General features: G+C 40.6%; 3 protein-coding genes and 2 long non-coding RNA genes across 10 annotated transcripts in view; 2 read left to right on the top strand and 3 right to left on the bottom strand.

Moving 5' to 3' along the window:
- Positions 1-18,959, bottom strand: part of VGLL3 (vestigial like family member 3) — a 27,459-nt gene extending 8,500 nt beyond the window's left edge. The window contains exons 1-3 of one of the 3 annotated variants that reach the window (XM_048295542.1): positions 18,817-18,959; positions 9,505-9,757; positions 3,823-4,323 (exon numbers count right to left, since the gene is read on the bottom strand). In XM_048295542.1, the coding sequence (XP_048151499.1) occupies positions 3,823-4,323; positions 9,505-9,757; positions 18,817-18,909 (847 nt within the window). In that variant the 5' untranslated portion in view covers positions 18,910-18,959. Of the gene's footprint in view, positions 1-3,822; positions 4,324-9,504; positions 9,761-18,592; positions 18,727-18,816 lie in introns of those variants that run through there. The other 2 variants (XM_048295541.1, XM_048295543.1) reach the window with 2 other exon arrangements.
- Positions 18,310-22,134, top strand: LOC125322018. Its single transcript, XR_007201805.1, has 2 exons — positions 18,310-18,478; positions 20,425-22,134. It is a non-coding gene; the product is annotated as an uncharacterized LOC125322018 (long non-coding RNA).
- On the bottom strand, positions 20,966-28,201 carry LOC125322017. The gene is made up of 2 exons (XR_007201804.1): positions 27,253-28,201; positions 20,966-22,329 (listed from the first exon to the last, which is right to left on the bottom strand). It is a non-coding gene; the product is annotated as an uncharacterized LOC125322017 (long non-coding RNA).
- A 51,112-nt stretch (positions 28,202-79,313) lies between these two features.
- CHMP2B (charged multivesicular body protein 2B) lies at positions 79,314-90,475 on the top strand. Its single transcript, XM_048295544.1, has 6 exons — positions 79,314-79,471; positions 82,503-82,594; positions 85,462-85,656; positions 88,024-88,126; positions 89,053-89,159; positions 89,289-90,475. The coding sequence occupies exons 1-6, from the start codon at positions 79,438-79,440 to the stop codon at positions 89,400-89,402; spliced, it is 645 nt and encodes a 214-aa protein (XP_048151501.1). The 5' UTR covers positions 79,314-79,437; the 3' UTR covers positions 89,403-90,475.
- Positions 90,476-93,044: 2,569 nt separating this feature from the next.
- POU1F1 (POU class 1 homeobox 1) lies at positions 93,045-122,309 on the bottom strand. 4 transcript variants are annotated; one of them, XM_048295536.1, is made up of 8 exons: positions 117,268-117,460; positions 116,239-116,309; positions 102,664-102,729; positions 101,782-101,895; positions 100,547-100,792; positions 98,200-98,364; positions 97,532-97,592; positions 93,045-94,922 (listed from the first exon to the last, which is right to left on the bottom strand). In XM_048295536.1, exons 1-8 carry the CDS (start codon positions 117,348-117,350, stop codon positions 94,709-94,711), a joined length of 1,020 nt encoding a protein of 339 aa, XP_048151493.1. In that variant the 5' UTR covers positions 117,351-117,460; the 3' UTR covers positions 93,045-94,708. The 4 variants fall into 4 exon arrangements, with proteins under 4 accessions (XP_048151493.1, XP_048151494.1, XP_048151495.1 ...); XM_048295537.1 differs by having other exon boundaries at positions 116,248-116,309; XM_048295538.1 differs by lacking the exons at positions 116,239-116,309; positions 117,268-117,460 and adding an exon at positions 122,227-122,309.
- Positions 122,310-144,179: the final 21,870 nt, after the last annotated feature.

The following is a 144,179-nucleotide window of genomic DNA, read 5'->3' as shown; positions in this document are numbered from 1 at the left end:
TCTCACACTGATGTACAGGCATTTCCAAAAGTGGAGTTTCCATAGTAAGTCAGGACTAAAGGCTGTTGATTGATTCACCTAAATTTGAAATTATTCATCTCAATGTGCACAACTTTACAGGATAAAGAATGTGCACCTTAATTTTAATAGACTTACAGGCATCACTCATGCCAAAGTCCTGCTTTGCTTTTAGTGTGCTGGGACTGCAGGAAGCCTCCTCCAGCACATCTGTCCCACAGCAGGACAGGATATCCTCCTGGGCTTTGCAACAGCCAGGCAAGTTGCTCTGCTCTCCTCCCCAGGGGCTGCCAGCACAGCCAGATCCCACTGCTCACCTGAAGGGCCTGGTGTGCAGGACAACCTCCCACCCTGCTCCTGAGGGATGCACTGATGGCTACAACCACCAGCAACACTGCAAGGTAGAAATTCCCCTCCTCAAGCTCTGATCTCAAGTGCTGGACGTGGCTTGTGCACCCTCAACGTGAGCAGGTGGCTTTAGTGGTGACACTGGATTATGGCTGCAGGCCTGAGCCAAAGGCAGCACTGGTGACAGCCCAACCTTGCTTTGCTTGACATCAGCAGAGCAAGGAACTGAGGCCTAAGCTCCAAACAATCTGTGCTTATTCCAATGTGATTATATCAATGCTTGATATGAAATGTACTTTTCTAGTGAGCATTGTAGCTTGTGCACTTTGGAAAGATGCTACACACCAGCAGACACAAACCTAACAGGTTTTAATAGCTCTTGATGCAGACCAGCATTTTCTTTAATGCCACTTGTACTGATACAGAAGCTTCTAAAAGGGTTAATTTGCAGCCTACACTGTGAGGATTAAGCCACATTTATGGCAATCAGGTAGCTAAATCCCTCTTCATCCCCCAAAACAGGACCATGTAAGTTCAAACAGATGTGCAAGACAGATCAATAGTTTGCCAGCTCTGTGAAGGGCGCTGTGCTGATGTCCCACACAATGTGTTCTGAAACATAAATTCCCAAACTACACTGTGCATGCACTGGGAACCTCCTCTTAACCTCTGAAGTGATTCAGCATCATCCATTCATGAGATCGATTATTTGGTTCAGCATGGCCGAGATGCAACGATGTAGCTGGAAGAGGCTAAGATTACAGCCAGCCTGCCCTGATCCCAACACTATCATTCCACATAATTCAGCGTGAGGAATTTTTCAAATGTTCCTATAATCATGTGACAGTAGCACAAGAAATGTGACCCATGGCATGCAGGGGAAGAACCAGTTTGTATCTAAAGGATTCCAAAAAGCAACGTCTAGACCAAATGAACTTCTTTAACATAAATCACCTGAAACTCGTGGAATTTGATATATTAACAGCTCCACAGGTGATTTTCTCCAGGGATATACGAGCAAACACTTTCAGAACTGACATATTCTTGCCACTATGGCTTTACCCTACTCTGGAGAAACCACTTTATGTCACTAAAAGCCAGTTCACTCTCTCCAGGCCCTCGAGTTTGTAGCCTCTTGGCTGAGATAGCTGCTTCACGTTAGAGTGAGATGTAATGAAATGCTGTGTGATGTGGAGATTTATCCAGTATAATCCACTTTCCCTGGAGTGCAGATGAAGCAAGTGCTGGATGTGCCTCCGTGTGGTACTCGAGCAGGCCCCTCCTGTCCCCACACTGTCCCTGTGATGACACTGCTGGATGTGGACACAAAACACTGAGGCAATGAAGCTCCCTCTTCTCTCCACGCCTCAAGTGCCTGTAACCACAGCATTTGTCTCAACTGCATAAGCTGCAGGCAAGGCTGAAAAGGGAGCTTGGACTTCCTGCCCTTCCCAGCAAGCCTCTGCTTGGAAAGCACAGGACAGATGAGTGTGCAGGGGAAGAGAGCAAATAATTGTAATGTCACAGGTTTCCACTGCCTGCTGTGTTTCACTGCTTGCACCCTTGTTTCCAGAACTGGGGCTGCCTAACAGCGTTTTGCTGTTGTGTTTCAGTGTGTGACCCCTTTGAATAGTCTCAAACAAGTGAGATGTTGGTCTGCTGAGATTCTCTGTTTCTTCAGCCATACATTTCTCCTCTTTCTTCTCCCTCACAGGAACTCATGGACTAAAACCCACACATCAAGCATGGGGGAGAAGTTAATAGTTCAGATCTTTTCCACTGCCTCCCACGCTGAGCAACCAAAAGACATGCAAGGCACTGCCAAATCAGGATCCTGACAAAAGCAGCACCCAGTTGTACCCCTCCACAGGGATTTCCACAAGGAGCAGGCAGCACCAAGCCAAAGCTGCGTTTGTTCTCTAAGGCAGTGCTAAGACCCAGAGTCCTTTTTGAGGTACTTGCTCTTTAAAGAGAAAAACAACTCACAGTCTAGGCTGGACTTGTACCTAAGCCAGGTAGTGGTTTCTCCTGACTTACAATTCCTCATGCAGTTAGTTCTCAGTTCCATCCCCAAAAGGTTTAGTCAAATACCAGGGCACTGCAGCTGGACTGCTGGGGCTGGTCCAGGAGGAAGCGTCCCTTAAACCAGCGGCAGTGACAGTCTGCTTGTGCTTCAGAGAACGCAGCTCACTCCCCTTACGGAATTTGTCACAAAGGAAAAACTCAAGACCCCAGTCTGGTTAGACTATCATTCTGTACCCAAAAGCATAAAATATAATTATTCTTGTCTCGCTGGTATAGCTGGAAATGTTATTCATACATAAATTGTCCAGTGTTAAGAATCCTAATAAGCATTTTCTTAATTTCACTGACATCAAGACAACAAGTGGCACAGTATTTAGGAGAGATTATTGGTTCCCAGTTGCTTTAAAAGGAAGAGAGGGAGATCTGTATTAGGTTCATAGTATTTCATCTTTACGAAACAGCTTTTTTTTCTCCACCCATTTGTGTCCCCCTGCCCACTAATTAAGGCAAAGAAGTGCTTCTCACACATGGAACCAGTCAGAGAGAGCTATCCAAAAGGGAGACAGATACTTTAAGGAAAAGGGAACAAAGCTACAAACCTAGTGTTTCCTCAATCAGGTAACATACTGTCTTTAAGAAGTACTAATCTGCAAAGATCGCTGCTGGTGAGATAAATATCAAACAAAAAAAGGAGCCCTCGGTGGGGCCTATGAGCTCCAGGATGGACACACTGGGAACTGTCAGTCACCCATCACTTGACTGCAAGAAACTTCAAACACTGAGGGCTGCCAGGCTGCTCCCGATACTGAGACAAGAGCCTGCCACTCAAAGCTCACAGACACGGATGGAGCTCATGGTCTGCAGTTCATACTACAGACCTTGTAATAAAATGAATTTAACTCACAGGTCTCTGCCTAGACCCTATAATGTTTAGTCTGATGGTGAGCACAGCTCAATCAGCACCTCTACTCTCCATGTGACACCTGGATACTACAGAGGAAGGAAATGCTGAGCTGGTCCACCTCAAGATGCAGTCCTCATGTACTGCAAGTTATTAGTTCATTGGAGTTGTATGTTGGTGAATGTACATATGAACTAGCTGAACAAGCTGAGAACTTTCCCATGGAACCATAATTAATATTTTCCCACAAGATTTAAACAAGAACAAACAAACAAAAAAAAAATGCAGATCATGTCTCAACTCATCCAGCTTGAACGGGACCAAGGCAGACAAAGGTCTCTCAGCAAAAGACAGGTGAGAGCTGGATGTTTCACAGCTCACCTGCCCTGACAGCAATCACAGGAGGGATTCCCCCCTGAAAATACATTTGGACATGGCTCTGAGAACCAGCCCAGCTCCAGCTGCAGGGAGCTCACATCTCTGCTAAAACAAGCCACACACACAAAAAAAAAAAAATCAAACCGTCTTACCTGTATCAAAGCCGAAACTTGGCACAATGTCCACGGTTCCGTGAAAGGCTCCAGCCCAAGCTGAGGTAGCGCTGGTGACAGCAGCGGGGTCTGACTTTGTCACGTCACACTGGGGAGCAGGAATCCTGGCGGCGCGCACCGACGGCACCAGCAGGGAGCCGTAGCGGGGGTCACGGTGCGAGCCGGGATGGTGGTGGTGCATGTGGGGATGAGGGTGATGGCGGTGCATGTACACATCGTGCATGTGTGCATACGAAGGGCTCACCTGAGATGCTAAAGGGTAATGCCAGGACTCAGAGGCAGCAGGGGGAGGAGGTGGGGCAGTCTGGTGAAGGCCGTGTCCTGGCCAGCTGCTGGGGTCTGGTGTCGGGAAGGTGCCTGGTGCAGTCACGGGGAAATCGGGGTGTACTCCACTTAAGCAGGGTGGAGGAGGAGGCTGGTAAGAGCTGGTCCAGAACGAGGTTGGGAAACCGCTCCTCTGGCTTGAAATCGTTGAGCTTTCTGGTAGAAAGGAAAGAAGTGAAGCATAACTGAAGCTGAACAACACACTTCGTGAGAAAAACCCCACAATGATTTGCTACTCTCAAGTTTGTAACGCTGAACTTCAGCTTCCACAGTAACTACAGAATCACAGGACATCTGAAGCAGGAGGATTGTCTAGTCCAATTCCCCTGCTCAAGTGGGGTCACCTGGAGCAGGTTGTCCAGGACCATGTCCAGTCAGATTTTGAGTGAGATCCAAACACCACAGCCTCTCAAGAAAACTCCCCAAAAACAAAAACCAGCCTAAAAACCCCAACAAAACAAAAAGTTTTCTTGTATTCAGATGGAATTTCCTGTTTTCTAATCTCTGCCTATTACCTCCTGTCCTGTCAGCAAGCATTGCTGAAGGGAGCCTGGCTCTCCCATCTTCATTCCCTCCCATCATGTTTTTATAAACATAAGATCCCCTCCAAGAAGACTTTTCTTCTTCAGGCCATAGAGTCAGAGCCCTCTCAGGACCTTGGTACAGGAATTGTGAGGAGAGGCTAACTCCTGCCCAGAGCAGAGCACATCATTTAGAAAGGCAGCTGTTGCGGTTGCAAATGCTTCTGAGGAGAGAGAACCAGCTCACACTGCAGAACAAGAAACATTTGGCTAAAAGAATACCTGATCTTCTCAAACTAACTGCATGCTTTGATGGGATAAAGGTCATATCTAACCCAGCTTATGTTAGTAGTCCCTTACAGAATGCACCATGATGCCCTGTACCCAATAGGAGCATACAAGCAGAACCATCTCTGTAGCTCAAACAGGTTTTTGTCAGAAATAAGACTTGCTGCTTCTTAGAGCTAGGACTCAGCTTATATTTAAATGGATTCCAGTACCTCTACATTATGAAATCACATTCTAAAAATTCCTCTTTTGAAGAAGCAGTTAGTGTTTTTGATGTGTAGGAAAGTCTTGGCATCTCCATTCTCACAATCCTCTTGGCCAGCTCATGCTAGAAAGTACTGCTCCATGCAATATGTCTCAGCTCCAACAGGATTTTTTTTTGGTCAAAGATGGAAACATAAAAATACAGAACTTCGCCTCTGATGAAAGAACAGTCATAAAAATAGCCTATGGAGAAATAAAGCCAGGGAAGTTTAATATTTGATGAGGCAAGGAATCCTCTGCTCCTCATAACTTTTGTAGAAGTATTTTTTTTTTTTTAAATCACCTTTTGTTTTGCTTTGTTTAATAAGCAGCTGGAACGAGACTTGGGTGAAGACACCACTGAGAATGAACAGATTTCTTCAAACACTCCTGCCTGCCTCTGAACTTTGCTTATACAAAAATATTTAGGGAACAAAAAACTTAAAAGTGTTTTCTGACTGCATCACTAGGACACCCATGTCTCTGTTTTAAAATCCACTAAAACAGAAATTCTTCCACACATCAGTTGGCTTTGATTTAGGCAGTTTATAGACTCTGATTAACTTCCAATATTGGAAACAAACTTTGCAATTGTACCATGGACAAATGCAGAGGATGCTTTGTGTCAAAATGCTTCAGAGGCTGCAAGCTTATCTGGCAAACTGCACCCCAACATGGTTTTCTTCAAAAGGTTGTGTTGTTTTTAGCAATGTATTTCTATTGCAATTCATGCTTGGAAACTGGAGAGAGCTTCAAGCATCTTACAGAAGCCCCAGCACTCCTCCAAAATTGGTATAGTTCCTTGTTTGTAAACCATTCATTGTAAAAAGGGATTACACTGAGATGGCGAGTGTGTATGGCTTGTACTGTTGGCAGCAGGGCCAACACAAAAAAAAATAAAAAGCCAACTTCATGTCCAGTCTGTTGCTTAAAAGAGGAGCACAGCTTGACAATGCTCTGCCAGTATTCTGAAAAATTAACCTCTGTAATCAAGTTTTTAAAAACTATCTGGCTGTTATCTACATGGAAAAGCCCTAAATCCAAAGCACTGCACTTCAAAAAGGCACAGAAAACCACAAAGTATCTGCAGGACAGCTTTAATAACAGGAGAGAGCACTTTAAACCACCGAATTTGCCAACATGAATTCATCCCAGATTGCATAACAGCTTGGCTTTGCCAGTCATGCAGGAGGTCTAGGCCACAGAAAACATTTTTGGTCATCTCCATTTTTCAAACCTGTGCAGGTTTCACAAAGCCATCGGTGCTGTCTGGCTCTGTCACGGACCAGCCCGCACTGGCATCACTGAGTGTGGCCACCCTCACTGGGGAAAGGTCAGTCCTGCCACTGGAGATACAGGCTCCATCCAGGTTATACAAACATGCAGGAAGATTTCACCCACCCCGAGTGTTCAGGGATACCTGGCCTCCATGGAACATGCTGAAACAGCCTTTTCCACACTGTCCTTGAGCAAGGAAAAAAATAAAAATAAAAAAATCTCTGTGCTTCCATGGCCTTTCGGGAGGCATTTAACAAAAACTGTCCGCCAAGAAAGATAATACAGTTACCACAATTTCCTACCCTAAGTACAGGGAGGCTGGGACAAGGCAACATCCCAGGGACCACGAAGTTGTGGCTGATGCAAATGCTCACGGTGGCCAACCCAAATGTTCATGGTGGCCAACCCAAATGTTCACAACACACACTCGAAATATGCCAGAGGTGCACACACTGGGAGGGATAGAACGTATAGAGCTTTCTCTAGTACAACATCAGCTCTCACTTAAGGCAAGAGGGGAGAAAAGTAAGAAAGAAAAACAACCCAACGCTTTCAGCAAGGAAAAACATGTTTATAAAAATACCATTAAGGTAACATTAGTGTCAAGGTATCATTAGCACCTGCAAAAGATTTCAGGCAGCTACACCTACAATTGAATATTCATATTACTTGAGCTTGTCATAAGGCTTTTTTATTTTATTAAAAAAACAGTTTTCAGATTAATTTTAGCCTAAACTGATCAGCAGTTTCAACATACAAATGACGAAAACTTGCTCTTTTCAGAACAACAGGTTCTACTTTTTACATGTAAGCAAAATCCCTCCTCAGAACAAACAAAAAAACCCCCTGAAATATCACCTTAATGATAAAGTCAGAGTTTGCACTTTCATGAGAACACCTTAAAAAAAAAAAAGAAAGAAAATAAGCACAAAAAGATAAAAAAAAAAATCATTGCTAATCCCTCCTTTCAGAGTGGAGAAAATGCAGTGAGCTGGGGAGCCAGTTCATGCTCACACATTTTCCACTGAAACCTGTACCTCCCAAAACAGCGATTGCAAAAGCGTTTTTCTTTCTCATTTATCTCTGAGTAAGAAACTGACAGCAATTCTGACTACCCATGAAGGTTATTTATGGAAGAACTCCAAGCTAATGATACTTTAACTTCTTTAGGTAATGGGATACAAATTCACATTCGTGTGCTGTAACTGAGCATCTTTGCCACCGTGCGTAAACCAGAAGACCAAGCTGTCAGCGTTGTTCCTTCTCCATTGTTTTCAAGCAGGAATATTTCAGAAACCTATTTGGGCCTGATAAAGCTCTCTTCTCTGAAGCAGCAAATGCCCTCAGCTCTCTCAGCACCCAGCAGCTTCCCGAGGGATTTCCATGACCCTTCAGCAGGTGCAGGGGAGGCACAGGGCATATCTCCTTACTTTATTCCCGGAAGACGTTCAGGACACGCAGACCTCCATTCCCCACTGAGGGCATGGGGCACATGGGGTTAGGAGGCAGCATGGCTGGAGAACCCTCACACCAGGCCACCCATGTCCCCCGCAGAGTCCTCTGGGCATGGTTGTGAAACCACAGGGGGAGACAGGGAAAAACAACAGGGTATGTCTGAGGCCAAAGGGGAGACGCGCAACCCCACCCACGGAACGTCCCCAAGCTTGCTGAAGAGGGCTTGCTGTGGGCATGGGGTCTCTGGGGACTGCCTTGATCCCATTGCTAAAACATTTATAGCCTGTCTGGGCCATTTATAAATGCTCCAGTCTCCTTTTTAGTAAGCATAGGTTCAATCCTGCTCTCAGTCGAGTCAACGGAAAATTTCCCATTAACGTTAATGGTCCCGGCTCAAGCCATAAATTCCTCTAGCTCCCCAGCCACTTCTACTGACCTCTGCTTAAACTTCCTCGGATTTGTCATCATCCTTCTGGAAAGCAAATCCTTCTGTGCTATTTTTCTCTTCACAGTTGTTTCCAAAAATCCCATCTCTCTTTAGGATCCGTGGCTTTCATCAACGCAGTCTCACCTCCACATCACTGACTAGGAACACCACTGCTCCTGCTCAGATCCCACCAGTATCTCTCTCACCAACCCAGTGTAAGGCCATTGCTCACCATGCTTAGATTGCATCCCTCTGCCAGTCCACATAAGGATGTGACCAGAAATAATGCAGCTGTGGGTAACTGAAAAAACACCCAGACTGCCACATCCAACAAAATGGAAACAGCATCTCACTGTTACACTTTTTCCTGTCACCAGTTCGGAAATCTCGTCTGTAAGGGCGACCTAGTGCCTCTGGCAAGATCTGCTCTTTGTCACATCAATACATGAAATGTATACAAGCATTTATGTGCATAACAAGAGGTAGGTGCTGGGACAGCGAGTAAATGCCTCACAGAACCTACCACATTTCTGCTCCCTGCTTGGAGGCAGAGTAATGTCATCCCCATTTTACACCCAGCAAGCCATAACATCATCTGTACCTCTCCCACAAGCAGGCTGCAATGGAAAGCACCACGTGGCTGCAGCCACAGGAGCCAGGGCTTGCCCCTCAGCCTACTCCATCCTGTGCTGGCTCCTCCCCACCTGGAAAGCAGCCGTGGACAAATCCTAATCACCTGGCAAAGTCACTCAAGAAGGCTGCACAGGTTTCCTTCATGTCCAAGGCCAGGATCCCAAACAGCTTTGCTCTTGCCTCACAGGCCAAGTTTCACACTTGGAGCTCGAAAAAAAAAAAGCCTCCAACCTTGCAGCAGACGTTTGTGAAGCCACGTGAGCTCTGCCCCCTCCCATCCAGCCCCTGGCAGAGACAGGATATGGCAGGAGCGGGAGACGCCTGCTCCTTCCATGCCTTTGGCTGCTCTCTCCCCCTTTAACACCTCAGATCACTCAACCCAAGAAGTTCCTCGGTTCTTGGAGATTTGAGGGGGATTTTTCCACCTCCACAGAGAAGTAAAATTTCAGCTGCAATGCAATGTCTGTTACTGCAACGCAGCCCAAGTCTTACCTCTCCACAGAGGATTCAGCCCTGCCTTGCTCTTGGAAAGGGCAGTCTCTGAACTGAAGCTACTGGCTTGGCTCAAAGCTCTTGAGAAGTGTTCATCCACCACTGAACCAATGTCTCCCTGGAAGTAAGTGAACAGGACGCAGCGAGAGTTCAGGTACTCCATCTCCGCAGGCTGGTCTTTCTCATCCTCCTCTTGCTTGCTGGGAAGGGTCACTTCCAGAGACTCCTGCATCTTGTTGTACACAGCTAACTTCTTCTGGGATCAGAAACAAAACAAACAAGAGATGTATCAGTGATGGCATTCAGTGGAAGCTCAACATATGGCTTCCTTAACAAAATATAACTGAATACATTGAATATTCATTACATGATTTAAGTTGGGCTACCAGGATATTTCACATGGGCATTTCACAAAGAAGAGAATACCAGTGCCCACTTAAGAGTCTCTATTCCTCTCACACACATGGACCTGCTTCTCAGGCATGTTTCACAACCACCACTTATCAGCACCAGCTTTCACTCAATACTTTCAAAAGAAAGCAGACAGGCACACAATTCCCTCCTGACTCCCACCTGGAGAGGATATTCTCATCAATAAAGGGTACAGAGGTCGAGCCCAGCCCTGTGGAAGGGTGGCCAGACACAGAGCATCTGCATTTCACACATCCAGCTGGGCGAGCACCAGGTTTTGTCCTGCCACACTCCTCCAGCTGAGTGTACAGGGCCCTTCTGGATTCCCCACACTTACTGCTGGAGTGGTAAAGATGGGAGAGTTTCCTGCTTCCTGAAAAATTTTCTGCTGTTCTATCAAACTCCAGAAAATGCATAAGTTTTCACTCACTGACAATAGAATTTTTATCACAGGAAGTTATACCTTGGGCTGGTGATTGGGGTTTGATCAGGGGCTTGAGATCTTGGTTTTTTGGTTGGTTTGGGGTGGGAGGGTTTTTTTTCCTTTTTATTTTTTTTTTAACACCAGCTTTTGGGAAAAAGGACAAAAAATTCAAGTCATAAAAAATTAAACACGTGATCTGGGGGAAGAGGGGGATTGACAAGTCCGCAAACACATGCAGAAAAATCCACCCCAAACCAAAAACACAGAGAAGCATATAAAAAAGTAAAACCCTCACAAGCCATCTGTGAATAGCTATTTCAGAATCTTCTCTCTCTCTCTCAAATCAAACCTAAATGTCAAAATAAATGTGTGTGAAGATCCATTTTGCATGGAACATATTTTTCAGATGTTCCACTTTACAACAGTTTTCACAGAAAAAACCCTCTCCCCAGAACAGTCAAGCTGCAGGAATCATAGTTTTTAGCTAGCCAGCCATTTCCACAGCTGACTTTACACACAAGCACTTTCAGGAACCCAAAAACAACTACAGTCCATATGCAGAAGTATTTCATAGCATTCCTATAGAATTACAGTTTGACTTATCTTTAATGGTTTGCTTGGCAACACTCTAGCGCCATCAGAATCTCTTTAAGTTTATGGCTTTTTTACCCTTTTTCCAAAGAAGTTCTATAGAAAAAGTTAAACAACTACACAGTCTATAAAGTTTCATTTTTACAGTAAATAGGCTTGAACATTTTAAAAATAATTGAAAGTCATTTTCTGACCTTGTGTACCGTCAATACACTTAAATTTGGTGCTTCCTAAAATCATATAATCCGATATGAACTCTCTCACTGCAATTCGAAATAAATGCTCTGGGGCGAAGTCCTAATTATGAACGGTTATTTTAAAAAATAACTGTAAGAAAGAGCTATTGACAAGCGGTATTGAAACCTATTATACTAAAAGCTCATGGCAACTTAATCTGACATTCCAGTGGGTTAACTGATAAATGTAAAACATCTCAGTGATACCATTAATTCAGATGCTGCTGCACAAACTGCAGTGAGGGACGTACACAATTTTATTTCAGTTGGGGATATCCAGGCAATGGCCTGGAATTCAAGTAAATCTGTGCTTCACAAAGCAAGTTATACTGTGGCTCACTTTAGCACAATATTACTTACTTAGACTTAGGGGAGAACCGCTGGGATTCACTTGTAAAAACAAATAAAACAAACAAAAACACGGAAACAGCAAAACGGCGCAGTTTCACTAGAAACTAGAATTGCTAAAATGAAACAGAGGCTGTAAACATATTTTTGCAAAGGCAGAATTTGGGGTAACCTGTACATTTTTTGGAAATGCTTTGTGCCTTTTGTAAACAAACAAATGTCTCAGAAGAGGTCCCCTAATATTTGTTACCCAAACATTTAACTAGGATATCACTCAAAGTGAGCTTCATGGTTTTGCCCGAGTAACCACGGACCACTGAGACTTCGGTAAGACAGAAACAGTTCTAGCAACACTGCACATACAGGAGACATTGGAAACCTGCAACGCATCTACCTCAGTGACTTGGCCACTCCTGGATTTGCACCACAACTCAGATCCTCTTAAAAAGGCAAGCAAGTGGTTGGGGAGGGTGCTTTTCTCATTTTTGATTTCGGCTGGGCTTTGCGTTTCGAGTAGAGACAATGCATGAAAGAGATCCTTTAGAGAAATCTAAATAGGTCTGTTACATGCCAGACCTTGAACACAGGCAGCACATGTTAAAAGTTGACTCCCATCCCTACAGGTGCTCGTACTGATGCTGCAGTTATGCAAATGCATGCACAAGCACGCAATTACAGACAGACACATGCCGCTAATACAGCCCCTGGCTTGACTCGGTGATCAGGAAGGAAGTCTTTCAATGTTCCTATACAGGGACTGGAGCTCAGGAAATTAAAACTTATCTCCAGAGTCGCTTCTCTGCGCAGGAATGTTCTCCCTTCCACAGCTTAAGAATCTAATTCGTTTTCCATTTCAACTCTCTTCCCTCCCCTCCAGTCCATGGGCAGTCATTACAAGATGCTCTGAGCACTTGCTCCTTTGGAAAACACTAAATCTGACCCGTTTTTTAATGTAAAAAAAAAGACAGTAGGACTGGTGGACAAGCACAAGGCCTTGTGTGCAGACTGAAGTTACTTACGGTGCAAAGTTGTGGTTTGCAGTGAGTTATCTGCAAAGGATGAGAGTTCTATATTACAAGATTTTTCAAAGCAGCAAGCCCGTGATCAGACAAAGATCTAATTAATTTGCATTTCAGGAAGAAATTATCAGCCTGTAATTGCAAAACACTTTAAATAAGAGACTACAGTGAGAGAAAGTGACTCAACAAGTTTTCCTTTTATGCAATGTATATATATCCTTTCCATTGTATACATTCTTTGATAATGTGAGGGTTTTTCCCCCCAAATCACCTAAAATACCCTGTTTGCACACGAATTCCCTAATTTTTGTTCTGACCTTAACAGTAATCTTCTCATAGTATTTCTGACTGCAGTTGTGTGAGTGGAAAACTATGCAAGATCATCAGCTGCTAAATGAATTTGTCCCACAATCACGGGGAGCGAGGGAACAAAAACAAAAAAATCCACAACCACCGAGTTCAGTTTATGTTAACTAACCTCAGCTAGTCCAGTTTCACTTGTACTTTTTCATATGAACAGTTCTGGCATGTATTTAAGCATCCAATAACCTCAGTAAGATCTTTACAAAGAGTATTTTCTGACCAAACACGGTGTTATCTCTTGTCACTGTTCAATACATTCATGAAATAACACCTCTCCCTTCCTTACACCAGAGACTGACATTAGGCAGCCTCTGAAAAGCAAAACAAAACAAACACACAGAATCTTCTCTTGGCCAAGATGCAGAATACAGAATTTAAATTCAGAATACAGAATTTAAAAGGAAAACAGTGAAATTCAGTGTCTAGATCCCTTAGATAACAGATCCTAGTTCATGGCTGAAATGGCACAGTCTCTGGGTAAATAGTGCAGTACAGCCCAGGCTGAATTCAGCTTCAACCAACATTGCATTTTTTTTTTTATTTTATATACTCACAAACAGGCAATTCCAAAGAAAACCTCAACCCTTCACTTCAAATCGTACAACAAAAGGAAACTAAAGGTCAACAGTGTATCACTGCTGATACGGGAATACTAAAGAGAAAGTTTATTCTGAACAACCATTATCCTGTCTCCCCGAGCGCTTTTAGACCAAGAAAACGTGTAGTCCAAAATCTCGCACAAAATCCCCGCCTCGAAGATTCCTGTTATTTTCTGACATACCCTACCCAGAACCAAGCAACACGGTTCTCATGCAGCGAAATGTGGCCACATGAAAGCGTGTGGCAAAAGTCCAACTGACTTCAAGGGTCCCGGGTCTCACCCAGAGTGTCTGGTAAAAATGTCAGAACATTCCTCTTCACAAACCGAAAAAATTCACTTCCAGCAGAAAACAGCTAGTAGCCAGCAAAACAACAACAAAAAACCCCCAAAACAACCACACTTTGAGAACAGAGAAGATCTTGCTTTAGCCAAGTTTGAATCAAAAATTCAGGCCAGCTCTTGTTTTTCATATAAACTGGTTGCCTGTTCCTACAATTTGTTATCTCCATACATGCCACCATACAGCATATGGTCCTTTATGCTCCCAAGCATGAAAGTCTGGTGTGCCTGTGGCCACCTGTTACAGATTTTCCATTATGAGAAAAAGAACAGGAACCAAAAATAAAGAATAACTACACTGAGGAAACACTATATGACCCTATCCTGAGAAAAAGGCTGTCATTTGACATAAGCTTCTGCGAAGGAATTCCAGCAACAAACTCGAGGCAGATCCTCAGACAGGCCTCCATTTGTGGAGCTGTCTGCCAAGCAGGCTCCTATTGATAACACAGAAAGTATTCAAAGAAGAAGATAATTCCAAGCAATCAGGGCACTGAATGCTGGGCCTGAGAGATGTATTTACGGCACTGCCCTAAAAACATGAAACATCTTCTACCCACACAAATGAGCAAGGTGAGAGCTTGTTTCCAGCTGAGCCACTGGATTTGTAGCAGTAGAGCCTGGAGATCTTGCTATGCTCTGCTGATGGAGGGAAATGGTGAAAAAAGAATGAATTTATACATCTTTTGCTGTACATGTAAACAGAGATGTACCCTTAAAGTGTAAAGGTCTAATTTTATGTAGCTAGAAGAATATCAAATAGAATTTGGTCCCAGTCAGAATGATAGAGTGAAGCAAACCAAACTTTTTAAATCAGTGGTGTCTCATGGGATCGAACCAAACAAAACCTCACACACAGGGCAAGACCTAACCCAGGTTTTACATCCTGTAAATCAGAGAGTAGGTGAGTTATATGGGTCATACAGCTTCCAGAGAAGCCAGTAGAGCAAACAGCAAAGGAATAGCCTTGAGAAAGAAGCTGAACTGCGAAAATTGAATGTGAAGCCATGCTCTGCTGTTATCTGCGGACTGCCACGCAGCATAAGCAGTATAAGCCCATCCTCAAAAGTTGTGAGCCCATGATGCAAGGAACTTTACTGACAAAACAAGTTACAGTATGTGATTGGGGTTTAGCCACAGCCAGCTGACACAGCATCAAATGCGACCTGTCCTTGTCTGCAACTCTGTCAGTTTGGAAGGAAGAGCCGAGTTAGTGACCTAAATTGCTAATGAAGACAAGCCCTTATCTGGACAAAGTCTGTCTACAGCACTGCCAGCAAAAAGCCTGACTTGAGTGTATCACAACTCCTTATGCAAGACTTGATTTAGCAAGGATGGTGTTGGCTTAGATGTTGGCTTGCCTCTACATACCATGGAGAAATTCCAAAACTACCATTTACTGGAACTTCCCATTTCAAAGGTCTTGAGCTGGTGTGTTAGAGAGCCAGGGTGAGTCCCACCTGAGCCTCAGCCCTGCAGCTTGCTGTGCCTAGCCTGACGTGACAGGACAAGCCGCCCCTGTGTGCCGGGAATACAATGGGATTCTGCTCCAATTACGTGTTCCCAAAGCCTCTCCGAATTCCGTTACACCCATTCCTCACCCAGCCCATAGGAAAGCCAAAGCTCCCTCCTGCAGCTGCACAGCCCCTCAGGAAAGCAGACAGCAGAGAGCATTTTAATTTCGCCAGTCTGCAGGGTTTTACCCTCACGCCTGCACGGCTCCCACCAGACACGGAAACACGTTCATATCCTAACACCAGCACACACTCGCTCCATCTTTTGGCAAAGGAGTACGGAAATCCCGATTTATCTGTAAAATTAGGGACACACCCCACTTTCATCAGTTCATTCTGGCACCATATGAGCATGTATACATCCATGTTTCGCTTACTTCCCTCCAGCAAACACCCTGGACTTGAGCAATCTCAAGGATCTAAGGTGCTAAGCCTCCACTCCCATTAACATTCAAGAGGAATTCAGGCTTCAGTCCATTAAGAGCTTTAAAAAAAAAAAAATCCCATCTAAATTAATTTGCCAGCAAGTCCTTTCCTGGCTAAGGACCGGTGAAAGTTACATTTCCAGAAATTCTGCCTTTCTGTGCAAGGCAAAAATCAATTCTGTCCTGATTTTAAGGGAGGAAAAAATACAGACACAGAAACGCGGGAATAAATATAATAAATATTTTAAAATATTATATTATATTTATGATCTATAATATATAATAAAACTTTAGGGCGGGGAAACTTTAAAAAGGCATGATGGACCACCCCCTAAAAAAACACCACCACTTCGGCACAACCCAGGTGCACACCGGTCCATCATTTTAAAGCAGCCTGAGATTTCCCATTAAAAAAATTTAAAAAAAAAAAAAAAAGGAAACAACCATTTGAACCCCCTTCCTCTTGCTGCAGTCACTGGCCCTGACCCACAGAAACACGACGGGTTTGGCTCTCCAGAGAGACCCTAGGGCCCAGAACTTGAGCCTGCAATGGCAGCTCCACAGCTAAAGAGCTGCTTGGCTCTTTAAAGCACACAGAACTGATGTCCAAAGCTGGCATAACAATTACACTTTTGAGATGGCTTTGCTACAAATACCTGTGGAGATGCACAGGCTTTAGTTAGAGTAACACACCTACATCTCCTTGCCCTGAGAAGAAAAGGAAAGCCAAGAGCAGCACAGCATGGAAGAGCTTCCTCTCTCAGAAAACAAACTGAAAGACACCAGCATAGTACAGTAACCCTGAAAAATGCTTCGGTGGAGTCCTCGGATATTTTAAGGGTGAGCTCCATTTTATCATCTCCAATGCAGAGACTTATTTTTAAGATATCCCACTAATTCATCTTCCCTCAGTGTTATTTTTAAACCACGGTTTTAATTCCAGCAAGGAGGAACATTCTTTAAAATGGTCATCATCCTCACAAAGAGTGCAGGAGTGTTTTACATGTTGAACACATGTGTAAGAACCAAAAACCTGGCAACAGATTCTTCATATTTCTTTCTTACGCTCTCTACCAGTTGATTAAACATCCCTGACAGGACTATTCTCGAGGAACAGAGACTTGCAAAAATGTCATTCGTTACCCAAACAATAAATCTTTCCACTATGACTGCAGATGCATGAGGAGCTCATTTTATGTTTACTATTTTTTTTTTTTTTAATTTAGAAAACATTGGATTCAGAGAAAATACATGAACCGCTCTAAAGTCAGCAGCTGTTAGAATTAGAGGGTGTAACACTTTCTCCAGCAACAACAGCTCGGCTTTTCAGTCTGGCATCAAACAAGCTCGTGAGGACCCTTCAGCTCCAAGTGTGCCAGGAAAACCAGTGCAATCAGGATTAATTAAACTAAATTGACAATAATGTGTAGGATAGCCATGTGTAAAAAGCTTTTAGGTGGAAATGTAGTATCTGGTGCCAGGAGAGACTCATGAGCTGTATTGGCTCATCAGGGCTATCTACTTTTCTTGTCTTGCTTATCTACCTCTACTTGTTAAACAGCATAACCCAAAAGAACTCAGTTTGTTTAAAACGAAATTTCAAGAAACTTCATTGTTCATTAGAGTGCCTCTGGGACATTTTACATATGTCCCTGTTTTTTGGATGAGGAAGAAATTTCATACTTATTCTTAAAAAGAAAAATCACTTGCACTTGAACATGACATGATCATTTAATAGATTTCCCCATACTAAGTGTTCTACAGATCTGGAAGAGAAATACAGACAATCACTTCCAGAGTTAAATGTCAGAAAGCTCAGCAAATTTTCAATTGTGCTTTTCTACTTCTAGGTCTCTCAGTCAGAGAATCAGGCTATTAGTGATTCTTTATTTATTTTTCCCTCCAAATCACAGAGGCTACGAACTGGAGCTCCAGATATCCAAAGACAAACTTCATAAGCAAAATTACTGAACAGATGGAAGGTTCTGCAAACTGTGACCTAGATTAGAGAGAAATAATAGCAAAGGCACTTTGCAAGAGGCAGAACTCACGAGTTTTCCAGAGCTCGCGTTTAGAGTGAACATGAGCAACCTGGATAAGTTCACTAGGGTATCATTTCTGCAAACGGGCTCTGTCTCCCAACAATAAAGGAAAAAAGCAGCAACACACGATAGGAATTTTAATGTTTTAGCCCATACTCGTGTCTCCCAGGCAAGTTGATACTAGGGGTCACTTCCCATGTACGGAGAAAACAATCTTCACGGATAATAATGATAAAACCTTATGGAATGCAGCAACAACCAAAAAATGTATTCTCAGATGACTACACTAGGGCCAAGTCAATATTAGTCCCACTTCACCCACGCACTGCATAGTCTAAAAATGCTGTCAGCCTGATAAGAATTTCCTGATTCACTTAAGAAAAAAAAAAAAAAAAAAAAAAATACATCTGATCACCAAATTCAGCTGGAAACTCGCCGGAGACGACGATCTTCCAGGAGTGCCGGAGAGAGCGGCGCGGCGCGCCCCGTCCGCGGGGAGTGGCGCGGGTCCGTCCCGCCGGCGGGCGGAGGTTCCGCCCGTGTGCGCGGCCGCGGACCGCAGCGCACCGCGCGGGGCGAAGGCGCTGCTCCGTGCCGGCAAACGGGGCGAGCGGGGAGAGTCGTCAAGTAAGGAACAACGGCGGACAGAAGGGGGAGAGAAGTAAGGAAATAACTTTTTCCTCCTGCCCCACTCCAGCTGAGCAAGCCAACATCCACCCGCCAGATACAAGAATTTGGGGGGAAATCTTTTTTTTCTCGTCAGGAGAGGTCTTACCAGGCTCCGTTGCTCTGGGGCAGCCTCAGCAGCTCCCCGCATCTCCAAATCAGGCCGGGGGCTGCGGAGCGCATCGCTGGCTGGCCGGGGCGGAGGTCTCCGCCCAGGGCAGCCAGCGATGCGCCATGCAGCCCGCTGAGGGGGGGCCTCCCCAAAAAGCCCCCGCACCTCCCAGTCTTCCCCACCGCGGCCACTCGCGCAGCCCCGCCCTCCCCGCGGCTCACCTGCGCGCAGCCCGCCGCGGGCGCGGCCAGATAGCGGGGCGCCCCGCACGCCGCCGGGGCGGGCTGCTGCATGGCCACGTCCGAGCAGCTCATGGCCGCGGCCGCCCCGCGCCACCGCCGTCTCCCCCTTCCTCTTCTTCCTCCTTCTGCTGCTCCCGCTCCCCGGCGCGGGGCGGCCGCGGCCAGGCGCCGCGCAGCCCCGGCTGCCAGCGCATCTTCGGCGGCCGGCGCGCCCCGCGCCCGCACTTATAGCGCGGCGGGGCTGCGCGGGGCGCCCCGGCGGCCGCGGCGGCAGCGGCAGCGCCGGGAGGGCGGGGACGGCACCGCGCCCCGCCCGCCCGCCCGGTCCGCGGGCGCGCAGCACCTGCCCGGCCCCGCCCGCCGCTCCGAGCGCCCCGCGGATAACATTTATTGGCTCTCGGAGCGGGGCCCCCCTCGCTCCCGGCTGCGAGCGGGAAGCGCCCCGGTGCCGCTTTGCGATCCGTGAGGAGCTCAGCCCAGCCTAAGCAGCGAGGGCTCCCTGGATAGGTGTCACCTGTATCAGCTCCCCAGGGATTTATCCTGGAAATTCATCTGGGAGGAAGGAGGAACCTACGTGTTCCATAGGAGGATGGATGCACGTTGGATGCAGGTCGAACTGGCCCGGAATGTCTCTTCCCTCCCCACATTTGGTCCAAAATGTTTTTTAAAAAAAAAAAAAAAAAAAAAATTAAGTGCACTTCTCTACTTGAAAAAATATATGGAAAACTAGGATGTGGTTGTAATGACTTTATTTGTACTCAGATATATTCCTGGTCTTCCTCTGTGTCCACACTTCTGCCAGCGAGCTGCCCTACTGCAGTGCCACGCTTGGAAGCTTTCGATACCATTCCTCACATGGAAAAGACTATGCCTTGTTAGCATTATCCCAGCTTATGAGCCTGGGAAGGACTTACACGTGTTTGCTCTTTTATTCTTCTCATCAGGTCTAAAGTGAATTATTTGAAGTTTTTTTGGGTTTGTTTTTTTGGGGTTTTTTTCACAAAATTTGTTTTGAAGTTTACCTACATTTAATAGCAGCCAGGAATTGAAGCCTTCAATCAAAAATTCTAAATTTATACGCTCTCCCTCTCTTTGTATATATATACACACACAATCACACACACACATCTCCTTGGCCAGAACAGTTAGATGAATACACAAGGTTAAAATAGCTCTGTCTGACCCCAGTAGGATTCCGTGTTTGTAGAAAGCGTTTGTCCAAAACATTCAATCCAGTACTTTGAACAAAGATCCAATTTCCTGCAGACATCTTTAGTTTCTTTTTTTTGTTTTGTTTTGTGCATACAGATTTTAAGGTAGCTATATACTTTTTAAGTAGCACTCTGATAACCTGTTCCTGTTGTATTTTGGATATCTGTGTCAATGGATTTCCAGCTGAAGCACTCACCTTTGCAGTCACTCCGAAGCTTCTGCAAGGGTACAACGCACTTGCGTATACCAAATGCGTGGGCTCCTGACCGGTTTGTCAAAACAGAAAATCCAAGTGCTGATTGCTATCTACAAATCTCTGCTCGATCTGGGCCCTATTAATTTGAGAAACCTCTTTCCCCTCATTACCTACTGCAGCAAGCCTAAGGACACCACCCCGCCAGCGGCGCTTACAGGAGCCGGAGGCCGCAGGCTGGCAACACCAAGCACCACCTTCTGAAGTTCGCTGTTCCTGGCCACGAGCCTGCTCCTGACCTGGAGGGTTTCACCGCAAGCACATGGCCAGGCTGCCTCCAGGCATTCCTCTGGCCGCCCTGTCTCCTGGCTCCCGGCCTCCTCGCCTCTGGACGACTGGCTGCTATCCACCCTCGCAGATCCTCCCCGGGAAGCTTGTGCCGCTTGCCGCAGAGGATTGTGAAACATGTTTCCTGGTTTAGGGGAGGTGTTGTTTAGCGCCGTTCTCTCTGAGGTGAAACGCTTTCAGATGCAATGACAACAAGGCCTGGTGTTGGTTTATAAAAAACGACATCTGAAAAACCCAAAAGAAAAGCCTCCTACGCTTAATAACAGTAAGAAAACAAGCCTGTAAAGTCACAAATAGAAACAAATTCTTTCAATGCCGATTGATCATTTCCAGGAGAAAATCCAGTATCGGTCCTTAAAGCAGAACAGACCGAAATAGAAAATGATTTATCGTTTATTATGCTAATGTGACACATTGAAGTGGGAGTACATTAGTGATCATTTTTCACCCAAGTACATGAGGCATTTGCAAGAGATTTATAAATGCACTAACACAGAGATCACTGTTTTCCACAAAATGCCAAAATTCTCCAATACTAGCACACGTTTCTTGTTACCAGATCCCGACAGAATTCCTATCAGATGCCTTCGGGCATGGTACAGTGGCATGATGCATCATGTCAAAAAGCAGATCAGGACCATTATCAGGCAGATGTTTGACATGATGCATCATGTTACTCAGCCAGTGGCACACTGCCATTGCTCAAAAGGATTTTGACATGATACAGTGTGCCAATGCTGTAGCACAAAACCAGCATGTTCCAAAAATAGGGACAAATTCACCTCTGGCATAAGTAGAAGTAACTACAGTGACTTCATTAGATTTGCATCTGCTTATGTCAACAGTGAGTTTGGCTCGTAATCTCAAATTTATATAAAAGAGTGGTAGGTGGCTGCATTTTCAGGTATTTGTTATACTGTTTTCTACTCCCAGCATTCAACTATCATGAGACAGCTAGGGTGAAACCGCCACCTTTCTCAATTCCTTCCCCTCCACCCCACAAGAAGCAGCATCAAATTTCCATTTTTAACAGTGTAACAATACCTCCGAGTACGTAGAGGGCCACTCTTCTCAGAAACTTGGGAGGTTGTGAGTTTGGGAATTTCACAAGCAATAGGAATTTACAAAAAGGGAGAGAGAGGATCTCTGCTTTCTGCCTCCATACTATTTCTCAACAGTAGCTGCAAGTGCTGGGTGCACAACAGCAGCAAAATAAATTTTGAGTGGCAATTAGAGTAATAGTAAAAGAATGACATAAAAGAGCAGCAAGGATGAAATGTGAGATCTGATAAGATTTGGAGACTTCTTAAAAGGCATTGTAATTTATTGTTTTCCCCTTTCATCACTTTGGAATGAAAAGCACAGCTTGCTAATGCAGATGCATCACACTGACAAAAGGAGAGGAGGGGAACCAGCTAAGGTAGGGCTGGTGCGAGATCTTTACAGAAGAGAAACATCCTGGCTGTCTGCCACAGTCTGTTTCTTTAGTGAGGAAAAGAACTGGCTGGTTCTGTTTTAAATAAAGTTCATTCATCTTTGCTGTATGTTCTAGCTTCTTAAATCCATCAGGGATTCTTGGACCAGCTGAACTTCAGTGATGCTAAGAGTAATCAAAAGGAATAAAGACCAGAAGATCCTCAGAGAGCACTAAGTAAATACCACCACCAAACATGACTCGGTACAGCAGCTGTGTGGGTTGTAACATCAAGGGAAAATGGCTTGTCTGGTACACTGGAGATCTGGAGGAGAAAAGAAGAGCATAGCAACGTGGTAAAGCAATCTGCACAGGCTCTTCAAGCATTCATTTACTTGTCTGCTTTGAGATGAGCTTGACTGTTGGATTTAGAGGTGCTCACCGCTTCCACAGATCAGAAGACTTATCTAGAGGCCTAAATAAGTTCTGGAAACAGCTGCAAGCATCTCAAACGTTTTGAACAATATTAGCAAGAAGTAAGGGTCTTTCCCCTCCCTTCTCACTGCCATACAATTATTCCCAAATCTTTCTTTGAGGAGACAGCTCTGTACAGTGAGCATTCCCCCAGAGATTACAGCCACCAAAACAACCACTCCACTGCTGTATCCCCATTCCTCCTGGTTTCACCCTCTGCTGGCATTCTATAAATATTTAAATCACTGGAAACCACACTCTAGCTAGCTGTGGCTGGTGCTTACAGGCAAAGCCCCTTGGCTTTGCTGTTATGGCCCATTCGACAGCCAAAAACTGTAACACGTTGGTTTTTCCTAAAGGAGACCAAATTGGAAGATACACATGGCATCCCAAGGAAATGCACACCAGGCATTACCTATGCCTTATGTATAAAGGAATAGGAAGGCTAAAAACAATATTTGTTCACAGCTTGCTGGGAATTCTCTGACGAGATGGACAGTGTTTTGGTTTTTTTTTTTTCAAGAAGTCAACTTTGATGAAATAGCTTATTTTTGTGGGGAACAATCAATCTTGAAAAAAGCACTCTGCAAAGCAAGTTAAGTTTCTGGTGAAATCTGCCACCACAAAAATGTCTAAAGATTTCCCACCAAACTACATTGTACTGAGTATCCCAGCTGGGAAGTTTATCATGACCTCAAGACTCAGGGAGTGCTAGGCATATTCCTGTAAAGCTATAATGCCATCACCACTGGGATCTACACTTCCAGCTGATCCACTGCAAATCCCAGAAGAGCAGAAGGCAACAGAGAGCTCAAACACTCCTGGGCTGAGCTCTGTCTTTCCCCATTCCCTGGGGAGGAAGCACAAGCTGGAAGCAGGCAGGCACTTGCTTTCATTTCTGAAGGAAAGGAATGGAAACAGCCTGCCCCAAACACTTGAGGAGGAGAGAAGGATGAGAGTTACCTCCATTCTGGAGGACAATGCTTCTCTCTGTACATATTTATATTTCTCCAATTTGAAGCAATACAGAAATTGAAGGGTTGAGTGTTTAAAGCAAAGTGTTCCATTCACACAATGCAATTTTAATTCATACAGTACCTTGTGAGTACAGGAAACAGGCTTAACATTTTCCTTAGACTTGCAGCCATACACCCTCACCACTAAGGTTTTGACCCCACTGGAATAGGAGGCAGCATCTCATGTGTGGCAAATACATTACCCTGAGATTTTTAAGACCTCTTGGTTCAAAAAGCAGCAAACCACTGGCCAAAGCTATGGTCATGAGATGCACCATAGTCTCTCCACAGAATGTGAGGATCTGGACACCTCTCTGGTCATCTCTTTCATATTTTGTAATAAAACCAAAGCTGCAGTGCCAATTACAGCAAATATCTTTCTTCAAACCACTAACAGCTTTCACATCTCATGCCTGTAATCTTCAGCAAATAGATCAAGGACTGTTATTCATTTTAATGCCTGAATGCATTATATTTATTCTTGTTATAATATGTTCTGTTACCACAGAAAATGTTTGGCTCCCAAAGAAAAAGAGGGAATTGTGTCAAAAGTCCAAATTCTTCCTTGAAATGCAAACATTTTTAATGGCTTTAATGGAAGATATGCATTGGAATCCCAGGGCACAATCTGGCACTGAAATCCTCCATCTAAACTGGAATTTTTCACCATGTCTTTTTCATAATCTATTATTAAGCATGTTTCCATCTCAGCAGTTGAAATTTGGGGCCCTGTTGCATCTGAGAGGGAAGTGCAAAGCAGCTGGGAAGTAACTGTAAAGGAGAAGCAGAAAACATATTGAAGCCCTCATATGCTGGACAATGCTGTTCTCTTCCATCCTTCTCCTCACAGGAACAAAAAGCACATTGGGGTGATCCCACAAACTTCCAGCTGGAACAGTAGCAGCATCTGACCCAGTGCAGGGCGGCTTCAGTGCTGTTCCCAGTCACCCCAAGGGTTTCTTTGGTCCCTAACTGGCCACAGATTGAGCACAGATTCCCTCCCTGCTTCCCCTGTGAAGCTCTCAGGCTGCAGCAAAAGTGGTGAATGTGGAGCAACAGAGGGTGAAGCCCAGCAGCTCCTGGCAAGTGAAAAGCCTGGGAGAACTGGTTTCCTTGTTCTGTAGCCCTGGTGACCAGTTCATGAGCACTGACTGACACCTGGCTCTGACATCAGTCCTGTTGTCAGTGTAGCCACTCACAGAATATCCTAGCAAATCCTCCAGGCTTTGGCACAGCCCCTGTAACTGCAGAATGATGTGTATGGACACTTTTTGAATGACTTAGCCAGAATATGATACAGAGTGTCTGCCAGTTTTATGCATGTGTGTCTAAATGGCTAACAGTACAGAGACACCAGTACAAACTAAGACTAATGCAGTGATATAATGATCACTTTGATCTTGGATTAATTATTAGTTTGAAAAAAAATCCCACAGTCTTACAATCTTGCTCCCCTCTGCTCAAACAATGCCTAAATGTCCTACAACCATCCCTGCTGGCACAGCTCACATCCTGTCTTGCGTTCAGACATTGCAATCTACAGGAGAACAGGAGTGATTTGCCATTCCTGCTTCACCCTCAGACCGATATCACACTCCAACAGTTTTGTCACCAAACATTGAAAGTCCGTCTTTCCCAGGAAACTTCTCATGAAACAAAGGAATTGCAGTACTGTGGCCAGTTGAACTGCATTCACTTTACTTCCTCCTTCTCTCGCTTTGCTTGACATAAGTGGTTTCAATAATATTTCAGCTAATAACACTCCTTATACTTTATTGGGTGTGAATTGTGACTATAGGAACATTTGATGAACACTCTGGTTTGCAGAAACAGGGCAGTGTGAACCCTTTCTTTGGCTCACAGGACAGAAAGCATTTACTACAAGGAATACTGCCATGTTTTTAATACTACATACCATTTCCCAACTCTAAATAAATATATGTTAAATGGAAGTGAAAAGTTGTTTTGCTGCAGTTTCATAAATGCCTTTAAAAATTTAACAACTGCTTGGGTTTGGTTTTTTTTTTGGTGCAGTTTTTTCACTCCTTTTGCCAAGAGTTTGTATTAGAGTAATAATATAATTTGCTTCTATACTAGATTATTATAATAATCAAAACTGCCAGCATTTCCCAGTTTCTTTTCATACTGCTCTTGTGATCTCGTTATCATAGGCTTTTCATTAGCTTTTCTTTGCTCATCAAAAGAAATTGTGTGTCTGGTGAAGGAAATGGCTAAAAAAATACTTCTAGAGCATTACCAATCTCTTGGTAAATAAAAAGCAGCCATTAATAACACTTAGCCAGCTCTTCTCAGTTCTCTGTGACTTTGTTCCTTTCCCATCACAGTGGGAAAGCAAGTAATTAATTCCTAGTGAAATAATATGTGGCATAGTAAAATGTGTAAAATATTTATATATGATTGCACTAATTCTCACAATGACCACACTGAGCTATCACCACTATTTCTCTTAGAGCTGGAGATACAGAAGCTGTGGGTTTAATCAGCTCAAGTCATGGCCAGAACTTTTGTCATTCAGGCATGGGCTTCAGTCATGCAACTTGTTTCGCCTCTTGTAGGGAGCAAGATTCATTGTCATGATTATTTCCCACTCTCTGGGTATCTCTGTGCTTAGGATGTGACTGCTTTAACAAAAAAAAAAAAAGGAGGTCTTTAAGTGAGCAAAACCAGCATCCTGAAACTAGAAAAATGAGCTCAAAAAGGAAGATATTGCTCACAGTGATGATTTGTCCCTTCCCAGAGAGCCAGAGGAGGTGGGAAATGAAGGAGAATTTTGCTTGCACAAAAGCCAAAGCACACTACTGAATAGACATAATATTCCCAAAATCAGGGGTAAGAGAGCTGAATATTAAGCTCCATCTTCTTTTTCCACAATGGAATTTTCCAACCAGTTAAACAGTCCTTACCTCTTACACACATGCATTATCTCTAACATCTGGAAGAAACACTGTGCCTCTGTCTTAAAAGTACAGACAACAGTGTTCTGGAGGAGATGGGTCCAATGCAACAGTACTCAGTGTTTTACTTCATTAATATAAACTTGTATAAAAGAAAAATACATTAAGTGCTTTCTTCTAAATTCATCTTTCATATTTCTAAGTGAGACAGGGAATTATCACCTCTGGAAAGGTACATTTGAGCCAACATAACAAGCAGGCTAAGAGCTCTGGAATAGCTCCTGTAGCTCAGTATGAATAAAATACATAATTCTCCAAGTGTATCAGTACCACAGCTCACATAAACACCATCAGTTTTTGGTGAAAGATTGAGGGTTTGGGGGTTTTTTTAAGCCTGCTGCAATAGAGAAATAGGAAGTGGTTAACAACACAAAGACTAAACCCAGGCATTTGACAGTCCATTACAATTTTAGAGATATCTCCACAATTTTGGTAGAGCTTACTGGGGAGTCTCTTTGCAGCCTCAATTCACTTAATTTAAAGAAGTACTAATTGCTTTCCAAATTAGAGAAGGCTGCACCACTGGAGAATCGTAGCATGGCTGGGGTTGGAAGGGACCTTGAAGATCTTCTTTTTCCACCCCTCTGCCATGGGAGGGAAACTCCCCCTAGATTAGGTTGCTCAAGGCCTCACCCAAACTGGCCTTGAACACTGGCACGTTCTTTTACTGTAAGCAGCTTATTCTTTGCAGGCCTCTCCCAGAGATACCAAACACAAACTTATTTGCTTCCTATTGCTCTCAATCCCAGCCCAAAAAGCAAGCATTAAAGAGAGGTTGCTCACCTGTTCTTGAAATTCTTGCAGAGAAGAGCCATGTGGGAAGGATACACAGGCAGCAATGGAGGAGAATTTCCTCTCCCGGGACAGGGAGCACAGCAACACCCCTTCCTAAAGCATTTTCCTTGGAAGGAGAATAGGAGCCTGTTTGTCTCCTCCGTCCTTACACCTAAGCCCTGGGGTCCAAGTGTGCTGCTGTAACTCCAAGCTAGAGGTGGCAAAGTCCTTTCACTCTGACTAAAGGCAGCTATTACTTCCACCAATGGCATCTGCATATTCCCAATCAGGGAACGCTTTAATAAGCTGCAGCATCTGAGAAAGGTGGGCTGCAGGGTCCTAATTAAATAGCGACTGACATATCGCTTTTCAAACTAAACATCCAGCTGGGATGCTCAGGGTAGCACTCTTGGTTTGTAAACAACAGCACAGAGCACTCCACAGAGTAGCCCTGTGCCCTTCTGCCACAAAACACTGCGGAGGCTCCCTGCGCCCTTGTAACAAATGATCTAATGATCCTCAGGAGCAGGGAACAAGGCTAATTTGTAGCTCTCTTCAAGAGGCTAAGCCAGTTAAGCAAGACTTCTTAATTGCCTGCTCTTTATTATTTAATGCAAAAGCTAGAAAAAAATAAAACCCTTAGGGCCAGATCCCAAAAAGTTATTGAAGTATCCAAGCCAGGCAGAAGTCAGCTGCAATTACGAACAGTGATACTAAAAACTTCTGCTCAGCTGCTGCCCAGCTCAGAAGGCTCTTAAACCTAAGTAGGTACCTATTTCAATTTTAAAGTTCTCCAGGTGCCCAGCATTCAGCTCCTGCACATGCCAAGAAACACTTCGCTCCTGACAGTGCCGAGGAAGCTCGTGCCAGCCCAGTGCTGAACCTCTTGAGAGCCAGGAGAAGCCCAAGAGGTTTCAGTCCCAATGAATGTTCACCTGGTGGACAGAAACACCTGAAAACCTACCTGTATCTCTTGAATGGGTTATAAATAATGTCAGCCTAATTATAAGTTACAACGTGGCCAGCAAACAGGCCTGCTCAAAGGCACGTCACAGGTCCAGCAGGTACATGAAGGAAAGCAAAGCAGCAGGGAGGCAATCCCAATGTTCTCAGAAACACTCAGAGCTGCAACTTATTAAGGACAAATGAGCCAGGTACCTCACCCACAGCAAGGCAAGAAACATGCTTTTAAAATACTGCAGCTTCTCTCTTCAGACTGAACTGTGGGAAAAATGATCCTTTAAATGAGTTGGACTCAAGTCAGACTAACACTGAAGTTCACCAGCTGTGGGGTCTGAAAACAGTGGAGCAGCCCCTGTAGCCTTGGCCCACTCAGACTCCTGCCAGGAGTGTAGAGGGAGAGACAGGAATGAGAGCAGGAGCACTTTTTCCCCTCTTCTCACATTTCCCATCAGTGGTCCTATGCACAGATCACTTGAAAAATCTCGCTTTCCCAAAGAGCGGCATTTGTGCTGTGCAGTTTAGATATCACCATTTTGAAAAAAGTTTGTTGTTCTCTCTTGTTGCACATAATCTTATTCTCTTTGGTATCTGCTCGAGAGGGATGTGGCTCGCTCAGGAGAGCCTTTGGGCCTGTGTTCCACACACAGCAACATCTAATAAGATTTATTGCCATATTTCCTTGCTTTGCTGCAAATTCAGGTACTGCACTAATGGAACAATGAGATAGGCACTTGACTTGGTAAATACAGAATAAAAAAAGGCTTATGTAAGAGCCTATAAAAACAAGACAGTTCAGAATTCAGGCAGCTGCTCTATTCTTGATTCCTTCCATTGTGCCTCAGGATGGACAGACGTCAGCCAGCCAGATCTCTTATATGCATTATTGTATTCTGTGAAGTTTGGGCATAACAGAAACAAAGGCAAAGATGAAATGGTAATGTTAACTTTTCTGTTCATCTTCTGACACACTTTAAATCACTTCATGTGGCATTGCACTCCTAGAAGATTTGATTACTTTTAAAATTAATACTGTGTAAGGAAAAAAATGTCCCTTAGGCCTGTTGCAGTATTTATACAGGTAACTTCTCTGTTTGCAGAATATTTAACCTCAGCAGAGATATTCCCCTTGTTGTGAATGGCATCTATAGAGCTAAACAATACAAAAATCAGTCTTTGGTTCCAGGAGTCATTTTGATTTATGTCTCACTTGTTGTCATGGTCAGTGCCAGGAGATGACTCCAGGACAATGGAAATGGTAATGCTCCATACTGAAAACTGGTTGGAAGCAAAGCCTGTGTGGCATGAGGCTTCTGCCTTCTCAGAGTGAGGGTAGAGCTCCCACAGCTCTAGAATGAAGAGGACACAAATTGCTACAGAAGACAGAATTTTCTGCAGATAAAAAGGTGAAAGGCTCCACCAGAGTCCTGGCAAATGTCAATAATGATTCCATCAGATATGAGAAATTGTTGAAAACATTCACAGAGACAATTATAGCTATTTTAGTAATTGAACCAACTCTTTCCCTTCCCACCTTCATCTCTTTAAGGACAATATAAACATCACCGTGCACAGCTGGAAGTTGCTCAGACATTATTGTCATTTTTTATATTTCTGTATACAAGGAATAAAATTGATGATCTATGAATACTAGTGCGAACTTCAATAATTTATATTTTTAATGTGCTAAAGGGAATGAAGTTGTTGCATTCATTCGTGGTGTCCTCTCTCAGAAAAATAAGAAAGCTGAGTGCACACAGTGAATTTAGTCAAATTAGAAAGTTAATCCATTGCATGGAGTCAAGCACCGACACATGACATGTCACTAATCAATTGTCTCACTATTAGGCTTTTGAAAAGTCCAAATGACAACTTGAGTAGGGTTTTATGGAATTTCTCTGGTTTTAGACCAGCCTTAGAAGGTTGTTAGAATTGAAATTTTTTGAGAGCAGTAAGCATTTTTCATACAGAATTGCCAAGTTGGAAACCCTGAAGTTTCTGGGCAGAGATTCCCATTTCAGAGGAAGGTCCTTGCTCTAGTGAGAGTGCAAGATACCACAAGAGGAAGAGGTCTTGTCTAATGGCAAACATCAATTTTTAAGAGAAGTGAATGGTTGGGAATGCTCCTCTACTCATTCTGCAGAGCATTAGGGACAGCACAGCTCACTGGGTATGCAATTAGCCTGATGCGGGCACTTGAAGGAGAAAACACGCACAGCAGGACACTCAGGGTTCAGAGGCCATCCAAGCAGGACTTACACTCTCCAGTTACACTGTGGTTGCTGCTCTTGTGTTAAACAGCTGAAGGGAGCGATCACTGTGTTGGCTGGGATTCAGAAACATGGATCGGTTCAGTCAGACAGCACCAGCGAAGGGATGCTCCAGGGAGAAGAGATGACTGCAGCATATAGGCATCAACAGTGCAACCTTTCCATGCTGACATGAGGGGAGGATGTGAAATGCAGCAGGATTCCCATTTCTGGCAGTCCAACACTTGGTTTGGTACTGCAATACATACACTTTTGGATGATTTTGAATAGATGCTCTCAAAACCATGTGGCAGGTTCGAGAGGGTTTTGTAATTTGTTTTTTGTTCTCTGAGCCATGCTTAATTCCATGCAATATTGTAGCCAACCTGATGAGGGACTTGGGATGCTGTGAGTTATTCATCAGAAATAAAATTGATATAGAGCTGTCTGTTAATAATGCTGATTCAAGGTTTTACCTCTCTGTTTCACAGGACTCCTATTTTTAAATACAGCTCAGGTACACTGCAATTACACATGCCAGTTGTGCATCTCCTAGGCAGCAAGATCTAGTGCACACAAGTAAGAGGATTCATTTCAGTCTCTCAGGAGTCTTTTGTGGTGTGATGTCTTCTAAAAGAAATGGAGAGGGAATGCAGAACTGTGCCTTTAATTCATTTATTTGGTTTAGGTCTCCCAGGCAGTGATCAATCACTCTTCTCCAGAATTTCCACTCATTTTCTGGTGGTAAATTTATCAGCAGGGAACCACCTATAGTCCAGATTTTGAACTTGAAGAACTCATAGTCCAGATTTTGAACTTGAAAGATGTAGGTAAGAATCTGTGGGAAAAAAGTGAGAATATGAGTCTGTCAATAACAGACAGGCTTACTGAGAAAAGCAGTCCATCCAAGAAATTCTCTTGCAGTCTTCAAGAATTCGCAGATAAACCCCCGTCCTTTAAGAGAAGTAAACCCCATTCATGCTCACAGACAGTACATATTGGGTTTGGCTGCTGTGATATCAGTTTGTGTCCTGCAGATGGACATCACAGGCAAGAAGCTGAAAGGTTTGGGTCTGCACGAGACTCTGGGCAGAATAAAAACACCAAACAGGGCACTTGAGTAGTGACAGCTGGATATGATCATCCCCACTGATGGCCAGGCATGTCCATTCCCAGTGCCTCAGCAAACACAAGCATGGACTGGACTGTTTCTGGGAGGTTACCCACGAGGAAAGAGCTGTTGGTTATTTTCTCGACTTTAATACAGTAAGGCACTACTTTTGGTCTATTGTAACCAGAGCTCACAAGTGGGTGGGCTCCTAAATCATAACTTCAAATCAACCTTAAGCAATTTTAAGATTGAGCCCGCCAGAATTCTTTATCAGATTTCTGAGGGCTTCTGAGCCTTTGGGTTAATTCTGGTTTGAGCTTTATTTGGGTCGGATTATTTGAAAAACACCATTCTTATGTTTTCTCAGTAACTGTGAGAACAAAATTTCATTTGCATTTTAAAAGAAAAGTAAGGAATGTAAAAAAACCAATCATCACATGACTCAAAGAATAGATGTGTAAACACAGCAAATACTGTGTGATTTGAAACAAGAATAAACTTTTTTGGTAAAACTGGTAGGAGCAAATTTTCTTCTCTTAATGTTTGAGGTTCATATTTGGAATTATACACTCAGGCTCTTTGGTAAATACAAGGGAATGCAGAGCCCTGCTTGAATTATATTTCTAAACTAAGGGTTGAGCTATAAAAGCCCCTTTTGCATAACATACAAGGTAAGCTTAGATTTGTCCAAATCTGAATGCCACCTGATTTCAAAAACAGAACTAAACTCACTAGAGGATTCCTCCAAGAAATCCTGGAATACTCTAAACCTCTGAAAGTGGCATTTGGCAACAGCAGCATGGAAATGCAGGCCAGGCTCAAGGTAAGAATGAATTAATACAGTAACACGTAGAAAACTGCAGGATCAGAGAGGTGATAAATTCACTTTATGAGATCAACCAGCGGTTTCTTACACGTCTGCTACTTCCACTTTCAGGGTTAGGTTCTGGTTTGAACACCCTGTTAGTGAACACCACAGAGCATCACTGGCTGGAGAAGTCATTGTTTCTAGCACGGCTGGTGCTTTCTAAGCAGCTGCTCAGCCCACCTCTGTCTCAGCCAGCAGGCTGGAAAAAGAACATAATGCCTGTGGGGACACTTGTTGGTTTTTGTGGGACAAATTTCATAATCCTGAGGATCATGGGACAATTCATTAGTGAACCAATCTGCATTTAGCATGCTTTTCAAAAAAAGCAAACAAGGAGCTTTAATAAAAGGCCATTTTTGTTTCTTGAAGAGGAAATAGAAATACTGTGCATGCAAATTAATGGTTCTAGACCACAGTCATGCAACCTACTGCTTAACTCAATAATACTCTGAAAGACAAACAGACATTAAAAAATGAATTAACCTCCAGGCTGCAAAATTTTAATTAAAATAGATCTTAAATAGATAAAGGGCAAGCCTTCCAAAACCCATGGAATTAAATTGCTTTTATATTTCCTTTTTCTTCCTATAGCTTTACCTCAGAATAGTATTTTCATTATAATTGCATCAGCAGTTTTGTATTGTTCTTCAAAGTCAATCTTCCATAACTCAAGCTAGCCATGAATAATTTTGTTTCTAAAATGAAAAATCAAAACCTGGGCTATTTTAAGTGGATTATATGACCACTGTTCCTCAAGGGAAATAGAAATACCACTTCTCATTGTGGTCCAGAGTCATACTGAATATGCTTTTCCATGCTTGCTGATAAGAAGTTGCTCATCATGGGAGGAGAAATTCAGATGGTGACCTTAACCCCTAGAGTTCAGTAGAGTTGTGGAGTAATTGATCCTGACTCCTCAGTCTCCCCAGGCAAACCTGCCTTTTTCTGGGAGCACAGGAACTACAAGAAACAGAAAGGGAGACTAGTGAAATATTCCTCTCTGAACAACTGCAGGAAACACCTGAAAATTGTCTGATTTCAGTCTTGATAAGACAGCCTGAATTGCAAGAGGAGGCAGAATTCAAAAATGAGTCTCTGTCTTCTTTGACATAGGTAGATAAAGCCACTTCAGTTGAAATAGATCTGAATTCCTGATGGATCCTATCAAATGTGATCATAAAAACGTCTCTTAAATATTGAAACTATGAGTAACTTTTATTGTACATTGCACTAATTTTTTGTTTTATTTAAGGGGACACCTCTATTACCACACTGGGCCTTAATCAGTTGGCAGAAACATTCATGCAAGTTTAAGAAAGCCTACTGAGGATGAGAGCAGGCACTGCAGAAAATATCTTATCTGATTAAAAGTGAGTAATAAGGACAGGCCAAATTGCTGGGGAGTAGTTGCCACAGGACAGTCAGTGATATGATGTCAATCAGGGGGGCAGCAGAGAAATCCACAGTGATGACTTAGTGATGGAAAGCCCAAAGAAAATGCCAGCTCTCTGCTAGGCATCTATAATGTGGATTTATAAGGACAAAATGAAATGCAAAGTACCCAAGTTAGCTGAATTTTATTCAATCATGCCTTCTGTCTATTTATCTACTTTTCTTTTAAGCATATTAATCTATCATTTTCATATTCATTCTGTAACTGGAAGCAAGGTTTCCTTTGAATGATGATTTCATTAGGATATGTTCTGCCAGATAGCAATGCCTCCAGAGTTATGTACTACATTAATTCTGTCACTTCTTTTACCTTCTATTTTTGTTTCACACAAATTATGAAAAAAAAAACCCTACATGCTGATAAGGAGAGGATGCTATTTTCATGCATTTGGCATAATTTAGATGAAATTTGAACCTTCAAATAATACAGAGTTCACAAAGTAGGAGTGCTTACTATGCTAACTGAATGAGGCTGTAGCTTATCAGAAAATTATTACAAAAGACAAGAATCACATTATTTAAAGTCAAAGACAAGTAAGTCCTCACCATTATTAGGAGCTCTTGGAAAAGTCAACTCTTTCAAAATAGCCTTTGGTGCAAGCTCTACGTGCTCCTTACCACGATGCAGTCATTCCTGCAGTTATATTAAACAGCTCTCTCCATACGAGAAAAACTATGAGACAAAGCTCGTGATAAATCATGGAGTCACTAGAAAACTATGTAGTAGCAACAAGCTCAGTTCATCTGCCCTGATGTAGTGTCCTCCCATCTGAAAGATGGAAGAGGACACACTCAGTATAAGGACTGAGCACTCAAAACATGCAGGTTGCCCCAGCATGAAGAGGCACCCACTGTCCAAAACCAAAAGTGAGTTAGACCCTACTTGTGTCTCTGTTCCAGCAAAGAAATTCTGCCGGTTCAGTCAAAGCAAGAATATCTGGATAACTTTCATGCAAGGACCGTTTGGACCTTGCCAACAGAGCCTGTCAAATAAAATGTAGTGAATTAACCTATTTCTTCCTGCACTACAGCCTTTCCCCCATCAAGAATCCTGGGAAAAAGGCATAGTATGGGAGGGAACAGAACAGACAATTCATCACACTTCTCAATCTTTTTAGGCTTTCACCAGCATCATCTGCTGTCACGAGCCTCCTCCAGAGAAGACGGTTTTGACCACCAGGCTAAAGCAGCACCCATCAGGGTACCACAGTGCTGAGCTAAACCCAGCTGTCCAAAAGAACCATTTCCCATTCCTGCATCAAGGAAATAAGGTAAGATGATAAGACTACTGCCATGAATAATAAATGTATAGGAAATAAATATATAACAAATTCAAATCAGCATCTGATGTGTCCTCTCCTTTTTTAGGATATTACACTGAGTGCAATATGAAAAACAAAGTCTATGAAAGAGACACCTCTTTAATAAGAATATTGTGTCAAGCCTTACTGAACAAGCCTCGATAGGGAAAAAAAAATCCTATTGAAATCATCTTTCAGGGCTCCAGTGGAGACTAGTCAGCAATCCCAGACAGTTCTCATCAGATTTTTGGTGATGGATAGGTTGTTTGCAGGTTGGCATTAGTATTTATTTAGTGAGGCAGAAGTCAGGTAAGATAAATACTGAGGTGTGAGAATGAGAGATGGAACACCTTGAGTAACTTTTGTCTTTTTCACTCTAGTCACGTGAGAACACTGGCATAAAGTCCTTAGCACAGATGGGAACACATCAGCATGCTGATGATCAATGACAGAGAGAGTCGAAAAGGGGGAAGGAAAAGCCAGTGAGAAATACAATGCAAGGGAGGTGAGACAGTGCTCAGCTAAGCCCTGACTGTGCCAAACCCTTCCAGGCAGTCTGAAGGTGGGCTAAGGAAGCATCAAAGATGAAGGATCTTGTGCATGATACTGAGGGAACTTCTGGTTGTGCAGCAGAGCCTTGCAAAGAACATCAGGTGAAGATCTGGGTCCTGCAGCATTCAGAACCAGAAGTTTAACTTTTAAGTTAGCCCAGCACTGTGAGATTTGAGGAGGGCAGTCTGCACTTGAAGGAGTGGCAGAGCTGGAGCCTTGTTTTTACCTTGTATGTGAAGGCTGCATTGAGGCCAATTAACTAAACTGAGGGCAGGCTGTGCGTCCCTGTTAATGAGAGTTCACTGGGACTTATGTTCTCAACCAAACCAAAGCACCAGTAGTAACCAAATAAGAATACAGGTCAGTGTTGGTTCTTTTAAGTCACTCCTCAGGATGAAAACAACCTTCTGCTTAAAAATACTGGAAGTTTTCAATTCAGTCCTTGCAAGACAGCAAAATGAGTAACAGTGCTGTTATACCCCCATAACATGGTAAAAAAGAGTACCCTGCCAAAAAACAGTGCCATGTGGAAGAACCCTGACCACTAGAAACACTAAGTTTGCAGGCCCTCATAGGAAAATTTTAGAAATGCTGAATGTTTAAAACCAGGATAGCTGATGTGAGGTTCTTTAAAGAGCTTCAGTACAAGAGCTCACAGTCTTGACTCCCTTCAGAGGAGGGGAGAAATGGTTGGTTGTAGGATGTAGCTACTCACATCCCATGGTAGGTGGCTAAAAAAGATTAGATACAATTGAACACTGCTGGGATACGAAGATACAGGTATGAATAGAAAAGAAAACTTACTCCTGTAAGTTTCAAAATAAACCCTCTTTCATTCAAAGTACTCAACCTTAGCACAGCTGGGAAAAAGCCTCAAACTTTTATCCAATATAGCATTTCTTTAAGAACAAAAAAAGGCACTAAATTGATGCAGGTCTACAAATTGCTGCATTAAGTCTGCTATACACAACCCACGCACAATAACATAAGGGTAATGTAGAAACATGCATTAGGGATGAAGATCCCTCTCTCCCCCTATGAAAGCATGAGCTGAGAGTCGATGGTGGGTGAGTACTGCTAGCAAAGCAAACACTTCTCTATCTGTGGGTGAACATTTCATGCATGCTCTTTATTGTAAAGCCCACTGAAAACTTGAAGCCGCTTTCCTGAAGGAGCTGTTGCGTAACCCTGACATCTGGGGTTTTCAGTTGCTGCCCTGTTTGAACAGGTTATGGAACACATTAAACCCAGAAGGCTCCACTTCAGCTGTTTACAGACCTTCCCCACTCCTCCACCAGCCCAGCTTTTCCAACAGGCTCCAGTTCAGTTCTGGGGCTGAAGGCTCAGGCCTGGCTTTCTTACATAAGCCATACTGCCAAGCCTGCAGCAGGAAGCAGGCCTTGTTTAAAACACCACGTTTTTAAGAGTCCAGCAGAATCAGGACTGTGTTTTTCAGAAGTTTAGTGCACTACTATACCTTTGGATCCACCCAAACAAGCTGCTCTGACTATAAAAATGATCTTTGATTCCACATATATGTGTAACTCCATAAGCCCATAACTTACATAACTTCCCTGGTTACATACACCATTCATTCTTTTGTTTGTGTTTCACTATTATAGTCAGGAATCAGGCAGTAGGTCCATACCAATAGCACTAATAAAAAATTCAAATGAATAAATCAAAACAAATCAATCCCTCTTTTCTGTTCACAGCTCACAAACACACTTTGAATTTGTTGCTCAAAATAGCTGTGCATTTATCTGTGCAGTTCTTCACATGCACACAAGGTGCTCACAGCAACTCCATGCAAATATCAGAACTTCAGAAATTCAGAACAGGCTATCACAAAGTGTTTTGGAAGCTGAGACTGTAGGGGTTCAAAAAGCAGCTAGATAATTTTGAGAAGGAAAAACACAGCAAGTTTCTATTAAACCCAAAGACTTTTGGATCTTTGAACTCCAAATCGCTGAAACCTTGGGAAAAGTGCTGGAAAATAAGTACTATAGGTGTTGCCTCTGCTTATCATCTACCTCAAGCAGCAAGGTGAGCATTGGAAAGAGGTGACTGGGTGAAACTCATGACTGGCCATACCTTTACCTGGCCCACCTTTGCCTTTCTTGGGTCTCTGTGTCTTATGACAGAGAAGTATCACTCTGCTTTTCTTGCTTTTCATGGTTTGTGCAGATATCTGCTACACTAAAAAGTCAAAATATTGACATATATTTATGGTAGAAATTCCCTTTTATAAAACATTCAAAAAGCTTGCTTATCTCTGTGTAACCATGGTATTTAAGCTGATTTTTTCCATTCCAGACTCACCATGGGAGTTTGTGATAACAAAGAGTATCAATAGGCTCAAAAAGCAGCTGCACATAATCATGGACTACAGGTCCATAAATGGGTAATAAGAGGAACAGACAGGAATGTTCCCTTGATATCCCTAACCCAAAAGTTTTGACTCTGGGACAGCAGGAAGAGAATGAATCTCAGGATGTGAGCAGACTTATATCAAAAGCTATGTCAGACTTTATGTTCAAAACCCTCATGGCTGTGTTATTTGCTCCTTCCGATGAGGTTTACAAGATTCCATGAAGTGTAAAGTGGGTACCCAAAATGGACAATACAATGGATTAACCAAGACAAAGGAGGAACAGTACATTAAAAACTTACTATATAAAACATCACTATTCTTTACAAAATTTATGTTCAGGGAAGCAAGCTTTTATATTTCTGAAAAAAGTTAATACCTATTTACAGCTGCCAATGTGTAATCATCTCATTAAGTACGACTTAACACTAGCCATACTATTGACAGGAAATTATGAAAATAATTGCATAGAAATTTATGAGCATATGGACAACATTGTGGTTTTCACAGCAATGGTAGACACTCGGACCTGAGACTTCATCTACCCTAAACAAAAAGGGTTGACTGCAGCTTAAGTAACTCTGTCCAAACTGACTTTAAGTAGGTCAGGTGGTAACAGTTGAGTAGCTGCAGTGACACGGATCTCAGCTGGAGAGGGACCAAACCTCCTTGGCAGCTGCACTAGGTTCTGTGCAGTAGCAGCTATTTTCTTAGAGGGACCCACCAATTAGTCAAAAGCTAATTTGGGAAAAGCTACGTGAGCAGCAGCAAGGTCATGAAAGCAGCAGGGTGGTGTTTGGTACTGTGCTACTTGTTACTTTCCTGGTACTGGGTAAGAGGACACTTGGAACCAAACAACTCTGTCAGACAAAAAACTTCAGGCCTACAAACACATTTACGGACAAGGAAGATGAACTACAATTTACCTGCAGATTTAAGAATGTTTATAGCTCCCAATGAAGTCCAGAATGTTTTGAGTCATTAACCATTAATAGTCCAGTCTCTCACAGTTTCTGCTTTGGCCGCCAGCTCATCTCTGCAACTCTACTGGACCTGACTCTGATTTCACTTCTGCCCCTTTGAAGCAATGGAGTTATTCCAGCACAAAGTCAGAGCAAAGTCAGAATTGTGTGCTTCTCACTGCAGTGCCTACATGCTGACAGGATGTTATGAAACCACAATACCATTCCAAAAAGCACACAGCACATTTCTCAGTATATGGAATATGTTCTACAGTAAGCTAATAGTTGATAAAAGCCTCTATCATGTTGCTAATTTTATCTGTAGAAAAGCTACTAAGAAGAATGACAATCCTGACAGGTAGATTCTTCAGTGAAGTACTGAAGTATGTACAGGATGCTGTGCTTTTATTACCTAACCACTAACGGCAATTTCAGAAAAGGAATTCAGGCAAAGTGGCACATAAGAGGAGATCAGTCAGAAGAGTAATAAGTTATGTTTTAAGTCAGGCAAGTGACTAACACTGACAGGAATACAACCAGTCAGCTGGCTGTGGTTTTAAAGAAGCTAGGTAGTATATTTACTGCATAAAACAAGGAAGATATTAAACGATTTGGTGGAACAAAAAGCATTTAAATCTGCAAGATCAAAGTCTATCACATGCTATCACTCTCTGTTTTATGGAATCCAGGAGCTGTGAGGAAGCTTCTAAAAAGTCAAGCAGAGTATCAGCTGCAGATTCCAGATTAGCTGAGGAATCTTGCCTCCCTGTGGTGTGTGTGTGTGTGCCTTACGTAGCCGATGACACTGACAGAAGTTGTCTGTTTGTGAGAAAGAGCACAATTTTCTACCTTGCCTGACATATCACAAGCTGTGTTTTCATATAGCTGATCATAACCTAGTCAATGTCATAAGAACACATTCCTTTAAAGAAGTGAAAGGTTCCCTTCAACAACAGAATTCCTCGTCAAAATGCAACTCTGCTGCTGGTTCCATGCAGCAGGAGGAAGGCCTGGAAAGTGCTGGATTCAGTCAATCTATAAGCACACCGTACAAGCCCACTTCTATTTTTGCCTTTGGGAAACGCCACAAAGTTTTTCTCAGTCATTTCGCAGCTGATTTTTCCAATGCATAAGAACTCGGTTGTCCTTGGGGAACACAACATCACAGCTGCCTTTTTATATGGGGAGAAGTATAAAGTAACCAACACCTCTCACATGCAGCCCTCTGTGGACTGGCTTTTGCAAACACAGGGCCACTTAGGCCCTAAGTGCCTTCTTTCATGAGGTATGTCCGTGCCTGCTGTGCACACGCAGCAGCTCCTGATTTTCCATGGATTTTCCCAATGCACCTAATGCCTCCGTGGGTCTGCTGGAGTATGCCTGCCTTGTGAGGGAAGCAGGGATTTGGTGCACATGCACAGCTCGCTTGCTCCCTGCCTGCGTGAACAGCACCTGAAAAGACGCTGGGAAGGGGCTACTTTGACCAAACATCCTCCAGCCTGAGGCCTCCTAGAGCACAGGCCCTGTAAATATTTGTGTGTTTAATGCTCTCCAGAGCTAAGACATTCAGTGCTGCCCTGCCATGGGCATCTGTTTCACCATCACACGTTTCCAAAGAGCTCCTGTCCAGCTTACTGCTGTTCAGGGCTTGGGGTCACCCTCCCTGTAGGATCCAGGACATAATGACAAAGCATTCACTCCCTGTCCTTTATTCTCTACTCTCTGCTGTACTTTCTAAGCATCAATGTTTTTACCAAATTGAAATCATCCAAGCCTAAAATTAAAATGACTTACTTTAAACTATGTGTAGCAGTTTCCTATTCACTTTCACAAATCTAAGCATTATAATAATTGTTGTTTATACAGTCAAACAAATTCCAACCAAAGCAACAGATTTCAGTCAATCCAAACCCAGAATGTTTACAAAAAAATTTATAATTCACAGAGATTACCCAGAAACATCTTTTCCCCTCCTTACCTCTGTCCCTGCTCAGGTTAGGAACCAGAGAATTTCATTGCTGCAGGCAGTCTGGTCTCCAGCTTTGAAAGGGAAACCTGCAAGACAAGGGCTCTATAAAGGAGTGGTACATGATAAAGAAGACACAGGAGCATAACAAATACAGATTTCTAGAAACATGCTGGAAGCTGAATTTCTTTCCCTGAATTTACTTTGGAACAGTGAGAGCCTTTGAGCAAACAGAAACCTTCTTCACTGAAGCAGTAAATGCCATTTCCCACATAGATTGCATACAAATCATGAGAGAAGTTTTGAGCCATTCAAATCGTTGCCATATCATTTCAAGCATTCATTTATTATACAACTTATTTATCAAGTCAGTCTTCACACTTTGCAAATAAAAAGCTTCTATGTAGGAATGGATGAGTAGGAATTACTTGATGAATTTAAGAGAACCAAAACCTGTACAGTGACCACTAAAAACCAGTTTGCAGGGCATGAGACCTCAGTCAGGGGCACAAGGAATCATGATGGGAGAGGCAGCTTCCAGAGCATTTACCATGGAGCAAGTCTGGAGCCTGCAGGATGCCAGTTCATGATACAGGGGACAAGATGATTTTTGGCAAGTGTCATCTGGTGCGTAGTATCTATGGTGATGGTTGTACAGGTATTAATGAGAAAGTATGTAACCACTTAAAGGAAATTACACTTTTGAATTTTAACCAGCTAATAAATCATCCCAGAGACCCTGGCTAAGTACTTGAGCAAATCATAAAAATTTCTGAAATGGAAGCATAGAACATATTACATGCAGATTTCATTAAAGCACCTGGTACAGAGAATCATACCTTTACATATGAAAACATATTTTTCAGTTAATGATAGAGGCTAGCACAGTGAAGCTTTATGGGTATAATTATTATTGCCAGATTGATCATTTTCAAAAATAACTGGATTGCCCATAGCAGACAGTCCCCCCAGCAGAAAAAATGAAAGGCAAAATGCCAAGTTAGAGATAAAATTTCACTTGACAAGGATATGTAGCTCTACTTGCCTGGAAAAAACTGTAGGATGTACATCTGGGCTGCACCACTGATAGCTCTACCCCTTCATGACCACTGTGGTGGGAAGAGATGCTGCCTCCTTGAAAAGTAGAGTGTCATCAGGTGGGATGACAGTGGGATAAAAGACATGGTCCACCATTTTTTAAGGTCTCAGTACATTAATTGAGATATGAGTAACTCAGTAATGATGTATTAAAGAAGTGAAAATTGATGATCCTTTCAAGGACAGGCCATGCAAGCAGTGACTGAGAGCTATGCTCATCTGTTAGCTCTGTACATGATTACATGAAATAAATTGTTCTCTTGCCAAAGATGGGATGTTGCCATCAAGAAATCCTCACAGCTGGCAATTCGGTAGAGTTTAAAAAGTAACTGTATCCAGGCCCCACCTTTATCCGCACAGAGGTACTTGTTTGGGGTCAAGTCCCATGTGGGACATCAGAAAGGTAGCACAGGGAAATATCTCTCAATTGTGTTCACTGGGATTGTGTGGATAGAAAGTCATGGTTCAAAGCTGGTGTTTATTAAAGCTTCTAGAATTAGAGAATACAGATGTTTTCTTTATGTGCATAATGTAAACTCTACATTGTGTAAATATAGTTACAGTGAAGTGAAAGTTTCCAGCACATAATTTTTCTGTGTGACTATTCTGAACTATTTTAACTGTTATTTTCAAAAACCATCTATGAAGATAGCTTAGCAAAGTGTCTACAAGGAAATTTGATTGACTATGGTGCAGTGTCTCTCATTTTTTTCATGCTGAAAAGATGAAAACATTAGAGGATTTCTGTAAAAGCACTGCACAAATGCTAAGAAGCCACCTGTATAATTTGTTTTTGTAACTCGGCGTGTTGACAGAGAATTCTTGATCTCAAAGGATATGATTAATTGTGGACTGGGGGGAGGTTTCCTTGGTTTTATCGGTCCTGCAGAACACATTGGAGCAGATTTGGCCCCATAATAAGTTCACTGAGTTCCCAGAGGCAGGTTCCATCCAAGCTGCTCGAACTGATTGTGCCCATACGGATGGGCTGTAAGGACTCAGCCACGGGGCCAGAGGGAGTCAGGAGGAGAACAGGACAGTCTAACCCACCTGCAGTTGAAGCTGGTAACATAAACATCTGTATTGTGCTGGACTGTTCCTGCCTTGGTATGATTTGAACTCACAAAAGGAGGACCACTGCTGCCTGTAGGCACTGAGGTGTGGCACAGAGGTGTCCAAATTATCTCTCAGCATAGCAGCTTGGGCATCCTAGTGGAGATATTACAATGCAGAGACCCCAGCTTCTCAGCAGGGTGATTTAATCTGCAAGAGCTCTTGCTCCTGTCACTGTCAAAGAGGCACTCCTGAACTATTTTTCTTGAACTTCGCCTGTTTTATATTAATGGGTTTCCCTGCTTGAGGTATTTTAATTGTGTTCTATTGCCAAAGGCTTTATAATACCTTGATGATGTTTTATGTAGAAACAGAAGTTTCTGGTTGCTTGAAGACTGAGATGACACCCTGAGTAATTGCACAGCTTAGGAAGATGATATCTGAGCATATGCCTGACAATTTCACATTCGCACTTGATAACCTCATAATTTATATGAATAATCTAAAACCACAACAGAAATGCCCCAGTGGCTCTGATGCATTTATTTTTAAAGGCAATTAGCATACAGGCTTCCCGACACTCCCAGCTATCTAGCCAGCTTTTGATACAAATTAACTGGATGCTGATAAAGAATAAAAGAGCTTGATGTGGCTGGTCTCTCCTGAATTGTCCTTTACTGGTACTCTTTGGCTAAATGAGATTCCCATATCCATTGAAGCATGGTCAGTGTGTGGCAGGGCAGTATTTGGTGAGGTGACAATTTCAAATCATCTTTCTGCTTTGTTTTAATGCATTTAATTTTACTTTAATTTTTATTTTACTTTAATCCAGCTCACAGGATTGTCCCACAAACAGATTGGAAGACAGGGACAAGATCTGTGCCACGGCAGGGGAAACAATTTGGGAAGCTGGCTGCCTAACATTGTCTAACATGTTGTCCTGAAAATTATGGTATATTAGCACAGTTCCTAAGGAAGGAATATATTCAAAAGAAAGACTTAGTGTAGAGTATATTTTCCTGCCTTACTTTTTTTTTTCAATTTTGGGAGAAAGCTGTACTAATGCCATCTTAAAGTCTGAAATGGAAGATAAACCATGAATAAAGTTAAGTGGAAAATATTACTTATAGATGAATGAAGATGCTTTAATTCTCCCTTCCAGCCTTACTAGCACTGTTGAGTGAAATACACTTTTCCCTCACATCTGACATGGTAACTCCTATGCAGCTGAGCAGCATTCCTGTTTAGATGAAGACTTCATCCAGTCCTGATAAAACTACTGTTACTTCATGCAATACAGATATTGCTCTCATTGAAACCCATCTTATAAGCTCATTATATTTATAATATATGTACAAAGTCGACCACAAAACCCAAAGGAATGCTGCATGGAAAGCTTGAAATTTTATTATTTACAGAGATTCCACCACTATGTAATCTCAGTTTTCACCTCTCAATGGTTTTTGCAGACCTTTATGGGAAGATGCATACACAGATAAGATGCTCAGATAGTGGCAACCTGAACGTCGGGCTCCAGTCAGAACTGAATCAGTTTACACTACCTCAAGGTTTGATCCAGGCTTCGCATTGCTCAAAAGCTTCTTGTTGCTCACTGAAGCCAGTGTTCAGAGTTTGCAGTGTTACCATGTGCTGCTGTAAAGATAGTCTGGTTGCCAGAAACAGGGAAGGATGTCTGTGTGAAAGAAAGAAGCAGCAGGAGCAGAGGAACCTTCAACTCACAAAGGTTGGTAATTTTCAGGAAAATGTACTTAGTAATTAAAAACAAATGGAAATATATGATGAAAACTATGTATTAACAGAATTGGCTGTTTAGAAATAAAATGTTTTCTTTGAGATTTTTTTTCCCACTATTTATCAGCAATTTTAAACAAAAGTGAAAATTTAAAAATTATTTAGATGACTGCATGAATTTATCAGCATGAAAAGAGATGACATAGCTGAGGTAAAAATGTATGATTGCTTAGTGAAGAGTAAGAGTCCAAAAAATGGAACAAACCACAACATAAACTGACATGATATTATTAATTGACGTTTGTAGAGTCTATTATTCTATATTCAGCTAAATATGACTTCGATTTTCTATTTTTTCCCACATTCACCATATTACACTACTGTGCATTTCCCTTTTTTTGGCACAAAAAAGCCCCAAACACCATTAAAATGCACACGCAAATGAGTCAAAGCTCCCATGGAGCTTTACTACATCAATAAATGTTAAAGAATTCCCTTTATTTTTGCATTTTAAATAAAGTTGATGTTTTGCTCTGCTTAGAGATTGGGATGGCTTTTCAAGATTCCAAAACTTCTTACCTTTGTTTGAACTGTTCCACCAGTACTAATCCTTCCTCTCTGGCTTTTAAATATTCAGGATCTCATTAGCAGATTAAAAATGCTGATGATTTTTAAGCAGTTGTGAAAACCATGGCATACATTTTCCTTCATCTTTTCTAATTTGATATGGAAGTTTCTCTTTATGAAAAAAATACTGGGAAAGCTGTGAATTATCCTGTACTGAATCTCACAGCCACCTTGGTAAAGAGGGATTTGAAACAAAGTCCACTTCTATACACTTATTCTAGTCCTTGGATGAACAGATTTATTTTGCTAAAGCAAAGCAGGGCAACAAAAGGTAACAAGTAATTTAAAAAAATACATTTAGTAATCAAAAAAATTAATTCTCCTTGATGTAAAGTGGCCATCATCCAGTGAAGCCACAAATAAGCTTCAGGATTTATAAATGCAAGTCCACTTACTGACCAGAATTTCAGTTTTTAAGGTCTGTCTCTAGCAAGGAAATGTACTATATTTGAAACAGCACATGCTTCAGATATATATATATATCCTCATGCCACATGTTTTACTGTATTATAGAACTAGAGAAAGGGGGGAAATTAAAAAAGAAACAGTTACTGCTGGTCATACACAAAAGACTGCACAATACTACTGATTAGACACCACTAAAATATGTAATTAGGAACAACTTCCGTAACACATTGAGAGGCTTAAGTTTACAGAATTGTCCCAATTAAAACATATTTTTCCATATGTGAGCAATCCTTTGAATTTCAGTAGTCTATAAACCCCTCCTCACCTTGCCAAAGAATGAAAAAAGGAAAGAGAACTGCATTCTATCTCCTGTTTTGATTTATTACTGGTTTATTTGACATTTCTTGTCAGAGTTAATGGCCTTCAGCAATACACACAACAGTTAAACAAATGCCAAGTAAAATCAGATAATTTTGCCATAGGTCCTTAGCTTTCAGTTGTGTCCTTGGCTGAAAAACTCTTCCTTGTAACTTGGAAAGCAATACTGTGGTCTTATTAGCCCCACTAAAAACCTGAAAATAATTTCCTCCTTTTAACAAGGACTTTATCTGTATTTTCATAGATACAAACATTCACTGAAAAGTCTGTTTTAGGGGATACACAAGGCCCAGTCTAATGCCATTTGAAATCCACAGACATAATGAAGTGCAAAGCCAGATAAGTCAGCATTCCAAAACCTGTATAAATTAACTTAAAAAAAACACTATGTTCTTTTATATTTCTCATAGAACAAGTCTATTTCAAATTAAATTTAAAGCAGGACAATGTACATTAAGCTCTAACTTTACAACAACTTATTAAAATTCTCAAAACATGACTTAAATTTAATGTCTTGAGCAGTTCATTTTTGTGTAATAGGCCAAACCACAGCATCAATGGGAAAAGCTATTAAGCAGATTGAAAGTTTATTGAAGGGATATTTTTGAGGTTTTGGCAGCAGTTGCTTCACTTGCAGGTGTAAAGAACATTCCTTCAACGCAATTATTTCAATACCCATCTCATACAACTTTATGAGCTAATTGGTAAATTAGTTCAGCAGGATTCACTTTTCTTTTTTACTCTGAAAACTGTAGTAAGAGGTTGTCGATTCAAAAAATGGACAAATACAGTAACCACAATATGTCTGTTTACTAATCATATGTAATGTTTCCTCTGGTGTAGAAGCAGAGCAAAAAAGTTGCAATTCAAGAACACTTTTTAAAGTTTTAGAAATCTGATGTTATTTTTTAATGTTTTTTCTACATTTGCATGGAATTCTCTTTTGCATGAGGATGTAACCGTGTGGAAACTAAGTCAAGCTAATACTCTTTCAATGGTAAATGCTCTTATTGGTGATTCTCAATGGCCATTCACAATTTTCTAATAAAATTAAGTGATAAAAAAAGGCAAAAGGCATCTACTGTATTTCACAATTTCTTTAAAAATTATTCATGTTCATAATATTTCCCATAGAATATTTCCCTTAGGAAATACAGGCTTTGTACTCTCTTGCAATTGGCATCTTTAATGGCTGCAAGAGAGAGGAAATCCACTTCCCCTCAGAGAAATGATCATATCGGTGCAAATGCAAGGCAAGTTTAGAACTATTATTTGATTTTAGTCTTCCTGATTGATTAGAATCATAAATAAAAACATTACTTAGGTTGACTCTTTGCATCTTTTATTGCAGTGTGGATAAGTCATGTCTATAACCATGTGTATAACCTTCCTGTACCAAATCCAAATACTCAAGAAACTGAAAGGGTCAGACTAAAGATGATCAGAAAGGCATTTTGGTTTGGGAGCTACAGGACAACAAAAGCATGGTCTGGGGACACCACAAACGCTCAGCCTTTGATCTGATCTTAATTTTCATGAGAACCAAAACCATCTGCTTAGTTTTTCAGCAGGATCCACCAATGAAACGCTCAAAGGATGAAAACTGCTGTCAAGAATGTATATCCACAAGGTCACCAATTTTAACATAATTATGTATCAGAGGAAAAGGTTTCAGCCAGGAACTTAGTGAGGGTCATCCTGGCCAACGCAGAGCTGGAAACACTTTAAACCAAGGTCACTGCCAGCCCTCTCCGAGCCAGAGCCTGTATCGGTGACATTTCCATGCCACAAACAATTCTAACAATAAATACAGCTACCACACAGCATGTCTCTGTGCTCCCTCCCCAACACACCAGATCTGCCCCCTTCCCCTCAGGAGATGTGGTTCCCATGGCAGTGAAGCCACCTTCACCTGCTGTTTGGCAGCACATCCCCCTTGATACCACCCCCACTCTGGCACGCCCTAAACACATCCAACGTGCAAACTCTGGCAGCTTTGTTAAAATTAACAGCCCGGGGGCTGGAGGGATGTAAACTCAAGCCTCCTCTCTCGGATGTAGATCACTGATAACCCTCCTGGAGCTTGAACAAACAAACAAATGCAAGAAATGCCAACCATGTGTCACGGAGTTACTTCTTCACGTAACCATGGCAAAGTGTGGGCAGCTAACAAAAACCATGATCATTTGGAAAGGTTTAAAATATTCTTATTGTCATGAGGGAGGCCAACGGATGGCCAAAACTCAAACAGGGTTTAGACCAACCATGTGATCCAGGATTAGGGACCAAACTGGGGTTGGTGTTTCTCTTTGCATTGGACCTTGTCAGAAAATGTCAATCTAATAGGAAAATTCAAAATTATATTTCATTCTTTCCCTTTATCCCCCAGAATCTAAAGCTCTAAGCACACAGGACCATGATATCAAAGTAAAAGGGACACAGTACAGGTTCTTTTGTCCTCTTTAAACTTGGGGCATAAAAAGCCATCATAGGCAGCTTCCCTGGGCATTTCTACACAATGAAGCCAATGATGACACTTTTAGGAAAACGTTCCTATGCAGGTTTTGGTGGTTAACAGCTACTACTGTTAGGAAGTCTAATGGTAGACTAACACTTATTGGAATATAGCTGCACATTTTTATGGCTGCTTGAATATCCCTTAGTAGCTCATCTGAGCCATGATTTTTCCATCCTATTTCTATTTTAATAACAGCATCTCCACACCAGCTGACAACTTTCACATGTTTTATTTTTCCCCTCTGTGTTGCAACATGGCCAAGGTTATTGCAAACTGCCATACTCTTCTTATTCTTTTTTCATCCATCTTATCTAATATTACTCATCTGTTACAGCTGCAAAGCTACATCAGTAAAGCAGACAGCTATGTAACTGTGCAGCCCAGCAGAAAGAACTTAAATTCATGTACATGAGGGTTCTTCGGAATTTTTTTTTTTGACAGGAAGATGAGTAAAGCAGAGACACAGGTGCCTGCTGCCACTTGAGAAAATTGTGGCCTTTCTCTCGGCTCTATTGAGTCACTCTGAATCGCAGGACTAGAGGACATTTGGCTGTGTGGGCCCTGCTCAACAGCATTCCAAGGAGGAAAAATGGCTGAATGGCATCCATATGGCTGACAGCTTGCTATGACGAGCAGCCAGCTAAACAATTTGTCAGCAGAGGAGGGCAAAAAATATATTCTGAATATAACTCTTTCAACGTATTCATTTAGGAGGAGTAGGTAGATATCCAACATGCTGTACATTCAGCTGGTGAGGAATAACTACCAATAAAGCCCATTGTTTTCTGTACATGCAATACCTGAATAGTTTGGCAGAGTTGTCGTCATGACAAGACCTACAGCCAGAAACCTGAAATAGGGATGTGAGCTGTTGGTATAAAATCAGTATATTGGACGCAGAGAGTAACGTCACTGGAGTGAAAGTACTGAATACAAAATAGGATCCTAAAATTTTGCACCATTTATGTCTTTCAAGAGACTGTTTCCATATTGTATAATGAAGTCCTTGTATGCATAGCATGTTTATATAACTCAGTATCACCCCTGGTGCCTCAAATGTGTTAATTCATCAAAAAACCTTAGTCTAAGATTATACCTGCCCTGCCTTCTCACTTATAAATACACATAGTCCATCTGAAAATGTTATCTGTCTTTATTTTCTCTGTCTCAGTCAGTCCCCCACATCTCTTCCTCTCAACTATCTTTGAGCAAACTGGAGGTATGCAAAACACTTAAACAAAGGTAAGGTAACATTGGCAACCTCCTCCCTATTTCTTTCTCCCTCCACTCCAAAATCCTTGTGCCTTAATCATTATTAACAGGGAAGAAAAAAAAAAAAGCTGGAATTCTTTAGTGATGTCTGTGATATGGAAGTAGTAATAGCACCTATGGGAACAATATTATCTTTATTATTTTATCAGGTCTGAGCTAGAGTGTGATCAACACTAACAATCACTCAAAAAAAAAAAATGGCAGAAATAAATCGAGGAGAAGTTATGGAAGAAGTAAAAGTGATATATTCATTCTTCTATCTTATTTGCTTCACGAAATGCTGTCCTTCTATTTATTACTCCTATCCCTTAATTATAATAGAACAGGAACCTGCAAATCAGAATGCTTGACAGAGTGAGTTATACTTCCTCTTCTCCATACAACACTCTGCATTAAGGACCCCTCATTTCTAGTGCAACAGCCATCCAATTCACAGTATTTTTAAAAGGTCTGGCTTTCATCATGTATATTTTTTGATACAAAATTTTACACACACAAGTAATTGCAGACATAGTTTTGCTCTATTCAGCAATCATTTTGAAGTCCATTTTAGAATTATCAGTTGACCTATTACTTGTTGTCTTTGCAATCAAGTAACTAATGCTAGGTGACCAAATTTCAGAGATCTGATCCAAACACTGTTATTATCCAGCTCATTAGTATTTTCAAGGGTATACCACGTAAGTCCAAGAGATACCACAAAGAAAATCAAGCTTTTGCTATCAGGGTGCTTGTCACCATGCAGGAGGTCAAGGGAATTGCACTGGCACTGATTAAATGTGAATTAGTGCAGGATTTGCTTTTACTTCAAATTATAACAAGGGCACGAAAGTACAGGCACAGAAGAAGTATCACAGAATGGTCAAGGTTGGAAGTGACTTTCAGAGTTCATCACCCAAGAAGGGCCACCTGGTTGGCCAGGCCCAGGTCCAGACAGCTTCTGAACACCACCAAGGATGGATATTCCACAACCTCTCTGGGAAACCTGAGACACTGCTCAGTCACCTTCCCAGTGAATCAATGCTCAGGAGGAATCTCTTGTGTTGCAGTTTGTGCTCATTGCATTTGTCCTGTCCCTGGGCACCACTCAAAAGAGCATGGATCCACCTTCTCTACCTCCCCCCTGCAGATAATAAATATCAGTGTATAAACCATGTATGAGATCCCCCACACCATCTCTTCTCCAGGCTGAACAGCCCCAGCTTTCTCAGCCTTTCCTCGTGGGAGAGGTACTCCACCTCCTTAATCATTCTAGTTAGTTGCCTTTTACTGGATTCTCTCCAGTACCTTCATCTCTTTTGTACTGAGAAAAAGTACAGAAAAATGATGCAAAAAGTTAATTTGATTCTTAAAAAAAAAGCAATTTCTAATGCTAATTTTGGATGAACAGCTTTAGAAGAATTAGGTTTTTAAATCAGCCTCTGAATAACAGATGAAATCAAGAGAAAAAGTTATTGAGAGTCAAATGAGAAGAACATCTACTGTAAAAGATGCAGTACAAAAATGTCCCTTCAGTAGTAATGGATAAGTCTTAGAAGCAGTGGAAGAGTAGTTTAGGCATATATTCATGATAACATTAAGAATAATTATTTAACTTCTTGATACATTTGTCATATTCTTTTAGTCTTCATTCTGTCTCCTCATACAGCTTATTAAAGACAACAAAATCAATTACCTCTGAACCTTCACAAACCAAAAGTCAAATCCAGTGAAACACATAAGCACAAGCCTAAACTAACTCAAAAGTCCCTCTGTAACTTTGCACATGGACGCTTCCATGTTTCACACAAGGACCCAGATCAGTCTGCTGTTTTCAGACATCAGATATGCAAGAAGAGCCTTAATAAATTACTTAACACAGTATGTAATTGCTACTAAGTGGCTAAGTTTTATACAGAGGTTGTTTCACCTCCTTGCGTGTCCTCTCAGCACTTGGGTTTTCACCAATGTGTGCTGTGTATTCTGCTTATTCATTAAATCAAAGCATGTGACTTTTAGAAGATAGGGATCTCTTACTTTTCTGAAGTGCAGGGTTTTGAAAACACAGAACATGTGTTACTCATCAGCAGTAGTAGAAAAGAATATTTGAAATTCTCGCTTTTTTATTTGTCTTTAAGACAACACATGTAAACTTTTTCTCATTTGCTTTGCAACACTTAGATATGCAACAGCAAAAATGTTTTTGGAGTTAGTTACTATTTAACAAATGGCAGATATTAATTCCAAATACTTTAAGAGCAACACATAGCCATAAATAGATTTAAAACTTATGCACAAATATCTGTGACCACAATAAATTCCCTAGGAAAGTTCTGAAACAGCATTAAGCACCGTGGGAACAAGAGAGTACAGGTGGATTCTGAGATCACACGAAACAGGAGGAGTTGTATGTGGCACTTGTTAACAGCAATCAACGTGCAAATTATAGAAATGTTTGTCTTCAGTGCAGCAGTTTAGTGTGGATACTTCCCAGCAGTGCACAAGCAAAGAAGCCTGCTTGCTAAGCTGAATTTATCAACCTCACCCTCAACTACAACAAGGCAATGGAACAGAAATACCCTTGGTCTTCACCTCTACCTTTAGGCAGCTGCTTTCAGTAGGCTCAGATCTAGTTAAGAAAACAAAACAACAAAGGTATTGTGGGCAAGGCTAATATTTATCAAGGCAAATATCTATCATGGGCAAGGCTGATAGATCTTTGCTTGGGGACCTCCACAAAAATACGCATAAATTTCCCACAATAGGTATAGGACTATCAAATTCCAAATTCCACAGGTATCAATGACTCAGAATGATTTCTTCAGTGACCTACATGAATATCACTTCAGTTATTGGGATTTTTTTTCCTTTTTAAAAGAAAAAAAATTGAAGGAATATAAAACATCTTTTTAAAAAGGCAACCTGCACCTCAAAAGCTATGTTCTTCCAGTCTGGAAGTTTCCACAATGGATCAGTTTGAATGTGTTTTTATTGTGAGATAGATTCTGAGTGCTTAAATATAAGGAAAAACTCTACAATTGCCCTCTGAGGTCTCCTTTCACAGGAGGACTCAGGCAGTGGAAGTACACATTTGTTTCTATGAAGTTTGATGACCTGGAGCTCTTTACAGGACAAGGAAATTTAACATCCCTATATAAGGCAAGTCAGGGCTGCTTATGCTTTTTTATCAGTGAAAGGCACCTTGTAAGGCAATTCTTCTGCTACTCTACTGCTATCATTTTGCTGGAAGACTTATTAAATCAAAATTGAACCTGAAGTGTCTCTACAATCTGTGAAACTACAGAGACTGTTCAATTTCCACAAGTGCTCTAAGAGCCTTCTGGAAAACCAAGCTAAATGTTTAAATCACTAACGTTAGTCTGAATGAATTTGTTAACCTGTTTAATTAAATTAGGCTGCTTTTGTGCCCATAGTTATACACTGAGCATCAAGGAAACATTTCTCTTCTATGCTGCCTACAGCATGCTTAAAGGAAAATCCACATAAGATTGAGGCACAAGGTATTTTTATAGTTTTTCCTTGCTCATCCCTCCTCCACACTGTCCTTCCTTCTTGAAGCACAATAGGCCATCAGTTCAGAGCAACTTACTCTTTTGACACGAGTCTCACTGAGCTGGTCCCACGTGAAAATGTGAAGATAATAGAAAAAGGAACAATAAAAATTAATCTCCCTGTTATAGTCCACAAGGGGGAAGTTTGCACTTGGAGATGCTTCCCTAGCCCTCTCTACATCTTTGCTCCCATTATGGTGCACAAAACTGAAAAACAAGTAAATTTGTGTGTAAATCAGAACGAAGGAAGCCTGACCCTGTAAAGACTTGTGGTTCAATCTAACAACCAGTTGTTAATGAACCAGGTAATCCCCAACTCCCTATCCTCCTCCCTGCCACTCTCCCCAACAACTCGCTCTTACTTGCTTGCTGACACTGACAAGAACTTTGTGGCCACACAGTCAGTTTATTTATCCATGTCTGAGTTGGCCTGGCCTAGAAATGATTCATTTTGACCCAGATTATCAGGTGGCTCTGGTGACCACAGCCACAGGATTGTGAGAGCAGTGTAAGGGAGGAAGCAGCAATGCATGGCCTCTTCTCTCCAGGAACAGCCCACATCTTTCTTGAGGTTAAGCTAAGCTGGAAACTGTAAATATACCTGAAACATCTGACCTTTTGTCAAAATTTGTTAACATCAACCAATAGACTGAAAACATGATGTAGGAGCCTCAGACATGATCAAAGAATCACAGAATATGCCAAGTTGGAAGAGGATCATGGAGTCCAACTCCTGGCCCTGCACAGGACACTCCAAGAGTCACACCATGTGCCTGAGAGCATTGTCCAAACACTTCTTGAACTCTGTCAGGCTTGGTGTTGTGACCATGTCCCTCAGGAGCCTGTTCAGTGCCCAACCACCCTCTGGGTGAAAAACATTTTCCTAATATCCAAGCTAAACCTCCCCGACAACTTCAGGCCAATCCCTTGGGTCCTGTCCCTGGTCACCAGAGTGAAGAGATCAGTGTCTGCCCCTCCTCTTCCCTTCACAAGGAAATTGCAGACTGTGATGAGGTCTCCCCTCAGTCTCCTCTTCTCCAGGCTGAACAGAACAAGTGACCTCAGCTGCTCCTGACACAGCTTCCCCTCATGGCCCTTCACCATCAGGAATGCAGAGGTTGCATCAGGCTAACAATGTTTCGTGCAAAAAAAAAAGTGAAAGATTATTTTGCTGTCCCAGGACAGTAGGAAAACCAGACTACAGATTGAAACTGCACATCACTGATGGCTGGCCTGACTTTTTAAAGAAATCTAACAAGATAGGAACTTCTTGATACTTAACTGTTTGAATAAGAACATTAAGAAATACGTATTTCTTGCTGCATGAAAAGGAAGTTTCCATCACTAAGAAATGAAAAAAAACAAAAAAAACCAAAAAAACCCCCTGACTTTTAAAGACTAACAGGTTTTGGTTTCTCAAATCATAATAGTATGACTAAGTGACCAATTTCCCTCAGGAAAGGGAGCAGAAATGAGACCTAATTTTTGAATGGCCATAGTTAGCAGTACCTGAAAAGCACATGAAAAGCCTAAATTGGGAATACTGTCAGTTGCTTCACAGGTAACAAAAAAAATACACATTCATTAAGACTGAAAGGAAAGCCACGGAATATCATCGAAAACAGGAAAGAAATTAAGTTTTGGTTAATAATTTTTTCTAAACTAGCCAGAGCATTTTCTGGAGCAGTTAATTTCTGGGTCACTGAAAACATAACTTGCTTTTATTTTCAGCAGATGTTGTTTAGTTGTTCTGAATCTCACTATTTTGAAATTCAAGGAAAAACAGCAATCTGGCTTCCAAAACTCTTAGACAAGTTTCAGTGTCATGAAATTTGTGATTCTTTAGCTTTGACTTTTCACTTTTGACTTTTGAATCAACAGCCTACAACCAATTCAATATTTAAAGAGTTCCTCTGCAAAGACAGACTGCAGATACTCTTACTGTATTTAATTTTAATGAAAGACAATGTTCTCAGTGCAATTTATTAATTCCAGTAGTTGAGCCTTTAGGAAAAACACCCAAATCACAAAACTTGTGATCAGAACTGAAAAGAACACTTACAGGTTTGAGGGGTTTTAAAATACTTGGTTTTATAAATGCTTCCACAAAGAAAGTACAAGTTGACAACATCAAAGTTTTTACATCATCACAGTCAAATCACTAGAGGGAGACTGAACTGATTACAAAAGCTATCTATCCCAAAAGTTGGGCAACTTTGGATATTGGGTTTTTACCACTTATTAGAGAAAACTGATCCCTGAAACTGCTTCCAGACCACCTGCATTTGCATAGGAAATTAAGGTTTCTTTCAAAGTAACTTGAACCTCCCTGAAAATATCCTTCCTGTGAGTTCTATAAGCTGTTACACTTTATTTTTAAGTTACACCTCATAGAGACAATATATTAATTATCCTGGATCCAACTGTTTGGAATGGGGAAAGGAAAATGCTACTGCCACTTCAAAATACTGAAAAATCTCCTTTCAAGACCTATATATTCCTAAATGCCCAGTCACTGTTGCAGGCAGTCAATAAAAATGCCTTGCCTGGACAGAACCCTCAGCTCCAAAGCTCTTTAACCAGAGATGATGTTAAGAACCCTTATTGCTGAAACCCAGGCGGGTTTGTTTTGTTTTCTTTCTTCTAGAAACAATATTTTTTCCCCTATCATAAAACACAATAAAATACATTCTAATCAAAAAGATACACAGCTTCTTCACCCTTTCTTTCACAACATAAAATAAACATAGTGCTTTCTTTTTGCTAAAAGATGAAAAAACATGTATAATATATCTAACTTCTTCAGGATGGGAAAGGTAGTCTTTTCCTAAACTTCAGCAATGTCAGCAGCCTCTGTCAAGAGATGGCCAAATTGATTTTTCAGGGGTCAAAGGTTGTGTTTGAGATGTGTAGGTAAATTTACAATAAAGTCTGTGCATGATCAACGAAGCACCTGTAATAGAACCCACTAATCACTGCTGGCTGAAGGTAAATTGAAATACATTGCTGCATTTCCAAAACACTTGTCAGTGTTTTATCCACCACAATATGCCAAAAACAGCTTTTAAAAATGTAGAAATGCCAAGTGATAGAAGAGCCACCAGAGGGAGTGTCTCTAGCTCCGTAAATGTGATCCAACCCAACAGAGCCTGGCCAGGAGTTTGACACACTTGGACATTACCATACTTTAATGCACAAATTTGCAGGGTTCAAGGTGCAATCCAGGCTTCACTCTGACCTTTGTATATACAATCTTAAGGCGTTTGGGAAGTCAGATTTCATTTATTTTTTCCCTTCCTGTAAAAGCAGGAAGATAGAACCCTCCATCACGTATTTATCCGTTCCTAATACAAACCTTCAAATCTTTAGAAGCAGTGCTACAACAAATGGTGCTTGTATATCAAAAAAGCTATAAACAGCTGAGATTGCCATGGCAACATCTCGGCTCCCCAATTTACATAAATCCTGGGTAACATTCTGACAAATCCCAAAAGAAGAATTTCAAAGGTAGCAAAGGTAGGACTTTTTGCCAAAAGTGATCTTGGGACAGCTGTGCACAAGGAACAACTGGAATTATTACTACTCATGCCCGTCCCACTGGTGAAGTGAAGCCATTCAATCTCTGCTGAAGGCACCATTGGCTGACATTTATGACATTACAGCATAAATGTTAAATGCTGCAATTACATTTTACGCTGTTTATAATCCTTGTGCATCACTTTCATTTTCTGTTCTAATTCTCACACCCAGAGCTTCATTTTATTTTTAAAGACAAGGCTATCAATGGCATTTTCACAAATGTTTCAGCCACTCAAGTTCTTCTCTGGAAAAGTCCTATACCAAAGAGTTTCTTTTTCCTCTCTATCTTCCAAGAAAACCTCATATGGTCTAGACAGTAATTCCAAAAGGGGGGTTCAGGGTTTGCTGCTATAACTGAAACACAAGCTTGATTCTTGACAAATTCTGCTTTCCAGAATTTTTGATTTTGTTACTATATAAGACATCACTCATATTCCTTTAGTCATAACAGCAGTCGTACACCCCGCATGATGGGTGTCCTAGAGAACAGAGACCAACAAGCTTAAAAATTCTGTAGAAAATCAGATGGTACCTGCACATAAGATGAAGAGAACATAGGAGTAAGGGGCAATATGTAAAAAGCTTATTAATACAAGGTTTTTTCACTTAATGAATAAATTAGAAGGAACAGACCAATATATGTTAAGTTTCTGTCAAGATCATGAAGGAGATAGTAAAAAAATAATCCCTTACCTGTAATAAAAATGAGAGCAATAAAGACATAGAGTGTGAAAGCTCTCAGATCAAAGATTTATCCCTGGGAACAGCAATAAAACTAGCTACTGCAATTTAATTATGAAAGGGAAACATCTTGGACAGCAAATTTATAGTGAGGTTCCAGCACACTATTTAGGATACAATATTTTGTATCCCATAGAATTATCTCTACTCACCATAAATCAATGGAAGATGAAGTTCATGTAAGACCCAGCAAAGCTAAACAGAAAGCTACCACTGCCTTCCTAGGGTTACAAAGCAAGTCCTTAACTCAAAAGCTTTCCTTTAGATTTAGAGGAAAAGGAACAGCTGCACCTTTTTTCTCCCAACATATTCTCAAATAGTAAAGGAGCGCACGTGAGAGAACTGCTGGCTTCTTTCCTTTTCAAAAGGTCTAATTAAAGCAAAGAACTACGACATAAAAATCAAGGACACCTCACAAACCTACAAAATATGCTGGGAGTTGCAAAGTTTGGTTGTTTTGGGATTTTTTTCTAGGTATTAGAAATGGTGTTTCTTTTTCTGAAGCTTTCACTCTGACCCGTAGCTTTTTCTTCCATGAGTGGCATAATTAAGAAGTGTTGGGTTTCAGAATTCTGCATAGAAATTTGGATTCACATTTACTCCTTTTGGACCTCTTCATAGGTGTTAGAGACTCAAATTATAATTATGTGCATGCTGAAGGAAATCTAAGGCTTTCTGGAAAACTTTTAAGAATGCAAAGGCCTGATTCTGCTCCCTGTTGACTTAGAGGAAAAATTTTATCAACTTTCATTGTGTCTTTGAAATCAGACATAAAATGAAGACTATTTTGTTCCTACATTACTGATGACTTCCAGCAGCTTAAAACCAAGCCAAACAAAATATCTATAATTTTTAATTAAACCCTACCTAAGCAAAACATCAATGGCAAAGGGCTAACAAATCTTTGCTTAATAAAACTGGTATTTATTAACAGTTTCTGATTTTGCAGCCTTTCCTTACATATAACCCAGCTTACTAGAGCTTAAGTGCTTCATGAAATCAGACTGGATTTGAGCATATGCTTAAGCAGCATGTTGACACAGGCCTTGGGGATCTCTAAACAGGATTTATTATGGAACAATACATTTATTTCACTTCTGCTGAAGAAAGATTTGTCTGTCGTGGAACACACTTCATTATGATCCACGAGAGGCTTTGGATGGTGTTCTGGTTGCTGTCCCTCCATTCACATCCCTGCTGGATTTCCATCTTATTAAGTTTTCACATTAAACAGTTCCCTAATCCAGTTTAAAGAAATGTAGTGTGAGTGGACAGCAAGACAGTGACTTAAACACTCAATGACGTGGGGCAAGGAAAGCAGAGCAGCTGTGCAGAATTCAACTGCATCACAATTGACTCATTTTTAGCTACTTTTTATATTCTCTAATTATCCCTTACACTATCATTCTAATTACCCAGCTACATGTCCTCAATGACAAGCACTTATAATCATACAGCTTAATTAAAACATAACTGAAATACCTGTGGTGATAAAAATACCTCCAGGAAAAAAAGAAAAAAAGCCTTGAATGTGAAGGAAGTTCACTTTACATTTGCTACTAGACTCTCTCTCTGCTCTTTGCATCCTCACAGCAGAGTTTACATTGGTGCTCTGCAAGTTAAACTTATATTTGCACTCAGTCACCACAAGGAATTTTAAATAATACTGCTATCCTCTTATGAGGAAAAAAAATCCTGGTGCCAAATTTTTCTGACATTTTATTTAGTCACATATTTTTGTGCATAATCGGACAACAGCTGGTGAAGCCAAGCAATTCAGTAGTAGTATTTTAGAGGTGTTTTGCACAAGTTACACATGGATCATGCAGGGAAGACAACCTTGGGCTGTCCAAAGTATTCAGGCTGATAAACATCTTTATACCATGGCTGGCCCTTCAGAACAAAAATATGTGCTCCCCACATATGGGTCAAGTCCAGCAAAGATGACCAAAGGACTGGAGCATCTCTCCTATTAAGAGAGGCTGTGAGAGCTGGTACTGTTCAGGCTGCAGAAGGCTCAAGAGGGATATTATCAATATGTATAAATGAAGTGATGGAGGCAGAGACCTCTCAGTAGCACAAGTTGAAATACAGAAAATTCCACCTAAACAGAAGTAAAAAACCCTTCGTATTGCAGGGATGGTAGACACAGCATAGCCTCAGCAGCCTCTCTCTTCCACAGTATCTAATCAAAGCTGGATGTCAGCATGGCTTAGCGTCCATCCTTTCAAAGGCATATAATGCTTTCTTTAAAATCTTATGCTGAACTTTCTTTCCTTGAGACTTCTTGTTTTCTCTGTGTCCAGGCAGCTCTTATTCCTGACACATCCTCAGCAGTGTCTCATTCTGAAAATCTAATTAGCAATTCAGATAATACAGGAGAACGTAGCTGCTATAATTTATAATTTTTACCAGTTGATGGAGTTCCCTACAGATCCTGAGGATGTATCTTAAAGCTGCAGAATACAACAAAAATTTACTATAAATCTGAGAAAAGAGAAACGTAGAGTTTCCAGAAATCAGTGCAGCATTCTTTTTATGCAGTTACTCCAATTTTCAAACTGCATTTTAGCTCTTCACTATTTTATGCATCTGTGCCTTTTCTACTTAAATTATTCAAATTCAGCATTGACTTAGAAGCCCCTCAAAAATCAAGAGTCATTTAATACAGTAGCAGGAACATTGCAGGTTAAACTATGAATATGTATCCTCATAATTTGTTTCATTGCACATGTGGGCGTGCACAGATTTTAAGCCCTATTATAAGACACTAGGAATTTAAATGAAATATTAATTAGAAAGCAATTACTGGATTTAGCAGCAGAGAGTTCTGGACAGGGGTTTGCATTAGGATTTGTTTCTAAGCCACGGGAGAAAAGGGGACTGATGGTGCCATCTGTTGGTCATTTTAAAATGGACATGGTTAATGGAGGTCTGTGGTCTCCCACGCTGGAGGTAACGCCAGAAAGCTTCGCACCTGAGCACTCTTAATTGTGACCCTCACTGTTCTCAGTCCAGGAGCGTGTGCAGAGCACAGTGGAGCCACAACAGCTGGATTCTGAAAATGGCCATGGTAGCACCCGTGGAAATGTTTGTGTTTTGGCTGTTTGCTTCACACTCCTTTTTCCCGTCTCCCTCTTCACACATCCCATTACCTCCTGTGCCCTACCTCTATTCACTTCCACACACACTGAGAATCATGTTGGCTCTGGAAGGAAATAAAGTTTTCCTTTGAACAGTTTTGCTTACCAGATTCTCCCAATCACATTTCTGGCCTTCACTCCCTACCAAGCAGGTGTTTTCTTTGTAATGAAGTAGAGGGGATTTTGGGTAATGGAATGGGCTGTCATGAGGCTGCCACAGCAAAATCACTTTCCAAATAGATGTTTTTAATCTTTGCATGAGAGAAAGCTGTGAAGACCTCAGCCAGTAAAGGAACATTCAAATCCAGCCATGGAGCCTGTTGGCACATTGTCATATGCATCATGTGTCACAGAAAGGCAACCACAACCTGATTGCATTTCAGTATTAAATAGAAAAAAGACCATTTGGTTAGCCATGAGAGCATGAGTCACGTCTGTGTCCAGATGCGGACAATGTCAGTACACAACTCAGGAAACCATGAGGAGTAAGGGTGTAGTCAGCACTTCCCACACACTTACTGAACCCTGTGGACTTGTGGATGTCTTCTGGAGATTTTGATGGGACTTGTCCCACAATACACTTGCCCATCACAAAACAGCTGGCTCCTGACCACTGGGAGTGGTGGTTCACTATCTTCTGTAGGACCAGTCTTTTAAATCCAGAAAGAGATCCATGGGATTGCATCTTACGATGCTCCAGCTCTGGTGCCAGATCACAAGAGACAGCAGTGACTGGGCTCTTTAGCCCGAAGTTCTGCACTCACTGCTGTTTTCCCCACATCCCCAGTGAGGAATTAGTTAATTGCCCAGGCCCACAGTGTCCTGCCAGCTGCGGACGCAGCAATCTCTTGGCAAGGACTTCCAGATTGTCAGTGTCCATCAGACAACAGGACATCCAGGATGGAAACATCTCCTGAGGTGAGGGACCTTCCCAGATGAATTGCCAAAGCCTCAGAAGTGTTTCTCCAGACTGCACATCTGTTTGCCCGATGCCACGGCAGCATCAGAAGGTTGCTGAGTAGCACCGTGGTGCCCTTTGTAAAGATGAAGGAAAAGAAGTACAGCAACAACACAAGGAAGAAAAGAAATAAAATTTGGGTTGCATGGGCATACAACCCACATGCACATATATAATTACAACCAAACATTATTTCTCTCTCACACAGGAATTAAAAGATTAAAGAGCTAATGAATATGCTGGCAGCAAGTAGGAGCAGTAATAGGCTTAGGTAGGATGCTGGGCAACAGCATGATAGGAAAACTGAGTGAGGTTCTTTTGTAGATTTAACGTCAAGGACGTCACTTTTGTAATGCTTTTACATATTTAGATTTACCATTGGTCTCTGTTCTCTTTCCATGCACAATTTTTGCAGCTAAGATATTGACCAAGGGTGTGGACAGGAAGGAGGGCGAAAAGGTGGTGATTGGTAGGGAAATAAAACAGACATTAACAGGTTATGAATTTCATGTCCCCCCACAATTACAAAGAAAAAAAAAGCTGATTTCTCCACATGTACAATAATTTTTCAGTTACTATTAGTGTGCTTGTCTACACAAAATTAATTCCTTGCAGGGAGAGGGGGAGGAAACCACTCTACAAAACTTCCTCTTCGTATGTATATGAAGTAAATAACTCTAAAATATCACAGTTTTGAATTCTCAACTCAAAATAAATACAACAATCCCTTGCACAAGAAACTGCCAGTGCACTCCACTGTGACAAACTGCAAGAGAGCACAGCAGCATGTTACGCTCCATAACAGCTTTTGGTAAAATCATCAAAGGACATAAATGACTGGAAAAGTATTTTCATAGTTTCACCAAATTTGGTTTGTTCTCCATAAGAATCTGACCTCTTACACTTGCCATAGCAAATGGTACAAAGTATTTTTTTCTTTCTTCAACTTATTTAAATTAGGAGTACCATAATTGAAGAGGGTGGGGGGCGGAGACAGGGAAGGAAAGGAGCTTTAGGCAATTGAATTTTCCAAAGTGTTTGGAGAGATAATTGGAAAAGGGATTGAAAATGCTGCCAATCACCTTAATGGATGCAAAAATCACAGGAGATACTCCTGTGGGACACCAGGAAAGAATTTCACTCGATTTGTTTCCACTGAAAAGAAATTTCAGGCTACACCAAAATTTCATTCAACTCCATTTGAATCCATGTCTGCTCCCAATCATACTGCTAATTATTACAATCATTATTATCTTCTAGTGCACAGGAAAACATTAAAATGTAAACACAAACCCACTCTGAATGAAAACACTTCAAGAATTCTGTAGTGTGAAAACTTCCCTGATGTGGAGACAAACAAATCACTGCACTCAAAAAAAAAAAAATAGTGGTAGAAGAGATTGCCTGTATTATTTCACTATTTCTTTACAATTTTTCCCTCAGATCCATGGTGTAAAACTGTTCCAAGTCTTTGGTCAATCTTCACTTTTCCAGTGTCTAGAGGAGACTTTTCACCAGCTATAGAACCACTATTTTTTCTTGCATCTCTGCATATACTGAAAATAGGGATATGAGGTTCAAACCACCTTACAGATACTACCACGTCTTTTGAATTTAATAAAAATCATAGAAATTTTAAGAGGTTTTTTTTCCTTTTAAGCTTTACACTTAGAAAAAAAAAATTGAATTAAGAAAAACAAGTGTGTTAAGCATCTACATAAAATGATTGAGCAATCTATCTTTTACCAATTCACTTCCTTTGCTACACAGTTTACCTTCGCTTACTATTTGGAATTCACCAGCTTATATATTTGGGTTAGTGTTCTCCGGCTGAGTACCAAAAAGAAGGAATAAGCATCACAAAGAAATAGACCTTGCACCCTGACTGGTATGTTTTTCAAAACAAATATTATAGAAAACAGGGAAGGAAATGGATAATATGCTGATCACATCCAGCTGAAACTGTAGGAACTGAACCCAGCAAAGTGGCAGCATGGAAACTTGCATAGAATAACTTAATTTCCAGTAGAGCAGGTGGCTTGCCAGGTATGTACAAGAGTCCTGACTTAAAAGATAGTTTTCTCTAAGCCCTGCTGACAGTTAGCACAAGCCACATGTGTCAGTAAAAGCAAACCATGGCACATCCTGCTCTTTATTCAGCTTCTGTAATCCTGTCTCAAGCCTTAGGTACGCATCAAGAAGAGGAGTGCATTTATATGCCAGACTGACACATTGTACAGGAAAACACTGTACTGAGCTGTCATTCTTCATATGCAGAAATGAAACATGAGATTTACTGCTGCCATCCTCTGTGACCTAGACTAGAGCAACCCCAACAGCAGGTGGTTTAGCTGTTTTGATTTAGCTCTTATCTAGGAAACTCACATAAACCCCATTTTGCATATCTAAATCTTCAATACAATGGTGCTGAATAAAACTGCAGAGCAAAACAGGGCTCCAGTGCTTGAGCACTGAAAATGCCTGGGCAGAGATGTAATCCAGGATCACAGAAGTTATCGAGGATCACACAAAACCCTGGCAAAGACCAGGCTGTGTGCTTGCTGTCTGACAACAGCACACAAACTGACTGCAGACTAACACATTTCTGAGCTCAGGCAGAAGCTGTTTGGCTGCCACAGAACAAAAAGGCAGAAGCACACACATGTACAAAGAGACCTATAGAAGCACAGAATCCAATCCCCCCTCTCCAATGGCAGTTTGAATGCCATCAGCTTAGTTTAATTTTTAATTAGATTTTACTGTAACAAATACCATCGATTGCACTGCAGCTTGCATACATGAGTACTGCTGCCAAGACTGCTAATAAAATATTATGTCTTTTCACAATTTCGATAATCACAAATCTGCCCTCTTCTTTCAGCCAAAAACCATTCTTAAAATTTAGAATGAAAGGTTGTTTCAAGTTGATGAAATAGGCAAGATAATTGCAGAAACAGCTCATTTCTCTCAGAGATGATAAAAAGGATACAGTGACCATCCCTCACCCACAAAACCCTATTTATTATTGCTTGGGACATTGGCACAAATTCTGGAATGCAGCTTTATGATGCTATTTCTTCTTACCATGCTGTTACATCCTCTTTCACACACTGTTTTGAAACATATTCACGCTAGACCCTTTTGTCTTCTACACAGAATATTTATGGAAGATTTTTACTGCAAGTCATAAATTAATTAATAATGGTAGACTGTAATACCGAGAGGCAAAAAGCAGCCCCCATAAAATACTACCTCCTCAAAGAAGTTAATGCTGCTCTTTTAGTCAAGATACCAACCTGTCAGAGAGGATATTTCTATTCTGAAAGAGATTGCTTAGAGTCCCTATGGGGTTATTTTTATACATTCAGAATCTTCAACATGATGATAAACTCCATAAAGGACATCTGAATCAAAATAAGGAACTAATTTGGATGTGTTATTACCCAGTCACAAAACTGGACCTAACGTCTTTCTTTATGGCAAGGAGAAACTTTGTTTCTGAAGGACTGAAAAAGTTTTGTATAATAATTTTCTGAAGTTGCCATTTTTCAAATGTCATACAGATCCTTTAGATAAGGACAGTGATTTTCAGATAATAATAGCTACTTCTGTGTCTTTCCTTCAAAGTACACATTGTAGTTGCCCACTAAATGCTGAAGTTGTATACGCTCCTCTTTCAGATAACTGTTTAGGACATTGATATTTAGGTGCAAACTATCAGACATTAATTGCTTGATGCAACTTTTAATATTAGGGATATTTTATATGCTGATGCAGAGGGGGTTTTTGGTAATATAATCAGTTTTACATGTAAGATGACATCACAATACAAAACACTGATTAACTCATTATATTTAGAACTATATCAGCTTAAAGATTTCTTTTTTTTTTTCAAATACAAAATGTTTCCTTGAGTTAATGTAACAAAGGAGTTGATTTGGAGTTGTTTGGTTTGTTTGGTGTTTTAGGGAGGTTTTTTGGTTCATTTGTTTTGTTGGTTTTTTTTTAATTTCAACGTTTTTCTGAGGTGATTAATAACTTTTATAACCACTCTTGGGGTTTATGGATGTCTACACAGATCTGCTTTTCTTTAGTGGGATGGAAAACACAAAGAATTCTTTAGTGTTTGATAGTGTCCCACATAACATCCCTGCTTCTAAACTGGGGAGACATGAATTTGGCAGATGGGCTGCTATGCAGATAAGGAATTGGCTGGATGGTTGCACTCAGAGTTGTGGTCAACAGGTTGACGTCCAGGTGTTCTTTACTGTGAGATTGGTGAGGCCCTGGCACAGACTGCCCAGAGAAGCTGTGGATGCCCATCCCTGGAAGTGTTCAACACCAGGTTGGATGGGGCTTGGAGCAACTTTGGGGAGTGGAAGATGTTCCTGCCCAGGGAGGGGAGGTTGGAATTAGATGATCTTTAAGGTCTCTTCCAACCCAAACCATTCTATGATTCTACATCCAAAAAAACTAGTTAAAATTTTGTGAGATTCACTGCTTTTAAATTAGCTGTAGAACTTCAAGACAAATTAAATTTAGGAATTTTTTTTCAATTACAGAAGAATTTTTAAAAATAAACTATTCACTAAATAAAACCTTCACTCTTTTCCAGATGTATTCATTTAGAGGACAAGAGTCTCTTCCAACTTCCACCAATCTAAATTAGAACAACTGAAATTAAACCAAATGGCAGCATTGTAACAATGGCATAAATGAAAAAGGCTGTTAATTTTATTGCCACAGCCTTCAGAAAACTGGAGAAAATACAAGAAAAACAGAATGTGTGAAAAGCCCTGCATAATACTTCATCTTCCCGGCAGCCAAGGGTGCAATCTCAGCAGTGCTCTGAGGAGTGAGCTGTGCATCATCTATTACTCCTGCACTTGAGAAAATCCGTGCATCTCAAATCATGCAGTATCCCAGATGCCAGTGATTAACAGAGGTAACTGTTTTATCCAGACCTCCCTGGGCATGAAAATGTGCACTTGTCTAGGAAAGCTAACTCTGGGCAAACAATTCTATTTCAAGCTCGATGGAGGTAGCACAAGGGTTAAGAAAAACTTTACCAGCCGTTGTATTGGAGCAATCACTGTTATGCCAGTGCTCTGGGCAATGACAATCTGTTAGGTCTTTTCTAAACCCAGTACAAGCATTTGTAATGCAAATGTTAGCACGCTGAATATATCACACTGTTCCTACATCCATTGATACCAGCAAGGGGAGAAATCATGTGGCCCCATCCTCCCTCTGCAGCAGCTTGTTCCCTTTAGCACTTGTTTACTTCCCTGTGTTTTCTCTAATCTAGTTCTAAATGTCGCTAAGCACAGTGTTTGTTGTTCAGGACTAGTTATAGCATGTTAACCTATTTTCTTCCCTTTCATGTGATTTTTGACATGGTTTTGTTCAGCTGTGTTCGCGGTACCCTGAGTTCAGCACTCTATGAACGACCCCCCTGTTTAGAAATTGGGAACCGGAATAACGGCCAAGAGTTGAGAGAAATTTATGGCTCGATTTCCTTGGAATCTGTACGCTTGGTAAAGTACTTTGAAAAACTGGGAAACCGGGTCTCCAGCTGAGAAAGGTTCAAAGATAAAGAAGAATGGTCTAAAGGAAAATTATTATCATTTGATATTGCCATTCAGTTAGCTGCACAAAATATACAGATAAATAATAGACATACAGCCTTTTGTGTGCATCACCAACTCATTAGCTCTGGCTCACAACCATTTTCTGTTTAGAAGCCACCATAAGAATTTTACCATAGAAGAGTTGAACACCTTCAGAAACAATTTAAGCCCACCACAGCTTATTTTTCTGACTGACTTCTCATGGATGTGCTAGAAACAGGCCTCAAATTTTTTGACAGATCTGTAGAACAAATTGGAAACAAATTGGAAAGAGTTATCCAAGAATATCTACTTTTTTCCTGACAAAATCACTCCACTTGCAGCTCACCATGCAAATGAACTGGAAGACTTTTTCCAGTTTCCCATTGCCCTTTGTTAAAATAAACAAATACACCTCTCAGGAATAAAAAAAGTGAATCCAGTAACTTATCTTGCAAGAAATTAGCAGAAACAAATATATGACAAAGTACATTAGTCATATTCAACAGCTTAAGTCAGTTTTGATGGCCAAAAACAAACAGAAAACTAATTTTTTTACTTATTTCTCCTTTATTTTAAATGCATATTTGAAAACTAGGAACCCACCAAATGTGCAAAGTCACAGCCCTGTTCTGTCAAGGTAGATACATCCGTAAGAGCAGTAGGCATGAGATCAAATTTCAGGGTTTTTGCAGAAGTGCTGAGATAGATTCACAGCTTCACACTTCTAGTTCTAGAGAGACAAGAGGATAATGATAAGCACTATGACCTAAACATTACACTGGAGAACCTGCCATGCCATGTCTGTGAGCTGAACAAAACACAAGAAAAAGGTGCTAAGTGGTCTGCACAGAAGGTGAGCTTCCATATAGTTAAAATGTCTACAAAAACCTCACAGCGAGGGCTAGGAAATACAGCACAGACAAGAAATGCAGGAACTGATCTTGCCCAATCCCAACGTTCAGTAGCAGATGAAATTCCCATGACAAGTGGTGCATTTGCACAGCAGTAGGAACTCACAATCCCTTTGAATTAGCACAGGATTGAATTAGCACATTGGACTGACCACTGCAAAAATAAAAAGTGAAACAGCAATGAAAAGCAGAGTTTTACCTGATACAAGAACTTCAATTTTATTTCTACCCCTATGTATTTACTAGTTTAAGAAATCGCTGCTTCTAAACACGAAGACAGAAAGTGTGAAGACTTATGAATACATTTTCAACAGTATCTAGCACCAGAGCTATACACAAAATCTGAAATATTAAACAGTGAAGGCTAAAGTTAAACTGACATAACCTTCACACACAGACATAAGTAAAGCAGGACAAAGTTTTATCTTTAAACAGGGATAAGCAACTATTTACCATTATACCATAGGACTGAACAGCTGTTTGTGATGCTACAGTAAATTAACAACTTGAAGACATCAGTCTTGTTTGACTGAACATCACCTGTCCCTGCAATAGACTCATGCACCTAATCAGGTGATTATTAGGAAAATCCAACACTACACATAAAGGGCTCCAACGATTAAATGAAGCACTGGTCCTCAAATTCTCTCATAGACAATCAAAGACTCACAGAAACATTCTTGGTTCTTTTCAAAGTGATCCCCAAGCATGCAAGTCGCTAAGAACCAGTATTCTTTGTCTACCTGGCTGCATATACTGAAAACAAAATGAAAAACAACCATTGTAGAATATGGCTTAGGCAAGACATTTAGCTTTGTACTTTACAGAGTAAAATAGTTAAACTCATCAAAAACTACCTTAGAGGAAAAGAAATTTTAGAAGTGATAGCATGTAGCAACTTTCCTTATTATATTTCTAAATGTATAGAGTAATGCCAGTTTGAATGGAAACAAACATGTTATTAATACTTTAAAACAACAAGGTTCATATTTCTTCCTCAAAGTATTTACTTAACATTATCATCATTTCTTAGGGGGAAAAAAGAAAAAGATACAATTCTATTTAGCATATCAATGAAATTAGAAGGGAAGTCCTACTGAAGGACTAACTCTCCTTAATGCCCTTATTCTCCCTTCATTATGCCACTGATGTCCCATGACAACAACATTAATTTGACATGGATGAGTTATGACCCACTGTTTCTTGCACAACTCTCAGGAAGCCTAAGGCAGGGTTTTCTGCTTTGGGTATTGGGGCCAGAAGGACCATGAAGAAAACCAGTGCAATAGAAGGAGCAATTAAGCTACAGGTTGTTTTGCTCTAAGCAGTTAACCAGCTGTGTCTAATAAATTATTTGATTATACAACATCTTATAGGTTTGACGTCGATTGCAACCGTGCATAAAACTAACGTTCAGTGGCTTTGTATATTTGCTTGTGTGATTATAACTTTAATTCCTCCTGGTACTCATCAGTGCACCTGGCAATACAAAGCACTGTTGGGTTTTCCATACCAATGGTCAGCATGCTCAGAGCACCTCAAAACTGTGGACTAAAATACAACAATCTTGAGAAGGAAGTGGGAAAGGATTGCTATTAGTGTTTGCTGCTGAGAAACAAGGCCACTCTGATCCAGAGCAGAATGAGCAAGAGGGGGAAACTGAGGCACAGATACATTGTATGTGTGTATATTTACAATGGACACAAAAACAGGTGAACACACAAAACACAACCCAGAAGAGGTGTCCAAGAAATTCCTGAACTAGAAGTCTGTTTTGTTTTTTTTTTTTAAGAGATAGAATTCCATGCTAATGTATACAGCCTGCTTCTGGCACTTGCACTACCTTCCTCAGCAGCTCTCCATTATCTATCTCTAGTGCAGTGCTTCACGTTTGAGAGCTGTAACTATGGACTTCACATTCCCAGTCCCACACTGACTCCATGCTACTCTGCATCCTCACAAAAGAAAGGGGAATTGCTCTGTGCAAGGTCTTGCACAAACCTGAATTTAAAAAAAACACTGTGAAGCAGCCCTCACAACCACTGCAAGTCTGAAGAGTTTCCCCCCATCATGACAATCATTTCCTAAAAAATGCTGGCATATTAATCCTCTTCATCTTCTCACCTGGACACAAAGAACTGTGGACCCTGTCATTGTTCTTTAGCTGAATGTCCCAGTCCTTCAGCGAGGACTCACAAATTGTCAAGATGACTCAGAGGACCAGCACGCATCACGTATAACAAAGCAGTGAATTAAGCACACCCCCAAAAAATTCAGACAGCAGTTCATAAACTATTAAATGGAAGATTATAATAACAAATAGATGAATGCAGTCCTCCATGGATAATACATGTACAAAAATGCTAATCTTTGAGGCTAAATTATTCACAATGAATGAGTCAATCAGCCTTATTCCCTCACAGACCACTATTTCCGGGAGCTATTTATAAGTGAGACAAAATTGATGTGCTTGTATCATCTATTTCTGTACAAGGGGAAAGTGCATGATAATACCCTCTTTATTCCCTTTATTAAGGCATTCCATGAATGTGAATGGCAACAAAAACCACAAGAACCATCTGTAATTGATACTGCAGTGACAGCTAAACTGCAAGTTAGTGAATTTGGCCAACATTATAAATTTCCTTGTTCCTGATCAGGCCCTTAATAATGACATACACCATTTATCAAGTGATAGAGTCAGCAGAACTCTGAACAAAACAGCCCGTGCCAGAATGCCATCACCATCATGTAAAATACCTGTTTTACAGAGACAGTCCTTTAAACTACAATATCTAATTCCCAGGAGCACCTACAATCAGAAATCACTACAGCAAAAAGAAGCACATCACACAGATTGCTCTTCCCTGACTTTCCAGCCAGCTGCATTTCCCCCAGCCACAGGATCCCCTCCTGCTTGGAGGGACTCGGATCTCCAGGACAGCACAGAGAATAATGCAAGTCCTGACAAAAGGACTTTTCTGCCAAAAGAAGGATCAACCCCTTGAGTGCAGGTTCAGAACAACTTTAAGGGACTGGGACATCAGAACCCTCTGTGGTCCATGTTCTCCCTCTAAAAAAGGGCCAAGGTCCGTAACTGCCACACACACTATTTTGGCAATTCCAGCTCTATCAGAATCAAGGAATAAGTGAACTTAGTGATGATGTTTTATAAGCAAACAGTTGCCATATTACTCACTTGAAAAGAAAAGAGAGCCATCATAGAGAGATGCATTTCCAGAACCAATTTAAAGGTTAAGCCAGACGAGTTCCCTGAATCAGGATCTAATGAGATTCCAAGGCTCAGCTCAGGAGACTTGATGCTGTATGAGCAAAGGAGAGGCTGCTCACACTTCTTCTGTCAGTGACAGCTGAGCCTCCCAGAAGGATACAGACACTTCCGTGGATCCTGGCTACCTCGCTTACCAATGAAACATCCCAATTAACTTCTATAGGGATTATGCATCAAATTCTTGCTGAAATTATCGTGCCCAAATATCTTTCCTGGCTTTGTAGAATTGAATCCTCATTTACATGTGGCTGAGTGCCTCTCCCCATTCCCGGAAATGGCATGTTTTATCCTAGCTGTATAAAGTGACGATGGCATTAAAGGGTTAAGAAAGAAACAGTTAAGTGTGATGTAAAAATAGAGTTTAAACTAATAAAAAAAAAAAATTAAATGCCTTTTAAAACAGTGAAAACAACATTAGTTTAAGGTTTTTTAAATACTGACGTTAACAAAGACAACAAAGAAAGCATAGATTCAACTAAAATCAAATGAGATTCAAAATTGCTTCCAGTGTTGGTGCTGAAAACAAAGCATGCACAAGGGTCTACTACACTGCTCTCTTGCAAGGCATAAACCAGGTCTGCAATAAACTGCTTGATGCTGTCTTGCTGGTCATAAAGCTACCAAAAAAAAATTTTAAAAAAAGAAAAAAAGGGATATGACATTTTTTATAACACTTTAGGGTCCAATGCAATATAAAATATATCTTTCTGGCACTGTGTGCCTTCAGAGCAGATTCTAGAGACTTTGAGGTTTGTATACACTTTTGTCAGAGAGGAACTGAATATATTTCTTGTTGGATTGGGCCATAGGCAGCTATAGCTGTTCCCAAAAGACAGTGTAAATGACAAGCATTCTGAACCCCAGGGAAAACATAAATCATTAACAACAAGACCAAGATAAGAGCTCCTTGAACTGACACTTCCAGTTTTAAGATATAGTTTTCTATTCCCTTTATACTTAAAGAAAAATTAACTTTCCTAAATATATTAAAATTAATTTATCTTCACATGGATACAAGAATACCATCACAACTCCACTCCATAAATGCCACCCCAAAAGACCATCTCTTCAGATCATTTCTTTGACCACATTGCCATTTTCACTGCATCCTTCCAGGTGGCTCCTTTGGTTGTGTGCAGGTGTATTCAAGGCTTGCCCTAGCCTATCCCAAACTCCACCTCCACAACATCACAGACCATGCTGATTCCTTCAATTACTGTTAAGCTTTTAGGACACTGTTATTATTTTGCTTTTTAAAGCTTAAGATGCTTTGACAAGAATCTTTTGTTTTCTCCTTACTGACGAAGGGTTTTTTCTAAAGCTTGACTTCTTTTTACCATGACACCTATGCACAGACAATGTGTGAAGCTACATAAATTAACTTCTGCTTTCTATGCACTGCCCAGTTTATTGACATTCACATACTATTTCTTACTATTTTTGGGACAATATATTCTCTGAGGCATGGACTGATTTTTCTCCCCCCCAGAGCTTACAGCATTCCAAACCCAAAGCAGCCATGTTCCTAGATAATGTCAAACAAATAACGAACAGCAATAACCTTAAGCTGGATTTTCTAGGTTTGTAAGGCATTATTTTGGAAAAAACTACTTGTAGTGTCTTTTTCTCAAAAACCACCCCAAAAAACACACACATGTTCTCAAATCTGAACGTATTTAACCCAAGCCTTGATGTGTTAAACCTTGATGTGTAGTGAACTCCAGCTAAATTAAATATAGCAACTTCACCACTGATGAAGCATTTTTCCTGGGCAAAATGCACTGTGTTTTATCTGAGAGACACATAGGGAGTACAAACAAGAACAACATTACCAGAAAGATCTTCTCTTTAGGATCAACAGATCTGGGTTACAGGCAAATTATTTGAAAACAAGTTGCTGAGGCAATATTCCATCAAAATGACTACTATCAGCCATAAACATATGGGACCCTCCAACTACCCAGGGTAATAAGTCTTGTATATTATTGCTGGGAATTCCTTCAAAGCCCAAATCATTTTTAGTTTGTAAAGCTCCCTAATTTATTTTCCATGGTTGGGAGGAATCTGCTGCTAAACTAAAAATACAGTTTTACCCCCCATTATCTCTGCACATAAAGAGTCACAGAGCTTTGGGCTAGAATTAACATGAGATAGGCTATTATGACTGCAAGAACATTTAGAAGTCCCTGTTGACTTTGCAGTTTGTAATAATAAATATCCTCCCCATAATATCTTATTCCATTTTTTTCTAAACTTGATGCCTAGAGGAAGTCTTGAAGCCTGTGATAAAATGCTAGCAGTATTTACCTACTTTGTTGCTAGCCTGGATTTCCTTTTCTCCCTGGGAAAAGTCATTTAAAGAAATGATATTTGCAAGCAAAAGCTCTTAAAAGTATAACCTTTGATTTCATTAATGCCCTACAGAAATATGATGTCCTACTGTACTTGATTACTGAAGCAAAACTGACTCTGCTTGTATAAAGTAATGGCACTATTTTATAGTGAAGCATTTGCTCTTCCACGAAGGAAAAACCTTGTAATCAGACGTGAAGGTTATAAAAGACGCAGTCTACAAGTCAAAAGTATCCTATTACCACCAATCAAGGTGATAATTAAGACCAGATTTCTGTAAGGAGGGGGTAGGCATTTAGGGGGCTTCACAAAGTACTGAGCTTCATGCACATAATAAACAGTTCAAAGTACTCTTACTTTATTAAGAAAATGCTGAAAGTGGCTAAAAGTAAGGTGTACTCTTGCATACGTATCTTACTTCGTTGGGCTGGTCCTGTGCAACAGAAAAAACTTGCCTACTCTCACATGTACTAAGAATGTTTGGCAGGTTTTGGTTGTTGGGGATTTTTTTAGGGGTTTTGGTAGATTTCTTTCCCCCCCAGAATTGTTCATAAATGCACTTAGGAGCAAAAAATTGAGATGAAGACAACATCCTTTATACATTCAAGGTTCCAGTTCACTAAAAGCTTTTCAGCAAACTAGAGTAACATTTCACACTTCAGGCACTACAGTATTCCTTTAACTCATTCTTGCTGGTTTTTACTTATTCATAGGTCTGTCAAGTGAATTCAGCAGATTATCAAGCAAAACATGCACATCACAAATACCCTCTCTCAGACAATCTCAATCTCCATAGATGTCAACAAGTACTCACAAGAACAAATTAAATCAAGCCATGCTGACACACCTAAATGTGCGTTTCCCTCTACTCTATGTGCCTTGTATGATGCAAGGCTTGGAAGAGTGGCAGTCTGTTGGCAATTGATCCTTCTTAGACAGAGAAAGCAAACAACAATTAAGTTATGAATAAGACTAACAATATACTCTCTGCTTCACATACATGCCCAGTTCAACTTAAATTGTGAACAGATGGAAAGCAAGACATTCTCCTATTTCAGATTCACTACATTCCCCTAAATCCATAAAACCATACATTTTAAAAATGAAAATGTTTAGAACTATAAACTATTTCCAAATAGTTAATCCACTGATCTTTAGCTTACTGACTTGTTTCCTGTTTGTCACCTCATTTATTGTGATATTATTCTTACTGGACAGCAATTCACTAAGGCCATTATTTGAAGACAGTTAATTTTCTCTTCTGAAATCCATTTCAATAATTTTACTTTCAGCATCTATAAAGGTTATTTCATACCTGTGTATTTGCTAGATATGACTCCTGATTTTCCTCCTATGAATGAGGTATTTTTCAGTTCTCATGAGCTTTCCACAAATGTAGCTGGGAAGTTGTCTAATCTGCAAGGTGAGGACAAGATATGCTGTATAAAACACAGGTTTTTTTACACTTGCACAAATAAATAAGAGATTTCTTTTTTAACAAAGCAGGCAAATAAATTTGAACTCATTTGAACCCTCTAGAACTGCAGCACTGGAGGAAACCTCCACCATCTTACAGCTACAGCATTTCCCTGACTGCTCCTCTTCACATTCTTTATCCTCTTTCCTAGGGCTCTCTTCATTTATTCCTACCATTTCCAACTCCTTACTCTTCAAAAATTTACACTCCCCTTTTGTGCCAGCCACCACCCCTCACCTGCTCCTTTCTGCTTCACCTTTTTCCAATCCTCCGAGGTTTTGTGCCTCTGGCCTGTATTTCCATGCCCTCCCCACCATGGAGGGCACACTCCCATTTCCAGATTCCATTACTAATGAGTGCAATTAGAGATAACAGGATGACACACACGCAGACTTCAGCAGAGCCACCCATTTAACACCGCCACAGCATTCCCCTGGTACCACTGCAGATCTGGGTGTTGGGGCAAACTGCAGCCTGAGCTTCATTAAGAGCTGCAATTTCCTCCCTGCTTTTTCCTTTCTGCCCCCCTCCAAGCTCAGCCCACCTTCACATGACAAGGGATAAAGCCACGTCGCCTTTAGCACAATTCACAAACTCTTACATGAGTTTGATTCCTGTGGGGCTCCCCCAAGATAAGGTAAAGCATTGCGGATTTTGGAAAGCGGCCCCTTGCTGAGGTACACTTCTCCTCATAACTTTGTTTTACACGTAAAGTGCTGTGCATTTCATATAGCAATACATTTATACACTCTTTGATCATTTATTTTTCTCAGGCCTCTGTAATTTTCAACTTTACCACTTCATTCTTCACTACACACAGCCTCATTTAATTTCCTTATATCTGCAGAGCAGGAATTAGACAGGCCCAGAATAGATCAAACAGTGCTGAAAAAACAAAGCATCCCAAGACAGCCTGCCTTAGCTGTCAGTGAAAGTTCACTTGCAATGTTTTACTCACACTAGAAAAGGAGATAGGGAAAACTAGTAACCTTCATTAGACCAGAAAGCTTAAAAAGATTTAAAGCATAACCTCAAGAGCTTCTTTAGGACTCACATGTCTGGAAGCTCACCACTCCTTTTTCTCCTGAGAGCATAGTCAGGAAAGGATTTTTTTTTCAAATCAGACACTTTACTATTCTAAAGAACAGTGAAGGCACCAATTTATAAGGGTGTCTTCATAGCAGCCATTTCATCTGACCACCTGAACATGTTTAGATTTAAACAGATTGAACCTCACCACCTGGTTTAAATTAACTGTGTGCTTAAATATCCCAGCACACCAATGCTAGAGCAGCTTATCTATACCACTAAAAACAAACCCTCCCTCCCTTCTTTTTCTAAGTACAACTCTGAAACAATGAACACCAGCTTTCCTCCTGTTAATCAGTTTTTGTTATCCATTCATTTTGCATACTTTGGCTTGGAAGTCTTCATTTCCAAATTAATACAGGATATTGTATCATCCTTCTAAAACAGTTGTTGTGTCCCAGTTTCACTGTAAATCCAACAAACAGGAAATGCACCATCCCTGCTTTGGTTTGCTAGTGATATTTGCATACAGTCAGTAAGGACAGGTTGTTTATTCCAGCTGATTGATTTTTAAAGTTTGTCTGTCACATCAAAAAGATTTTTTTTTTTTACATTTTGATTGGTGATTAGATTCTAAACCAAGTTAGACTCTAAAAGAAACACTGATATTTAAACATTATGAATTTAAAAGATAAATTCAAGGGCTTCTCTTACCACTGTATATATATACCAATATATATACCTACAATATCATCCCAGCATTCAGCCTTATAACACAGAAAAGTAAGACTTGGCAAGCAATAGCTCAGACATACTGTATTTACTGCAGTCATGAAGCCCACTATGGACATCTTTGTTTATCTCATCACAATTAAACATTCATGAAGAAATATTATGGAAAAATGCATTTCTGGTCTCATAGCTAATTAGCACAATTTAAGAGTACCTCGTAGTTAGTCTGCCCAGTCTCTCTCTCAAGGAAAGTGGGGATCTGAATCTAAATTACAAGTCCTCTCCTCCCCCTCATCTGTGCATTTTCAAAACCAGGATTCCAGTCTTGCTTACTAACCCATGCCTGATTGATATGACCTAACAAAGAGTACAGACAGGGATAAACTTGTAAAGTGTATTTTATTTATCTTGCCTCATAGACAATCGCTAAATTTCCACAGTTTCTATGTCATCACACATGGTCTGGATCTCAGCCCAGAACAATCAGTGAAAAATAACTAAAGAGACACACACAAAACAATGAAAAGTTGCTATTTACAACAAAATCAGTGTTTTCAGAAAATCAAGGAATACTGACACCAAGCACATAGTCTGTACTTTCCTATGTCCACATACATCCTTACACTGCTATTATAATAATCTAATAGATTGTTTCTCCATGCAAGGTTATAAAAGTGTGGTTTATTAGGGTACTGCAACCATAAACTTACAATTGTTTCTCGGGTTGAATTTATACCTAGCCATCAAAATGCATTACTACATTCCAGTCACTTTTTTTTTTCCTTGCAAATTAACATAATCCCCCCCAACACTTCAAAGTAAGTAAGTTATATCTAGCTGGTATTCAAACCTACAGCTCTGTCTTTTTTAATAAAGGTCTTCTTTTTATTTTCTAAGGGCATGATGCATATGTAGGTAATAGCCAATGATGAAACCACAGCTATGTTATAAACTACCTTATTAAAAATTAAGGCTTGTAATTATACATTGAAACCCAAGAAAATTATTATTCCTTTTTCCATACTCTTGTGCACAGCAGTGCTTGTGACCCTCAGACAAAGGCATATCCTAGAAAAACTAATGCGTAATCAGTTCTCCAGACTCAGCAATGGCTTGGGGTGAGGGCCCAGAGCCGGGATGCTCCTGAACAAAAAATCCTGAACCCCACGGTTCATCTGTCGGGGACAGGCAGTGATCCCACTGTTTAATTGTGTGTTTAATTGTGACCTGTGCCCAAATCCTTCCAGATGCCGACGCACCAGGTTTCCTTATAGAAGCTTGCTGAATTCCCATAGTACCTGTGTACACACGGCATGGATTTCAGCCTAGAAAAACCGGTGAAAAGTAAGTAAAGGGACACATGAAGAACAGTGAAAACTTGCGATTTCCAACGAGACCAATGTTTTCAGAAAACCAAGCGGAGAACCCGGAAAGCACCACGCTGCCGAATTAACTTTTAATATGTTTCCATTTTAACCTTTAATAATAACACGTACGAGAAGAAAACCCAAACCACCGAGCGGGGCAGGGGGCAGGGAGCCGGGACATCACCGCCCCGTCCCGGCTGCGGGCGAGTCCCCAGGATGGCCGGGTGGGTCCCGCAGCGCCTCTCCTGCGCCTCGGGGCGGCCAAACGAGGGCGGCCAGACACCGAAACCTCGCCGGGAGAAAGAGAAACCGCTCCCGGAGCCGCTCCCGCAGCCCCACGCCACCCGCGCCACCCCGGCCCCGGCCCGAGCCCCGCAGGGTGGGCGGGCGCAGCGCGGAGCCCCGGCCCGGCCCCGTTCCGCCCCTCGGCGCCGGGAGGCGGAGCCGGCCGGGCGATCGCGGCCCGGCCGCTTCCTGGTCACCGGAGCAGGAGGCGACAGGAGCCCGCCGAGGCGGCTGCGGGGTCCGGCGGCTGCGGGACCGGCTGCCGCCATGGCCTCGCTCTTCAAGAAGAAGACCGTGGACGGTGAGTGGGCGCCCGGGGAGGCCCCGCCGGCCCCCGGCAGCAGCCGCCCCCAGCCCTCGCACGACCCCGGGCGCGGGGCTGGTCCCGGCCGGGGCTCCGGAGCATCGGGCGGCCGGCGGGGGTCGCGGCCCCGGGCCCCGCGTCCCGGCGGAGCGGCAGCCCGCAGGGAGAGGAGCAGGAGAGGAGCAGGAGAGGAGCAGGAGAGGAGCAGGAGGCCCCGGCCCGCCCGCCGTGACTCACCGGCGGCGCTCGGGGAGAGTCCCCGGGCCCGGCCGGCCCTGGCACAGCGGGGCGGGGGATTCCCGGCTCACCGGCAGGGCTGGGAGCCGGGCCCGGGGATCCCGGGACGTGGATGAGGGAGGAGGAGGAGCTGGCAGCGAGGGAAACAGAACAGGCCCGCCGGGAGTTGCCGGGGCCCAGGGGGAGCCGGGACGCGAGCGGTGCCGCTGTGCGGGAGCCACGTCCAGGCTGCGGGAGCCGCCACCGCCCGGCCTTGGGCTCCGCGGGGGTGTGGAAACAACTTGGTCTTGGCTCTCTGTAGCCAATCTGGCTTTCCAAAACGCTTAAACTTCAGCAGGAATAACGATCCCCAAAGTAAAGCCCAAAAAGATGCCTTACCTGCCAGCAGGCCGCTGGGCGATACTCAGCTGTCCACATGGTCGTGCCCCAGGGTTGGGGAGCCCCAGGTCTGGCTCTCTGGCATTTTGGGTGGGTGCCCCGTGTCAAATCTGGTGGGTCGGCGTTTGAAAAGGGCTCGCAAAAAATGACGCTGCTCATCAACCAATTGTGTGTCACCGGAGGGGAACACGCACAGGTCCCACCTGGCTCTTGCCATTTTAGATGCGGCGCCTGCCTGAGAAGGGAGGAAGGGGAGTTGGTGCTAAGCTTCCATGACCAAGGAAGGATTGCAGGAGCCAGGTCAAGCCCTGCTGGATGTCCCTTGTCCAACCTGTTTCAAGGAATGGAGGTGCTTCCTCCTTGTCCTGGTGTGTGTGTGTGTGTGTGACGCCAGCGTGACACACAGGAGTGGCTGCTGGCAAAAGACTATCTCAGAATAACCTGTCGTATTCTGTCTGCTTGATTAACTAGGGATTTGCCTCAGTTATCAAGACAGAAACAAGAACCAAATTCTCATCTTGGCCTTCACTTCTAAAAACAGATGAAAGAGTCAGTAACTGCAGATAGTTGTTTTCAGTTTATTGCTGAGCTACTATGGGGAATCAGAAACCACAGAAATAAGCATTGCGCTCACCCTTATTGTTTCCTGAGTTAAGTACTGTTCTTGTTTGTTATCACCTTGAAGTTCCTACCTCTCAAGCTCACTATGCTAAGGATTTTTTTTAATAGTGTAGTTAGAAAAGCCAGTCTTGTATTTAGCTATTAAGCTTTTTCTTTCACCAAGTGCAGCTGTGCAAGTAATATGCATTTATCTACCTTCAAAATTACTTGCCTGTAGCATTTTCAGAATGATTTTCACTGCTGCTTTGCCTGTGTGAAGAAGAATGCAGTTATATTCTGTGCTATCTTTCAGTTCTCAGTTATTGTCCACTGAAAAGTCTGCATCTCCCAAGGATGCTTTTTGTGTAGTACTCACAGCAGTGGTAGCATTGTAAAAACATTTGTCGTTTTCACACTGTTTTTTTTTTAAATATATATTTCTTTGCCCAATTACTGGGCAAATCTCCATCAAAGTTGGAAGAGGAAGTGTATGTTGTGTCTTTAAAATGCCACTGGAGGTTTGGGGTGGTTTTCCAATTCAGACCTATTAATGTTGAAACAATTTCAGCAATGAGTGTTTTACAGTATTTCTGGTTTTGGGAATGAAGAGTGTGAATGCTTCTCTCTGTTTGCAGAAAAATTGCCCCAAACTTTAAAAAATGGAAGGGGTGGCCTGTGGTTCTAGATAGAATTTATCCTTTAATTCTGTGAGTAACTCTGCCTGTATGTATTGATTCTCATTGCTTCAAACTTTGTAGGTACAATAGCAGTGCCCTGCCATGATGTTACTGTGGATTAGAAGAAAGAGCTCTGAACAAAGTTCATGTGAGAGTCTGCTGCTTTCAAACTCCCAACCAAAGTGCAGACATAGAATAGGAGTAGATGAATCTCCCCTAAATAAAAACTTCTTTCCTCTATGAAGGTCAGAGGATGCTGAGTCAGATGCAGACCTGCTGCTCTGCCTTTGCCCAGGTGAATCACACCCAAGCACGTGTTGTAAATCCTATCAAAAGTTAGTTGCAACTAGCATGATCGATGCCTGGACTGTAAATAATACTTGCTTTACTAAGAGGATGTTACCAGTAAATAATTCTTAATAGTACAGTGCACAAAACTCCTATGAAGGAACACCAGACAGTGTTCAAGCTTTGCTGGCTACGTCAGTTGTCAGGAGACTGAAAATTGTTATAAAAGCCCCCACTTTCGTACCTTACTATTCTTAAGCATCTCCTGATTGAAAAGGTTCAAACACTCTTGGCTTTATAGTCTGACTTGAAGAAGGGCTGCACAGATGTGGAGGAGAGGAAACTCTCCCCCAGAGCAGAATAAGGACAGAGAAGAGCAAGATCCGGGACTTCCACCTGGAATTATTTTCACTGTTTTAGTGGAGCTGGGAACTCCTCACATGCTCTGAGATCTCATAAATCAAGGTTCCTTGAGCTGCTTTACTGTTGCAGTTAGGCCTGGCTGGAGGAAAAGCAGTGGGATGGCAGTGAACAGGATACTGCTGAGTTAGTGCTGGACTTGCAGGAAAGTGTGTGTACAGATGTCCTACCGTGGGGTTAAGGCTCTTGCTGTGGTTATGGTGCAAAGTAACATCCTAGGTAAAATAAGTTTTTTTTTTTTTAAACACTGCTGTCACAATGATGTTGCATACACCAAACTGTATTTTGCTAGTATTTTCTATCTCTGAAATGCTGACACTTCATTCTGAACAAAGGGAGGTGTCAAACATGCTGCTTGTCTGCGGGGTGCTTAGCAGATGTTTATGGAGTATGAAAACTTTGCCCAGCTATCGATATTTTCTTTCCAGATATAATAAAGGAGCAAAATCGAGAGTTAAGAGGTACACAGAGGGCTATAAGCAGAGATAGAGCAGCACTTGAAAAACAGGAAAAACAACTGGTAAGTACGACAGCGAACTTCATTTTGCTCTTTAAAACATGCACACATGACAGAAAACTTGAAAAGTTTTAAAGATATAAATCAATGCATAATAATTGAATACTAAAAAAAGTTGTCTTCCCATTTTCACTTCTCAGTTATTAAAATTGTGTTGGAAAACATTTACTGTCTAAAAGCAATTCTCAGCCTTTGGCATAGGAAAATCCTGAAACAATGTGTTTAGATGAAATGACCACATTGGTCTTTCCCTACAATTCCTGGCATTCTCTATCTTTCAGAAGTTTTTTTTCTAAAAGGTTTGTAAATCAGTGGTCTTGGGGTGAAAAAATTAAAAGAAGTATAAATGCTATCACACTTGCCATGACTTTCCAGTGGGAGAGAATACTTGAAAAATCATAGAATATCATGAATACCCCATAAGGTTATTTTCATTCATATAGAACTTCCCTAAAATTAGCTAATAACAGTAGCACTGTTGCCCAAATTAAGATCTATTCAGAACTTACTGTGTGTAAGCTTTCAAGTACTCGGTGGCTGAATGCTGCACCTGTGTGGCACTGTAAGAGGAGAAATGGATGTGCCAGATGGTGGGGTTTGATGCATGAAGAATGCTCAGATTGTGGGAAAAGCTGTGCGAATCCAGCCAGTTCCAGCAGCTATTGAGGTGGTGTGGTTCATGGCAGCAGGCTGCATGAATACCAAGAGCTGGGAATAATAAACTAAAAGATCAGAGAAACTGTTTCTGAGAGCCTTGGACATGTAAGATATAGTAGGTTGCTCATAAATAAGGCATTTTCCCAGTATGAAATATTCCAAATCTGGAAATAACCCTCATTTTAGTGAATATTCGGGCTGAAGTGTTGATTACCTGCCACACGAAGCGGTTTCAGAAATGTTGGATTTCTGAGGAGAAGAAGAAAGGAGCAGTGAAATATGTCTTTGAAAAAGTTAAAATTTGCTGCCAGAATGAGAGGAGCAATAGACAGTAAATATTCATTTTCAGTGTCAGATCAGGTGAAGAAGGATCAGGGACTTATCAGTCGATCTCAAAACATTTCATTATGTGCTTTCTCTAGAAAGACCTTTTTCCCCTTAATTTTAAGGTACTACTCTAAGAAAACCCAGTTATATTAATTCTATGGATAAAAATACCTTAATATATGCAGACAGTTCAGTAACCTGATACGACTGTATAAATTTTCATTTTTTTCCCCAGAAGAGCATAACTGACTTCAATAAACTTGCCCCAAACTTCTCAAACACAAATAATGTACCCCAAATTTACCCAAATTCATTTTAATTAAGAAAAATCATCTGTATATAGGGTTTGATTTCTGCAGGTGGATTATCTGCAGTGATTTAGCAATGGTTTGTAAAACTATTTTTTGCTTTAAAAATCAGGTTATAAATGCTATATAAGTCTTTCAACTTACTGAGAAAATCCCTATTTTCAAATGTTTGCTGTTAAAACGATAGGGTACAAATTAATCCCTCCAACCTTCAAGCATTTTAGGTACAAAAAAGAAAGGAAATATTATTCTGGTGATGTTACAGGAATTTTTGTGGCTTCTGTGATCTACTTTCCAAGAGCACAGCTTCTATTTCAGGCCTCTTACATTTGAACAGTCTCATGCTGCTTCTTTGCCACTCTGTACCTTCCTGGATTAAAAATAGTGTGTATGACATACCCTTTAAAAATTATGAATCTGCAGAGATTTTCTGCCAGAGCCATCTCTGTAATAAACTTAACTATGAAATTTTCTGGTAGTCAGGGTAACGCAGTGGGTCATTTTATACCTGCCTTTAAATGTGACTGTTCTGCATGTCCTGGTGACTAGAATTTATCTTCTCATAGCTTCTTGTAAGTGCAGTTTTCTGGATTGCCAGAGCACATAAAGTGAAGCAACTGCATACCTTTAGCTGGCATATTCTCCTGAAAAATCCAGGATAAAGCTGGTCTTTAAAAGCTGCTTTTACTTAATGGTAAAAATCAAAATGGACAAATGCACATCTACAGAAAACTGAGCCACTGTGGCAAGACCTCCTTGAAAAGGTTGTTAAGGAAAAAGTGGTTGCAAAGTTTACATTACCAAGTCACAAAGTGTGCCAAGAAGGCCCACTTTGAAGAATCCCAGCTGACAAGATTATTTGTGTCAGGCTTTTTCCTGGTACCTCTGGGCTAAACAGATTGTTATTTCTCTTTGAATTGACAGATTGGGGGTTTGTTTTGGTTTTCTAAGACACAAGGGTCTTTCTTACAGCATAAGCACATGTTAAATTATACCACTTTCATTATTAAGTCCAGCTAAATTATGAGGGTAAACAGCCTATAATTATTGGTCATCTAACTTTATCTACTTCTTCCCCAAAAAGGCCGTGAGGTTCTCTTGAGGCTGAAAAACTGTTGAAAAGAACTCTCCATTTCCTACATGAGTGATGTTGTTTGATGGCAAGAAATCAAAGTTGATTAGAGTCATGGCACCAGTAGTTGACTGGACATCACAATTCCTTCACTTTTTGGGGCTTTTTTTGAAGTGTGGCTCCCTATCCAGATATGGAATTGAATGTGCATATAGAAGTGAATGTGACATCATGCAGAAATTGAAGTCTTTGGGGGAACTGTGTGCTACCACACTGTAATTCAGTTTTATTGAGTTTTTTCCTTGTGGTCAAATCATACCAGCATGACATTGATTCTGCTAAACAGCCTTGTTAAAAAAGCAAGGAACTATTTATATGACTTGAAATGTCTTAAAAGATACAAGAGAATAGTCAACTTTTGAATTTAATTATTAGTGGTAAGGCTTAATTATAGTCTTTGCATGCAGGAAAATTCTGTAGAATTAATCCCACATCTTTTTTCACAGGAACTGGAAATCAAGAAAATGGCTAAGACTGGTAACAAAGAGGCCTGCAAAGTGCTGGCCAAGCAGCTGGTGCAGCTGCGGAAGCAGAAGAATCGAACCTATGCTGTGAGCTCCAAAGTCACTTCCATGTCCACTCAAACAAAGGTCATGAACTCCCAGATGAAGATGGCAGGAGCTATGTCAGCTACAGCCAAAGTAAGGCACTACAAGATATTCTTTTATATTCAAATGGAGCATATGGTTGCAAAAATTGTGTGATTTTGTGTAATTGCAGGGATAAAAGTCACTGCCCCAAGTGGTGGTGAGGATGCAGTTGGGAAATGTAATTTGGGTTTATATTATTAAATTTTTGTTTAGTCAGTCCTGCCACATAGCACCTACATACCTTCTTGGGCTAGACAGCTGTCAAATGTTTACATGATAAAAATAACCTAATGCCAGTGAATGAACTCTTTTAGTACATAAAAACCCCAATCCCTGCTGCTACAGTGCCTTGCCTGTCTATATTGTCACAAGCAGTTTTTACTGGGAAAAAGTAGGTCATGATTCATCAAGAAATCAAGGCAGTGTGTCACAATAGCTTTATAGCCTTTGAAAAAAGTAGGTTATTACTTTGGATCTGAAGTTCCTAAAAAAATCTGATCTGGAGTTTGCTGTCATTCTCTCTGTGCTCTCTCTGGAAATAATATTGCATTAAGGTTTCTCCCAAATGTCACCTCATAAAAGAGTGAAAAATCTCAGTTTTCCAAGTTAGATGTTAACTTTCCCCTATTTCCCTGAATTGATGAAGAGGGATTTGGCTTTTGGCAAGGAGGACTGCTCAGCTCAAGGTGCAGGAAGGATAATTAATATGCATCACTGTAGACCAAGCTGGGCTTTGATCCCAGTCCAAGTTAAATCCAGTTAAACACAGCAATGCAACTTGATGTAGAAAGGAATTACCACAAAGGCTTTGTGGTCAGGTGCCCTTTAGACACAGCGTGAGGGCAGATTCCAGCCATGAAGTGATACAGAGTTGTGGCTCTGCAGCAAATTTACAAAGGGGACTTGTCTGACTATCAGGTTCAACACCTTACTCAGTATTTCAACAACACTGCTCATGTGAACAAGTTGGTCTTGCTTTTTAATTATTACATGGGTGACTTGTTTTTATCTATGCTAGATCTTTGATTAACTTTCTCAAAACCAAAGCATCACTGAAATAGTTATGAAGATTACATCAATAGGGAAAAAAAAAAAAAATTTTTTAAAAAATTACCCAGCATTCAGAAAATTATGTTTTTTGAAACACAGCAGGTACTTTTATGGCCTAGTTTGTGTAACATTATTGGAGAGGAAGATCTTAAATTTCTTTGGTCACTTTTAAAGTTAATATTTTGCCGTATCAATGTGGGAAGGTTAAAGAATTGTTAATCTCATAAAACCATCAGTGAAAACGTATGGGATCAGTTGCCTTAACAAGCAAGGCAAATATGTCAACGCAAAGCTTTCAAAGTACTGTCAGTATACTTTTTAACATGTATGGTGCTAATCTTGGATGTGGTAAAGTCCAATTAAGGTACCTGTTTATTTTAATCATGCATCCGACCCGTATTTTCTGAAATTACACAAACTCTCTATCGGTGCAGAAACTTTTCATATCCATTTATAACTCTTGTAAAAGAATTCTAGAGAGCCAACACCCTGCAAGTCCAGAACAACTTTTTAAATTCAAATAACATGACCATGAGCACAGTCTTTGAAATTCAAGTAACATTAGAATTCAAGAATACATTACCACTTTGAACAAACTCAGACATGAAGGCAGAAGACCTGTGAAGCCAGTAGTGGCTGCAGTAGCTTGATTATTAACCAAGTGGCTCCTGTAATTAACCAAGTCTTTTATCTTGTTAAAGATGGTTAAATTTTACATTTCAATTGCTCATGACTGTATTTAGATTCTGATATCCCACAGTAACTTGCTTTTTAGGAAAGAGGGAACTATCCCATAGCAGTGCCCACAAAGGCAGTGCTGCACACCTGTAGTAGAATGGGTGAAGTTTATCTCACACCAAGATCTCTACCCATCACACAGGTGCACCCTAAGCAAGTAACTTCCTCAATACTTCAGTATTTTCTTTTCAGAGAAAAGTAATTTTTCCATTAAATTTTAACAGAAAGAAACAATTTAGGGCCTGTCTTCCAGTGATGGTACAAATAAATGGTCCTTTCTGAATAAGTACCTGCAGCCATTTACTTCTTTAAGGTCTGTAACCTTCAAGTTAGGAAATGTTCTCCATTCTTTTCATTCAGATCAGTCAGATTTTTCCTAATACAAGGCCAGGGGAGGGTCATGGTGCAAGAAAGATACACACATTTGAAAGTCTGTCTATTGGGGCACTAGATAGTAATATTTCTTACTAAGTGCAGCCTGTACTATTGATCTGTCACTTATCTACAGTTCTCATGGCATGTAAAGAGTCAAGGAAAGTGGAATTTGGGCTGAAAGGTTTTTCTTAATGAACGCATTGCTATTTACTAATGTCTCATTGTATGATTTAAGAGTTTTTTCCATATTAATAGACAATGCAAGCAGTTAATAAGAAAATGGATCCACAAAAGACACTACAAACTATGCAGAATTTCCAGAAGGAAAACATGAAGATGGAAATGACTGAAGAAATGAGTAAGTTCTGCACTGCAGGGAACAGCTGGCTGCTCTTGGCAGGGGAGAACCAGCCTAGAAACACTGATGTTTGAAGTTTATTTCTATAGTTAATGAAACTGACAGCAAAACTGTAGAGCAAACAAAACAATGTATGTCTGAGCAGGGAGGCTGGGCCTCAGACTCTTTAGAAGCTCTAGGTATTAAATCTAGAATATTCATCATATTTTTAGAAAAAACATACTGCAGGGGAATAGGGTTTAAGAGTAGTTCAAGGCCTTGATTGCGTAACTGGTAGGGAGACTTGAAAAATTGCTTTAAGTGGACACAGTTTAGATAGCGATAATCACAGCTGTCTGCACATGGTGGTATGATATGGCTGTCTCCTTTTTCCTAAATTAAGCCACAAACAACTTCTTGAGGAGGCAGTAAGTTTCTTGTTCCTGAGTGCATGTGTTTACTGTTAGCTAATTCCTGGTGTTGCTCAGTCTCCTCCCCATCCCAATTCCTGCCCCTTTGTTGGTCATACCTCATGGAGTCATAGCATGGACTCAAACCAGTACTGTTGACCAAGATGGAAGCACCTCAACTGCACACGTTATCTGAGTAGTTAACAACTTTGCAACATACTTGGAGGAAGAAGAGGAAGGGGATTTTTATCAAACTGTAGATGTTCTGCAGAAATGTTATAGTATGGAAAGAGGTACAGCAACTGAACTCTTTTTGTGAAACTAAACATTTATAAAAGCAGCCATGCCTTACCATGTTGTTGCCCTGGCTGCGCTCACAGGCTTTGCAAGGCAGAGCTAAGAAAGCCTCTCTAACGTGCAGGTGCTTTCTGCTGGTATCTTACCCAGGAGTATTACTGCTGTGTTCTGGGAGGGTACCAGATGGTACTAAGTTTTTTGTTTAATGCAATCTGGATTCTTTTTTTTCTTTCTTCTAAGTTAATGATACTCTGGATGATATTTTTGATGCTTCTGATGAAGAGGAAGAAAGCCAAGATATTGTTAACCAAGTGCTTGATGAGATTGGGATTGAAATCTCTGGCAAGGTATGGCTATTTCTGCACAGCTCGTGTGCTTTTTCCCCTACATTCCATTTTTAAAAATAGTTTATTCTACAAGTCAGCTTGTCATAACCTGCATTATTCTGACTGAAGAAAACTTGTGTCTCCTTCTAGATGGCCAAAGCTCCCTCAGCTGCCCGAGGGTTGCCATCTGCATCGGCATCGACCACCACCACCATATCGGATGAAGAGATTGAACGCCAGCTCAAAGCCTTGGGGGTGGATTAACTCGTCCAGTTCAGAGTCTGCCTGCTGAGTGTTCAGCTCTAGTCACATGTACAGAGTGCAAATACTCTTTCAATGCAACTGATTTCTAGGAAAACCCTGAAGTCTCAGAAATGACAACTTGAAGATCAATTTGCAAAGAAAAGTACATTTTTTGTCCACTGCATGGAGTCTTTTTGACTCTGGACCAACCAGGGGGGTAGTTCTAACGATAAGTTCACTCATACCTGATGCAGATCTATCCTTTGGATTCAAGTTTTCTTCCATCTCAGTTCCTGATCTATCTCTAGAACTGGCTATTCTGTGGCTGGTGATGCCACTTCCTAGGACAGCACCTATGTAATATTTATCATTATTACAAAACTATGGCTATAGGAACATTCTTAGTCTGTCATCACAAACAAAACTTCACCTTGGGTCTTAGTTGGAAACTATTTTTTCCATGAGATACAGCTTTGAGAGTAGCAGATTTAGGCAGAAAGAAAAAAACATTTTATGTATTCCTTTGAAATTCCTGTAGCAACTTTTGAGCTGATGAAATAATAGCTCATTATTCTTCTTATCAGAATGGAAGGATACACTCCTTGTGCAAATAATTTTTTTGGAAGAGGAATTACATTTGTTAGTGAACTTTGTTGCATGAAAGGCACTGATTGAACTCTATTGTACTGTAACATAGCTGGTTTCAACAGAATTGCTGTGCCTTTATGTATATAAATCTTGTACCTTTGTGGTTTTCTTTCAGAATGAGTCTTTGGAAGGTGAGTAAACTTAATTAAGATGGTTTCACAAAATGCTTTGGTGAGACCTCTGTGCACACTTGATGGGACTCAGTGCTGAAGTGGAGAGATGCACTCATTCAGAAATGCAACTTGTGCACTTGCAAAAAGGACATTGCCTGAAGCAACGTTTGTATATATTTTACAGTATTTCTTAAATGAAGATAACTGCATAATTGTATTGTTTGCTAAGATGCAACTGATCACATTGAAAGTATCAGTTTTGAGAACAATTTTGGATCATAAATGATAACTACTTGTCTAAACACTATAATAAAAGTATTCTGGTTCTGTGAAGGTTTTTCTATGGTCTCTGAACTGCATCAACACAATTCTAGCTTTAAGTGAAATATGAATTGGGCTGAGGAATAAGAACTGTTGATACTTGAAATAGACAAAATGAGAATGCAGTTCCCAGTTATTACTCCCTACATGGTGTGGTATTCCTCAGCCCTGACTCTGCTGGAGATATTTACCCCTCAGTGCTGGTTTAGTGGTGCTGCTCATTGAACAGAAACAATTACCATCTTGGTTTTAAAAAGAGAAAAACAAAATACCTCCCAAAAGCAAAACCAGGGTAACTGGAGGCAACAAACTTCATGAAGAGACCTTGCTGCTAGACAAAGTGTAGCAGGAAACCTCAGTAAATCTACTGTTGTTGCACCATCTACTGTTTAGGATTGAAGTCAGCAGAGAACGAGAATTCACAGGAGAGCCTTCCTCAGGTTTTTGGCCTAGAATTTCAGGTGTTCTTTCTCTTTCAAAGAAATAATGGCCAAACTGAATCTGTCAGGTAGTGGGTAGGAATGTGTAAGTTAATATATTGCATCTATCCAATACAAGGTGATTTCTTTTTTTACAAGTTATTTTGTAAAAATCCAATAAAAGGCTTTTTATTCCACAATGAGTTTGTCCTCTCTAGGGTTAGTGTTACACATCTGTCTCTTACTAGGCTTTCTTTGTGAGTGCTGATAAATATTCCTCTGGGCTATAAAGTACCATAATATTTACTGTAGTTGCTTGTGGGCCTTTGACTCAACATTCAGTAAAGACTTGTTCAAGTTTGCATTCCCCTGTCTGGAACCTTGTGCCCAAGTACTACTCTGTGGCACTGAAAAAGAGAAATCATAATATGAACACAGGGATAAAACGTTACTGGCTGACTGTAGTGTGGTTGAACACCAAGGCTTGTGTCCTTTCTGAAGGAGGTGTGCACTTGATCCTTGTAGTAACTGCTAAAATTGGGCATAATTCCATTATGAGTTCTTTTCTCTGGGTCTTTGAGAACAGGAATTAAGGCATTGCTTTTTAATGCCTCTAGGACTGCTGAAGGAGGGCTGGCGTCAGCATCAATCCTGTGGTTTGTTACAAGTTACCTTTTCAGTCCTGCCCCTCTAACCTGTGTAAAAATCTTTAGGTAGCAGAGTGAAAAGTGCTGTAGGTTTGCAGGCTTGTTACGTGTTAGCAATTATAGTCAGCATGTTATATCAGCCTGTAACAAAATTGTATCGCCTACAGAGATAAAAAAGACAAGGGAACCACTCAATCCTTAACTTTTTTTACTCTTTTTAACAATTTAAATAGCAACTGGGTCTGAGTCCATTCAGGAACAGTGACCTAGTGGTGCACACACCTAAGATTGGCTCTATCCAGAGTCCTCTTCCACAAGTGCCCAGAAAGCAATGCCCAGGAGAACAACAAGAACAGGATGAATGTAGATGATGCTTCCTCCCCTAATACTCTTCCAATCTCTGTTTTAAACATAAAGCACTTCCAGATCCATATGCAAGTTCTACACCACACCAGCTCTGAGTGGCTTTCTCATCTGAGAACTCATCCATGCAAAAAAACTTCTGGCACCCACATGTTTTAGTGGAGAAGTTCCACAGATTTTTTTCTCCAAGCACGTTAAGAACCACCTTTTTTTTTTTTTTTTTCTTCAGTTCAAGCTTCTTTCCATCTCCCCATATTTATTCCTAGTTCTTCTATTAGGCAGGAAGGTGAACAGCCTACCTCCATCAGCCTTTTAGTACAGTTCATAGCTGAGCACACTCTGTAGCATTCAATGCACACACATTAATCTAGCAGAGAGTAACTTCAAGTTATTTGCCTTACCTTTGATCAGCAGCCTGGCCTTGGCTTGGTCTGTTGTGTCCCTCACATGAGGGCACAGCACATCACAGTTCTTCAGAGACAGCTGAACCTCAGATTTATACACTGCGGTAATGCCTTGTTTTGCCCTCTAGTGTGTGGCTTTAACACCTTGCCTAAAGGTACCATGGGAAAAGAAGAGCAAGAAAAAAACCCTCACAAGTATCTCAAAGAAAAAGAGCGCAGCACAGCTTGGCTGAATGGCCAACTAAACTCCTGCAGGTTTGTAAAGCTACCCCTCGGAAATCCTCCTTTATATCCAGGTTGGTTCCCCCCCAGCCAAGAGTAATTGATGGTAATTAAATTGTTCCTAGAGAAAAAAAAAGTGAATTGTCACTTTCTGTAAGTAATGGCTGCAGCTGCAGCACTTGAAATTGATTTCACCCAGCTTTTCTTCTTTAAACAATTCTGCTCTAATTTGTTTTTATTTCTGTGGCAACAGCTAGGTGTGTTTAAATGGTAGCTGCTTCTCCCCTTGGCCTTTTGTCATTCCTTTACAAGACAGTTGTGTTATGTGCCACCTTTTGTGTTATTTTACTCTGTTGCTGCAATTAGCTTTCACTTGTGAGACTTTTTGAGGGGCAAGAAACCACCACATTACAATGAGGCTGCTCTGGAATAAACTGTTACAGCATTCTAAAATGCTCTTCAGCATGCCACACAGCTAAAAACAGTAAAGTGTTACTAAAACAGAACTACAAACCACTACCTGGAGTGCCAAATGTATAGGAATACTTTATTGGATGGGGAGGTTGGGAAGTACAGGCTGACAGCATCTCTTGGAAACCTTTTATAATTAAGAAAATAATTTAGAACATAAATAAAGTTTATATATATCAGATAGTAACTTCAACGTACATAACATTTCACTACATCACATGAAAGGTACACAAATGCATGCCACCACCTTTGCTGAGTGCTAATCCTCTCAGCTGAACTTACTTCCATCCTGTGTGAAGTTCATGATCTGCTGATAACCTGTGGTGGATAAACTCTACACCCTGGTCTCTGCTGTAGTGGGTGAGCTGTGCTAGTGATAAGAGCAGCCTGAGGAGAGCACATAGCCACAGTTTCTCCCCTTTGAGTTATTAAACTGAGGCTTTCTTCTCAATTAAGGGCTTAGAGTGGTTCATTCATCCATAAAAAAATATTTTTTTAGAATTGCAGGAGCCTGATTTCCACAGCTGAATATGCTTACGGTCACTGTAGTAAGTATCAGAGATAATTTAATGTACACTAGAGAGTGAACACTTAACTTGTACATGCTGCTTCTAAGTGGTCTTGAACATTAAACTCCTTTGGCTTTCTGTGGGCCTATTATATAGACATTTTCTAAATCATCAGGTTTGTTTTATGGAAAAATAAAATGTATCTGGCCAGTACGACTTGCGTGTACTCACTTAATTTCAGTCCTGGGAAAACAATCAAAATACTTATACAGTAATGGGCTAATTCCCATAACAATGAGCAGGGCTGATGAGATGGCTGGATAATCTATCCCTGGTGACTACTACAGTCATTAATTCAGTTTTCTTAGAGCCTGCCTGATAGGTGGAGCTCTGACACTGGTATTTTTTTCCCTCAATTCTCTCTCTAGGCTAGAGGATGACAAATAAGGGATTATTTTCAATTAGTGGGGTGTAATATAGAGTGGGAATGTGCAGTGCAATAAATTCTTCTCTTGGATGCTTTTTAGCTTAACACACCATCTCCGGTGTAAGTATGTACACACATGGTTTTAATCAGAAAAAAGTACAACGCAGAGAAAGCCCAATGTAATAAAACCCCTGATAATTATTTTTCTTCCCCTCAGGCCACAAAGCCTTAAGGTCAGGTAAATCTGTATTCCTGTTTTTATAGCTAAGCCTATCCAAACCAAACTTTGAGGCACATAACAACTTAGCAAGGATTACCTTTGATAACAAGCATTAACAAAGCCTCTTCTACTTGACAATCATTCAAGGCAGTCAAATGTTGGGCTGAGACAGAGCACCCAGCAGGAGCAGCATGACACCTCTGTCCTGGTGAGCTCACACTGCCTCAATTAATGACAGCAAAATCCTTCCCGTGCTACAGCTGCTGACACTGAGCTTTGCAACCTCTCTCCATGTACAACACACATACATTTAGTCATTAACTTGTACCACAGAGGCAAGAAAGGCACAGCGCAGGGAAGCTGCAGCTACCTGTGAAATTCGGGAAGCGTTTCTAGTTGAACAATGTGTGATAGATTCCTTGCAAAGACCTCCAAATCTTTAAACAGACACTCTAGGATTTAGTTTCCAACCTTACACACTAAACTTGGGTCTTCCACAAGCATAGTACTTAAAATACTTACAAAAAGCAAAACCAACATCCATATCTGTACATGGAAAAGCTTTACCGGCATTCGTGGTGCTCCTTGATAATAGAACTAAAGGTGTTCTGGTGTAAACTGGTCTTCACTCTTTTTTCCCTTTGTCTTCTGTTGCAAAACCAAACTCTCACAACTTCTTTCTCAAGATTGAGCCCCTCAGCCATCCTCACGATTTCCTGAGAAGAAGGCTTACTTTGTTCTCCAAAGTGCCTCTCCAGGGCTTCTTTGGCAGCGATACTGGAGAAAGGGATAAAATTTCACCTTTAAAAAACTTTTCTGCACATTCAGGCTTCCACCACTAGGTTTAAGAGAAAGATCAAGTAACAGCACTGAAAGCAGTGACTTGGTTTGTTTCATCTTTTTCTACGTAAAGGAAACCCAAAGCACTGAAAGTATTCTGTAGTTCTCTGCTGACACGAGCAGTGTGACATTGTACAGAATTTCAGCATGGGGTGATTAAAAGGCAAAAATAGCATCAAGTTCGGTGCAATTTCAGTGTTAATTATGAGATATTTAATGCCTCTTGATATTATCTAGGAGATACAGCTACTAACTAGTCATGAGTGGGTCACAGTAATCGGAGCAAGCCTGACCACCCTTCTACCCCAGCAAATGCACATCAGTGGAGTTACCTGGTTGTATCAAATCATTTGGGTTTACAAAGAGGAAGAGCTCCATCACTTAGTTATAGAGACAGCACTAGAGTATTCCTAGAAATCACAGGGATTATGGCCAGCTGTTTTAGCCATCATCATATTTTCCAAATGTCTGCCCTAATCTGTTCCTCAGAGTCAGCAGCGACCAAAGTTGAGTAGTTCACCAAACAGAATAGTTTAATACTGTTATTTTTCTTATTTTCAGATAGAATTTGCTTCCAGTTTCTGTTACATGTTCTCAAAAAACACATCTGCGACATGCTCGTGTGTCACCGGGAGGCATTGTCTCAGCAGTAGCTGTAAATTTCTTTGGACACAAGAGGGCACTTCATGCTTTATTCTGGAAGTTAGGCTCAGGTATTTCCACTACAGGAATGCACACGGTATCGAGTTCTAGTTACTTCATCTGTTGGTCTTTAATTTACAGGTCAATTTTGCAATATTTACTAATATTTAACAAAACTGCCTAATTAATAGCATGGTGTTCTGCACATACAGAACTATAAGAAACATCGCTGCTTTTGACTAACAACTTCTTAGGTTTTGAGCAAAGTATGAAATAAAATACTTTCCACAAATTCAAATTTAGTAGTTTTTACTATGGTCTAACTTAATTTAGTTCATGAGATTTTTCTTATACCATTAATTTGTCTTCAAATATTCATTAAGAGTGGTTAAGAGTAAGGCTAGAGTTCAGATAAAAATCTCCCTGATTCATTTCAGGTCTTTAAACTGAGGTGCTGTATACCTTCAAAGGAGTAATTAGTATTTTCTTACTACACAGGATTTTGTCCTGAACTTCTCAATTATCCGTGCTCTTGCAACCTGCCCTGCTTGTTATTCCCCCTGCAGCGGGGTTAGATGTAAAAATGCATAATATAAGGTCTGATTTTATCAATAGGTCTTAAAAACCAAAGCCCACACTGCTGGAGGAACAGTCTCCAGTGGGTTCCTCTGGCCAGGGGCACAGAAATGCTCGCAGCTCCCAGCTCTTGTGGAGGCCATGCTCCATGGAATGGGGAAGGTCTTGGCACTGCCACTCGAGTCCTCACTGGCCTGTAGAGAAGCTGGAAGGAGAAAGTGGCCTCTCAAGAGTAAAGCTTCATCTCTTGTGAGGTGCTGAGATGAGCTGTGAAACATTTTCCATCCCCAACTCACTCCTAACCAAGAAGCATCCCTTCAGAGGAATCTTTAATTTCAGAGAGATGCCTTTGAAGTTCTCTTCCAGCCCAAACCATCTATGATCCCGTGACTCAAAGAAACAAGTCTCAAGTTGAGTGTGAGCAGGGAAGGTACAGGTTGTGGCTGTGGGACAAGAGAGCAGCCTACATCTCCATGAGGTGGCACTGCACAGCGGGGATGACCCATGTTCCAGGAACAGACTGCAAGGCGTAGGGCCCAACAGCTCCAGGGTCCTCTCCAGACACAAATTCCCTTCCTGGAGAAGAAAACTACAGCTTCTTACAGGCCCCTGAGTGAATACAACTTTACCAAAGGATACAGGAATCTGGGATATCTAAAGGAGAAGGAACTCCACACTCTCATTTTGACTTTCTGGTAATTTTTTTTATAATATGTTTTGCCAGCCTACTTAATTTCCATATGGAGCTGAGGCTAGAGAGGTGGTAGATGATGGCCACCAGAGTTGTGAGAAACAAAGGAAGATGTTTCTAGAACAACTCTGTTTTTTTCCCTTTAGTTCATTAAAGTGTTTCTTTGGAATGTCAAAGAATTCAGTGACAGGGATGCAACAGGACATACAAAAGCTTTCCCTCAAACTAACTGGACCTCAGTTCTCTGGCAAATTTATATGGCTTTTTTAATCTATATGTTTATTTATTACACCAAAATAATGCAATTTATTTTGGTGTAATGTAGAATCTCCCAAAATGGAAATAAGGGTGCTCTGATAACTTACTCACTACAGATATAATAAAATTTTGACAGAATTAGAAATAAATGTTCATATCAAAGTGTGTTGTTGAAAAAAAATAGTATCTTTGGAATGAATTTGGGGTCTGGAGGGTTATGCTGTTATTTTTCAGTAGAATGTTTCCAAATATTGAAACTTTTAGAAGCCTGAGATGTAGACATTCATTAATAGAAAATAGCACTTCAATTTTGACAGATGGAAAAGAAGCATCTTAGCCAAAATCGTTTCTAACCTATAATAACCTAAATATTTATTACCTTATGGTGGTTCTGCGCTTCCTCTTCCGCTCATTCACTCCAACCTTTTCATTGTACAAAGCTGTATTAAAAAAAAACCCAAACAAACAATAAAAAAACCCAAATAAACAACAAAACCTGGCAGTTACATTCCACAGGGACTGGAAAACATGCACAATTATTTCCAGAAAAATAGTCACTGTCTTTGAGGGAAGGAGAAAGCACAACAGAAAATGCTGCTGAATCAAACGAGCATCACACACAAGATCTATCCATTCTTAGGATGGTAGGTCATTGTTTTACCTCCAACTATAAATGGTTATAGGCAGAAATAGTCAGAAGCAAGAGTCCTTTGCTAGTAAAAAAATCTCCGTCTGCTAAGTAGGCTGTCCTGCGGATCCTACTCTGTCTACAGGATTGGAACTGGCTTGCTGGGATGGGACCGGAAGAAATTTCTTCCAGCAGACCAACTGATGTTTCTGCTGCTGTGAACATTCCATATATTTTAGATTTCCTCTCCTTGCTCATTCAAAAAAAGGATAACTGTACTTCAATACAAGCATGTCTCAGCATTTAAAGCTGGTAAAACCAAACCTTTACTCTGTGGAAGACACATACTAGCCCTAAAACATTTATATAGGATTCTGCCTGAAGTGTAAATCAATACTTAGCCGATTTTAATCCTCTACCTCCCACTTGTTCTGCTTCCTCCAGCCACTTGGACAGGATGGATTTCAGTTTGCACGCGTTCTTGAAGCTCAGCTGCAAGTTCTCAAACCGGCAAATCGTCGTCTGGCTGAACTCAGAGCCGTGCACAGCAGCCAGCGCTTCTCCAACGTTGGTTTGTGTATAACCTGGCAAAAACAAACAGGAAACAGCAACTTTGAAGCTTTCTAGGAAGGGTTACTTTCCTTGAGATGCTCAGCCCAGATATGGACAGTGTGTGCTGCAGTGCCTTCAGGCTGAGCTTCCTGCAGAGGTCTCTGTGGCCAGCTGAGCTCACCTCAGAGCCGTGTTCAGTCTCCTGGTGGTTTTTGTGGAGTGTTACACTGATTGAGTGGCATTTCATACTTCAAGATTAGGGATTTGAGAAGGATCCAGACACCACATGTCTTTCTGTAGATGGTGCAACAGCAATGAGCTCATCCCTAGAGGCACTGCTGGTCTCCTGTTATTTGTTGCAACAACTGAGCTGAAGTCACCAGAGAAATGCTGCAGTTTCCATGCAGACTCTGACTTTGCATCAGCAGCTCCCTGTTCAGTGCTCTGAATGGGGATCTGTCATGGCTGGGTGTTGGGGAAGATGAAACAGGAAAGCCTTATAAATATGATTGCCTGACAAAAGATTTTGGGAATATGAAAACTACAGGCAACATCGAAATGAAAGCCCCTTTTGAAATACCAAATCTTAGTTACTGAACAACTGGAAAACAATGGTATGGCCGACTGAAGGTAATCCCCTCTTGATTGAACAATACCCTCTGCTTGCAAGCAGGTCCAAGGGTCAGAGCAGACCCTACTAGCTCAGCAGAAGGGGTCCAAAGAGTAGTTTTTAGAAGTTAAGATGTAACACTCTATGGTAATTATAGGCTGTATGTAAATGCTATAGGATTTGTATCTTGTATTAGATTGGTTAGTGACAATTAGAATATTCAGTACAGAAGATGATTTATTGTATTGTAACCAGGACTTCACCATTCCATCCTATTCTCATCACTTCTTCTTCACTCTCATTCCTCTCGCTCTCTCTCTCTCTTACCCGCTTACTCTCTTGCTCTCTTGGGCCTGCTCAGAGCTGCCAGCTGCAGCTCTAAGCAGTGCCCCTGTACCCACGCCCTTTGCAATAAACCGCATGTTCCAAGATCTGACTTCAGAGATCTCTCGTCACCGTCTGTCCTCGCCGTCTTGTCTACGCCCGGTCCAGACTGAACCCCCCAAAGCTCCTACAGCTGGGGGGCTGGATCCTCATCCTCTTTTTCTGCTTTGGTGCCAGGACAAGGCAGCATCTCTTTAGATGCTGAATGTCCCATAAGGCACCTTTTAACCTCCTTTTTGATCGCACTAACCCTGTGTTTCTCAGTCTCAGACCCACAACTCTGCTCTCCCTTTTAAAGCTCAAACTCGGATTATTTTTCCTGTGCATATTGCATTTCTCTCATTCTACAGGATCCATGTTGTTTGCTTGCAACAAAGGAAGTTTTGCTCCCTCAAAAATTCAGGATGAAGATGCAGCGATTTACTATGTGCAGCCTGGCAAATGCTTTCCATCGGTGTGGCTGACATCTAATACAGGATATACAGGAAAAAATAGTTTGCAAATATTTTTTAAACCCTAATTTATTTCAGTTTAGACTGCAAATGGAACACACTGGCTTTCTAGCTGTTGGGATAGCACACACATACCCCAAATAATCTCACCATTTTTTTAGATCTATAAAATAAAAGGATTCCCTATAATTCTGATGCAATGTTATATGTGACAATGTCAAGAAAGGCATGGCTCAGCCTGCCTTTGTCCTCAGCAGTTATGTCACAGCAACAAAGATACCAATTGCTGCCCAACTGTGACTTGGCACAAAAAAATAAACCAGAAAGATAAGTTTCCTACTAGTGTGAAGGATTTCCCATGGATGTCACCCATTGTGTAGTGAAATGGCAGCACACCATCAGAGGAATCACTCCATGGGGAAGAGGATGGGTAGGAGAGGTTAGAGCCTGTCCTGCCCTAAGTTGCAGATAATTTGGAGCTGTGCAAAATGTTGCACCTGACACTGAATGTAATTTATCAAACAGCAATCATTTTCTCTACATTTAAGACAAATAGTTTAAGGGCAGGAAATTTTAAAGTCCCTTTCTCCAAACTAAAAGCTGAAGTTCATTAATTCCATGCAAGTCTTCTAGGAATGGAGGAAGTTTTGCAGGACAAGGCACGATTAGAGTTATAACCAGACAATGGCAGAGGCCAAACCATAAAACACTCAGAAATAATTGGGCTTCTACTGGAATCTTGCAGCCTTTTGATCATAAAGCACATACCCAACTTAATTCTCCGCAGCTTAAACTCATTGGCAAATTTCTCCAGCTCCCTGATTTCAGGGGAGTCCATGTCCACGGGCTCTTCCACAGACTTGCTCTTCCTGCGGAATTCCTGCTTGAAGTCCGTGGCAGCGGGATCGTCCGCGAGGAGGGACTGGGGCATGGGGGTGAAGCCGTGGCCCAGGGCACAGGAGCTGGCACTCAGCGCGTGCTCCGGGAATTTGTAGAGGCAAGGGGTCAGACCACCTGAACAACACCAAAGAGAAAGCTCATTGCAATGATTCTCTACTGCTACACGCTAAAAACCTCCCTTCACCACCTCATAATCCGTATTTATTCCATAACATACGTGAGAGAATCCAAGAGTTAGAATTTCCTAGGATATATTTTCTCTTTCTTGTTCCAGCACATCAACAGCCCCTTTCACCAGCCACAGCCATCCTATTACGTAGCCAATTGTGAAGCACTTAAATAAGAGACAAATGGCCTAAATTTACAGAAAGAAAAATCCAAGCTCTAAGCTGGAAATAAGTGGCACAACAAGATTGATGGATCTGTGTCATTTTGAGTCACTTAAAATTTGCCAGTCTCTGTTTTCTGGTACAAAGAATATTCCCATGTAGGTGCCATTTGATGCTCAGACAAGGTACTATCTCAGCTTAGCTGTAGCATAAAATTTCTTTGAGGAAAGTACACAGGTAAGAGCTTAAAGAAAAAAAAAAAACAGAACTCATTCAGAATGATTCCACTGATTTAAAAAGAAATTGCTCAAGGACAAAACAGAACTATCTTTCACTACCTTTTGTTCACAAATGTCAGACTTAACAAGGAGATTCAGTTAAGACTGAAGGTTGGTTTCCCCCTAAATGTTGTACATAGAGCTAAAAAGTCTCTGACCTAAAGGATGGGGAATTACTGGAGAAATATTAACATTCCTCAGTGCATCTGGAGTAAAATCAGTAAAATATCAGCCAGTAAAATCCAGGTTCTTAGGCCATCCTTCCCAATTTTCTAAACTACACAAAGCTTTGTAAAAGAACTCAGAACTTCATTAACCTCCCGCTGACTCCTCCATTTATTAGGGTTAGGTTTTTCTTCACTGCCCTGATTACTCCCATCAGTGTTGGAGGTTCTAACCCCAAAGGATTATTTTATGTACTTCACACAGGATAACCACCAAAAAAAAACCACTTCTCAGAGAACAATGAAAAATACTTTAGAAGAGGGGGACTTGCTTTGCAAGGTGCTGACACCATTTACCACGTTGGGGTGGGGCATGCTGCATGTCTGTAAGATGCGAGTCTGGGAGAGACTTGCTGAGAGCATCTCTGGAGTTGCAGGCTTGATGCCTAAAAAAAAAGGTAAGAAAAGAAGATGAAAAGAAGAAAAGAAAGGAGAAGAGTAAAAATGTATTTATTTTTTAATTAAAGAAAATGAATTTCTGAGCAATACAATTTGTTTAATACTTATTAACTTTCCCCAGGGATCTGGACAATGCCAGGAATATTTGCAAAAGACACAGGAATGCATGATGAAATAGGAGCATTTGAAAATTTGCACACCATGAAGGAAGTCTACACTCTGTCCCTATACAGATATATTAGTCTATGCTGATTTACTCCAGTATTTCCTTAATTCTTAAATGAAATAAAATTCTGAGTTTGACTTTGTATTATTTCCAAGTCCCAGTTATTTCCTGGGAGTTACGTTAATTTGGTTCATGTCATTATCCACTGACTGCTACTTATACTTGCACAGCATAAAAGTTCCTCACTCTTACTGAGCCTGGGACACGGAACAATGAGCAGGATGCTAACATGCATTCATGAGCGTAAAAATCCATGATCTGCCTGCTGAAATCAGCTATCCCTGAGGTGAGCAAAAAGGCAGGACTTTCCCAGCCTTGTAGGGAGACATAAGGTACAGAGTGATTTCACAAGAGATTGAGAGGTTTGGGGAAACTCTGGGCACTGACCCCTAATTTCCTAACCCTTCTTCTAAAGCCTTAATCCAAATCCCGTCTCCTTTAAACAATTGTCTTGGATTGGTCGCTCTAAAGGAAAACTGGCTAAAATCCACACACTAACATCTCACCCACTTGAGGGTTGGCCTCTTACCTGCCATCACCCCATAGGTGGAAGGTTGATTCCCATAGTGACAGGAGGGCACGGAGTAGTGAAGGCCTGGCCAAGGGTGTCCCAGCGTTGTCATGGCAAAGCCAGCGCACGAACGTGCACGAGTTGGGAGCAAAGAGAAAACAGATGGGACTCATAAGAATTCAAGATTCAAGACACAGCCTTTAAGTTTGAGGCAGGCAGTGCCTTCTGTGCAGTTGTAGCTTCTTCTGTGAGCATTTAACACAGGGCCACAACCATCAGGTTAAGAGGCACCTGTCAGGGAGAACTGCCACTAGGAAGAGTGGGGCATCTTCTGAGGCGGGACTAGGGACTGTCATGCTGTCTCTTGGTGCATTGCTTTTAGTATAATCTATGGGCATAACCCAGTTTACACAAACTGCAGAGCAGGGAAAGCATTGCACTGCTATGGAGGAGACCTGCTCCTCTCCTCACACATTCCACAAGCTGATTCACTCCATCTCACACAAAAACTAATTCTTTGTTCTCAGGAAATTGCCCTCCCTGTTGTGCAAACCCCACAGTGAATTAAGGCCTGGGTTCCAAAGGCAGCAGTTTGGGACATTTGCTTTGAGGCATCCAAAAGTCACAATTTTTTAAGTCCCAAGCCACAAAAAAACATTCTGAAGTGCTTTGGAAAGGCAGTACAGGAACAAGATGTTAAAATCTGGATTCTTTTAAGAAGTCAGGCCTAAATAAACATTTTCCATCACCAGCACCAACAAACACACTGTTTGTTTATCTCTGGTGTTTTCACAGGGGTATTTCAGATCTGTGCTCAGTAATAGCCAGTGCCTGAAGAATGAGACCATTTTTTTTCTGAATGCAATATGGAGATATGGCAGTCTCTCATACGTAAGTAGGAAAAAGCATGTACTGTCTCCTCTAACAACTGCAATAAAACAGAATATTAAAAATTAATGCTCATGAACATTCAGATATGTAAACCCACATTTTAAAGAACACATTCCTGTTGTTCAAAACAGTCTATTTAACTAGGGATTAGAATCTTTGGGTTTTACAACAGCAATCATAACAACAAAATGTCCTGTTTAGATACAGTTATAAAATCTACTTTGACAAACATGCTTACACTAATGTAGATGCAGTGAAATAAAGATTGTGTTAATAACGGCAATGCATGTAGAGCAATTAAACTTTTCTGTTGAGATCTAAATGTTTACTGGTTGCATTTTTCCACTATTTCATAATCCACATACTATAACTCTTATGCATGAAAGTATAATTTTTGACTCGCTAATAATGATTTAAAATTAAATAGTGAGGATGATGCTATTTAAATTAAATAATAGCAATTAAAGTGTTGAGGATACTACAGAACATCAGCTGAATGACACAGCATAGTACTCGAACAGAAGTATGCCACCTTTCTTGTGATGCAGGATTGTTACATCCATTTTTAAAACTTTTGACATTTGAAATAAGTCGTTATTCAAAATTCTTTCACCATTATATTGTGCACAAATTCTCCTCACATGAATTCAACAGAGCGGCATCATTTATTGCAATTCCTTAATCTACGTATGAAATTTGTAAATCCTGACTCGTTATAGTTACCACCCTCTGCCTCTACTTTCCCAGGGTTATTTTTTCACAGGATCATCTTCTGGATGTGATCCTGCAATTAAAATTTCCATTGAATGCAGTGGCATTTGTCCTTGGGTGGCAGCTACAAAATACCAAAACCTAAACCTTGCAGCAGGTGAGAGATGCTTTGGGCTGGCTGTCATCCTGTCCTTTCCATTACAAGTCAGATGCATCTAGAAAATACTGCTGTGATACAGACACATAAATTTGACCTCATACAAAATTTAAATTCTCCTATTCCCTGCCACTCTTGCTAACCCACAGCTCTATTAGGATATTTTGAGTCTCTTGCTTAATGTGTAAGATGATCCTGTTTTCTGTTACTGATGATCAGTTTTCACTGCTTACATGCTTTTTCTTTTCATTAAAATGCTTTATTACCAAGGCTTTTCAGGAGAAAGCTGGATTCTTGTTAAGACTCCAAATAAAATTCTAATGTTAATGCAATTTCAAATAAATAAACTATTTCTTTTTCAGTTCCTGAAGGCTATCGACAATTCCTGTATTCTAGAATCCCACCTCTGAAGTATAAATGCTGCAAGACAATTCTCTTTGTCTCAGATATTCAGTGATTAAGTAGTCCTAGTATTTAAATGCATCTAATTGGATTATATACACAAACATACAAAATTCGAAACTATTGACAAGATTTCTACTACCAGTTTTGAACATCCCACTTAAACCTTAGCCTCGATTCAGTTTGTGATATGCCTTGTGAAAAAATGTTTTTCCTTCTTTAAAACTCACCCAAGTGATATTTATACCTAAGCTCTTCTAAATAGATTTCCTATTTAAAGTAATTTATATTATTTAGAATTGTGGTTGCATAATAAACAACCTTTCAATTAATTTACATAACACGTCATTGAAGACTGCAGTTATACCAACAACAGCGTTTGAACCTGTTCAAAGTTGGTAGCATATTTGAGTCTCATCTTCTAACAAACTTAGAGAAAAATTACGTATTTAGCTAAAACACAAACAGTTGTGGGTTTTCTCATTCACTTATATGCAGAGTATTGTGAAATTGCTTTTGCTTTGGCATAGTCCCAATCATACATAACACTGATACTAAACTCTTTAAATATTGAGAACTTGACGAACTCATGTATCACCCAAAAATTACAAATGAGAGCAGGAGTATTTACAAAAAGTACCTGTAGACACAACATTGGTGGCATGGTTGGAGACCTGCAGGCACTCTGCAGCGCTGTGGTGCATTATCAGAGGCAGAGAGGGAGAAGAGTCAGAATTCAAGGGCACAAAGGTGTCTGAGGAAGCAAATGCTTGGCAGCTCATACCCTCCAAGAGGCAAGAGAGCCGCCTGTCCCGTGTTCTATCAGAGCAGATCCTGCAGGATGAATGGCACTTCGAACTCTGTTCCAGGATTTTACCTGGGTATACACACAGAGGAGGGCTCTGGAGCACAGGGAGGTCGTGTGCAGGTATTTATACCACCAGGAAATCCCTTTATCCATTTTAATGTTCTTTTCCCAGCAATATTGCTACCCTGCTACAGAGCCTCCTTCCTTCCCACACAAACACAATACGTGTCCAATTAATTGGGGGGAGGGGGAAGAAGAGGGAAACCAGAGACATGATTTGACAGGTATTTTCAATTAGGTCTTTTGTAAAGGACAATGACCAGAAAAAAAAAAATAAAAGTATCGTCTCCAAAGCCGGTGGCAACAGACAAGTAAGTTTAACACTAAGTACATTTCCACAGCCAACACCTGCCTCCAAAATCTCATCCAGGCAATTGTCTGGAAGGCAACCTGTCTGAGAGCTCAAACAGAAGTCTGCAGTAGTCAAGAACCTATAGCAAAATAATTTGCATTAACCTAATTCCCAGCAGTTGCACGGTGATCATTTGTCTTAACGTACACCAGTATAAATCAGAGGTGTGTGATATGAAGCAGCTGTATCCAGGAGGAACTTTTGGAACAGATATCTTTACATAAGCATGATGTGCTAAATGTTTATCTAAGAGGAACACTTGATAGAGTCCTTGGTGTCACTTAAAACCCATTCAGACTTCCTCCTATTAATTTATATTACTGCAGCATCTAAAGTCTTCTCCAGAAGATCTTAAGTAAAACCAGGATCTTTACTCAACGGAGGTGATTTTTCCAACATGAGACTGGAATTATTATGGAGCACTAATGAGCATATAGGTTACCCTAAAAATGATGAAAATTTCTGCAGTGCACCATAGTCACATATTCTGTGTAAATGCAATAAAGGTGGGGTGTTCATTCTTTGGGGGTTTTTTGTTTGGCTTGGTTTGGGTTTTGTTACCAGAGGTGTTTGGTCACATTTTACCTCAAGATGACAATGCTTTTTGTGTGTTTGGTATTCCAAACATGGTCAAATGTCTGAACTAGTATTTTAACACCAACTTCAGAGACATGAGATAGGAGCAATCATACTTGTTATTGCACAATTTTCCATGTGTTATTGCAGAAAACTGGTATTGCACTGAGCCACTCTGTAGAACCCTTTATATTATCTTTAAGCGTGCTTTGGGAAAGGCTGTGTCTAAGATTGTTACAAAATCTCAGAATTACTGCGTATGGCAAACAGTGCATGTGCTTTAACAGTGGTTATCTACTACTTACACGTGCTCTTTCAGATTGCAAAACATACCAAAAAAACCAAAATAATTTTTGTAATATTATGTAAGGTACTGTCATCAAATGAACTGCCATCTGCATTACTTTGGGCTTGGCTCAGTGTATCCCAGTGTCTGTGGATTCATATTCAAAAATCATTTTAGTTATTTTCACCTCCTTTTCTCCCTCAGCAAGGGGCACGATAAATCTACCAGGGGCTCCCCTCAACCTACCAGAGTTTTGAAGCCATGGGAGAAAAAGAGTAACTTTACATCTCCTTGACAATTCTTTTTTTCTCAAATCCCAACAGGTGCCACTGTAAATAGCAAGTCAGTAAACAGAAAACTTACAGTTTCACTGTAAACTCATGTCTAGATGCAAAGAAGTTGTAGCCTGTCCCCAAGTACAAGATGGAGCTCACTTCCAGATTTCCATTTCTTCCCCAGGTGAGGAGCCTTACCCAGCTTTGCCCAGGTCCTCAGGCTTTCCAGACCTATGGAGTTCATTAGAAGGGGTGGGTTGTGCTTTAGTGGATGTTGCTCACCCACAGAAGCTGGGACTGATTGGGACTGGGAAAGTAAATTCAGTCAGCAATCACAAGGCACTAAGCTTTCCTTCACAGTGCAGTATAAAGCTGTTCTGTGACACCATGCCAGACATCACCTCAAATGAGTTTTTTCATGCCCTGTCTATTTATTGTTCTGTTTTACAGTGCTGAATAAAAAAATTTCTGATTTTGTGTGTCTGTGCTACATCGCCTACTTCTTCTAATAACTTCACTATTTTTCATTTTGATTATGAGCACATTTCTTTAGTTGCATTCAGTTTAAAATAAAGTTTTCTGGCATAATTTTTGAGGATCCTGGAAACTTAAGACTTTTACCAATACTAGGTATTGGAAACATTTCACATTCATCTGAGCTCATTTCTAACATGAGTAGCACCTCTCATAAAGCTTCGTTACAACCCTCTGTGGATACCATGCTAAGGATGCAGATTGCCTGACACAAAGCTACCCTGTGGTTCCATATATTTTAATTTCTTAGTCAGTTTTAAGACTCTGCCTCACAGCACACAGTTCAGTTGAAGGCTTCTGGCAGGAATTTTGGGACACTGACTGAAGGAAATCATTCCTTCTCCACACTTACAAGTGCCCTCAAAAGTTCAGTGGGAGTTTTCTGCCCTGAAACCCAGGCCCCATTCTCCACTGGGATGGTAAATGTCACAGTGAAGCCCATCTGCCTCCTGCTGAAGCCTCAGTTAAACTGGGGGCTATAACTTCTGTAAGGAAGATGGGGGAAAATTTAGATTTTAATGACTGAGCCCTTTTTTACACTGTTCATTATGGGATAATTCTGAGCTTACCTTAATGTTTTTCCTTAAGTTGACTTCAATCCTTACTCCATGTTAGTAGACTGATTATTCTCCCCCTAAATCTTTTCTGGTTGAATCCCAAAATAATGAAGAAAGCAATCAAAAACCCATTGTGGGTTTTTAAGACAGCATTAAGCTGTCTGTTTTAGTGGCAAAAAGATCCCTTCATGCAGTTTTCTCAGCTCAGAAATAGCATCCCATAGTAAGATCTCAGGTCTGAAAATGAGACAGGCAGGGAAAGCGCCATCATTTTCCTCCACGGTAGCACAGCATTTCTCTTCCCAAGAGATGATTCCATGCTGATCAGCAACATGGATTTCCAGCCTCACCTTTGCCAAGAACCACAAAATTACAAAGAAAATCTGGCACAGCCTAAGTCTTGGCAGCATCATTCATTCATTCATTCCTTTTCCCTGGTCTCCAAGCCCTTTGGTAGATAAATTGAAAACTATGAGGCTTGTTCAAATAAAGAGCTTACGGAGATGGAAGTCTCTACAAGCCTAATCGTTATAATAGACCTGCAGCTGAAATAAATCCCACTGAAACACATCCCACTGAAACAGTCACTCACACATTTACACTTTGGAGAGGAGTGTATGTGTGCGTGCATATCTATATACATGCACACACATATATACATTTATATATACCAATAATGCATCTCAGAGAACCTGTGGTTCTTTGGGAAGTGAGCTTCATTTTTGCCTTCACTGCACATGGAGAGAGGGATCTTCAACTCTTTCTTTTTTTCCAACACTACTGCAATTTTCATCTTGTCACCCCATACACTTTTGTACAACATACTCATGTGTCAATATTCATCTACTGCATTTCATTTTTATTCAGAATACTGAAATTCCCAGGTTTTAACTCCATAGTTTCATGGTTAGTTTTCACTGGGCTGGGTAAAAGCTATAAAACTGCTCTAAAGATCTGCATATTTCTGTACATTTACACAATTCTTCCCCTTGTTTTTCCTATCCAGAAAGTCCTCGAACTGAAATGAGTAAGTCCATGTTATGAAATCCTCACAAGGCAGAGGGATGTCATAGATCTATGGTCTACTTCCTACACTTTAAGTGAAAAAGACATCTCTAAGTGCATTACACTGTGCACAGGAGAAAAAAAACATCTTCCTTCTTAGGTAAGACACAAATTGACTCACAAACTGTCAATGTAAGCCACGGGCAGTTTCATTCACAACTGATGGGGAGGGAGGGCGGATTAAAACATTTTAAAGGAAGACACTTTCCCAGGGAGCAACACAATGCAATTTGCTTTTAAAAACCTATAGAAAGCTTATTCGGTCTTGCTGCCAAAGTCTGGCTCAATGGAGTCTGAGTAAAAAACGTGTAATTGCATTAGAGCAAACAAAAGCCTTAAAGCCTGATTTAGACTGAGTGGGACTACTTGATAAAGACCAAAAAGAACATAAGATTACTTGTTTCCCTGAGCCACCTGTCCTTAACTTTAGATCACCTCTGCAGAAAAGAGCCCCCTGAACGTGCAGCACAGACATGATCTGTTATCTGCAGGGAAAGGTGGTGTTCCCACGGCTCTCAAACAACCACCTGAGCCTGGGCAGAGCTCCCCATGCAGGGAGCATCATAAAATATGGCTAAACTTATCCATAAGAGCTACAACCTGAAATAACAGATAAAATTCCACTGCTTTTCTTCATGCTCCCAGTCAGACTGGTGCTCCTCAAAATGATTCGCATTACAAATGTACTGGTGGAGACCCTGACACTCCATGAAAGTGATCCAAGCTCTTTCCAGCCTTATTCCAGTGAAAAACTGGGTAGAATCATAACTGCAAACAGTTATGACTGGGACCATACAGGGGACCTATACCGGGAATGTGCTTAGACAAGCATGTGGAAAAAAAACCCAACTTGCACTTAACATCTTTGAAGCATTTACAAAATATTAACACTAATAATGATTTCACATTTATTAAAGGCCAGGTTCAAAACTACCTGCATTACAATTGACTCATTTTTCAGTTTGTTCAGGGCCACATAACAACCATTTCAGTAGCAAAAGTCTTTTTCGCCCTGCCACGTTTTCCTTTGGAAAATCAGAACTTTTCCACAGAGAGAAAGAATTTTATATACCCAGTTACAAATTTAAATCCACACAATGCTGTTTCTAGTAACCTAACTTTTCAGGCAGTGCTTTTATTCTTCTCCAAATGACTTCTTTCTGTTGTTCTTATGACATTTCAAAAAGGGGATCTGTAACCCAAAGAAGGTTTTATCGGGCAAACGTGGGCTACTGCTGCAGTAGTCAAATCATGAATTCTTTCCCAGTTTTCCCTTTCATGTTACAAGACAAACATTGCTTTCACAAAGCTTTGGTAAATATTCCTGTACACAGAATGCAGTGTAAATGGTACTGTGCGTGTGCACTTTAACATAACCCAAAATGGAGCAAAACATGCATCCCCTGCTTCTCAGTTTATACTCTCATTAGTAGAACACCTTCTCCCCAAATTCAGTGAATCAACAAGTAATGTTTATTTAAAAACTAAGTAAAAAAAAAAATTTGAAATAAAGGGAATTGACCATTTCCATGTCTGAATGCTGCAGAAATGCCCCATTAGACACACTCTGAAACAATATAAAGAAGGAAGGAAGAGGAAAATTGAGTGAGTGTAAGCACAGCAGGGCAAAAAGTACAGGAAATGAATAGGACTTAAGGGAGACAGTTTGCCAGAATAAAGCTGCTAAGCCACATTGGTGAGATCACAAACCTGGGCCTAGAAAATGCCTTGGATCAGCCATTTGAGTGTCTACCACATTAATACTGAAATTCATCAACATTACACATCACCTAAGAACACATCATCTATCACTTCAGATCTGCTATGAATTTGTTCTTTTACTACTAAAGTTGGCAAGAAAAGTTTCTGTCAGAAAAGCCAGAATCTAACCAGCAGTACAAACTAGTACTGCTAGTCCCCTGCCCACAGTGCAAAAATCTACTGAACACAACTTTTTCTTAGAAACTGGGCTTACACAATCAAGCAATTCAATGAAAAAATGACAGTGAACAACCCCCCAAATCATTCTTGAAAGTATCTTTCACTTTGCATGTCCTCAAAAGCAAAATTTCTTTTCTGTTTCCTGAGAGGGCATTGAGTACCAGCCTCACCATCTTTTGAAAGGATTTCAGAAATTTCCGTGTAGAGGTCAAAAATTCTGAAATATTCAGAGTACATTTAAAGGCTCAAAACATTATTCCTTGACTGTTTACCACATCAAGATGCTTTTGACATTACAGCCTCTGCCACCTTTGAAAAACTTACACCTTCTGCATTTTCCTGGGGGAAAGAACTGCATGATCTCGGTGTTGGTCCAGCCCTTGGTGGGTCATAGAAAATCTTCTGCTCTAGCAAGACAATTCTCATGAGCATCTCCATGCCACATATGTGACCCCATCTCCAGCTCTTAACAATTAACTTAATTAGAAGGAATACCCAAGAAAATGTCCTAGCCCAGGCACTTCCTAAAATCTGCCAGCACCTTTCCATGATTCACAGGCAGAGGAGAGTGTGTGCCTCACGTGCCCAAGCCTCTCCAGGGAAGTGTGAGGAGCACCTAATAAGCAAGAACTGAAATAAGGTTCTGTGAGAATGATTAATACTTTTGCCCATTGTTCAATTTTATTGGAAGCTTGGGACAAGGATGTGGTAAAATTCACAGGAAATGTACTGAATAATGAGGATGCTCTTTTTTTTCCCCCCTTCTTCTCCCTCTGGAATAACAATCACCCTATGATGTGCTCATCTCCTTCCCTTCTGCTCTGAGCCTCCTGCCCCTACTCCCCACTCCTCCCACATTATGTGCCACAGAAAAGAGAAACTGGATGATATATTCCCTATTATATTTGGATATCTGACCAGCAGAACTGATGAACACTTTTCAGCTCTAAAATTGTTCCAAAACTAAAAGCAAAATCTTTAGTTTCAACAATTTTGGCATAAAATCAAATTAACGAATTTAAACAGAAAGCTTCAGCCTTTGATAAAAATTCATTCAGAATTTCAGTAACTGTATCAAAATTCTCTCCTCGTGCTCTGGGCATCTTTCATGAGCTTTCATAAATTAATTTTTTTTTTTTACTACTTGAGGTTATTTTTGAATAAATATCCAAATATTTTGATCTGCTGCATTGTGAGAATTGTATGAGGTAAAATGTACAAACAGAATAAACTGTGGAAGAAAAACTTTCCAGACAAACTACAACTTTAGACATCCATTCTTTTGGAATTAATCCAGATTTATGATAATTTATACAATGTTACTTAATAAGATTTACAGTAGTAAAGGCACAAGATAAAAAAGAAATCTGTGGATTTTTCTAAATTCAGCTGAATCTTCTGAGATCTGGATTTTAATTTTTTTAAACACCTTTTAATACTTTAGATCACAACATGTGCAGATACATTTTGCTCTTTTTTACCAAGATGGCTATAATGTTCATACTTCAGCCTGGAACTTTATTTATATTCCTCTGAGTTCAGTCTAATGAAAATGACAGCAACGACCAAGTAAAAAAAAGTAAAAAACTCAAACACAAAACAACCCCAGAAAGACTAAAATTCATTCAAAGTATTGGAGTCAGACTTTGATATCTTCACTGAGCAGTGAATTAAGCAGTAAACATTCTCACAATACGTCAGAAACATTACTCAGTGAAAGTACAAGATGTGGGCTAAGCGACACTTTCTAATTTGCTAAAATGATTAGTGATGAGAACTCAATTATTTCTGTATTTGTGGAGCTAAGTGATAGAGTAATGCCACTTTCTTTCATTATCAGTGCAAAATAAAGGTCATCAGCTGGTTACAAAGATCAAAACCTACAGGACACTATTACATGAGCTCCCAGAAAATCCTGGTCATCTATATTCATCTCTGAACTTTGCCTGCACACACTGCATGGATGAATATTACTGTCTTAGACAGACAAACAGCAGCAGCTCAACACGGTCAGCAGTTTTGTGTTTCATTACCAAACAAAACATCTTGCCAGCAAAGTGATTTCATTAGCATATTCAAACCACTGGCTGGCTCAGTCTGAAGGTCATTTAAAATTCCTTGAAATATGAGATAAAATTTTAATTCTTAAATCTCACGTAACATTTAAAATGCATTATTCTTTAGGAAAGTATCTCATAACTCTTGCTGAAAATTTAATCCTCACAACTCAATTAATCATCACCAAGCAGTGTTAAAACTGAAAAGTGCACCTTCTCAGGAGCAGAATAATCATCATGGTAGAGGCATGATTTTTGCCCTTCAGTGTCTCCTGTCATCTAAAGATCTCATTGTTATCCCCAAAAGTATTGCTTCAACATTCTGGGTGAGGAAACCATGTGTTAAGTAGCTTGCCCAAGAAAATACGAAATCAGAGGACAGCCTGGGGATAGCAGCCAGACCTATCCATGACATTTTGATCAGAGCTTCACTTATAAAACTGTACAGCTTTTAAATATATTCCTGTGCCAGGGGGAGAAGTCTGAAATCTCTCACTAGGCTGAAATAAGAACTCTCACTAGGCTGAAATAAGAACTCAGATACTCCACTTGCACTTTCTGGAGTGTGTCCACAGGCGAAGGACCATGTGAGTCCCGTGTTCAGAATTCAGAAGCCACTGTCCAAGATCTGAGCTGATTCAGTCTCCATGCAAGTTGACAGCTGAGAGATCATTCTCTCCTTTCAAATACAAATGAGAATGAGGGTTAGGGAGAGAGGGCTTTCTGACTCTTTTAAAGGTGAGAAGTAAAATTATATCATTTGTATATGCACCTCTCTTAAAATACTGTTCAGGTAAAAGATGAAAAAAGGGCACTTCATAGAGAAAAACACAACTCAAACGATAGTGATGGAGCAATTGTTATATACAATTTGCGTGGGTGTAGAAGAATTACTTGCTCTTTGAAAACATGCAGATGTTTTCATTTCTCCCCAAGGCAAATATTTTAATGCTTCTCCTTGGAACTGTGTCTACAGCTCTTTCACGACATCACTGCTCTGCTAAATCCCTTTGAAGAGCCCAGCCACACAGACACCATAGTAAGATGTAGGAAAAAGAGGGCTTTGAAATTTCCTTTTAAATCCCAGTGCTGCACTTGGGTCTGACCTCATACACATTTAACATAAGGCTGAAAGCGTCTATTCATCAGCAAGTGTTCTGACCTGAAGGAGTAGATATTTAAATACAACACCATGCCATTTTCCAGGTGTTAAAACAAAAAAAAAAAAGCACAACTCAAATACGTACACGGGAGGGGGAAAACAGAAGAGGGAGAGCCCTTCTGTTCTTTACATAGACTCACTCCAGGGAAATGAAATCCTAAGTTTAACTCAACAGCATTTAGACCTTTGAAACCCCTCTTTCTTCTCACACAGGGAGAGCAGCAGTAGCTATGGGTAAGGAGCCTGATTCTCAGCATGGCTCAATCATGAGTGACTCCTGCTTTGTGCCATACTTGAAGCTGCCCTGCCATGGTGGTGGTGCAGGAGGAAGGCCACCACATCAGGGAGAGGCACAGTGGGGCAATTTTCAGCTGCCCCAGGGCAGCCAGGAAGCATCAGCATGACACACAGCCACCCAGGAACTCTGACATTTCATCTGTGACGTGCAGCAGCCACATAACTTACTGGGAATTCCCTTTTGGAGAGGGAGTTTTTTCCCTTCCAGAGCAGTCAAGCACTCCCCAGCTTGTTCCTCAGTGCCTGAAGCTGCCCCTTAAGGAATGGATGCTTCCAGGCAATGCCCCTTTCCTTCACCTTCCAGACCATGACCATCTCGGGACCGCACAGCATCTCAGTAGTTGGGCTTTTAATAAGGTTTCTAGCAGGACATCCTTGCAAGAGATGCTTTAAGTCAGGGGACTCCCAGAGTACAGAGCACAACACACAAAACCCAGGGACTTTAAATATGACTTTTCTCTGTGCACTCCTTCCTACATGGGCAAGGATTTCACCAGAGTGAAATTCTGCTGCCTGCCTTTGCAGCCTCCCCTGGCAGGGGAAGGAAAGGGAGCACAACTGACCACCACTCCCTACACCTTTTACACCATTTATCAGGATATTGCAGAGGATGAGAGGAAATAAAGGAGTAATTCCAAGGAAAACATAAGCCAACCCTTGCTGTAACTTAAGACTTAATACAAATAACATCCTTTGTAAGTCACTGTCAAACTCTTGTGTTTCTTTCACAAGAGTACTAATTATCCATGTGTGATGCTGAATAACAAGTCAGCAACACAGAGGATTCTGTGCAGATTATGTGTTCTAAAAGGGTTATACACAGGAAAATACTGACTTTTCCTAACCGCATACCTGGACCAAGGCTGTGCAGATACGGGAATAAAAGGAACTCCTCATCCACATAACGCTGCTAAGGAAGAATTCCAAGAGAATCCCCCTCCCCATTCACCCTCAGATCAGTATGAGTGAGTATTTTCAGAAGCAAAGGGGAAACAAGCATAGGGACATGATTTCTAAACAGCATCTCTGAGTTTGTTATGGTCTCAAGGTTTATGCTGATAATGGTGCCACGATCCCACCACTACGCTATGAAATGTATTTGCAGGTTTGGACTTCAACAGACCAAGTGAAGAATGATAAATAACAAACTGAAAATTTAAAAAAAAAAAGAAGAAAGCAAAATGGCCACTTTTACAAACCCTCCTGTAACACAACCCATCATAAACCACAAGAAAATCCTGAAGCCAGGCATCTATATGAAACATATTACCCTGCAAAATGTAATTCACCTGAGTGCATCTTCACAAAACTCCTTAGATGAACAAACAGACACAGAAAATTTTCTCTTTTCTGTTTTTACCTTATTAATTCTCTGTTGTTTTCTCCTCTTTTCAGATATTGTTTTCCCCCCAATTTGGAACTGGCTATAATTCCCTTTTCCAAGCTCCCTCCAACTACTCACTTGACTCACCCACATGGTGCAAAGTCACATGCACTGGCGGACACCACATTTTTCCTGTTGTCCAGTAAAATCTACAGGTTGAACAAAAATATACAACATATTAAATAAAAGGTTGGCATGTCTGAAAGAAAGTCAGTAATAGCACAGTTTTTTCAGAGATTAGGCATAGTCTAACCTGTTTATATTTAACTAGAAGTGAATTTGGGTGGTGTATTACTGTATCGTCAAGGGAAATACGAAAGTACTGAAAAACCCAGTATATCCCCTGTCACAAAACTCTAGTAAAGGAAAAAAACACCACTATTTTCTCTGCCACTTAGCATTTATTAGAAGAAGATCAAAGTAATACCCGCATATTCCAATTACTTTTATTTGACACTAGTTTTATAAAATATACGTGGAATTTTTCCAGAACTTCCCTTTGGATTTTCTCAGACTGACTAAATATCTACGTTTTCCACAGGAGAGAGGTTTTATTAGACTGAACAAACACCAGCTTTCCAATTCCAGGCCTGTTGGAGCTGTTTAAAGTATCTGGTGAACTACCTGGCTGCTCCTTTGCAGAGAGCACGCAGGTGTTTGCCTCCCTCTTTGCACCCCAAACATGGGAGCAAAAGGAACATGAAGTCAGATCTCCCTTCTCTATTTCAGAGAACATGGTGACTTTTAAAAATGTCTGGGGGGAAAAACACCCCCAAACATACTTGATTTTCTTAATATTCCCATGCTGATATGATTCACAGCTATTGGTATTTATTCTGCTTTACAATTTTAATGCAGACCTTCAGCCGAGCAACCTGCATGATGAATTAAGTCCTTACAATTAAGTCCAACTTCTGCCCTTTCGTGACTGTTCTATGCCAGCCAGAAACAAATTATCTCTGAGTCCCCAAAGGATTTAACAGAGATTAACAATGCTAATTCTCTTTAACAGAGAAAGATAACTAAGAAATAAGGAATTAGAGAAAAAACACACATTTCTACCAAAGCCTATGATAACTTCTCATCTCCACACAGCAAACACAGTACCTGAACAGAAGATATCCACAAAGCCATCTCTTAATCTCTTTCTTAATCCAACACTCAGCCTCATCTTCGTGTTTGCAAAACATAACCACTTGTTCTTTTTCCCCTCAAACTGTTGAAATCCTGTCCATATCACCTACAGAATATTCTTCTAAATGAATAGCAAGATGTATTCCCAATAGCAAGCCATTTTTCAAGAGGCAACAAACTTTATATAGAGAATAAATAAATTTATAAAATGAATACTTCATATCTAAAGAGAGAACTAATTGATATTACTAAGTGCCTCCACCTGTCAGAGGATTTTATTAATAGCTTCGCTTTAAATAATCATTCTTAGCTAAAGATTGCTTATTTAATTTTCACTGTTTGGTCAATGGTTAAAAATTATATAAACCACCAGATTATCACACGGGGTTGTGTTTGTTTCAAAAATATCTCCTTTGTAGTGGAAGATACCAGAGTGATAAAGGAGTTATATGCTGACACAAAATTATTTGTCATAGAAAAGGGAGGCAAAACGCCATTTTAGTGTGAGCTTGGATTTACACACGTCAAAAATCCAGAGAGAATTTCCATGTTCTTACATTAAATTACATGCTAAAAAAAAAAAAAAAAAAAGACTACTAATCTAGAAGAAGTTGTGGTAGCATGCTTTGCTCTCACTGCCAGCTCTCAGAAGGCAACTTCTGCAAGATCAGTATTTTTCTATAATCAAAAATCATTTTTTAAATGTAGGAAATCCATGGGGAAAAGGGCAAAAGCTTGCAACACTCATTTTTTTTATATACAAATGCATACACACAATTTACAGCTTTGCTTTGGACAGAGGGATAGAGCTGATTTGTGTGCTTATATTACACTTACAGCTGAAACACAGAAGCTGTTCAATATCTGTACAGCTTCCTTCAAAACAGAGATAGCTTTTAGTTCTATGAAAGGATACTCTGAACTAATAGTTCCACAGTTTTCACCAATATTAGCAATTTTGAGTAAAGCTGAAGAAACAAAAATATTATTTAAAAAATGGCATAGTGGAAGCCATAAAATAAAAATCCTTGGACACATTTTGGTCACATTAGTAAGCACAGAATGTGAGAAGCGTGCCCTGATACCAGTGTATGTTAGGTCAGGGTAACTGGTACAGGTTATAAATATCCCTTTGTCATGCAAGGTTCTTTACTGTTCATCTACCAATGCAAATTAAATCTGGGTAATATTAATATTTGAAATAATAGTTATTCCACTACTGTGAAGAGGAAAATACTGTTAAAACCTTCAATTTTGAAGGTATGCCACCCTTTTGTGTTCTCTGGTAGTGAGAGCTATTGCATCCTTTAAATAGGATGCCTCAAAATGTGCTTCAAAAATGAGCAAGAGTTAAGGTTCAGTGTGATATCTAAGTATAATCTTTGAATAAAGTTCACTGAGGAATAAAATTTATTTATGCAATGTACAAAATTTTTTAGCAACTGCTTCAACACAACGATCACAAAATTAAACTTACTTAGTACCCACCTACTTCTAGTTTTCTAATGTAAACCACTAATTTAAACTCCCTCGTAGCTCCTCAGAAACACTCTTCCCCACACTAAATTTTTTAAGATTTTTTTTTTTAATGGACTACTTACAAACATGATGATGATTAACACCACCACGGTGGTCAATGCAAAAAAAAAGGTGCTGAAATACTGCAGGGCAAAGACCACCTCTAGAAAAAGCATGGACCTATGAACATACGTGACAGACAAACTTCCATATCAAATAACTAGGAAAAAAATTGGAATTTGAGGTTAAATGAAATAAACTGAAAGGTTAGTAAAAATAATTGTTTGGTGGTTTTTTCTTACTAATTGAAGAATAGAGGAGCAACAAATCTATTTCAAAATTCATCTTTCATAAAAAGAAGTAGCTGGTAGCATTCGGTATGTCTTGAATGACGGACTTTACAACACACTGCATTCTGTCTAAAGAAAAAAATTAACATAAAAGTGAATCAGATGTTACAAAGACACTGATTATGAAAAGTTGTGTGCTTGTGCACACACTCACACAAACCTCTGCATTTCCACAGCATTGGCTTGAATTTTTGGCACATCAGAAATCAAAAGTAATGGTTCTTTGTGTCAGCAGGCATTTTGTATCTCTATTCAAACTAAAGCAGAGTGGATAAATTAATGCTCTCATAGACAATCCAAGGTCCAAGTCTATGTAGGTTTCACCTTGTTTTTTCCACAGAGGGCCAGAAAAATTGCCCCACAGAGATTTTAGGTGTTCATTTGCACCATTATTCCTTTCACTTAACAACAATAGGGGATAAAATAATTCAGCAAGGTTTTAGTGATCAAATTCAGTCAGATACCATAAAAACTAATTATAGATGTATTTCATTATCTTCTTATTTAATTGTATGTCAACTTCAGGCAGAAGCAACAAATTCTTTGTGCTGTACCAGCACCCCATGACCCCACAATTTGAGGAATTGGTACCCAAGAGTTGGTACAAGCTCCTCTTCAGAACTGAGGTTAGGATTCACAAAATAATGGTAGTCAGAAATAGAGACTGAGATCACCCAGCTGTTGATCTCTTGCTTTAGCAAGTGTCCCATACCTCTTGTTTCCCACCATCACACACAAGCTGCTCTGTCTGAGCACACCTCAGCACACCTCTCCTTCATGACATGCAGGTCAAGTTCATAGAAAGTAAGAGTTTTAGGCCTTCAGTGCTAATTGTTTAGGTTCACAGAGGTGCCTCATCTGCATTCAGAGAAGGAAAAAAAGATTTGTCTTCCCTTCCACCCTTAAAGCAGAGGTGAGAATGCACAACATCCTCGTTAAAAAAATACCAAAATGTCCTGTCTTCAGGGTAACTTTTCTGATGTATTAATAGGTCAACTTGAATTGTTTACCACAGATCTACAAGTTACAGGCAAATCAAAGCATTTATCTGCTCTAGCCTAGGCACACACCTTATCTGCAAAGCTGAAACTCAAAATGTGGGTACCTCAAAATTAAGGATGCGTTCACCTAATCACTTCAGAAAAAACATTTTCTGGAGAAGGCACAAACATGCATGCATGCTTGCAAGGGTACGTTAAAAGACACCTCTCCTTACTCCTCATTTTGAGCATGGAGAAAAATAGACACAATTGAAAAGACGCTTTTTTTGTTAGTTTCAATAAGCTTTTTAAAAGATGATCAAAGCCATTTTCCCTTGGTCTTCTTTCATAAAAGTGGAATTGGTGAAAGTGTCCAGAAAAATTCATCTGAGACTCCCACGAAGCATGAAAAATTTGATCCTGAGTTGTCAAAGCCAAGCAATTACAGAACAGCAAACAACAGACAAAGGCCAGGGCAGTCTTAACAACAGGTTATAGCTCAACATATTTTTTGCATGAATAGGCTTTCAAAAGTCTTAACAAAAAGAAGAAAGACATTCAAATGCCTTTAAAGAACAGCTAAAAGCCAAGGAATCACCTGCCCCTTCTCCAGTGTCCACACCAGAACAGGGAAGGTGGGGAGAGAAGCAGAAAATAATTCTTTTACGAACTGGAGGGAGAGACAAAAAAAAAATCCAAACCAAACTAAAAAAAACCCACAAAACCAAAACAAACAGACAAAAAGAGACAGAGGGGACCTTCTGTGCTCCCTGTCCTTATACTCATGCACAAAGGAGGGAAAACTGGACCCCTTGCAGAACAGTCCCATGAGCCCATATCCACAATCCAACTGAATCCACCTGAAAATTAATTCTGAGCTGTTTAGGATCAAAAGAGAGGAATGGCAAATGGAATGGAGCAGGACCAGAGAGCACAGATTTCAGGGCCTTCAGTAAAACCACCCTGCTATGCCAAGTCCCCCTTCAAGCACCTGCCCTGCAGATCCTCACACCTCACATTAGGAACGTCTCAGACCTTGCCTATACCCTGGCTCCCCTTCCCAGGTTATCAAATCTCTGCTCAAGCAGCAGATGGCACACACTCCACAGGGTGTTACACCAGGAACTGCCAGGAGACAGCTGGTAATGACTGTGCTGCGCCAAAGTCCATGTTATGCAGAAGACAATGAGATTAGTTCCTGAGGCAGGCTGGCAGTGACCAGTGCAGAGCTGTCACACACCCCACACCTTTTGGAGCAGAGAGCATTTCCTCACGCCTCTGGAGCTATTCACCTCTGAATTTGAACAGATATGAGCTTTAAATGCCACATGGTGCATGAGATCTTCAAGGCAGCAGAGGTGCTGCAGGCAAAGGGAGCCCCTGGAGCAGGGACATGTGCAAGGACAGGGGCTGCAGCAGTGCTATTAGTGTGACAACTTGCAAATCACCAGAGTTTGTGCGTTTGGGTTTGAGACAGAAACACCACCGCTTGTTAGGGGGTCACGCTTAATTCCAGGAGGAATTCCAGAGCACCTACCTCTGCCTGTCACCTTAGTCACGCCCTGGAAAATGTCACATTGAAAAATTGAAAAATGAACAAGAATAAAGACCAAATAAAGGCTGTGGATTATAAGATTTCTTTGCATGCTGACTTCAACTCTGGGCACAAAAAACACTGCTCTTTTCATCCCGACCAGCTTTTGAAATGCATTTCTGGATGAGCTCTCCAAAGCTGCTGTAAGCCAGCTGAAAACCTGGAGTTTTAATGGGATTGCTGAATTCAGGCCTTTCAGGTCCCTTTGAAAAACAATTGTTAAAGTGGCTAAAAAACCTGCAATAAACTGGAACTGAGCCTTGGCACTTTATAAAACTTAAGCGTTGCTCTTTGAATATTTGGCGATTTGCATAAACCGTAAATAAACCAGCAGCAAACCTGGAAGGGTTTCCAGCCACTGGGAGCTGGCAGAAGGGGGTTTTACCCCTCGTGCGCCGACACAAAGAAGCCCGGAGGCCAACGCTGGAACCCCTCTGGAAGGCGGCACTCAGTGCCCAGCACACAATGAAAATGGGGCAGAGCTCCTCACCAAAAGGGGCTGGATCTTCCTGTCACTGTTCAGCAGGCACGCAGGCGAAGGCAAAGAAGTAAAGAGAGGGGACTCTCCGTCTGTGTTCCACGCAGGCTTACTCCCGTAAAAAGACAGGGACGAAGAGGCCCATTGGGGGGAGGGTCCAGGAATCTTATGCTGAGTACAAGATAGGCGGGGAAAGGGATCTCAGCCAACGGGATAGGGACAAGCAGGTGGGGTTGACAGCAAGGGAACCAATGGGAACAACACATAGGAGGGACTCAGGGAAGGATCCAATGGGGCGTCGAGGAACAAAGAACTCTCTAGAACTACTACATATTAAAGAAGGAAAATGACTATACGTAACTTCATACATAAAACAAGACGACAAAATATTAACCAATCAGGGGAAAACATGCAAAACGACAAAACAAGGGAATCATGGGTTCTCACCATGACTGAAAGTTACATGCCAAACTTGGGTTGCTGACCGCCAGAGCTGGTTGTCTGAGTTCTTCTAGGGACAAAGAATAGGTACAACCACCTGCACCACTACACAAACCCACACACATTATGTGAGTAAAGTAACAACTATAGTCACACTCAAATTTCCAAGACCAAAAAAAAAAAAAAAAAAAAAAAAACCGAACCATTCAATTGGAAGAACTATTCCTGTAGTTTTGTAGTTCAGTTGTGCCTTGGTATCCTCCCTAGGAGGTGAAAACTATGCTATGGCCAGCAGGGAGCAGCCCCCAGCAGCCAGCAAAGCATTATCCCGGTTTCCCAGCAGGATGAGGCTGCAGCAGCTGCATCTTGTGTGTGTTCACATCTGCTGGCACATCAGGAGTTCTCTCTCAGTGGTATGGATTATTCCAGGTTGGACTACACAAAATACAAGCAGCTGAGCCCAGAGCTCCGCAGGGGAGAAGGTGCAGTGTGAGCTCAGCCTCTCAGAGCTGGCATCTCACAGGGATTTACAAGAATTGATTTGTTCAAACAAATGAACCGTCCAACAACAAGCAGAAACAGACAGCTAATTAAAACCACCCCAAATCCTACAATACAAAAAAAAACCTAACAGAATGTGAGAAAGATACAAAGCCAGAGGAGCAGAGCTTAGTTTCAATCCTCTGGCTAGTCTTGGGTGGATACCTCAGGGGGGAGGAAAGTACAAAAATCAGCCTAGTTGTTAAAATCAGAGTAAAAGATGGGGGAGCAGGGGGAACCAAACCAGCATGTGGCCAAAGTGGGATTAATTTTCCATTTATTTCCAAGGCTGATTTATTTCACTTAACTTTAGAGAACTGCAGTGAAGATGCCTCAGACTCTCTTTATAATCAATAGTGAGAAATAAGTACTTCTGGGCCCAGTTGTCTGATTCATTTTAGACTACTTTCTTTTTCCCCACAGATGAGTTGAATTGGAAAAAAAAGTGCTTATTTCTCTCTGCTGACCACAAAACAAATCCAGAACAACCAGGTCAGACATAACAGGCCTATATACACATTTTCTCAGTGAAAGTTCCCTCCCCAGAGCTCTGAAAAGCCATTAACATTTCTTTGCACAGTTAATGTCACCACTTCAGATGCAACCCAGCCACACGCTTATCAAATGTCCCTCCATCTCCCTAGGAAACAAAAAACAAAAAGCATCTTTGGAAAGGTACTCCAAAGAATAAAACTTTTCTCCAACACTCTCAAGCGATTTTCATCACCACTCGCCTCCCCAATACTTTTACTCCTCTCATACACTGGTTTAAAATATGAATGATTCCTGGCAAACAGAGAAAGCTTCATGCTTTAATTGCAATAAAAATCCATTTTAATTATGTGATCACCTGTTGAGAGAATAAGTTAACTGATGAGAACTGTATAAGCCAAGAACAGCAAATCAAACTGACTGATTGAGTAAAGCTGTGAGAATTAGCCTCTAAGTATTTGATCTAATCCTTTGATAGAAGCATCTCATGTACATATCTATGGTAAAAATAGTGAGAGAACAACAGGAAAAACTTAATTTTCTCATGGTTTAAACTCTCAGCCTTAAACCACGTTCTGAATACAAATGGTTCAATACTTCAAAATCTTAAAAATCAGAGGTCTCAAAGATGTATTTATTTGGTGTCTTGTAGAACTAAGTTGTAATTGCTCACTGAGAAGAAAAGTTTCTTCATTCATGATGTTTAGCTTAGTGCATTCATTTCTATCTCAGCATAAGCCAATAAACCTGTGGGAATAATTTAATCCATCTCAATTAATCACACCAAAATTACAGCTCCTTGTCCATCCAGGTTTCAATACAGTATTTATTCTAATCACAGTAGCACCTAGCACACAGTGTCATCTCATGTGCTGACACTGTGAATACTCATTTTTTGAAGAGAGTGTTTAAAGAATCAAATGTTTTAGAGCCAGCCAAGTCATGGAAGTGTCAGTGAATTGTTCAAAAGACTTCTCATATTGAAAAGTCAAGGGCAAGGAGACAGTGGTATCTCACACAGTATACAGTTTTCACTTTCTAAAAGCAGTGGGACACCTGTTACATGAACAAACACTGCTCAGCACTGATTTATTGTTCTGTAGACAAACAGAAAAAGAATTTAAAATGCTGAATAAATATTAACAATGCCTGAAAATATCTCTCTATAGTGATCACTGTCACAGAATCCCAGAATCATCAAGGTTGGAAAAGACCTCTGAGACCACCACCTTGTCAACTAGCCCACAAAACTGAGATTTCCTGTTGTTTCTTGAGCCCTTCTAGGGATGGTAAATTTGTCACCTCCCTGGGCAGTTCATTCCAATATTTAACAACCCTTTCAGTGAAGAAATTCTTCCTGATGTGCAGCCTGAACCTCCCCTGGCACAACTTGAGGCCATGTCCCCTAGCCTGTCCTATGTCACTACAGTCTTGCTTCCAAACTTAGAGACTATGCAAGGAGCTTACAAAAAAAAACATCCCAGCCCAGGTGTCCTGTAAAAATTTGTGTGCTTTGAACTCCAACTCCAGTTGCAGTGCCACTGCACTGCTAAGTTCATGTGCTGAATCAGTGTTTTAATTTAAGGGTCAGTACTAATGTTCAGGACTGCTGGACACTGCTCTTGATCCTGTTACCAGGCTAAGCTCTTCACATGTCCATCTTCTTTGATATCTTACCAGGCAGGACTGAAAACAAAGCTTACGTATAGTAAAAAAAACCCGTAAGAAACAAAGCTGTGACCACCTCACTTGTTTTTGCATTTGCCTTCATTATTCTGTAATATTTTTCTCATGCATGGCATCCATATTAATACAACCTGTCTTCCCTCCACTGATGCTTCATCTGATATTCAGTCATTGATTTGGATATTTGTTCACCTGGAAAGACATCAAAAAAGAGAAACCACTGTGCTTCAAGCAGCTGTTTAGTGACCTCATCAGTTCAAGGGTCAGTAAGCCAGGATGGAGGCTAAATATATTTCAGTTGATTCTATCTTGGATAGATAATGACACTTCCCAATTCTCTTCCAGAATACAAAAGATGGGAACAGCAAGAATTGACTCTAAATTATGTTACTGGACATGACAACTTCCTAAGCTTCTGCTCCTTGGACTGTTCCTGCAGATGGAAAACTATCCTTATGATTTCAAAGGGCATGACTAGCTGAACGAGCTGGGTTTTTTCCAAGGAAGTCCAGTCAGTTTTCTTGCTACTGGAGGGCTACTACCTCTCAGATGGATTTTGATTTCTATTTATGGATCAGGAAAGCATGGCATGCTTCTAGGCATGGAGGAGAATAATAACCAGAGCTCAGATACTTAGGAAATCCACAGCTTCCCAGGATTTTAACAAGGAACACCATCTGTCCTATTTTTACCGTTCTGATCCCCAGGTTTCCCCTGCTGAGGATTTCCTTGGATTTGAAAGCTCCTGAACCTTGACTAATTTCCCCAATCCTACACCTAAGTGATCTGTTTTCCTTTTGCTTTCATTTGCACTATGATCTCTTCCCAGCTACAGAGTTAGAAACCATCATCCTTTCTGAGCATTGAAAATAGATCTTCAACAGAAATTACTCTCCTTGGAAATTCAGTAATATAATTTGAAACATAGTACCAGAAAGGTGCATATTGTAGTAGAAATGACTGATTATCTCAAACCCTAAGAATCTTTTCTGAATCTCAGTGATTTGGGAAAGTAACCAGCTCATGAAGAACAGAATTAAAATTCCAGAGTGCTGCACCAGTATCCAGAATGCTTTAAAGAAAGAAAATTAGAAAACGAATACTCCTAAACTAGGTCTGGGAACCAGGAATTTAATTATAAAACAATTCTCACTACTTATAGATTGAAAGCTGGATAAAACATAGGGAAATGGCTACAAGGACACACAGAGTAATGTGTGTACCTTCCAGTAAGCACCTCAGTCCTAGTTGTGCAGGGAATGAGCTGGCTATTCCCCACTAGCCAAGACTCATGGCACACCAGAACATGTGGTCAGTCAAATCTCTCCTATTTGTCTCCACTTTTGGACATCAGGCCAAAACTTTGTTCTGCTGTTTGCATGGTTTAACAGGGAGAGGGCTCCAGCCCAATGCACTGAATTGGTTTTGAGCCTGTAGTTCACGGGCTGCTGTGGCTCATAGAACACAGAAGGTGGACTATTAAATGCTTGTTACATCAGCCCCTGCTACAAATGCACATTCTCATACACAGAAGCAAAGAAAAAAGCAAACCCAGGAATAAATAAAGATAAGAGAATGTTCCAACTTCTGCTTAATATTTTTTTAGTTAAAAACAAATGCTGCAGCAAAGCTGCAAACACAGGTGTTTTCCAGAAGGTAAGCTAGTCCATAGATTAAAAAACCAACTACAAACCCAAGAAAAAGTACAAGACACAGTGTTTCCCCTAAAGGATGCCTGGACTTCAGGTCTGTCAAGTCTCAGAAAAAACTGCTTTCTCTTCAGGAAAACAGTAAGGGAAACCTTGTGAAAGTAGCCTTCTCTTGAATTCTGTGTAAGCCTGCACTCACACGTCCCTGTTTGTGATGTGCAGAAATAGAGCCTGTGCTGTTGCCACTGAAACCCATAAATGTTATTCTCAATTAATTCAGAAGCTGGACTTCATAAAATTAATTCATGTACAAATCAAAAAATACGACTTAAGCACTGATTGAAACCGACAGATTGTTTTTCTCAGCTCAATCCCTATAAGACCAAGTTGTTCCAATTCATTTCCTGAGAGGCAAGTATCCAGATCACAAACAAAACTCAAAATTAACACTGGCATTCTCATCAATAATCTCAGCAGAGATCCAGAGAGCAGAGCAAGTTTGCAGGCCATCCCAAATAGAGTCCAATATGAATGCAGTCCTGGAATATGAAAGTAGCATATCCTAGGGAAAAAGCAAAACATTTGCTATCTCTGCATGTGTGTTCCATACTCCTCTAAAAGCTTCAGGTTCCAAAGCACCACTCACTGCCCGTAATGGCAGGGAGAGGAGGGGGGCACCTGAATTAGTGACTGGTGGTTTTTAGGACTTTTCTTGTACTCTCTAGAAGGGATTTTTACTGTGTGCCTGGCCTCCAGTTGCTCAGTTTCTGAAAGGAGACATTTATGCTTGACAAGCTCTAAGATCCCTGGATGAAGAGCCATTTGAGAGCTCTTATTTTTTTCAGGAAAGAAAAAAAAGAAACAAACTTTAATTTCTTCAATTATTTTTGGTAGGACACTTACCTATTCCTATCTTATTTCCATCATTCATATTTCTTTACAGTTAATAAGCAAACAATGTAAGGCAAACAGAGGGAAAAACACCTGAGGTAACCCATAGATGGGAGCCCTCAGTGCTGCTGAAATGTACAGGAACAGGAAAACTGACATGGGATGAATTCTTGAAGTGTTTTTATGAAAAGGCTGAAGTACTCCTCCTCCTCTTCCCAACACACAGAACCCAAAACACAAGTCAACAGGAGCATCTGTTCTTTACACTCCAGAAGCTGAAATCTGTCACAGGAAGAGCTCAGGGTACTTTAACTATCAAAATGACTCTTTTCTGTTACTTACAAAGTAGTAGAAGAGAGGATTTTGAAAACAGACTATGAGCTATATCCCAAACTGTGTATTTAGATCATATAAGACATAAATTTCAGGTTATAGATTCAAAAACATCAGAAAGGTTGAAATGGTAGTTTCAAAAGACGCTTTGCTCATGGAAGAAGAGTTTTTATCACAGGACAGTATAAGGCTGGACTCTGAAAAGCTGCAAATCCTCTAGGTCTGTATGAAGGAGATGAATGTACAAGCCCAGCAGGACCCCTGGAAGAAGAGGCCTCCCAAGGGCCTCTCTGTGTGTCCCTCGGGAGCTCAGCTCCTGCCATTCTCCTTTCCTAGCCCTCTGCTCATTACCACAAGAAGAAGGCAGCACCCAGAGGATTTAAATCCAACCCACACTCAGCACTGTGTTTCCAAGTGGCTAGAGCTTCACACCACTGGAATTCAACAGAAGTGGGTTTTTACAATGCCTTCCCCCATGGCAGCTGCAGACTTTCTGCAGTCTGGCTCTGAAAAGTCCATCAGTGAGACTTCTTTATTGTTTACCTTGACTTCTTTGTTCATTATTTTCATGAAAGCACTTCACTTTTTCCTAAAGTCCTGTCAAGGGAGCTGTAAACTTCAGCAGGGAAACCTTCCCACTCTACAAGCCTACAGGTCCACAAATCTGTCTACATTTTCTGTTAGCTGCAGAATAAATGCTCTCTGCTGTGCCTCGGTGTTGGAGTGAAAGCTCCTCTGAACCCAGGCCCAGAGGAAAGCCAAAGCACAGGGGTTGAATTAAAACCTTTGGATAAGCTGAGATACATGAAGTCACATCAAAGTGAAATAGAAATATAGATTTTTAACTTTTAGTAGAAATATATGCTAAGTGCTTTAAACATTGAAAAGTTGCAGCAAAGAAATCTTAAACACAGTTCTTACTGCAGCAGTGTTACCTTTTCACAGAATTCTTTACTTTAGACAAAATATAGATAGAACTATACTGTTCACATTTTTTAGATGGAGTGTTCACATAAACAATAAGAGCTGATAGAAACTCTATATGCGAATCTGCGTAATACCTATGTAACACTGGTGTAAGGCTTACGACTGTTAGACCAGGATAGGTTAAGAAAAGGAAAACTAGAACTGTGTGTTAATCTTATTGGTCAATTAACAAATATAGTCCACATTTCTGTAAGTTTAGAGAAGAAGAAGATGATGTTTCCTACTTGCTGTTTGCCTGTTGCTGCTGCTGTTACTGCTTGGCCTTATGTAACCCCTTTGAACTCCGCCTTCAGAAAACTATGAAACTATGAAATAAAGAACTTAGCAGGACAGCAGCCTACTCTGCTCTTTCACCCTTGTCCAAAAAACAAGGGTATCCCATCAAAAGCTCAACCCCTCAGAACATGGGCAGCGATGGGGAAACAAAGCAAAGCAGTAAATGCATTTATTACCTTCACTGTTATGCAAGTTAATTTTCCTAAATCTTCAAGCTCATTACTAAAATGGTTTTCTTTTGAGTGAAAGTCACTCAAATGCATGTATTTACATATCTAGAAGTTTGCATAGAAAAAGTGAATAACTTTTCAATTTTTTTATTTCACTGGTCAATTATGTATGATGTATTTTCTTTAATTTCCAAAATTCATCAATTTAAAAGAATAAAACCACATTTTTTTAAGCAGCGGTTGGTCTGGTTTTTGCCTTTATCATGCTAGAAATGGATATATCAAGATAGAAGCCACTCTAATATTGAGAATACTTGCAGATTTCAAAGTGCCACTCTCAGGGTATGCTGACTGCTAAGTTTGTTTAGCACTACATTAGCTGCCTTTTTTTCCCAGTCATGTTCTGGCAGGAAATTCTCTATAAACAGAGATAATCCTGCAGAGAAGTTGGTACCAGCTTTGATGCCAAAAAATAAGCCTGCAAAACAACTTGTCATTCTCTTTAAATAAAGAAAAATATACTATAAAGCCTTAGAATAAATCTTGATTTAATACCAGCAACTGAAATTATGACCAGCTTCAGTGACAGGTGTCTGCCTGCAGTCATCTTCCATGTGGGATGTAATAAAAAAAGCAATAAATAAAATAACCTTTCCACTTTAGAGAATTTAGAATTTCAGATTTCAAAAATGTACTTTTTCACTCCCTGATAGAAAGAATACAAGGCACTGTATTGCACTGCCCTCTTCATTAGCAAATTACCCTGGCTGGAGAGCCCTTGGTGGGATTCTGGCCAACAGGTCACTAAACCCCTTTAGGCAGAGCAGTCCCAAGCCCTTGGCTCTGTCCTCATTCCCCCACAGGGGCAAAGAGGAGACAGGAGGGCAGCCCAGGGTGGTTCTTTAGCTGGTTTAAATTAACACTTCAGGAAGAGAGCACACATCAAAGACAGGCTGGATGGGGCTCTGAGCAACCTGCTCTAGAGAAAGGCGCCCTTGAACACAGCAAGGGGATTGAAACCAGATGGCCCTTTCTGTCCCTTCTAACCCAAACTGTTCTGTGATTCTAAAACCTAGACCTCTTTGGTCATGTTGGCATGATGGAGGAGTGGTGGGGGCAGTTTCGAGGACTGGATTTTCATTTAATTCTCTGGTTAAGCCATTCTCATCAATTTCTGGGCACTCCAGGTGAATAAATAGGAATTATTTGTGTTATATTTTGCTTCTAAAATTTTGTCTTGTGGTAAAGACATCTTTGAATTTGGAGCAACTTCTTTTTCTAGAAATGTCCAGGGTTGAGCAGAACTGCCACACCCCAAGTACAGGTGCAATTTCTCAAGATGGAAATGGTGTTTCTCTGATGCCTAAGTACTCCTGCCACTCAAGAGGAAAAATACCCACTGTTAATCACAGTCTTTGATTTACAAGTGCAGGCTCCTTCTCTCTAATGGCTCTGAATTAACACATTAGTATTTCCCCCAAACACCACCAAACTAAAAGTAGCTCAAAATTCCAAACAAAAGAAAATACAGCAGAACATTCTTCTACTTGTACTTTATAACAACACTTTACTTTGTGTTGAAGTCAACTACACAAAATCACATACATAAGGAACTTAATTCCAGGTATAAACAGTATGAGAAATGACAAAAACTATATATATTTAGTAAGGAAAAATCTCTGTATTGCTGATGCACCCTGTCTTGTGATGGCACCTTACCGCCAGCAAGGAAAAGTGTGTAGGTGTTCCCATGAAAAAAACCCAACCACAAACCCAAACACAACACCCACACTAAAATCATGTCTGTTTGTCCTGTGGCACTGAATAGTATGAGATGACTCCATGCTTTGTCAAAGAGTATTTATTCTCCTGTGCTGCCTTTTCCAAGAGTAAAGGCATCTCCATGCTATGCAAAAGTAATTGAATAACCCTCAAATTTCAACTGCTTCAGTCAAGGTATACCTAACCACTTTCCTTTCTTGTCCAAATCCTCTCTTTTGCAAATGTCATTGTCAAAGCCTCTGTCTCTCTTTTTTGTGCAATAGACAACACATTAAAAAGTGCCACCATGCCCTACTGGAACCTGGAATCCAAACCACATCACATGTAGTGAACTGACTGCATCAGTCAATATATGATTTCCCAGGCTGTTAATGTTCATGGGCTTGGAAAGAAACACTTTGTCCAGATTGTGGCTATTACTTTTTGTAGAGATTTCCTACACTATTTTACCACCTTCCAGAAGCCAAACACGTGGTGGTTTTCTATTTCCAATGAGCTCTTTATGTCTAGATAAGCTGTGGCAGTCTCCTGTTCATCACAGAGCATGCAGACGTGGCAAAATGCTCAGCATGGAAGCATGACAAAACAGAATTTTCTCCTTTACCTTCCTCAACTTGGCTGTGATCTCAGAGCCTGCACTGAAGCAGGTTCACTCTCTACCTTGAAGTGATAGCAAGTGTTCTCCATAAGCCACATACCCCTTCCTAGACCCTCTACAGACATTTCCTAGGAGGCTGGACAAAGCACTTCACTTGAGAGCTGTTGTGGACTTTTATACACCACAACTGTCAAGACAACCAGCTACTAATCCCTGCCTTTTGGGTTTCACTGGAAAGAGTCAGCAAACACAGCTAGAAAGTGCTGGTTTTAAATTCCTGTCGGGACAAGTAGACGCAAGAAGAAAAAAAGGTGATAGGTCAAGTGGCACTGCTATTGTTATCTCAACTCTTTCCACGGTTATTAGGACACCTACCAACTCTATGGTCAAAATAGAGATTGTCAGAAGCTGAGAATACAAGTTAATTCCTGTAGGAAGCAGGAGAGCATAACATTCGTTAGGTCACTGATATTTCACCAAATAAAGGTCAGGTGTCGCAGCCAAGGCCAGAGTGGGAAATCATCTACAGATTCCCATCTGACTGTGAGAGGGATAACCTTGTCCTTAAACAAACAAGTTATTTCTTTAGAGGAGACAAAGTAAATGGGTTTTTATTGTGGAAATTAGAATTGAAGTTGACTGAAGGCTCCGAAATCAGTTATACATAGATAGCAGCGGTTTTAGAGAAATAACAAAATGAACATGCTGCTTGTATGTCTGGGAGCACTTCCCTTGACTGCAAATCCTGATTGTAGCTCTATAAAACGCTCCGTAAAATAAGGCACAAATAACAGCTTCTGTCTCTCTGGACGTTGCCGTAAATAACAGCAGCAGGCTGGGATCAGCTCATAACCATTCTGATCATTACCTTAGCAAGGTCATCCATGCTATTGCTTCCTGCCCTGCTTCTCTGGTGTCATTCTATTCAGCTATTCCCTATTTAGTTAAATCCAAGGTGGGAATATTAAACATAATCCTGAAGAAAGATGTTAATATAATCCTAATATTATATAATATAATGTATTATATTAGGATTATACTTTATATATAATAATACTAATATAATCCTCCACAAGGTATTAACACACTGCTTTAAATTACCCAAATTCTTAGCAATTATTAGCCAGTTAATCCACACTTTGCTGGGTATGTAAATGATGGGCAATGCACATCTCTTAGGTGGATCCTGTTTCCATACTTCTTGAAACCATTACTAGGAACACACTGATTTTGAAATGTGAAAATTTTCTTTTACGTCTGCAAATTTAAATGTAACACAATACACTGTTAATTATCTGTTCTGTGGGAAACCCAAATGAACAAATGTGGAAATTCCCAAATGAATGGGAAATACATTTTTAATTGGATTTTTTCCATTTTTTGGTAGATCTAAGGGTCAGAATTTTATCCCATTGGGGGAGGGAGTTTAAATAGTGTGATTCTATGGAACTCCATGTCCATACTATGGTTCCTACACAGCATAGAAGAATGGATCAGATCTATCCATCTAGCATTAAACTGATATTTTTTTAAAGCCAAACTGTCCCTCTTGGAATGAAGGCTCAGATTCTTTATAAAAACAGATATTTGATTAATAGTTGATTGGTGTGGGTCATTTCATAGCAGGAAAAGTCAAAGCTCTTACAGAATTTCTGGTTGAAATCGAGTAAAATCTTCCTCTTCTCAGAATGTACCTTGATCTACAAAATTATACCGTGCCTAAAACTGCTGTGCACAATCAAAAGAATGTAACTAATTTCTTAGAATATTTCTTTGTTTACTTCTGTTCATTTACCAGAGAAATAGAAAACTTTCAAAATGCTTGCTTCTGCAACCATTTCAACACCTATTTAGTAACACAAAATAAACTTGACATTTGGGCTCCTAGATAAGTTGTACAACATTCTGGTTACTACTATTTTGATTTATTTTGATCCTATTTATGCTGCAAACCACCAGCAGTGACAATTATGAATTACATAACTGATTATTAAATTCAGAATTAGCTCAAATTCAAGCATACAAGCTAACCATTAATTTATGTATTTAGACTATTTAAAAAACATTACAAAAAAAAAGCCAACCAATCCCCTTTTGCCTCGAATTCTGCAGTGATTGCAAATCAGCCCAGATTCCAGCAGTAAATCATTCATGTGCACTGTATTCCTGTCACTCTACAGGCAATAATTGAAACAGGCACCATGCAAAGAATTTTCTCAGATTGATAGTATTTTTTTAAGCCTAGGTTTTCTCAAGAATAAAAGGCAGTATCAAATTGAAAGTTTATATTGTAATATCATATAAAAGCCCTGCACCTGGAGCTCTGCATTTCACAGGAGCTATACGTCATTGTAGATACTACTCAAACTGCTGAAAAAAAAATCAAAATGTCCATATGTTTCCAGGACAACTCAAATTCTTGAAAAATTCTTGTCTTGGTAGCACTTGGCCTTGCTAACAATTTCTGCTAAATTAATTATTATGCAAGTATCCAATTTTTTTCACCTTCTCTAATGCATATTTCTCCTTCAGTGCACTGCTACTGGTGAGTAGCTATTACTGTTCTCCTGCATTAGTGTTCCTGTTTCAGTCCAGTCATGCTGACAGTGGGCTCTTTACACATAGATTTTGAAAATATTATTTAATTATTTGGCTAGGGATGTTTTTTTGCTTCAAAAACAATGTCAAACATCTTAAGTAAGCTGAGTGACACCTTGGCATAGTTTTCTCATACGTATGCAGTAAGAATTATTCTTACTGACTCATATTGCAAATTATAAGAGCTCTGTCACCCCAGTTTCACTTTTTTTTTACTACACAGGGACTTTAAAACATACATTCTGAGTAAGACGCTAAATTGGATATGTTGCATGCTTCTCTGCACTTAAATAATAATCTACTTTTGACAAGAATATTCTAAAGAACTTTGCTCAGGAGTTAAATACTCTAAACAGCAAAAATGTGAGATTTTTGCTGAGTACCTTCTCCTTCCTAAGTGTCAAATCCGACATATCGTGTGCTGGGAGGGGAAGACTGAAAAGGAGGAAAATAATTATGCTGTGCAGCTTGGAAGGCTGCTACGTGTCACAACTAAGGATTTTTTAGACTCAGAAGTTGCTGAGCCTTGTACTCTCAGATAATTCTGTGAGATGGGTGCTCCTGTGCCTTGTACTGCTGCATAGTTTCCTACTGTCTGTAGAGTCGAGGCATTGCTCTTCTACCTCCTTGTGAAATATTCTCATGAGCAAGGGCAGAGTTGTCTGCATTGAAACGTCAATTCTCTTGCTAATTCAGTAGACCCTTATGACCTTCCAGAAAGCCAGAAAAAATTATGGACTGCAAACGTGCAACATGTCTGGGACACCACTGGAGAAAACGAGGGACAGACAGCAGAAGGAAGGAGGACGGAATGGCCAATTCTGTTGCACCCCTAAAAAATGAAAAGACTGTAGCCTATTTCAATGACTCAGGCAGGAGAAGTTCCATTCACTCACACATATACACAGAGGACTCCGCATTTCAAGCTCTAGTTTTGCTAGGGAAGAAACCCCAAATAAAAGGCTGTCTTCTATCTGTCCCTATCAACATTTTAAACCCCAAATCTCTGAGTTCAGTACTTTTTTCATGTGCCAGAAATGTGGCCATGTCACTGCCCAGCCTGCATGCAACACGCATAAGTGCTATCCTGACGAGTTTCCTCTATCAACATAAGGAATAAAACTTAAACCTGTGGTAGGAGATATATGAAAGCCCTAAGGCTGGAAATGGGTAAGCTGAACTATACCAAAAAGGTTACAATCCAGTTTCCAAAAGGTGTTTAAAGGCAAAGAGGCAACTACAGACAGCACAAGGAGACATCACCTGTTTTTAAGAAAGGATTGGAACAAGTAGGCAACTTCTCTCACTGATGTCAGTGCACAGAAAATAATGCTGTCATGTCCAAAGAAATCTCATCATTCAAAGGCTTTGTAGAGCACCAAGCCAGTGAAAGTTGTTCCTGTTCAAGCCTGTGGTCCTCCTGCATAAAATCAACAGCATTGTGCTAATTATTTATTCTGAAGAGAAACAGATAAAACCTGCAAATTTTAGCCACACAGAACCCACTTCAACATTTCTAACATCCTGAGAGAAAAAAAAAATTTAAGGACTGTTGCAGTGGAGATCCTGCAACACGCATATATCAAACCAGGAGTCCTGTGGAAAGGAAATATATACGGACAGACAGATTCTTGCTAGATGTTTCAGAGAGATGTTTATTTCTCCAGCCGCATGGCCGGAGCTCTGCCAAGGAACTGTTCCAGTCACGGGACCAAGGGTCCTTCTGCCCGCGCAGGGAACACAAACCAACCAATGGGAACGAGGCTGAGCAGGGGCAGGGAAGCCCCGTGTCTGTGCCCTCAGGGCCCCTCTCCCAGGGCTACACGGCAGGGGAGGGACCCCAACACCTCACCCGTTTTATTTTAATAAAAGGAGAATGAAAACAAAGGACCCCCAAAATACCATAAATTTATAAATATTACAAGTTGCATTTTGTCACAGATTAAGAGATTGCAGATTATAGAATCACATTTGCTCAAGGAGAGGGTCATTATGGAATTTTGTTCATGAAGACAAACACTGGCACAGTCCTGAAGTTTTTGCATGGTCTAAATCCTGATCATCTCCATTCACACCCAAAGTCTCAGTAAGTTAGGCTCCTTACAAATCTGAGCAAGAATGAATCTTCTCAGACAACAGATATTAAAAAAACAGTAGTTCTTATGAGAGCTGGTCTTCACGGGGTAAAATTAATGCCTTCATAATTTGAAATACAAACAGGACAATATCACTGAATCCTCAGGCTCATATACTTCCACTGGACACAAACCTTGTTCTTGATGGCACTTCATCTCCAAATATTTAAGAACGAGACATGAAAGAGAAGATGGTTTTGTAAAAGACAGGAAGGTAACAGATAACTGTGTCAGAGTAGGAAGACAGACTCTGCTTTCCCTCGTTCTGAGAAGGGGCTGGGGTGACTTTACAACCCACCCTGAGGATTGCCCCTCATTCCCATCCTGAAGTACCACAGTCTCAGACCTGCAGTAGCCACTGTGCTAGCACGGAAAAGGAGTAGAAATACTTGAGGAAAAACTCCTTGAGAGTTCTAGAATTTATGTGTGTGAATTCTTCACTCTCAAGGAGCTGCTACCTCTTGAGGGAAGGCAATTACACACTTTCTCACCTGGCAGTCTTCAGAATGAGCTGGGAGTTAGGCAAGGAGCACTGACATGCCCTGGGCAGGAAAGATAATTAGAGCCAGTTCCCACACAGGGAAGGCTGCAGACAAGAAAATTCCAGTGTGGAGCATTATTGGGGCAGTCACCTTAACGCTGACTGTCTACAGCAAGTCACCTCTAGTGCACTTCTTCACTGCTGCTTTGAGCCATTCATGTGATTTCCTGTCCTTGGCAGTCAGTTTTTCTCAGAGCTGGCCTTTTAGCAAATCCCTCTGTATCCACTGCAGGCTGTCTCTGGTTCGCTGACTGAAGCACCTGCACATATCTTTGGGTTGCACTCTTAGGCCAAATGTGCCTTTTATTCTTCTGCCCTGTTATGATACAACAGTTACTTATGCCTAATGCACAGGTTTAAGTCGTGCCTTTTATCCACAAATCCATGCCCACGTGTGGCTGTCAAACCATCAGGATCTTTTTGTAAAGAAACTTGAGCTCAACTAAAATCTTTGGTAAGAAAAGATTGATAAAAAAATCCCATGAAGAAAACAACAATTAAAAATCCACACCAAATAATACCACATAAAGAGCAAAATCTGCAAAAAAGCCAATAGAGCTGCCTCCCCAAAAAAGAAAAAAAAAAATCAAACACGAACTTAGGTAACTTTATAATGGAATTAGCCTTAAGTGTGCTCCGTAAATAAAAGTAGTTCTTCACACAAATCCATACTACTCACAGCCTACCATTCCCACTCCTCTTGCCTCCACATCTATGATTCTGCTTCTACTTCCCCTTTTCTTACTGAGAGATGCTCCAACCAAAGTTATTCATCAACAAAAGTTCCACTTAGCAACAGTTTCCAGGCAAGATTTGCCATCCAAACCCACTGCAGAGGCATTTCTTTGACTGAAACAAAGGAACATCAAAGCTATTACAACACTTAATACAAAATCTGTTCAAAACACAGCAGTCTTTCTCTACCCTAGCACTTGCCACTCTCTAAGAAAAAGTATTTACTAGGAAGACAAGTAGGAAAGTAAATTTGCATCAAAGCCGGCAAGAGATAATACGTTTACTGGACAGCATTTATCAGACAACCTGGGAAAAAATACAGCTGTATGAGGAAGCTGCAGCTCAGACAGGAAGATTTCAGCTAAGCCTTGAAATAGGAGAACACAATGTTAAAAAGCTCCCAGAGGATCCTAAACTACCTGAGCGCTTCCCAGAATTCCCATACAAACACAGGACAAATGTTTAAAATGACAATATTGAAGGAAGAGAGGGAAACAAAACCCAAGGACACTGATGGAAACAGCTAGAGGGGGAAATGATGAATTCAACACCAAAGGGTTGGCAAGAAGAATCCAAGATCCTTACATAATGATATGAGACAGGTGTGTGGGATGAAGGGTGCCTTTTTTACCCTAACAGTCAGCTTTTGCATTTTTTTCTCTTCTGCTCAAACAAACCTAAACATTCTGAGCTCCAGCAACAGCACATATAAAAAAAGATGGAGATGTAATCTTTTCACGCAAATATAATCAGGCAAAACTGACCGAATGCCAAGGAAAGGTTTTGTAGTTATTTTTAAAAACAGTTGTGACCATGGAAAAATGTCACTGCAATGACCACAGCAGAGCCCCTGCAAGCACGACAACCTCCCTACACCACTGTTTATGGTTAGAGTAGCATTGAAAGCCAACTTATTGGGTATGAGGAGGACCATTACTGCTATTCATCCAGCCATGAACTGCTGCAGGACCCCACTTGTCTACACCAGATAAAAAAAGAAGTTGGGATTGCTCATAGACCTGGGTAATACTGTAAACATCAGACACCCATCATCAGCCATCAAAGGCTTGATTAGAGGTGCATAACTCTAAAGGGGAGGCAGGCCTTAATAATTCACCACAGAAATACAAGCCACAATTCACATCTACCTACCATCTACAGGCACCTCTTCTCCTGCCTCTTCCACACCCATTTCCCCTCTTTCCAGTCCCACCATCACACCCCTCCCTTGTATTCCTCCAAGAAAAAGAATCTTGCTTTTTCTTCAGGGAGAAGAATTCTGTTTCAGGAGGAACTCCGCTACGAGGCTGGATTAGAGGAAGGAAAAATGCGATGCAACCAAGTGCCACAGATTCTCAAACCCATTTTTAGGAGCTAATGGATGTAACAGCAGGCATTGTGTAAGTGTTTGGAACACTCAGCTCTCAGAGTGTGATGTTTCCATTTGATCTGTGGTTAAGCATGGTATCAGCATGTTGTATCTACTGCCACAGTTGGCCATCAAACATCGTGCTCAGGGAGGAGAAATGAACCCAGAACTGCAGACAGACTATGCTGGGGGAAATTCCCTTATTTCCCCATATACACTGAAACATCGCCTTCCTGATGCTGGAATTGATGTTCTTTCTTCAGTACATGCAAACATCAAATCTATCATATTAACAACACTTTTAAGTAAAATCACAGGAATATCTAGCTTCTCAGTGGTGGAGGTGTTAAGATCAGACTCTTTACCTAAGCTATTAAAAATTACAGGAAGACCCCAATTATCAAGTTATTGCCTCAATGTTTTAATTTTTTTCTCTGTTCTTCCTGTTATACCTCCAAGAGATGATCCTACAAATTTCTCTTTATAAGCAGAAAACTTTTTTTAGGTCATTCGAATAGAGAAAGAAAGCACTTTACATGTTTGGTTGCAAAAACAACAGACTTTTAGGGTCTCTAATACTACAGCATGAGCTAAGAGAACCTTCACTGAAAATTGTGACAGAGGAATAGAGCCTGTAGAGAACAGGCAGATTTGAAATAAATCTCATGACATTCATAGACTTTCCAGAGTTTTTCTGTCTGTGAAAAACAGAAGAGACAGCTTTCTTTTAATTAAAAATTCTTTTTGTTGATTTTTCTTTTTGCCGTTTGTTTCAGTTTTGCTTTAATTTAGAAGATAACCTGATTTTTTTTTTTTTTAAACAGCAATATGAGGAAGTTTTCTTTGACAACCTCCAATTATACACTTGGTAAGAGTTTCTCACAGTAGCACTTGAAATTCACTTTCATTCAAGACAAAACGTCAAATTCATTTAATCACTGATTCACTCAAATAGGAAGTTCTTCTGTCTCCAGTTATTCTTTAATGAAATACGCCTACACTCCAGGTAGTTATCACAGAAGGAGAAATGTAGGAAAAGATATTTTGGTACAACACAGATGAACATTTTTAATCAATATTAGTTTGTATCTTCTACCTGCAAGAGTATCTTCAGCCAACCTGGGGAAAAAATTGCTACTTTCAACTTGGCTGCCATGGTAACATGAAATGGTCCAATTTATTGCACTTATCACAAATGTTATTAATCTTGGGGATAACGACAGGTGGCAATGAGCCATACTGAGGAGGATTATTTTATTTTAAGTTTTGCTAGGGGATTTGGGAAGAAGTAGAATAACCAGTACTGAAGACGATGGCTGAATAGAAACATGGAACAACTGAGTTAAAACTGAAGATCTAAGCAATTTTTTTTGTTGATATTGCTGTTCTGAATGGCACCAATCAGTGAAAAGGTGAGGCACAAGTCTGCTTCCTTTTGGTAGAGAGTAGCAAGCTGAGATTTCAATAGTTTCTTTTGCTGCTTTAGTACAGTTGGAAACAGTTTTCTGAACCTATAAGTCTGGTTTCAAGCACACTTTTACTTCTCATGAGTACAGAATGAGACATTTAACTCTTCTGTCTTTTCTTTTTCCTCTTAAACTTTTAAAGAAAGAACATGCTGGTTTATGTACCCTCTCCCTCCATACCAGGAAACTTGACCACAGGTCCAGGTATTTGAGATGAGAACCACAAATCATTCTGGTGGAAAGGTCTCTAGACATCATCCAGTCCAACCTTTGGCTCAAGGCAAGACAAGCTTCGAAGTCAAACCCAATGGCTCAGAGTTTCAACCAGTCAAGTTTTTAATACCTCCAGGAAAGGAGGTTCAACAGCCTCCCTGGGTACCTGCTGCAGTTATTAGACCTCTCTGGCAGCAAATCCACCCCCCTTTCCCCACAAACTCTCTTCTTATTTTCCACTGGAATTTGCCTTTTCATGACTTACAGCTGCTGCCCCTTGTCCTACTGCTGTGCCCTGCCAAGGGGAGCTCACATCACACTCTAATGCCCCTCAGGTACTTAAGGACAGCAATTAGAACCTCTCCAAATCCTTCTTCCTTGAAGGTGAAGAAATCCAGCATCAGGCCCTTAAAGGCACTGATGGGCCTTACAAAATTCTCACAAGGAATTGCTGATCAGTAGCAGTTTGAGATATTTTATTGATCTAAGCAAAAATTTAAGAAACATATCAATATAGCTGTTCTTACTGTAGAGTGTTACCATGCTATATAAGAAGGTGTCAACATAAGAAAACTACTGCAAGATAATTTTCCAGCATGAAGTGAAATCACAGGCATTTTTAGGAGCCAAGACTTGTAACCATTATGCCGTGCTCAAAGCTGGAGGTGATAAGAATTTATACCTCTGTTCATATGATAGTCCAGAGTAATAGAAATGCATACATCAAAATTTGTAGGATCAGCTGAGGCACTTACTCGGTGGACCCAAAAAAGTGCCTCCTGATGCCCAGGGACTGAGCTCATCTCTGAGTAAGGGTTTCAGGTCTGCAGAATTTACCAAGAGAGTACTTATTTCCAGATGTGTGATCACGGGTGCAGGGTTTTCCAGTCAGGCCTTAAGGATCATTGTCTCACTCCACACTTCTGCACCCTCATTTCTGGCTCAATTAACAGCTTGTTAGAAGCTGTTCAACCTCCTATTTCACAACGTGTTTGTACCTTTGATGTGCAATCCACAGGGAACCTCCTTATTTTGAAGCCCATGATTGATTAAGTATATTTTTGTTGCTTTTTTTCCCTCTTCTTTGCTTGTTTACAAGCAATTTGTCTTTTGCCCCACAAGTATGATAACTGAACAACACAAATACAGGCAGAAGCACACAATTTAAAAAGGACATCCCAAAAGAAGGGAAAGAATTTCAAATTAATTCTTTAGTCTTGTTCTGCGGATGACTGAAGTGTAAGGTAGGTATAAGATGCTTCACAGTCACTAATTAGGTGTAAGAAGCTTCTGAAGTGTAATATGCTCGGATTTCTACAGAATTATGCAGAGTTGGCATGTGTTGTTTACTAAAAAAAATCATCCTTATTAATTTATTTGGCTATAAGGCTAATTGTACACTGGCAAAGGGTAAGTCTCACCTTGCAAGTGATTTTGTAGGGCCTTGGAACACCTGCCCCTTGAAATTAATGTAGAGAAAATGCCTTTCCCTTACAGACACATTTGTACAAAAGCCCTGTTGAAGCAATTAAAGCATTCTGCTGTTTGGAAAAGGATATTTTTGTGTAAATTCCTTGGAATAGTGAGCAACTACATGCATCACAAAACCAAACATTATTCTAATCCTGGCAAATAAATCACAGAAATGAAACTTCAAAAAGTTGGCACAAGAAAAACAACTTTTTCCTCTGGGCTATATTTTAACTTCTCATTAAAGAGGAGAATTCTTTTTTTTTTAACAAATTATGTTCCACAATTCCAATGCAAATAGAAATTTGTAGGGGGTAGCTGGAATTGAAGGATTTAACAAAGGTTTTTAATACTGATAATTGTTTTGCAAATACATATTATTAACAGAAGATTTCACAAAGGTTAATTGTTACCATCAAAAGGTGATAATTAGACATTTCTCACAGTTCAGCTTACTTAGAGAAATATATCTCTATTCAGGAACATAATAAATTATATTCTTAAGATAAAAAGGAACTTCCAGCATGCACATTTACAGGAGAACATCTATCACTCAAACCTCCTAGAGAATTAATGAAAGAAGCATTTCCATTATCTTCATATTACTTAATACTACAGATTACTTCAAATGGCAGGACTGCCTCCTTAACATTTATTTTGGCCTAACTTGAATCAGAGCATTTCTTTTTCAGCCACCTGGAATAAAATAAAGCCAAGAAATAAAGGGGTGGGCAGCAGCCTCCTCTTCACCCTCAATATCCCTGGCAAATGGAAAGGAATGCTAAATTAGGAGACACTGAAGATGTTTGGATTGGAAATGCCAGAACAACCAATACCAGAATATCTGATATAAAAGAGATTAGGGAATTTTCTTTGGAGCTGGACAGCAGCAGTTCAAATGTGCCTACAGAAGAAGGCACTGAACTTCAGTATTCCTCACTGTGCCTTATTAAATACTTCATAAAACGGGATCTTCTGGTGAAGACTTCTTTCCTAATTAAAACTATTTGATAACCATAATTCTAAATTAACGGGCAGTTTTGTATTATCTAAAGCCTTTACTTTTCTAGTGTTAAGACTAGTAGCTGAAAAAGTTCCAGCCTTGAACTACAACATTTATAAACATGCACATAAAAATAAATCAAATGTAAAGATACCTTATTTGTTTTATCATTACCTTGTGTAAACCTGTTTGTTCTTTTTCTTTTATAACTAACAGATCAAATCACTGAGGCTGGTACTATCTATGTTATCATTCTTTCCAAAGTTGAATTTTTGGGGTGAGGCTTTTTTTTTCCTCCTTGCCTTGGGTGGTGTGGGGCTTATTTTTTAAAGGAGTCAGCCATTTCAGGAAGAAAATCAGAATAAAAGAGTTCCAGATCTTTTAGAAAGGATAAAACGTTCCCTAATTTAAAACCTCTCGTATCTACTTTAAAGCCACTGAAGGATGGATAGAAAGAGTGTGTCCCTAATGTTACAAACACGTAATTTTATCTATTCAAACTTGGCAAGTTAAATGACTTTCAAAACTCTGGGGTCATGAGTAGTCAGAAGACCAGATGACAAAAGCAACTCAATTTCAGGAGCTATCAG

Source organism: Corvus hawaiiensis, chromosome 2, assembly GCF_020740725.1.
Source record: "Corvus hawaiiensis isolate bCorHaw1 chromosome 2, bCorHaw1.pri.cur, whole genome shotgun sequence".
NCBI classification, from domain to species: Eukaryota; Metazoa; Chordata; class Aves; order Passeriformes; family Corvidae; genus Corvus; species Corvus hawaiiensis.
This window is presented reverse-complemented; position numbering and strand designations above follow the sequence as displayed.

Excerpts from the sequence above, each read along its gene's own strand:
- CHMP2B (XM_048295544.1), top strand. The coding sequence starts at position 79,438 with ATGGCCTCGCTCTTCAAGAAGAAGACCGTGGACG. Across the intron at positions 85,657-88,023 it reads CTATGTCAGCTACAGCCAAA|ACAATGCAAGCAGTTAATAA; the intron begins GTAAGGCACTAC and ends CCATATTAATAG. Across the intron at positions 88,127-89,052 it reads GGAAATGACTGAAGAAATGA|TTAATGATACTCTGGATGAT; the intron begins GTAAGTTCTGCA and ends CTTTCTTCTAAG.
- POU1F1 (XM_048295536.1), bottom strand. The coding sequence starts at position 117,350 with ATGTTTTGCAAACACGAAGATGAGGCTGAGTGTTGGATTAAGAAAGAG. Across the intron at positions 101,896-102,663 it reads CACCTATGGGGTGATGGCAG|GCATCAAGCCTGCAACTCCA; the intron begins GTAAGAGGCCAA and ends CTTTTTTTTTAG. Across the intron at positions 98,365-100,546 it reads GCTGCGGAGAATTAAGTTGG|GTTATACACAAACCAACGTT; the intron begins GTATGTGCTTTA and ends TGTTTTTGCCAG.